This window comes from Nicotiana attenuata, chromosome 11 (genome assembly GCF_001879085.1).
Source record: "Nicotiana attenuata strain UT chromosome 11, NIATTr2, whole genome shotgun sequence".
Lineage (NCBI taxonomy): Eukaryota > Viridiplantae > Streptophyta > Magnoliopsida > Solanales > Solanaceae > Nicotiana > Nicotiana attenuata.
This window is the reverse complement of record NC_031999.1, coordinates 284,944-394,875: the sequence shown is the minus strand read 5'-3', so window position 1 is coordinate 394,875 and position 109,932 is coordinate 284,944. Positions and strand designations below refer to the sequence as shown.

Here is a 109,932-nt window from a genome sequence, read left to right as displayed (position 1 = left end):
GGGGGATAGGGAGGACCATATATCCATCAACTGTTAATACATTGCTTTCATTTCATTTAGGATTGTTACGTGACTTCCAGTTATTACAACCCATCCAAGCTTGTGAAGAGCAAAGAAAAGGACTTTAACAGAAAAAAAAAAAAAGAAAAAAAGAAATAGACTTAGGGATTTAAATTCTCTGCACTACTCTTAAGTTAAGTTATATACAAGAAGAAGTAGCTCTTCACGACAAACATGATATGTTAACATGGAAATTAAAGTAATGACGTAATATGTTATTAATTAAATTGCACTTATAGTATAAAAATTTGTTACGCTATCGACATGTAATTTAATCAAAAGAGTTTTTAGTTGCTTAAATTCAAAAAAGAACCTTCAAATCTAAATTATCCTCGCCCTAAATTTAGATTTTGTTCTTGTTGGTCTGATATTATCTCCCCCCCCCCCATTTTATTTTATTTTTTTAAAATTATCTTGCAACGAACAAAAAGCGATAACAAGTGTTTACATCTTAAGTAACAACTGATTATAAAATGTGTACCTCATACAATTTGAACCAAAAAAATACGCATAAGTAACGTAAGGGTTTAATTTATCCTTTCCTGGTATATAGTCTAGTCGTGTAGTGACAAAGGGCTAGAATTTAACTCAGTAATGTTATGAATTCAAATTTGTTTAATTTAATATTTTCTGTTTTGTATTAATTCCGTGGAAAAAAGTTTCTTAATCAAGCTTACCTACATTAAGCTAACTTTTTCTTACACAGTTATGTATAAAACTTTAACTTTTTTGTTTTTGACTTAAATTGCCGTTTTAGAGCCCGTTTGGACATAAGAATTTTTTTAATTTTTTTCAAAATTTTTTCACTTTTTCTCGAAATCAGGGTTTGGCCATAAAATTTTTAATTTTCACTTGAAGATAAATTTTGAAACTTTTTAAAAATTTGAAAAACTCTAAAAAGTTATTTTTCAAAATTTTCACTCATATCACTCACAAAAATTCAAGAACAACCCAAAATTATATTCATGTCCAAATACAATTCTAATTTTCAAATACCATTTTCACTTGATTTTTTTTTTTTTGGAATTTTACAATTCTTTTGTCCAAACGCCCACTTAGTCAATGTTTTCACGGAAATATAGAGAATAAAGAAAAAGAAAAAGAAAAAAGACTGACGAAAGTTTACCGGCAAATACAGGTAACGTTCGTTACTCTCTCAAGTCTCGATAAAACCACACGTCCCCACCACTACGCAACCACCACTGTCACTACCTCACTCCACTCACTATCTCTGACGCCGCTCTTTCCTTACGTGGCAAAATCTCAGCCCTTTATCCACCCAATCACCTCTACCTACTGCCCCCAATACTTTCCTCTAATTACACTTTGATCCCTCTTCCCTTCACATAAACCTCAAAACTTTTTCATCAGCAAAACAAAAGCCAAAAAGCTTCAACAAAAATCACATATACAAACACAATCGTGATATACATAGATAGAGAGATACATGCAGCTTTGTTCATAAACTATACAATATAAATACACGCAAAGGAAAATTATACATATTCGGTGTACAAAATACAGGAATCTATACATACATACACACGTGTATATGTATATAGTGAGAGAAGAGAAAGAGCGATAGCTTATAGTTTAAGCTGTTGAAGAATTTCGATTCGGTTTTTGAGACGGAATTTTCTATGTCTGAAGTCAACGAGTCATGGAGAGAAGGCATAGACACTGGAATCCGGTACAATTCGAGCTACTCCGCCGTCGGTGGCGGAATTGGTGTGACAAAGGCAGCGGCGGTGGCAGGTAATGAAGCTGAGAACTGGAAATTTCATGCGGTGGAGTTTGCTAAAGGATTTGCGGAGATGAGTGTGGAGTTCGGGAAAGGAGTGAGGGATGTGTTGAAGCAGAGTGTGATCAGAGAAGATTCGGTACTCGTGAGGAAAGTTGGAGCGCCGTGTTATAAACTTTGCCGGAGGTTGAGTTTTCTGAATGAATACTTGCCGGAAGATCGTGATCCGGCTCATGCTTGGAGTGTGATATTTTTTGTCTTATTTATTGCTTTTTCAGGTACTTCAATTTAGTTTTTATGGCTTGCTTTTGAAATAATGTAGGATGAATTTTGGTAGAGTTAAGTTCTATGCACTAAAACTTAAAAAAAAAAAATCACAATCAGGTCACTTGGTAGTTAGAAAAATCCGTAAAGTGGCAATGTATGTTACTTAAATCCATTTTGGAAAACTTTCTCTGCCTTTCAAGAGCTTACACAATTTCAAGTATGAGCATGAGATGATTTTAGTAATGTTGATTTTGAAGTAACGTATTAACTTAAACTAGGGAAATTTATACTATGATCGCATATATTTCTTATATATGGACTAGTTTGAAATTAGGCTATGCAATATGGTGTTACTTGTTATCTGGTAACTGATATATTGTCATTTTGGCTCTGAGGATGGTTTTACGACATGTTAATATTGGTCTCAAGAGGACAAACCTTGGCGACTGTTAGAACTGTAATATACGAGTTTGAATCTTAGTATTTATTAAGATTGCATTTAGAAACAGTCCTTTTCTTGAATTCTCATAGATGACCCAAAAAAAAAAGGAAAAAGGAATTGCATTCTTAATCGTACAGGAATTGATTTATCTCGGTTGATTGTTGTAGTCTTCGCTCCTCAGAAATGTTTTGAACAAGTTTATATAACTGCGGTATTCAATTGATGGTGCTTTTAAAATGATTAATATTGCCTTGTTGATTGATTCTCTGCTTTTTGGTCAATCCTGCAACATTGTCTAGGGCATTCAATAAAATCTTCATCCTTTTCTTCTCGTGTTAAGAAGTTAATGCCCCTGCTGTCCAACTTCTAACTTCCTGTAAACTTTCAAGCATACGGTCTAACGTGGCTTGGAAGCGAATTCTTGTGTTCTGGAGCACAAGTAATCTAGTTTATTAACAAAGTAGGCTGTTATAAGAGGAATAAAAATGAAACTTATTGATCAATAATCTGCAGAAACTATGCTTATGGAGTCTGATATATGTGGATGGAGAAAGGAGTGTCTGCATAAATCAGACAGATACAGCTTCTCCTTTAAACTTTTAACACCTTAGCTTATGCAGTAGGAAAATTGCCCATTCGCAACCTACACACAAATTGAGGTGCTGCAACCAATTCATACTTGCAATGTGTCTTGAAATAATGTGCATGATTACTGCTTGAGCTTCACGTCTTTTTTCCTATTAGGATTATAATGCTCTCAGTAATTGTGGAGAACAGAAAAAGTCGAGTTCCTCTCACTAGTCCAATAGAATTTGTGAAAATAGTAATTTTAGAGTGGGTTGATAACTTGATATCATTCATTGTTGTTAATCAAATTCACTAGTTTTTGCAAATATCCTCATGTTTTCAAGACTGATTGCTATTTCTCCTTTTCTATGCCTCTATTTTATAATATTACTAACAGAAGCTAATCTGCAGTACTGATTGTAAGTAGTGATGATGTATCTCCAAATCCATTGGTCAAGAAAGTGTATGTACATCCTCCAAATGCTAGTCGAATTTTGCTCCCAGATGGTAGACATTTGGCTTATCATCAGCAAGGTGTTCCGGCTGAGCAGGCTAGATTTTCTATGATTGCCCCACATTCTTTCGTCTCGTCCCGTCTTGCAGGTATTGTACTGAACCTTAACCTGAAAACCTTTCCAATTAACATTCTGTATGGTTCAAGGGAAGAGGAGACCAATAGAAAGAGTGAAAGGATTGGTTGGTTCTGATTATTGGTGTAGTAAATCAAATTACCTTTGAGGAGATGGAATAGCTTTTTCGGCAATATGTGCAACCCCATCAGTTCACTTCCTAATCAAAAAAGGTCACCCTGCTTATTTACTTCCCTTCTCCCTGTTCGTTCTATTTTCACTTCAAACATAGGTAAAAGTGGTTTATTATGCAAGTCATTTGTACAGGCATTTTCATATGCATTAATGGGGTGTGTTTGTTGCCTTCTCAAAACAAGCAGGAATACCTGGCATTAAGACTTCTCTACTGCAAGAGTATGGGGTTCGCTTGGTAACTTATGACCTTCCAGGATTTGGAGAAAGCGATCCTCATCCTTCTAGGAACCTTGAATCATCAGCCATGGATATGCTACACTTGTCATATGCTATCAATGTTACTGACAAATTCTGGGTGGTGGGATTCTCTGGTGGAAGTATGCATGCTTGGGCTGCCCTTAAATACATTCCGGACAGGATTGCAGGTACGGTGGTCTTTGACTTTGCCTTTGTTGACAGTATGTCATTCTCATATCAAGTGCGCATGCAAGGATCTTTAATCATCCTGCAACTGACTTATAGAGACATCTAGGTGGCTGCTGTCACACTCAATGTTTGACGGCTTATCACAGACAGCCGTAGACTTTACAACTCCATAGCTTCTTTTCAACGCCAAGTGGACATAATAATTCCCAAAGAAACGATATATTGCCAAAGTCTATGAATCTTGTCAAATGAGTGAAACAGTGTGCAAATTAACATAGTGCACATTAAACTAAAGTGCCATGAAGGCCTAAAACATACTCGTGGAGTTGGAAATGTCACTGGTCTTCTACAGTGGGTGAAAAAAGGTCCTCAAGATACTGATGTTGCTCTTTCTTGATTCTGGGTCCCTAGGGTTCTTCAGTTACTTCATTTCAACTGAGGCTTATGGCAAAGATTTCAAAAGCCTATATACTTTAGTCTGGTGCACTTGAAATGCAAAACAAAATTTAGGTTCGCTTCATATCCTCTCAGCTGAATCTAAGTGCTGATTGAATTTGCAGGTGCAGTCATGGTTGCTCCAATGGTTAATCCATATGAACCAAAAATGACCAAGGAGGAGAAGAATAAAATGTGGAAAAGATGGACAACAAAGAAGAAAGTCATGTATATGTTAGCTAGGAAGTTTCCCAGACTACTTCCTTATTTTTACCGTAGAAGCTTCCTGTGTGGAGTCCATGGCCAGATCGAAACATGGCTTTCCTTGTCACTAGGAATTAGAGTGAGTAACCTTGATTCTTGTCAGAACAATAGTGTAACGGTAACATCTCAAAGTTGACTGTGCACATCTTATTATATTAGATTCATGAATTGGAAATAAAGTTTTCAAACAGCAATGAAATCATTGCCAAAGTTTGCTGGTCTCTCTATTTGTAGTTACAAAAAAACGTTGTTATACATGAGATTGTGGTTGAATAGTTTTGGAATATTTATATTCCCAGGTCAATTTACCGAATGGGTTATTTTTCCAGGATAAAGCTCTGGTGGAACACCCAACATTTGAAGAGTTCTGGCAGAGAGATCTAGAAGAATCGGTTCGACAAGTGAATGTAAAGCCATTTGTGGAGGAAGCTGTCTTACAGGTTTCAAATTGGGGTTTTAGCCCTGCAGACCTCAAAGTGCAGAGAAAACGCCCAGGAAAAGGTATTCTGCATTGGATTAAATCTCTATATGGTCAAACAGAAGATATCTTGAGTGGATTCCTTGGTCAAATACATGTATGGCAGGTTGGTTCATCCCTTCTTCCTTTCCTGTTTTTATTTTTAAGATGAGTCTACTATCTTCTTCTTTATGATACTTCTCTATTCTCCTTATTCAAGCATGATTTATGTACATATTTATACCAGAGGCGGATGCAATGTAGCGGCATCAGGTTCAATTGAACCCAGTACTTTTGACGCGGAGCATAAATTTATATGTAAAACTTCATTAATTTTGCGATATATAGCAATATGAACCCATAACTTTAAAAAGACAATGAGTTCAATGCTAAAAACCTTAAAGGTTGAACCCGTAAAACTTAAATCCCAGATCCTCCTCTGATTTATACTAACATGTTTCTCGATCTAGTGAGTAATTAAGCTTTCTGACTTCTTATAGGGAATGGAAGATATGGTGGTACCACCATCCACGAGTGATTTTTTGCAGCGAGTCCTACCAGATGCAATGGTACATAGGCTCTTATATGAGGGTCATTTCACTTATTTTTACTTTTGTGATGAATGCCATAGACAGATATTTAGCACTGTCTTTGGAAATCCTCAAGGACCTCTTGCCCCAGAACCAGAAGCAGATCAATCTCCCATAAAAAAGGATGACGGAGATATACAAGATACAATAATGAGTGATGTTGCAATTGATGAAGAGAATGCATCTACACTAGTCGATTCTGATAAAGAGGACTTTATAGACTAGCTTGACCGCCTGCAGTTTGCAGCCAAATCACCTCTATCTCCATTATCTATATGGCCACAGTGGTATCTTCCTAGCTTTGTGAATAATACGAAGCATAGATTACCTAGGAGGAAATAGTTACAGTAAAGATGAGTTTAACACACTTTTATGTAGTCTCAGATCTATTTATTACAAGATGACAGATATAAGCACCCCAATTGAACGCCTAGCCTTAGCTGAGTCTCGTTATATGATTTTGATTAGGCTGGGTTCAGTTGATAGCAGAAAAATTACAGAGCCTTTCAGTAACATTGGCAATTTTTTGCGACTTCTTATCCTTTCCTTTTTCATTAACATTTTTGTTCGTTTATAAAAAGGTCCAAGAAAGTTTGGAATAATGACGAACTATTTCTTGTATTCTTTTTTGTGGTGTATTGAATGTTGAAAAACTAATTATCTTCCTCCGGTGATGTCAAAAGAGTATGAGAATCATGAAAAATTGATGGAATAAGATTGATTATCTAGGATAATGATGGTTTGCTTTTACGTACTTGATATTTGCTTCTCAAAATGTGAAACCACACTTACCACGCATGGCCATCAAAGTAACTAGCAATGTACTCTTTTTATTTTTTTATATATATATATATATATATATATATATATATATATATATATATATATATATATATATATATATATAAAATATTTAAACTAGCAATGTCCTCTACCTTTAAAATTATCCTTTGTTCATTTGTCCCTAAAAATAATCATGAAATTGCTACTGCTGTTACTACTGTTTCAACAAACATTTTCTTCTTTCCCTGCACGGTAATAAAAATATTCCCGTTTTGGAATTATTGCCGGTAGCAATAACCTCATGAAATACTCGACCAATTTTTCGCTCGTTTGTTTCCCATTTCTTAAATGAATGATACAATCGAGTAAAGGTTAAATAGTTAAACTACTGGAGTGCATGTTTTGGAAAATAAAATTACTCTAAATAAATTTACATCCCAAAATATTTTAAAAGTTGTCATACAGAAAATTTTATTTAGACTTTTATATTGTTACTGTGCCAGAGAAGATAGTAGAAGCCTAGAAGATCAGTAAGGAAGGGAACATGAGTATAAACTGACGGCGGAAATGTTTACCTAGCTTAGTAAGGTAGGTCATCACAATTTCACAATTTTATTGTTTCTTTATTCCAACAAAAAATTCGGGTTCCCGTTTATTAAATATCCGTCCATCTTTTCTCAATCAACATTGCCTTCTCATTAACTTATACATGACACAAAAATATTTCTTGTTTCGAGTAAATTATAACACATTATGACTCAAACATTTGAACAATTTGTATAATGGAAATCATGCAGTACCCTTATATTTTAAATTTTAATATTTAAACTCTCTACATACAAGAAATTACAAGAAGCATACCCACTTTGGTAAATAAATGTACAATCGAAGGGACATAATCAAAAGGAAATTGCTACTAAAAATTAAAATGTTTATTAATTATATGAAAATTTTAAAAGAGAACAACTTGCAAAAAAGAACTTTCTATTTTTTTATTTTTATAATTAACACTTCTTGTATTATCAAGTAATTTCGTATTAATTTATATATATCGAACTTCATATTAAAAATATGAAGTTCATAAGACATTTACGTTCAATAAAATTATAATTGCAAATACAATAAAAGTTAAAAATTCAAAATTAAATTGCCATTATTGTCACTTTAAGATGGTAAAAACTTGCCCGCACCGGGTGTTTTCACCAAACCAATTGATACATGACATGTATCTTGCATATGGACTTCAATAATTTAACCATGGTAAATTACATGCATTCTCATCTAATTAAATTGATTAACCATAGTGAGTTAATATAGTTTGGTGTAAACATCCGGTGTAGGTAAGTATTTACCCTTTTAAGATTTAGCATTATATTTTACAAAAGGGACGGTTTTCCATAGAAATTTGTGAGACTACATTTATAAAAGTACTTCTTGCCAGCTTTATATTTTAAAGTCTAAATAATTTTTTGTTGTCTCAATTCTTTCGGTGCTATTTGTACATCATGCCTTTTGTACACTTTTTTAGTTCGGATCACTCTAAATAACAATTTTAGAACTTGCATTTTTTTCTTCTATAATTTTTTTCTTCTATATATTGACATTAAATTTATTGTTAAATAGGATTTACAATTTTTGTTAATTTATATTATAAATAAATACATCTCTTGAATAAATATTTATGTTATTTTTAGAAGTTGATTCTCCTTAATACGCGGGACAGGCGCAATCCGCCTACAGTAAGACTAGAAGTACAAATCCTCTACTAACGACCTAAAAATGGAAGCAAAAGACTGAGTTAGTTCAGTTATTGGAACCCATTGATTCGAAACCGCCTCAACGCGGTGGTAATCTTCTCCCCTGAAATTACTCGCCTTTTTTGTAGTATATAATATTAGCTTAGTCTTCCTTTTCTCTAGCACTGAATGTCGGTATCGCATAGGATCGTTTACCCTTTCATTCTCAAATTATATTCTCCAATTCCTCCTTCTAGAACCTTCCTCTTTTTTCAATCTCGTTCTCTCACGTTCAGCAGCACGCTCTTCTCTTCAGCCATGCCGAACAATCAGGTATTACTATGCTGTATTTACATCGTTAATTATTTCTTGCGTTATTGATCAAATTTTGATATTCATATTGCATTTCTTGTTTCTTCTAATTTTGGTTTCGTTTGCTTTTCAGTTTCCAGTTATGAGATTGCATTTTAAAACGAGCGAGTTTTTGATAAACTTGGATGTTGTTATTCTGACATTTCTATTAAATTAAGAAATATTACACCTGATAATGCTGTCATAAAAGCTCAATATCTATTATCACGTTGAAGCTCAAATATATCTAGAAAAAGATGATTAATTGGTATCAAGTTTCAATTTTTATTTGTAAAAAACTAATGTGCAGTGTACTTTGGAGTCCACTAGTGATTAAATAAAACAACAATTCACCAATGTATGCAATTTTAGAGAAACACAAAAACAAAAGCCTAAGGATCACTTCTCTAACTAGATAACCAACACCGGAAAACTGTCTTTTGCATTGCATAATTTGGTGTTGAATGATTTTTACCTCACTGACAGCTCTGTACTTATTATTGTCGTTCATTGCTTTCTCCAATAGCCATTGTTGGTATTCATGGACCTGTTCTAAGGGTCTCTACTTTAACAAACAGAATACGAAGCACTAGGCTTGTACAGGTCAAGTTGAGGCTTAGTTGTTGTTTCCATATCTATCAATAATTGCCATTAAGGAAAGCTAAACAAACCTGCAAAGTGTGTTCTATTTTTATTTTCTCTCTTTTTCATATTCTGTTATGAATCTTTGTTTACAGCTTGTTTGGATGGTTGTTCCTCGTTGTATCGTATTGTATTGTTATCCCAAAACAATGTTTGTTTTGAGTGTTTCATTAAAATTGGTTGTATTGTATTGTTAAATCCATTGTTCCGGAACAATGAAAAGTCCCCTTTTTTTAAACAACCGATTTGGTGCGGTGGGATCGTTTCCTATTTTTCTTTCCAACCCTAAATTATTACTCCACAATTCTATTTTACCCTTTACCTCTTTTTCTATTTTAACTCCAAATCTCCAACTTCTAACCTACTTTGTTTTTTTCCAGTACTTCTGCCGCCAACGTTAAAGGTGTTTTGCCGCCTTCTATTTTACTTTTTCTCCTAATTTGCTTTTAACTCAATTCTAATTAGTTGTGCTCCTTTGTTTTGCCTTCTTCTGTTCTACTTTCTTAAGGTGTTTTGCCTTCTTCTGTTTTATTTTTAAAAATTATTTTATGCATAATTTTTGATAAATTCAATATTTAAATAATTGAGGGTATTTTAGTAAACTTATCAGTTACAGTACAGTACGATACAGTCAAACCAAACAACAAAATATTATTTAACAATGACAAATAATACAATCTATTCAAACATTGTATTCATAAAACGATACGGTACAATACGATACAGTACAATACAATACCTTATAAAACGACGGGGAACAATGATCCAAACAGACTGTTATGTTCTGTGCTTTTATAGTCACCACAATAAGAAACCCTTCTTTTACTTGTGGTTCGCTTGTATTGTCAAAATCTTGGTAATTTCTTGACGAGTTCAAAATCCAAACTATGGCAGTGGTGTCACGAACTTTTTTTGGTACTAGTTTCTCTTTATGCCATCATCACCATCACCTTATATATGCGAGCTTCTTGTGCAGTACAGCTGTGTTCGTTGTTTGATTATTTAGGAGGGTCTAAGATAGTTGTGGAGTATCATTTCTGTCAATCTTGTTCTACCTTTTTTTCCCTTCATATTATATTATTTGTCTGTAAGTGCATGTAAAATTTGGATTTAATTTAATCACTTTAATTTCGGAAATGCAGAGAAGGGGTGGTCATAAAGAGAAAAGATGGCAAGTGAGGCCAAGTTCCAACAGGGTAACAGGCTCGTCTTCAAATGGGGAACCTGTATCTGCTGCAGCTACTGGAGCCATTACCAACCGTCTAAATTCCTTGGATATTGGTGAAGGCGTTGCGCAGTCTAGTGCTCCAGTGGCATCTCTTCAAGTTGGGAGCATTGGATTAGCAACCCAGTCACCTGTACAGAATCAAAAAGTCATCTGGAAACCCAAATCATATGGAACAGTGTCTGGACCCCCAACAATTGAAGCTGAAAAAACATCAAATGAACAAAAGAATGCTAATTTAAGTAAATTATTCAAGGGTAATTTATTGGAAAACTTTACTGTAGACAACTCAACATTTTCCAGAGCCCAAGTAAGGGCTACTTTCTACCCAAAATTTGAGAATGAGAAGTCTGATCAGGAGGTAGCGATCTCTCCAACTTCTCTTTCTTCTGTGGTTCATGATGCTTAAGAGACGCGATTGATGAATGGTAGTATGGTTTTTCAGATTAGGACAAGGATGATAGAGATGGTGTCCCAAGACTTGGCTACGATGGAGGTAGGACTCAAGCTTGATTGGCTTTTGATGTTATGCGAATTTAATTTCTGTTTATTCTTTTTATTGGGAGGGTACGTTTTTCTTGAACAAGGCAGATTTTAGGTTTAGTTTACCTTACAATTCTCGTTCCTTCATCAAAACAACACTCTAGCAAGTTGGATATTTATGAAGATGCAGACACCATTTTCACAACCTTGGTTATCGCTACAGCTGGATTTTGTTGTCATACTCTCTTTTTGTGTTTCTTTCTCCAGTTGTTAAAATTTATATCTTATAGGTGTTTTTATGCTGCTCATGCGGGAAATAGTTTTCTTTCAGGTCTCACTTAAGCATTCTGGATCTCTTTTTATGTATGCTGGGCATGCGGGTGGAGCATATGCCAAGAATAGCTTCGGGAATATGTATGTATACTTGTGTCTACCACATATATATTTTTAAGCATCTTCTACTTCTTTACGAATATGTAAGGTTTGTGCAAAATTTCGAACTTCATCAATGTGGTCATGCATCCTTTGAATTTTTTGATACCATGTTTATTCATTTCCTTGTTTAATTTTCTTATGTAATTTGATTCTTTCCTTCTATTAGCCCTGACCTATGTGGGGCTGCATTGGCAAGTAGTTGAATATTCAAATGCTGTCCTGTTTTCTATACGAAGGTTGTTGGTGTAACTATTAATTTTTGGTAGTCTTAATTGTGTACTCAGCGGGTTGTTGCTTCAAACAACTTTCTGGAGTCATGGCTGTGTTATTATCAAAAAATGGTGGAGCCTGAGAGGAACTTCACTTGACATTATTCTTCTCTTTTAAAGTGTAATAAACTCATCAACTACTTCTTTGGACGGATTTATGTTGTGCACCGATGCTTCTCATTTCGTGTAGAGAATGGTATAGGCCTGGGAGCACCATTTATAGCAAAATCATCCATTCTAAGCCTCCGTGGCCTTCTATATAGTTGGATAATCCATTACCTGGTAATTTTCATGGTGGTTAAACTCTTTGAATATCAACTAAAGCTTGCTGTTCTATTTGCATTTTGTAGTTACACTGCTGTTGGTGTCTTTGTTCTTGGACGGATGTTTCGTGAGGCATGGGGTACTCAAGCAAGCAAGAAGCAAGCAGAGTTCAACGAGTTTCTTGAGGTATTGAACTAAAACTTGTTCCATATGTAGGAGACTTCATAGTACATACTTAATAGATATTGCTGATCCTTCAGTTCAACGTTTTCTTATCACGAGCCTCAAGAATTCATGAATGATACATATTTTTGAGCTAAAAGGCATTAGAGCTTCAAGGAATACTTAGTGTAGTTTATCAATAAAGGATAAATTTGCTCAATCTTAGGTCTTAGCTTTTTAGTTTCTCTTCAAAAACTTTGGCTTACTTCTACTTCATGCACTTGCAGAATCCTCTTTATCTGACTACCACTGAAGTGATTTCTACCATTTCCTTCCTTTTGTTTTTACTTGTAGTAGATTTGTCCTTTGAATTTCTTGTCTTCTTTTATCTCCTCTCTTGTTCTATCTCTTTTTTCTTTCTGGCCTATATTTTTTTGATGTGCAGAACAAATTGGTTGCGCTGATTGATTACTAATTATATGTGTGTGAATATTTGTATATCTCCACCTATATATTGCCTAGATCAGGTGGAGTCTCCAACCCTGTTATTCATTACTTAAGCAAAATGTTATAAAATCATCAACTTGAATTAAAGAAGATCTGCTGCCAAAGACAAATGGAAGTCTGTAGGTTTTTTTTGGCATCCTTGGCAACAAAGAAATTTCTGCACCTCCACCATTACGTAAACATGCAAGCATCTGTGAGTAGATGAAACTGTATAATCCAGATAACTGAACCCCCCCCCCCCCCCTTTTTTTTTTTTGGAGAAGGTATCATAGTATATATATTAATCAGCGATTACACAAAGCAGTGTAGTCCTATGTAATTACAAGGAGAATTGAAGCCTGAGTTCCTAGCCCTTAAACTATTATAAGTAATCTAAAATCTCATAAATAGACTCAGCTTCTTGTAAGTACTCCTGTTTACACTAAAAATAAAAGAGAACTAGACAATTCATCTTCAGCTTCTGAATGGAACTTCTATTATCCTGATGAAACTCTTAGTAAAACGAATCCTGATGATCATTTATTGCTCCTCACCAAGGCTGGGATCTGCAAGGTTGAAGCCTGGGATTTGCTGGCTTGACACCAAAAGGAGAAATGGCTTGAGAGAGTTTGTTCGATCGAGAGGAAGAAAGTGACAACCAAAGTTGTGGGTGAAGGGAGAAGATAGTTTCTTAGTTGGAGGACTTTAACTCCATGGTTCAAAAGGCATAGAATGTGGGAAAAAGGATAGAAAGTTGTTGGATTGAAGTGATTCTCTTATGGTAATAGCTTGAATGGAAAGGTTTAAGCATGAATACAGTATGCAGTGATAATCGGGGTGGATTTTGGATTGGGAGAAAACTAGTTTTGTATGAGAAAACTGAAGTCCTGGAATTTGTTTGATAACAAAGGAAGGCCCAAAAGCCATTCCCATGCCTGTCAGGGGAAATGCAACCACCTCTTCTTTCTACGGACACAAGAAGTCCGGCGAATTAGTCGCCTCCAGTCTTTGGTTGGTTTAGTTGTAACAGTACAACCCGTGATGTGTGGGCTAGACGCTCGTCACAGTTCTGGATTTGGAATCTGCCATAGATGAAAGCCTAGTTTTTAAGTGGAGAAGGGTAGTGATGCAGGCCCATGATACACCGAGTTTCATGCCGTGCGTGATTGGCTGTCGGAGATTTCTCCGTTACAAAAAGAGAAGCCTAGGAATTAGTCTACCCAGTACTAAATGAATCATTATGGGAAAGTATTTTTTGTAGAAGGAATGCATATAATTAAATGGGATATCATAGGAGGGATATGGAAGGAGAAAGACTGGGAGTTAGAAATCTCAAACTCCATAATAAAAGTCTGCTTTGCGAATGGCAGCTGAGGCTAAATGATCGCAAGGAGGTTATGTGGAAGGATCTGTTTGATATTAAATATGGTAGAAATGGATTTTGGGCTCCTAAGCTTGTGGAAACTCCCAGTGGTTTTGTCATTTGGAAACAGATTGCAAGTTTATTGGGAGAATTTAAAAATTCTATGAAACTGGAAGTGGGGAATGGAAGAAAGATTAAGTTATAGACCGACTCTTGGCTTGAAAAGGAGGATGCTCTGTAGACGCTTCCCTAACCTTTATAGACTAGTTCTGGTGCCCGATGTTACTATTGCTGACTGCTTTAAGGAAGATGGCTGGAACTTCCATTTTAGAAGGAGTTTATATGATCGTGAAATGGTAGAAGTTGCAGAAATTTTATAGGAAATGCTTTATGTTGTGTTGGACTGTACAGGGAAGATACTATCACTTTGGACAGCCTGCAAGATGGGGTTTATTCAGTTAAATCCTTTGACAGTGCATTGAGAAAGCAAGGGGAGAACTATGATGCTCAATGGCCTTGGCAGATGATACGGAAACCTATGGTTCCAACCAAAGTAGGTTCTTTTGGATGGTTGGCTTCATATTGGACTTATTTAACTCATAAAAGTAACAAAAGAGGGGGTTCATGCTCTGTAGCAGATGTTTTCTGTGTGAGGAGCTATCTTCCTACGTTGCAACTTCACATGGCTGATTTGGTCCTTGTTTCCGTACTTATTTGGATTACGGGTGTAGCGCCTCAAAATCATCAAGATTTTATTTAGCTACTGGAGATCACTGAATGCTGACAAGAGGGGAAAAAAGACCTGGACAGACTTCCTTTATGCATTGCTTGGACTGTCTGGTTGGAGAGGAACAGGAGGATCTTTGAAGAAAAGAAAATGTATATTTCCTTAGTCAACTATGGATGTATCCAGAACTTGTACTGTTGGTCGTAAGGAAACATTATAGTAAATTTGTTTGATCTGATGGACTTCTTAACTTCTCTGAGTCTGTGATGTAAAACAAGTGCAGTTTTTTGTAATTTTCTGCAGCATTACCTTAGTAATGGCCATCAATAAACTTTACCTTATCCAAAAAAAGCTGAAGACGTTATGGAATGACCTTTTCTCTCATAATTATTTGGTATATAACGACTTGACTTATGGTTTTGAAAGCATTACAGTTACTTGTAGATGCTTAGGTAGTTCTACTCAAGGATTCCGTAGGCCAACTAGGAGTTGGATAATCAATACATTTTCTGAACAAATTCTAATTCCTATAGCTCTGTCTAGACTCTTCTAGGCTTTTGCCTAACCGTCTCTGTAAAATCACTGAAAATACTCCTAAACTTGAAATTCTAGGAAGTATTGGTTATGTGAAAATAAATAAATAAATAAATAAAGGAGTTTGAAATGAGACACTTAAAACGTTTACGGGATTTGGTAGACCTTATGTGTGAGCATTGCCTTGAGTAGATCTTGCACTATAACCAGCTGCCTAGGATAGATCTTGTGCTAGAGTTATGTGGGAATAGTTTCTTTCTCTATATTTTAATTTGCTACAGTGGCAATCTATTTCTTGGTGCTTTCATCTCTTGAGTATGGTTCATTAGGTCGCATACTTTCACCATTGATGGGATCACCTTTTGTTTGGAACTATCACTCTGAAAATATTACTCTGATGGAATGCCAATTGTCAGAGCTCTATCTGTTTCTCACCTGGTGTTAATTTTGCTCTCTCATGTCATGTCATGTTTCATTTTCACTCTATTTTTGTTAATTTAGCTGCAAAAACATTGTAAAATCATTACTGTTTAGCTGTGTGGTGTTTCTTGGACTATGCCTTCAGACATAAAATCATTACTGTTTCACTGGCAAGGACATAAGATACTAAGAATAAGAAGCAGCTTTGGAGGACCATTCCTTTATGCATCTTCTGGACCATTTGGGAAGAAAGAAACAATGCTAGCTTTGAGAATAGGAGGATTCACATCTCTAGAATTAAAAATAATTGTATGCAAAATTTTTTGGGTGTAAACGACGTTTAGTTGAGAGTTTGGATCAGTATTTAGAGTTTTTGGATTCGTTAGGACACTTGTAACTGAAGTTCTGCTGCTGCAGGTGTTTGGCTGCTTTGATGTAACCTTTGTACCATCTTGGTACCTTTATTAATAAAATCTTTACCTTATCAAAATAAAAAGACATTGTAAAGCAGCTCTTATTCTGACTTATTGTTTGTAATTCGAATTATTAAATCTTTGATGTTGCAGCGCAATCACATGTGCATATCAATGGAGTTGGTTACAGCAGTATTGGGGGACCACGGACAACGCCCACGAGATGATTATGGTAAGGTTTAAAAGGAAGCCTAACATCTCCATGCAGTTATATCCTTGGAAGAGGTCATATGTCTTGGTTTCAAATAGTCTTCAGTCTTCTAAATGAGTGCTTTGACTATTTTTTGGGTGAAAATTGGCTCTCAACTATATGTTGGTCTTAAGAGATGAAAATCTGTTAGTCGTGCTGAATCACAACTTAAAGATCTGTAGGTGCTTGCTATGTTGAAACCTTCATAGTTTTGGAGGTTAAATGAGAACGTGGATTTATGTACGGTCTGAGCACCACGTTTTCTGATATTCCAAAATGTACTTCGTTGTTGAACAAGGTTGTTTATCGTTATGTGCTTGTAATTGACTATTGCAACATCTTTTAAACTGGCACCCTTTTGCTGACGCTCTTTCCAATCTTTCTTTGAACAGCGGTTGTGACTGCAGTCACGGAGTTGGGAAATGGAAAACCAAAGTTCTATTCAACTCCCGATGTAATCGCTTTTTGCAGGGAATGGAGACTACCAACCAATCATGTATGGCTGTTCTCAACAAGGTATGCGTCTCAGTATGTCTGGTTTCGTTCTTATTTAAAAACTATTAGTGTCACAGTTGATACAAGCAACCGTGGGGTTTAGGACATTATGGCCTTTAGTTTGAAGATGGTTTCTTATCCCATTATTGGAAGATTCTGTCTCTTGTATACAGATGGCTCTTCATGTTTTTATTAGCTCTCAATGTCAATATTTCACTGGCCTGTTGTTTCACATTGTCTCATTTCCACTTAAAAAAAGAAGATTAAGTTTGGGTCTGTTTCTGTCTTAATGGAGGTATGAGAAACTATCTATTTCTGAAAAAATACACTTGTTTCGACATGAAGGAAATCAGTGACTTCTTTCTTTGCTGCGTTTGATGCTCTCTGCGAGGAAGGAACAGCAACAACCGTTTGCCAGGCTCTTGACGAAGTTGCTGATATTTCTGTACCTGGTAAGTTTAACATTTTATAATATATTCTTTAAATTGTTCAGCTATTTCATTTGATCGGTCATCTTTTTTTTTTTTTTTGATTTGCACCGGGTGTCCGAGTCTCTAAGAGCCCCGACTAATCCCGGGGTGCACAGGCCCTCGGCAAGGAGTTTCCCGCAAGTGCACCACGGTTAATTCAGGTTTTACCCAGTCCGATGGCTGTACCATTTCTATGGCCTGTTCGACACATTCTTATTCCAGTTTTCTGCGACGAACTTTTTCTGGTAGGAGGTTCATTCTACGAGTCTATTCTGTTCTGCCCTTTCTGTGCTGAGATGATGTAGTTTGACCAAGAGTTGGGTGCAGAACTGCTTGGTACATTAGTCTGGAGTGGGAAAAGGTGGAATTGGTAGTTTAAAATATGTCAGTTGATCATTGGGATAAAAAGTTGTAATTATACTTATTGTATGTCGTTGCACTTCTGTAGAAGGAAAAGTTTTTTAAGCAATGAAGTGACATAACTTTTGAGGTTTAAGTAATCTAATGGAGGAAGAGTTTGGTGAGATGCAGTGTCATACATATCCCGAGTCCCTCCATATAACATGTTGTCATGGTGTTCCATAACTACAAAGCAAATCACTGTTGTGAATAGCAGGGTCACTGACCTAATAAAGAAATACTGCGCAAAATTGCTGCAAAGCTAAGTTACCAATTTTTAATTGACAATGAAAATAAAGCCAAGTGACCTAAATTCTAAATCTCCTTGACTTTAAAAAAGTTGACCAATGACCGAAATCTAGAAGCGGTTACAACAACAACAACAACCCAGTATATTCCCACAAGCGGGGTCTGAGGAGGGTAGGATGTACGCAGCCTTACACCTACCCTGGAAGGGCAGAGAGACTGTTCTGTTTCCGATTAAATCTAGAAGCGGTTGATAAGGTGAATTTAGAACATAATATTACAACTAAAACCATTGAACATTTTCAGAGTTCATCAAAGTCTATCAATCAACTACAACTTAATCTCAAAACACTTGGGTTTGACAAAATGAATTTCCTGAATTTCTCTATTCAGGTCTCTTTCTTCTTTCTTCTGTACAAATTAGAGGTTCTAAAATCTCATGCATATCTTATGCGAATAACTAGCTCAACTCCAACTAGTTATTATCGCCTATATGGGTTCTTTGCTTGTGCTGAACTCTTGTTGCATCGATCTCGAGAGATTTTAGTCTACCGAGATAGCGTTCTTCCATTTGATTTTGAACCTACCTCATCTAATTGTATCACAATCAGCTCATCATACTTGGCTAGCTTCCTTGTGACCTATTTTTATATTCATTGGATTCGCTTGTTGATATGTCTATGTGTTGGGCGTGCAATTATGTGGTACAGTACTTCAAACTTTTATTAAGCTTCCGTGTATTTTGAAGAACCTGTACGAAGACCTATAGTTGTGTCACACTTGCTAAAAACGAGTATGTCAAGGAAAACAAAGGACTTTATACAACATTGCTTTCTTCTTGCATATGAGAAATATGAGTGAAAAGAAGATGGCATATATCAGATGGTATCTGTGTAAGAGGTGGGAGGAAAATGGATCATTTACTTATCTATTACCAAGTAACGTGCAGATTGTGGGATATAACTTTCGATCTCTTTTGGCATGCAATGCAGCATGCCAAACACCTTCAAATGTTTGTTTCTTTACTGGGCTTTTAGAAGGGAGAGAAGGAGAAGTACGGAAATATTTCCGCTAGAAACTAGAAGATCTTTGTTGTTTTTGTGAACTTTCATAGCACCTGCAGGGTTTTCAATTAGTCTAGATGATTGGACACTTGATCTTAGCCAAAAGGCTGAGAAAGGTATAATCTAGATGATTGGACACTATTTCTATAGTATCATATTTGTCTAGATTTTCTACTGCTGTATACCATTTGTATGCATGAATATTGTACAACTATCACCGTATCAAAAGGGGAAAAAAGAAAGGAAAAAGAAGGTTTAATGTGACCTTATCTCTATGTCATGCTAGCTCAAGCATTTCTTTTTTTTGGATCCCTCATGCCTTCACTTTTGGTACAAATTGTCTAAGGTTTTACCAGGGATTTTCCTATTGCGTTTTAGCTTCTCTTCACTCTCTTATGCTTTTCAAAGGCCTTATCTATCTTCAATCCTTAACCTTCACATACGTCGTCAGATTATTTTCCTGCTACAGAAAATTGCCACGTGTCATAGCATCTTTGCTGTTTACTTATTTTAATACGCACTTTGATTTGTCTGGTTCTTTTATGGATTTCTAAGAGCATATTAATTAGAGCATGATTGGGTCGCTAAAAGCAAAATGCTTCACGTGCTTTTGAATTTTGAATGCTGCTAAAAATTTACATCCTATTGGGAAGTTAAGTGGCAATCTTGTAATGCCCATTCTGATTGTCTGTATTTGTCTGTATATTTGCGATTGACTTTTGGAAATCTAGTATTAGTTTTCTTTCTAGTCTGTTCACTTACATCTGCATTATTTGATTATGTTGTGTGTGCTCGTCTTTGAAGTTGCGTATTTCTCCCTTCATATACTTCGGTTTGATGTGCAGGATCAAAAGACCATATAAAAGTGCAGGGTGAAATTCTGGAGGGCCTTGTGGCTCGCATTGTAAAGCGTGAGAGCTCAGAGCACATGGAACGGGTTCTGAGAGATTTTCCTCCTCCGCCATTAGAGGGTGGTAAGCTGATTATTTCCTATATGGTCTCACCATGGGGTTTTTGATATTTTATTTGCATGCTTAAATGAAGTAGTGAGAAAATTGTTTTGTTAGGTGGTGTAATTTTCATTTGAATGGTTAGAGAAGCCTAAATAACAAGTATGAGTGACCCACATCACCTTGTGACCGTGTTTTGGAAGTGTATCTTCTATTCGTCATCTCCTAGTAGTCTTAGTCTTCCTACACCCAAGTTGAATCGTGAGAAGCACGAACTAAGCTTGAGGCTGCCCATTCAGTGTATCCTCTATATTACTTCCCTTTGTCTCAATATATGTGATGCACTTTCCTTTTTAGTCTGTCCCAAAAAGGTAGGATGCATTTATTTTTTAGAAACAAATTTAACTTTACACTTCCAATTCTATTCTTAATGAGATGATTTATAGCCAAACAAATATACATGGTTTGTTTTAGACCACAACTTTCAAAAATCTTTCTTTCTTTCTTGAACACCGTGCTTAGTCAAAGTGCATCACATAAATTGGACGAAGGGAGTAATTTATTTAAACGTGGTGCGACACTTGTTTCACTCCATGGGACAACCAAAAAGTCTAGTTGTCTACATTTCTTTTGGTGGTTATTTAAGGGGAGCAAAATTAATGTTAGGACGGACTATTAGATACTTTTCTCACAAGAAGTAAGACTTGATACAACCACAATTCTCAATTTTCTCGGCCTTATTCCAAATTTCAAAAGGATAAGAGATATTATGCTGCTTGTCTAACAAAATAGCTTTTGGTTTATTGAGCTTGAGAAGGCAAAATTAGGCTGATATTTTTCGTACAAAAATGGTAGTACTTGTAGTATAATATAAAAAAATCTAAGTACATCTTGAATAGTTATCGAAGTACAAGATGTTTGATGAATACTTTCGGGGGAGTTTATTAAATTGTTGAAATGGTGCATATTCCAAGGTATTATCTCCATAAAGGATGTGAATAGAACTCTCAAACTGATATTGTATTTTTAGTGCAAAAATTTAGAAAATAGAAACAACTTTGAACTGTTTCTACTTTAAAAATTCAAGTACACCTTGAACTTATCAAATAAAAAAGAAGTAGAAAATTCAAGTACATCTGGAATATATTTCATCAATCATAGTAATAAGAACATGAAGATTCAATGTTGAAGTGGCTCAAGTAGGACTCAGCCATCAGATGAACTAAACAGAATGAAATCGTACTAAGCAAATAGTAATGTCCTCTCTTGAACAATTCATATGAAGTGAGGCAGTTACATACAAGTCTACACTTCCAATTTTCTTTGGTTGTCTGTGCTTCTTATCTTTTTCTACTTTTGCCTGTCCTTGATGTGAGCCAATTTTTTTAAAATTTTGCTAGGTATTTGGAACGTAGGTCTTTTGATGGGAAAGTTGATGGAATTAGTGGTATTCCTTCCAGAGGTGTAAAAAATATAGAGGACTCCTAGTTCTTTTTATTTTGTATAATATTGGCCTATGAGGAGCCTAAATGGAGCGACATATTCAACGAGGATTCAATAGCCGACCCAAACTTACTTGGGTTTGCGGCATAGTAGTTGTTGTTGCTAGACATTTGGTTTTAATTTTTGTATTTATGCACATAAATAATTTAAATGGGGAACATGGTCACTGAGGATTTATATAGATGACCCCAACTTGTCTGGGACTTTGGCGTAGCTGTTGCATGCACATAAATGTTTTTCTTTTTTTTTCCAGAGGGCTTGGACCTGGGACCCACACTACGTGAAATTTGTGCTGCAAATAGATCAGAAAAGCAGGTATTGGATGTGTTCTATGGATCACATAATGTACCAGTTCAGTAGCTAAGGGTAATTTCTTGTAACCATAGTACCTAACTCGATGTCTATTCTACGTATGCAGCAAATAAAGGCACTTCTTCAGAGTGCTGGCACGGCTTTCTGCCCGAATTATGTGGACTGGTTTGGAGATGAAGATTCTGGTTCACACTCAAAAAATGCTGATCGAGCTGCTGTCTCAAAGTTCTTACAAGCACATCCTGCTGATTTTTCTACCAGAAAATTGCAGGTTTGGCAAAATTCTCTGAAGAGAACCAATTAAAAAAATTCCAAAAACCTGATTGATTGTTGTAAGATTTTAGTTATCTATCAACTTTGTTAACCATTATTTGGGATATATCCACTTACTCCAGGAAATGGTTCGTTTGATGAGAGAAAAGCGCTTTCCTGCTGCTTTCAAGTGTTACTATAACTTCCATAAAATTAATGATCTATCAAGTGACAACCTGCCTTTCAAAATGGTGATCCATGTATATAGTGATTCAGGCTTCCGCCGGTACCAGAAAGAGATGAGGTCTATTTTGAACTATTTCAATAGAAATTTGTCACCCCATCCCTCTTTTTCTCATCATTCTGGCAAAATAATGTTTTACCTTTTGGGTTCTGCTGCATATCTCATGTGATTTTCTTGATTAAAGAAATTCTTGTCATGTCAGGCAAAAACCAGGACTGTGGCCTTTGTATCGAGGTAATATTTGTTCTTCTATTGTTTCCAACCAAAACTGAACTGATCTGCTAGCTGTTATAGTTGCTAACCTGTAAAGCCTTTTAACATTGCAATCCTGTAAAGTCTTTAACATGGAAATGAGACACCGTTTTCAGTCGTAATTTTACTATAAGAGGAATTGTCAGGGATACAGCCGAAACTACTCTGTCTCCACAGATTTAAGAGGATCGTTCTTTCTCTTCTGGGAGTAAACGAGCGGTTTCATTGCTGGTGCTTGAGATGATGTGAAACTTTCTGTTAGTCCTATTTAAGGACAGAGTTATGGTATTAAAAAGGCATATAAATTTTTGACGCAAGGGTAATTTTAAGACTCTCCTCCAGGGGAACAAAGAGTTACATGGTCATGTTATATATGAACAACTTATAGGACATCAACCAATTCATCAGAGTATATCTGCATTTGACTTTTGAGTTTCAATTCAAAAGTAAATGCTAGTTGAATATGTGTTGGCAGATAATTCATGATTATTTTCTGTGGAGAGAAAATTGGAAGGTTAAATTGCCAATTCTCATTCCTTTCATCTCTTCTAGGTCGTGAACCTCGTGAGAGGATCAGCTTGCCGGAAATTTTCTGCTTCAGAGCTCTATTTTATCCNCCGTACAACACAGAATCCTTCCTTATTTCACCGTACTAACATCAACAACAGACCACACACACACACAAAAGCTCCCTCTTTGTCCTGCTTCATGATTGATATCTTCATTCATTTCACTCCAGTTCTTCACCTTGTATTTTCTTTTATGTTTTCATTAGAAGGGCAGAGTAGTCTCCACTCAGTGAGAGTCCCCTCTTACTCATAGCATCATCTTTTGCACTGTAAGTTGCTGATGTAGTTGTTCACAGGCTTTTTTGTTGACCTGGATTTATTCAAGGCCAATGAGGAGAAAGCTGCTTATATGGTACAAAGTAGCAATCATATGGTAAAAAATGAGGAAGAGGACAGCAGTTTAGCCGATGAAGATGCAAATCTGATGGTTAAATTGAAATTTCTTACTTACAAGGTAATGTAGCTTTCAAATAAGTTTTCATTGACAGTGAGTTGATGTCACTCTTGCCTGTTTGTGAGTTGAAACTGGTCGTTCTGCTTCTACTAGTGGCATACTTTTTCAAGCTGTGGTTATCATTTGATTCACTTGTTGTATCTCTTAATGCATGGCTTATGTAGAATAGAGTAGTGCTCGGAATAGGTTTTCATTATTTCGTGATTACCAACTATAACCTAAATAATAAGCTTGTGAGAATTGAGACTGGAAAAACAATCTTACGTCGAGTCACTATGAGGTAATTCAACTTACAAACATGCTGCCTATATCTTGCATGATCACTAAGGGGTTCCCCCGTCTGGGCAAGAGCTTAACATTTGGATCAATAGCAGTGTCAATGAGTCTACAACCTGTCATTTTTGTCTCCTCAAGAATGTGAAATGGCACTACCTGATTTAGACTGAGAGACCTGAATACCTAGAAAATACTTCAATCTGTCTAGATCTTTAGTTTGGAAGTGCTAAAAGGGATGTTGCTTCAATTTAGTGAAATCATCTTGATCATTGCCTTTGATAACTATAGTGTCAAACATAAACTGTCAAACAAGTGCATAGATCTGGAGCGGAATGCCGGTAGAATACATAATGGTCAGCTTCACTATGACTCTATGAGACATGTCAAACTCTTAGAATACATAATGGTCAGCTTCACTACGAGACCTGTCAAACTCTTAAATAATTGTGTCAAATTTGCCAAATCAGGCTTAAGGGGACTGTTCAAACCATAGAGTTACCTGGGCAACTGACAAACAAGACAACTACACTTATCCCGAGCAACAAAGCTAGGTGGTGGCTCCATATAAACCTCATCCAATCATTCTTAATGTCCAACTAATAAAGAGGCAATGACGAATTAATACCATGGATAGAAAAAGACGTACATATGTTATTTTTACTGCAGGAGAAAAGGTATGACTGTAATCAAGCCCAAATATGCGTGTAACCTTTGCACCAAGTGAGCCTTAAGTTGATCAATTTGACCATCTGGACTAAGTAACGATAGATTTACAAAAGGAACAAGCTCCACCACTAGTGTGAAGAGCCAACATCTTTCCGATCATAGCCTCTCGCTATCTAGGATGAGAGAGCGCTTCACCTGTAGACTCACAGAGGACAAAGAAGACAAAAAGGCATAAGGGTCTGACGATAGACCGAACTCGTTGTCATAATTAGGATTAGGATTAGGATTACAAGTGGAGTGAGAACCTTTTTGAAGAGCATTGGAGGACTAGGAGTCAAGTCCATAGTAGTTGATGGATCCAGTGCAAGACGTGAATCATTTGGACCTAATATTGGATGTTGACGGAGATTATAAGTGAAGAGTGGTGGAGATGTAGAATGTGGAGTAGTAGGTGGTGGAACTAAAAATGGCGGAGATGTAGGTAATGGAGTCGAAGTTGTGGTAGAAGATGCAGGAGAAATAATGACAGAGGCCCCAAAAGATGGAACTGGTAACACCTCATAAATGTCTAGGTCTTCACATGGATCTGTGAAGTATGGTTGAGTTTCAAACCTCAAAGAAAGTAACACCGTCAGAGATAAAGTACTGCTGGAGTTCAGGTGAGTGCACCCCAGTGGTTGATGAAGTTGGAATGCGGACTACCACAGACCAAGGCTCAAATCGCAGTGGAGGCAAAGAAAAAAATAAGTGATTTCCATTTGTATAAGTGTTTATGAATTGTGAGTAGAGTTCCACTTATTTGTACTTGTGGGAGAATGCTGGTACCGATGGACTAGTAGAGGTACGCACAAGTTGCCTTGAGAATTACCCCCTTTTCAAAGAATTGATGTAAAGTCGAGGAAGGGGTGAGATATTGAATTCATAGTTTTTAGATCACTAGTCTCTACGTTCGTGCGATGCACGAATATTTTTAGTGGCGGAGCAAGTTTGAAGAATGATAACTCACTTGAATTTTCTACCTTTGAAAATTATACTATACAAATAGGATAATTTTTTTTTTTTTAAATTATATATAAGCTGTTAAATTCCTTGAAAATATTACGAAGCACATATTACAAGCAATAAAGTTTCAATTGCATACATAATCTAAATCTCAACCTGTACAAAATTCAATGATCGATTCCTCGAAATAAAAATATTAAAATATATAACTCAAACAAACTCATTAATAAATTTTTGATACAATCAAAGAACAAAATGGAATTAAACATTCTCGCACACCGAAGTTACACGATTAAAATTGCCAACACTTAAAGAATATAACAGTATCAATATCTGCCCAGAAGATTCTTTTCATTAGAAATACCATTAACTATCTGTGATTACCTCTATTGGCATTTCAATATCCGCAGGTATAAGTAAGTGTTGGTGAGTCCTTACATTCATCTCCAACCTTGCAATAATTTTTCAAAACTCAAGAAGAGCTAAAACCAAGATATCAAAAGAAAAAGTTATGTTGTCAAAATTATCAAAGAGATAACAAAAGAAAATAATGCTGTAAAACTATGAAATATAGTCATTAAGCAGATGCACTAACACCAATAGAATACTGCATATTTTTGTACTTACCAACAATGAACAAAATCAAAACAAAAATCAATCAAACTACAGCAGAGGACAAATTTTGTAATGAATAAAACAAAAACAAAAATCAATTAAATCATAGCAGAGCAATACGATTATGTAAATCAGATATTAGAAAAAAAAGGACAAACCATACCTTAATCCTAAAAGATAGACGAAAACAAATTAACTGAGCCATAAAAGTGGCATAGTCCCAAAGACGAAAAAGAGAGTTATAGTGCAGGTTTTCATTTATGGACTTTCTCTTCTTTTACCTTCGATTAGGCTTTAAATCCTTGAAGTAGTCATCGGATAGGAAGCTAGTTGCATACTTTTGGATTTTCTATTGTTATCCAAATTTGTATTCTACTCAAGTTCTAATTAGTTGATTCTACTATTGTACGTACCTTTAATCATTAGATATTAATCCTTACATGAATATTCAAAATAACTATATGATATATTTGGTTTAAGAAGTATGGCCTAACAACGTCTGAAATTAATAAATTCATGGGCCGCTGGAACCGATTCGGCCAATAAGTTTTTTTAGTTAATGATAAGCAATATTTCCCATTCAAAATACAAATTAGAATTATACTTGTATTCCGAAAAAAAATCCATTAGTTATGGTGTTCTTCAAAGCAACTTCAATATAACATAAACAACTAAGTCTAGCTCGAAGGTAAATAGTAAGAATGCAATGACACTATGATCGTCGACGTATAAATCAGAAAATCATTTGCAGTGAAACACCATGATAGCAAACACTAATTTAAGTAATTTTAAATATTTGTAAATTCTTGCCTCATGTGGTACAACGTTGGAAAACCGAAAGCGGTGGTGGTACATAATAGTGTTCCATACACATTGGTTTTAATTAGTCAACCAAATCCTAATCAAAATCATAAGTATATCCAAATTAAAAAGAAATAGGATTATATATCCTAACGTGTACTATTACAATTATGTCCTTTCCTGGTGACTTCTTGTATTTAATATTTTAAGGCTATTTTGGTCTATCAACATTGTATTCGTGCTTTTATAATAATATAGATATAGCTGGAATTTTGTTACCCTTTCTCGAAAAAAAAAATCATATAGCTGGAAGGGTTGAGATACAGAATTCATAGTTGCCTAACCCTTTTGCTCTAAAGTTCTTTATATGTTGAGCCCGTGAAGTGCATTAAAATAGTGAAAGTGACAGTATCAGGAGACTCAATTTTGTTTTTCAAAGTAATATGGTTCTCGGTTATCCGTCCACTTAATAAGATCTAAATTTTGGAGCATAATTTGTTAGCATGCTATGTTGCTTTGAAATTTATCACATGTTGCAAAGCAATTTCATGTTAGTTTTTATTTATTTACTGTGCAGTTGAGAACTTTTTTGATCCGTAATGGCTTGTCGACTCTTTTCAAAGAAGGCCCTTCTGCGTACAGGGCTTATTACCTGAGGTGAGGTTTATCTTGTTGGTCCTTTGTTTTTCAATGGTCAACCTCTAGTTTGAACTCCTTGGTGGCTTCATATGCATTGTATCTGCGTTTCACTTTGTTCATTAAAGAGCCGCTGTTACGTTGTAGCCCGGCATAATTCAATAATTATATTGTTCCATCCACATCTTAGTTGGTCCTTTAAGGGGTGTTTATCGTCATATAATGAAGTGCTAAAGTTTTAATGAATTATCTAAGTTATCTGAGATGCTCATATTCATTTGTCATGATCAGGCTTAACATTACGGTTTTGTATAGCCAAATCTCTATTGAATCCCCACTTTTGGGATTACACTGGGTTTGTTGTTGTTCGAATTTTCAGATCTTATTTGTCCAGTCTGACTAATGTATCTACTTTGAATATTGACTTCTTCTGTTTTAATAGCTGTTATTTTTACCCAAGTTTTCGAGGGTGTCTTTACCGACTTCCATTTTTTCGTGTGTTGGAACCATCAGGCTGTATTTTTGCATAGCTTGTGTTTTTATGGCTGTATTGTCTTATCAATTCTCAAGGATAAATTGTAATATATATTTAGCTCTATAACAATATGGTCAATACAGGCAAATGAAAATTTGGAATACTTCAGCAGCCAAGCAACAGGAACTCAGCAAGATGCTTGATGAATGGTAATACTAAATGAATTTATGATTTTCTACGATTAGTCACTTTTCTTTTCCCAGTGTAGCATCTTACAGGGACTACTTTTTCAGGGCAGTACATATACGCAGAAAATATGGGAACAAACCATTGTCATCATCCACATATCTAAGTGAAGCTGAGCCCTTCCTTGAACAATATGCGAAGCGTAGTCCACAAAATCAGGCTTTGATAGGATCTGCTGGAAATTTAGTCAAAGTTGAAGATTTCATGGCTATTGTTGAAGGACAAGATGAAGAGGGTGATCTCAAGCCAGAGAAACATATTGCACCTTCAAGCCCTAGTATTCCCAGCAAAGACATGGTCGCGAAGAATGAGGGTCTCATTGTTTTCTTTCCAGGTAAGATTGAACTGGTTTTAAATTTCCAGATAGTATACAATATCTGAATCTTTTATGGTTGTTTTGTGTTATCTTGTTTTCTAGTAATTGGCCTGTACCCCACTTGTGCAATCATACTGGGTATGTTGTTGTTGTTGTTGTAGTAGTTGGCCTGTAGTGGCTGATGTAACTCGGGAATCTTTTATGTATTTTGTACGTAAAGTACCTCTTTTCTTTTTGAACCTTTTGCACCTTTAATTATGCATTCTTTTTGACTTGCTATGCTAAATGGCAGGAATACCAGGATGTGCTAAATCTGCACTTTGTAAGGAAATACTGAATGCTCCAGGAGGGCTTGGAGATGATCGACCAGTTCATAGTTTAATGGGTGATCTTATCAAAGGTATGAGGTGCTTTTCAACATCTTTGTAATGTTCTTTATTTATAAAGGAATTTGATTTTGCATGTCCATGTGTCTTGTGCCATTAAGTTGTTGGCAGTATATCATGTATTCCCTCTGTCTCATCTTCTACAATAGTATTTGACAAGCACAGGGTCTAAGATGTGAATTTTCCTTATATATTGAACCAGTAATAGTGGAAGAATATCTTCAAACTAATGGTCGAAAGTTAGTTGATAGAAAAAAAACCACGTGAAGATTTAATTTTTTTCATAGTCTAATGGATTTGGATTCTTAAAAGTTGTGAAAGTTGTATAGAAATAGAAGGGCGTTAAACATTTTGGGACATCCCATAATGGAAAGAGTTTTGTGTAATTGGGACAAAGGGAGTATCGATTTTACTCTGCCAAGCATTTGCTCTTGAATACAGGTTGGAACCAATTGAAAAAAATTTAACCCGACTCTCGAAACTTCCACTAATAATCTCCTTCTTTTTCTTGCTTGAGGACTTAATTTTTTCTCAGATAATAAAGTTTGATCTCTTTATGTCCATATTAATAGGTAGATATTGGCAAAAAGTTGCTGATGAACGCCGAAGAAAACCTTACTCGATCATGCTTGCTGATAAGAATGCACCAAATGAGGAAGTATGGAGACAGGTAGGATTTTGTATTTGCTAAACTGTTACCTGAGTAGTACAGATCATTTGACGCAAAAGGCACTTTTTATGGTTATTCTCACTTTCAAATTCGCATAAGATGCAGTGGTAGTGCTTCAAATAATGATACCACACGAGATCAGGAAATCTAGTTATAGCAGCTGTTCTCTGTACTTCGCGTACAACTTTTATAATGCCACCGAATTCATCTTCTAGTTTTAGAGTGCTGCGGAATTCATATAAAGAACTTAACTTTTTAAGGATCTTTCAGTTCGGAAATAACATAAGATGTATTGGCGATGCTTCAAATAATGATATCCAGATTTGCCTCACAGGGTTTTATTCTCATTGTTGCAGATTGAGAACATGTGCCTAAGCACCAAGGCATCTGCTATTCCAGTTGTACCTGATTCAGAAGGTCTTGTTAGAAAGTTTCTCTGTAGTTTCTGTTGCATACGTTTTGGATAACCTGTTATGCTGCTCTCATGCATGTCTGCTTTAATTTATGAAATGCTGGGGCACTTGATTTAGTAATTCACCCAGTGCTCCAGTGGCTTTATTTTGCATTTCTTGCTATGTTGTTTCAGATTTGTGTTATTGACAATTCTTGTTTCTTGCTGAGTGAAAAATTACGTCTAATTCAGGTGGAAGCATGGAAAATGCTTCCCACCTACACCTTTGACTTTGCAGTTGTCTTATCTGAAACTTAGAGTGGTGAACTCCCTATCATCTTGTTATATGCTTTTGTTTTTTGAGATGAGGCAGTACGTCCCATCTATGCTCCTGGCTTTGCATTTGTGTTATCTTTAACTTAGACTGGTGAAGCTCTGTATAATCTTGTTATATCCTTTTGCTTCTTGGAGACAATTATAGGCTAGTATGCTTCATGGTGCTTGCACAAAATGATATTTTACATTACCTTGCTTTAAGGCCAGTGACATTAGTAGTGGTAGTAAGAGAATTGTTTACTGGAAATCATTTGTTTTATCTTGGGTCATATCATCTATGTGTACATATGGTTCTTAGTTACTGCTTGGTTAATCATGCAGGAACTGAAATTAACCCATTCTCTGTTGATGCACTTGCGGTTTTTACATTCCGAGTACTTCACCGAGTTAATCATCCGGTACTTAAGTCTTTACGTTACTCTTGTAAACTGCTCTTCAGCCATTTACTCCATTAAACTTGGATATCAATGTCTTAGACCTCTCTTTTCTGCTGTGATCCTGAAGGGAAATCTTGACAAGTCATCTCCAAATGCTGGATATGTGCTGCTAATGTTTTATCACCTTTATGAAGGAAAGGTACAAAATCTTATTGAGCTAACAACATTATGTGAGATCTTTCTCTTATATGAACTGTATTTCATTACTTATTAGAATAAATAAATAATAAATAAACGAGGCATTTGTATCTGATTCTTTTGGTACACTATCACACTCAGAGTCGTCAGGAGTTCGAGAATGAGCTTATTGAACGTTTTGGCTCACTTGTCAGAATGCCTCTACTGAAACCTGAAAGGTTAGTAATATATCTTTCTTCTGACCCCCCTTACTGATGGTTGGCCTCTTCAGCTTGAAGTGATTGTATTGCTCATTACGTGTTTAGGCGGCCTTTTTTCTTTCCTCTTTGTTTTATTAGTTCATTATGTTAGATTGTAGTTCGAACTCGGCCACAGACAAAGCCTGATATATAAGTAGAGAAGGTCAAAGGGGTGAGCCCATTATCTATCGAGTTTCGAACTGTGCGCCAGTTGGTCCTTGATGATTTTTCGGTTATAAGAAAATGTTAGATTGGAGTTAGTCACAGCAGTCACATCAACTGAAGTGTGTTTAGGGTTTATGGTGAAAGAATAGCAACAAACGTGTAATAATAAAAGCATGTGTCTCTTTGTGGCATTTATCTTTGACAAGGTACAAGCAGTACGAGTACAATATTGGTACCATAAAGTAAATCCACAAAAGAATGATTCTTTACAAACAAAACTGATCTTTTATACAAACATGAACATTATTGGTACACCAAAAGAATTAGGAATAACAGATTATTCCTTAAATGTACATGGTCATTCTTTATTTCTTCAAAAGCTCTTTTTCTCTTCTAGTGGAATAGTCGAGGCGTACACAAGCTGGCCCGAACACCACTGTCATGAAAAAGACTCTGTTTCTCTTTTTCCACGGGACCCCATAGTGCTAGTAAAGTCACATCCTACGCTCTTCGGCTTTTTTTTTTCTTTTAAAGGCTCAATTGAAAAGTGCCTCCTTTACTGTGTCGGACATCTCCCATTTTACTCTGAAATACACAATCTTCCACCACAAGTGAGTTGCGACCTGACAATGTAGCAGGAGGTAGTAAATATCTTTACCCGAACATTTGTTTGTAAATAAAGCACAAGATAAAGTATGTAATTCTCCCTTTTTCCCTCAAAATTTCAAATGTCAGGAAGCGTTTTTGGTGCCTCGGGGATTCAAATTGATAATCGTGGGAAACATGACTCCAACGTAACCAAGAGCTTGTGATAATATGACTATTGAGAAAAATTCATTTCTCCCCACCCTCTCCCATCACGAGTCTTGGTTAGCATATCATGTATTTTGCTTGTTAAGTATTTAAATTAGGCCTTGGAATTTAGCGACTTCTCAATTGTGAAGATATTTTCTCAAGTCCGAATGGACTCCTAGTTGTGGCCTACGGATCGGTTGTACTGTTATCTCCTTTTGACTTGACATATTGTAAATGCACGGGAATCTGAGTCTCTAGTGCGCTCTCCCACCCCTTGTGATTCCAGAAGTGCATTTCGGATTCCATGTCTTACCCTGAGAATGATGGAGCCACTGCCACTAAATTTGTTCCATGGTTTCTATTGATGGTACTGATATATTGCCTCTTTTCGTCTTCTTGAGCCGATGGTCTTTCGGAAACAGCCTCTCTACCCCCTCGGGGTGGATTTCACTGGGTCGTCGTCGTCGTTGTTGTTGTTGTTGTTATCTACTGATCCTTCCATATATTCCTCCAAAGACCGTACCCACGTGAAGTATGATATGTTTAGTTCTTTCATCCTGCTTTCACAAGTCCATACTTACTCGTAAATCTCCAATCATTTTGTTAATAGGGCCTTGTTGAAAACTTGGATTTTCTTTACCCCCCAAACGTCCTCCTAGCTAATTATAGCGAACTCTTCCTAGCCTCTCTGCAGCATCTCAAGAAAAAAAAAATTCCATTGGAAGCTTCTCAACTTACCTGTGAGGCTGTGACAATGCTCCATGCATGAAGCAACGACATGAATTGTGTGGGAATGCTCAATAATGTAATTTTCAGTTTTCATTAATGTTGCATGCCCTTGAGACAAGTTTCTCTTCCATTATCTTACTTGCCTGCTCTTAGCTCTTTCAGTCATCGTGTCCCATGCTGATTGGTCATTATAAAAGCACAAATAGTAAGGGGAGAGAGAGATAATAAGAACTATTAGCTTCCCGATGAGTAAAAGTAAGTAAGATATTTTATGAGAATTTGGAAAAAGAAAAGTGGGCAAGGACAAAATTGGAGGGATAAGGGAGTGTATATAATTGATCAAGGCTGTAAACATTGGGTTTGGATATCATAGTTGAATCCTCTTCATAATCTATGTCGGTCTTTTTTCCCCTTTTGCTTGCAAGCTAGTGTGGTATTTGTAATGCAATTCAGAACAAGAGGGTGTTGGTGTAATTTCATAAGCTAGGGGAAGTATACATAATGTTGCTGAACTTGAGAGAAATTACTTGTAATTTGCTCTGAATTTTCTTCTCCATAAGTTGTCTTAGTATTATGAAACGTATCAAATAAAAAACTTGAAAGGTTAATTCCTCATATTTCTCGGCAAACAACAAGCTGATGGCGTTCAACTTTTTTAAATTCGCTAAAGTTCTGAATGCTCATTTCCAGGGGTGTAACTGGCTTGCTTGCAAGTGAGTTTGGTCATAAGTCTCATTTATTTAGAAGGAAACGAAATTTGTTCTTTAAAATTCTATTTTCCAGCCACATGGAAAGAAGGACAACCGTTGTTGTTGTCTAAGACATGAACGATGCAACAGGCCCTGCATAGTATCATCATATTTTGGTGTTTGACACACGTCTGATTGGTTGTCCGTGCTTTCACCTAGTCACTAATTTTCATTAGCTAGAGCGAACATAGCTCTAATTTAGTTAAACATAAATTCTAACTCGTACATTATATAAAACAGTCTTCGAAAGTTTTGAAGGAGATTAACAACTTTGAACACAAACTCCAATACTTGTCACCGTAATTTTTCACGACCAAAATAAAGGAAAGGAAAAGAAAAAGAAGAAAGTGGGTGTTATCTATAAATCCAACTGTTTAAATAAATGCTAATTACAGCAAGTTATGCGGTCCAATATGTTCAACTCTATAGAATATTAGACAACTAGAAGCTATGTTGCTCGGACTCTCCGAAAATATCGCCGGATGCGTGTCGGATTCTCCAAAAGCAGTGTATTTTTGGAGAATCCGACACGGGTGCGGCGGTATTTTGCGAGTCCGCGCAACATAGACTAGAAGTTTCAGTGATATAACTGATTCATAGCAATTCAACCAACAAAATGCCGCAGATAGTAGTGGAGCTGATAATATTCTTACTATCATGTAAGATGACTTTTTGCCTTGATGTGGTTAAAGTCTGTGCTATGTTGGCATTGCTGTGGATATTTGGTATTTGACCTGTATAGTTTGGATCTGTCATTTCAAGGACATGTAGGTCTTCCCTTGTTCAGTTGCTTTACTTGCTGCTGATATTGTTTATGATCATATGAAGGTCTCCGCTACCAGATTCTGTGAGGTCTATTATTGAGGAGGGAATCAATCTGTACAAGCTTCACACAAACAAACATGGAAGGTCAGTGTTACATTCAGCTACTGTCAGCATGTGCAGCTAATGAGTTCCTCCACACCCTCCCCCTTTTTGCACTTGAGTTATAGTGTTCATGGTGAATAGCAGTATGCCTTGCTATACGACCCCGAGCTATCTCTCTATTACATCCTCAGCTCAAAAAATTGTTCTCAAAGTAATAGTTTATGTTGAAGTAATTATGAATTGAATTTGAGTTTTCCACTTCTTTCTCCGGAATGCTTTAGTAAAAGTAGGGTTATTATGTGTGATAAGCTTTCATCCAACTTCTTCATTTGGAGGCTTCGACTCTTAGGACTTTGTGATGATTGAGTTGTATTATGATGCATAGAGGTCTTGATATATTATGTTATATGTTAATACTTCTGGTTGGTAGGAAAGATTAGAAGAATATTACACCTTAAAACAGTGATTCTGCCAGCCAAATATTGGTCTGTCATCCTTAGTTTCCTCTTTCTTTGGGCTGGCAAAGCATTACTGAAAATCTGATATATTCATTGATTTCCAGTGTCTTGACTCTACTCCTTAAATATCTTTGAGCATGATCTGGAGCTATGAAACTCCTTATTACTCTTGAATATATAATTCTGCTTTTGTTGTATTGCTTTTTCCTGATGATAACTTTGTATATCCACATATATGTATGTATACACATATATAGTGTACTAAATTAATTGCAATACAGATATGAACCTGCATTTTCTCTGCATGTTTCAGTAGGTTCGTGACCATTTATATGCTTTTTCTTTTGGGGTTATAAAATGTGTTTTCTCAACCATGTACAATCCTCAAGCAGCCGTCAAGCCCCCCCCCCCCCCCCCCCAAAAAAAAAAAGTGGGGAGGAGAAAAAAGAAGAGATGTCGTTATGACCAGATTTTTTCTAGCAAAATCATGTCATCTCTCTAGTAATTCTTAACAGTGTTATCAAAGGCGAAAAGTGCAAAAAAGCTCTAAGGTCTGTTGGGGCTTTAAGCGCAAAGTGCAAATAAAGTGTGAGCTTTAATGAAGAAAGGCGCAAATGGAGAAAAACAACAAATATGTATGTATACTCCAAGACTAATATCTATAAGCACGAATACCAAATATATGGACAAAGAAATTGAAGAAAGTTTACAATAAAGTGAACTATCAATTGTTTAGTGTCGCCTCTTCCGGATTACGCTCGTTAGCAAGGAAAAGTATGACTTAGAGCCTTGATGACAACACTGAAGCGCCCATTAAGCGAGGTGAAGCGCTCAACGTGTTTTGAGCGTCGCTTCATGGCTTAAGCGCGCTTTAATCGCACCTTTGATAACACTGATTCTTAAATTTAGAAAATCGTGTTTCTGATTGATTGATTGTAGTGATGAATTTTTCTCATTGTGTGTGATTTTGTACATTCAATCCTATAGATTGGAGTCTACAAAAGGGACATATGCAAAAGAGTGGGTTAAATGGGAGAAGCAATTGAGGGATATTCTACTTGGGAATGCTGACTATCTCAATTCAATACAGGTAAGTTTGTTCTAGATCTCTCAAGGCATGTAATTGATCTCTGATCTTACCTTCCACTTGAAGAAAAAAAAAATTAATTGCTATAACGTTATTCAAAGCCTTTACTTCAAATGTGACCCATGACACGTAGCTGTACTACATGCACACTTTATTTGAGTCGACGCACTGGTGTAGGAATTGTGTGATAAAAGGTTGGAGAACATCATGCGGGTTCTTCAAATACGCTAAAAATCAGCAACAAATTTGGATATATATACCCGTCTACGAGTCCATGTAACATTGACAATGACCAAACAGAATTTTCTTTACCTGCGCTGTTTGCAAAGTTCTTTCTCTACGTAACTCTTCTTTGACATGGGGAGTGCAGGGATTTGGGGGAAAAGAGTGGCTTCAAGTAGGAAGACATGTTTATAGAAAAAAAAATGAATTACTTACCTTAAAATGAGCTGGTATGCCAGAGAAGGTCAGTAAATGCTACATGAGGAATGCCTTTCTAGTTGGAGGGGTTAGTTGGATGGTTCAGTATTCCATGATCAGCAACACCCCACCCCACCCCACCCCACCCCCGCAAAGAACCCCCTGGCTCAGTGGGAACAGAGAAGAGTAATCTCAAAAGAAGTTTTCCACATTGTGGTAAGAGAGATTTTGGCTAATGATTCTGCAAACTTCTATTTCAGGTTCCATTTGAATTTGCTGTTAAAGAAGTCTTGAAACAACTGGGAGCTATTGCGAGGGGCGAGTATGCAACGCCTACTTCTGAGAAGAGGAAGCTAGGATCTATTGTGTTTGCTGCTGTCAGCCTACCAGTTCCAGAAATTCTTGGCCTTCTGAATGATGTGAGTGAATTTGCAAATTTATGAATTGCAGTTATGGAGAGTCTTGATGGCTGGAAATTTATTTCTTGATAGTTGTAGTGAGTGGTCTATGCGCTTATCGTACTGATTAGTTTATGCAGAAACATATTATTCCTTGTGGCTAGATTGTTTTCTTGGCAGGTTGAAGAGAATAATAGTCTTTCTTGCTGATCTGTTTGCTGACTTCTTTTTCTTTCAATTAAATAATATCTTTCTTCGAGAAAAGCAAATTTTGATCACAAAACACATAGTATATCTTGCTTATCTTTCCTTTCAATCTTAGTGATTTCCTATCTCATCCGAATATTCTGCATTTCGCTCAAAAGTCCTTTGGGTGAACGGTGAGTAAGGGACTGAGGAGAGCCACTTTAGTTTTGCATTAAGGAACTTAACTATATTATCTGATGCTTTTCATTATTTTGTGGACAGCTAGCCCAGAAAGATCAGAAGGTTGGCGCTTTCTTGAAGGATAAAAACATAGAGAGCTGCATTACAAAGGCCCATTTGACCCTGGCTCATAAGAGAAGTCATGGTGTCACTGCAGTTGCCAAGTATGGTTGCTTTCTTCACCAAAAGGTGCCAGTAGAGGTGGCTGCTTTGTTGTTCTCCGAAAAATTGGCTGCATTAGAAGCAAAACCTGGCTCTGTTGAAGGTGAGAAGGTTGATTCCAAAAACCAATGGCCTCATGTCACATTATGGACAGGGGAAGGAGTTGTAGCCAAAGATGCCAATACACTACCGCAGTTACTTTCACAAGGGAAGGCTACTCGCATTGATATAAACCCACCAATCACTATAACCGGCACTCTCGAATTCTTTTGAGCTCTATTTGTACCTTGTCTTGAGTCGATCTACATTGCTTGAACCTTAAACGTGTTCTGAGTGCATATCGTGTAATGAATTATCCAAATTGTAGGAACAATTTTGTAGGGTTATGTGCTTTTGGCTGGAAAAAAGTTTTGCAGGATAGATTTAGATGTAGAGAAAATGTAAAATGCTTAGGAAATGAAGTAGTCTAAAATCGCAGTATTTTTGAAACCGCAACTAGCAGTACTTGAATAAAAGAAACAATTTTCTACCGGGTACTACCATATATTAGTTGTCATTCTTGCTGTGTTTGCATTGTTCCTAAAACTACTATGCTGCAATCTCAAATTTGTTGTTGTCGGTTATATGAATCATCATTGTTCATGTTGCTCTATTTAAGTTCGTCTCCAATAGTCCAATTATAATAACAATAACGATAAATTTGCACTGATTCTGCGTTTGACAAAATTATATTTACAATGTGATTCTTTGTGTTGTTATAGCTATACGAGAAGTTATCAGTTACGTTGTTTGTAAAAAAAAAAAAAAAAAAAAAAAGAAGAAATCTGTTACGCATTTTCCAATAGCCAATTGGATATCTTGCTAAAACATGCATGTGATGGTTGTCTCTTTAAAAAAAATTGTGATGGTTTAGAATTGTACTTCCAAATTTATTTGTTATTGTGCTGCGGCAGGACATAAGTACCAGGGTTCCCAGTAGTTTTAATGTCATTAACTTCTCCCAGTTACTCTTAAAACCATCAACTGCGAAGGTCCTCTAGTATAACAAACATTGCACAAATAAACCTTCCCGAAAAGCTTTAGTCTGCGACGATTAATGGAAAGCACATTGGTCTACAGAATTTCTGTTTATATGAAAGAAGGGTACCTCCCCCAACAGCCAAAACCACTACAGAATATGGTTTGAGTACAATAATCAAACATGCAATAGAAGACACACTTGTGATATCTTAATCATGAGACAGGGCTCCAACTACTAATCCAATTGGACAGTGTCTCCACATTTTTGCTAATATCCTCAACAGAATCACTTCTTAGTGCCACCACAATATCCTCTGGATAACTCTCTTTTGCTTCCTCCAGCAAAATTTGAAATATTTCACATTCGATATTATTGGAGAGCTTTTGACCTGTGTAGCCCCTGGTACAATCAAGCAAGTCAAGAACAGATCTGAGTGAGCAACATTACAGAGGCATGGATGAGAAAAGAAAAAGGAAGTCAATTGATAGATTACCTCCTACTCAATCTATCATACAAGACAGTATTGTCAGTTTGGAGGACCACCACTTTATCGAACCAACGTTCAGGGAAGAAATCGCAGCCATGATGATCAACAATATTTCCACCTTGTTCCATCATGTCCTCGAGCTCATCACATACCTACAGCAGCGACGCCATGAAATTTAGAATAGCACAGATTTCTTCATCATCGATTGTAGGAAATTTGACTTCACCCTTTTCAGAGCTGGCAAGTAGCTTTTTGTGCATCAATTTACACAATCAATTAAAAACCCAAAGCAATCATCACAGATGAAAAGTGCAATTTTGAGTCTCTCTTCAACAATGACAATACCAGCTAACCATATATTTTGAAAATAAATTCATCACTAGCTAATTCACTATCAGCAAAGAGCGTTCCTTTGATTTCCTGTCAGATAGGAAATAGTGGTTTGCTTAGTTTAAAAGACCAAAATTTGACTAATTGCTAATCTGCATTTTGCAGGTGTTGATGAGTGCAGAAAGGAAAAAACATCGACAAATTAGCTGCAATGTGGCATGCAAAAGCTCAAACTGCATTAGTAACAGCAGAAAAATTCTCTCTTCTTATTCTTTGACAAAAAACCTCTTATATACCATATCCTTTCTCTTCAGTGAACATCTTAACATAGAAAGAAGCATTTGGGATGCAAACCATATAGGAACGTTATATGCCAAAAACGGACATATTAAGAAGATGAGAACTTTATTCCAATGCACTGCAGTCCCAACAGAAAGTGCCTTACATTTGTTAATCCTATCAAGTGAATTCGCATTTTCTATTGTTAAACTTCAAATATCATTGTTTATCCCACATTCAGATATCATCTCCTTATTTTGTCAGAGGGTTTCTGCACCTCCCTCCAACCAGTTATCTTTGATGATATTTGGGGGCATTACCCCAAATACCTTTACAGCATCAAAGGACCAAAAGGAGGCAATGAAGAAGAAACAGCCACCATAACTTAAATTGGACCATCTGTTCCAAAGGAATAATGATATATACTCCATTAATGAAAGTTTTCTACTTTGAAACCAATTATAGCTTAAATAAATGCCAAGTTAAAACCACCATATCATTTCCTACGACCAATAGGACGCACAAAAGTTATCAGAAACTGCTCATAAATCAAGAAAGTTTAGACCCCGGAAACTGGTTTTCCCGAAAAAGATGAAACGACATGACTTTTGATATGGGATCCAAGCAAAATGGGATACACCTCCAGATGACCTATTTTAACATTATAAATAATCGCGAATAGTTTAAGAACTTTTTCATTGATGTTACAAGACACTCTTAGGCATTTTCAACATTCAATTCAATTCACCAGAACAAACATATATTATGATTATTTTTTGGTTTACAGTTTGGAACTAACTACAAGCAGCTCAAAACTTAAAACAATAATGACTACCTCTATAGTTTCTACTTAAATAAATCTCCAAACAACTAATAATATCCTTAACATTGGACCTAAAGCAAACGAATCAACATATTATGCCTTAATCACAACTCAATTAGATCTTTTATTCAATAGTGTTGTTTCTATCACTAATTCTTCAAAAACATAAAGAACTTAAAGCCTTTCGAGACAACTCCCTCAATGTGACTTTAAGCATACCTCGTTTCCTCTTAACACCTTCAATCCGCTACATTTAGAGGCCTATGTTTCTCATTTTATCTTTATCTCTGCTACTTGTACATTGCAAAAAAAAAACAAAAAAAAATACTAACTAAATAAACAACTTGAACAGCAACAATTCTCTCAATCGTCAAAAAAATGAAACACGAAAATAGAAATTGAAAAGATAAAATAGGAAAAGCTGATTCTTTTACATTTTTATTCTCCTATTGAACTGAAATCAAAGTCAAAAAAAGAATCCCGCATTTTTTTATTCCGGAATTAAGAGTTAGGGTATTGTATTTTCAATGTTTAAGACTTACGAGGTCTTCGTTGATGACATAACAGTCGAGAGTGTCGTCCCATCCGTCGTGCAACTTCTTCTCTTTAACCAGGTCGCCGACGTTGATGTGCCGGAGCTGCGTCGCCTCCGCCAGCGCAGACGACGTCGTCGTTTTTCCGGTGCCCGGCGTTCCGGTAATCATTATGTTAGGTCTTCTTCTTCTGCCGCTGCTATTTTGCGCCATGGTGATTACTGCGCCTACTGGAAGTAGTGAAACACTTTTTGGTCAAGTAACCCAATTATAGTGTGAGGGTATCTAGTATACAAGCAGAATATAAATGTAAACTTTGTAAAGGGTTGTTTGTTTTTAAGTATACAAAAATTTAATCTCCTGGTAAAATTATGTTATTACAATATCTTGTATATTAATACTTCCTCCGTCCCCATTTTATGTGAGATTGTTTCATTATATGCGGAATATAAGAAAGAAATATGGTTCATGAAAGATTTTGGGGCCATGAATCATCTTATTAAGAGGTAAAATAAAAACTTTAAAGTTAGATTATTTTTAAATATAAAAGTATGTCATTTCTTTATGGGACAGATTAAAAGGTAAATTGAGACAGAGGAAGTGTGTGTATATATATATAACTCATCCGTTCACTTTTACTTATCCACTATGGACTATGCATACCCCTTAAAAAATAATAAATGAGGTGCATAATTTTACCATGATACCCATATTACTTGATGTATATTTTTAATGAATTTGAAAAAATAATTTGAAAAGTGTAATTTGTGGGTATAACAGAAAAAAAGAAATTGTCTTCTCTTGATATGCTAAAAGTGACAAGTAAAGTAAAAATCTATTTTTAGAATACTGGACAAGTAAAAGTGAACGGAGGGAGTATATATAAATGATAGGCGTAATGGCTTCCTGGCCACTTAAACTTGTATCGATTTGTAAAGCCGATACATGAACTTGTATTTTTCCCATTTGAACACTTCAACTTGACGGAATGAATATTAATAAACACATTTGACCATTGACCAAGCCTATGTGGAATTGGCACAGCTGACATGGCTAAATTGTGTGCAAATCACGCTGCCAAGGCGCGTGAATAGTTTTTTTTATTAAAAAATATTAGAAATAGAATAAAATATAAATAAGAAAGAAAAAAGAAAATGAAAAAAAGACCTTTCTCTTTCCCCCTTCTTTTTTCCCCTCCCCTCCCACCTCTCTCGTCTTCCCAAGCGAACTCCCCCATCCCATAATTTTTTTTTATTTTCTATCATTCATGTAAAGTATTGCACAAGGGCTGGAAGCATTGCAGATTTGACCAATCATTCACGTGAAGTATGCAAAATCCTCCTTTACCTATTTCCCTATTCTTTTAATGGTTTTATTCTCTTGGGGGTAAATGTTTCTTTCCACATTTTAGCGGGACCCACATTGGATGGTGAAACCCTGGGTGTTGTTGCTATCGGAGAAACCACCTCTTCGGTTACAACAGCAGCCGGAGTAGTCGTTTCTTGACTGGAACTCGAAGTGGATGTCGGAATTTTCGCCTTTGCAAGTGAAATTTCATCTTCAGATTCAGCAAGAAGAGCAATGGTGGAGCCCACAGGAGCGGACCCACCTTTAGGAACAATAATAGTAGCTAAATAACCATCGTAAAAAGATTCAACATCCATGTCAGCTTTATCTGATTCAACAACAAGAACTGCTTCGCCTTTAGCAAGTTTATCACCTTCAGTTTTGACCCAATTGACAATCTTGCCTTCAGTCATAGTAGAACTGAGTGCATGAAAATTTCACTAATCTTGGACTCTATTACATGGGTTATGCGTAAATGGGTGGCTGGGAAGATGAAGCACGGCGGAGGGTGATTGGGGTGGTGGGGATGAAGGTGGAGAAAAAAGAGAAAGAAAAAGAAATTAAAAATTTTATAGACTAAATTTTTTTCTAATAATATAGGACCAACAAATACACATGTCATATAATAAAGATCAAATATGTGACATGACATTCATGTCAAAGCGATTGGCGAACACGTTCAACAGAAAGTGTTTAATAGTATTCATTCTGTCAAGTTGAATTGTTCAAATGAGAAAAATATAAGTTTATGTATCGGTTTTACAAACCGATACAAGTTTAAGTGGCCAAGAAACCATTACGCCTAAATGATAGTATGGTGTCTATTTTCGGTATTGAACTCCATAAATTATTAGGAGAATAATACTCTCCATAAATTATTCAAAATTTAATACCTAAAACAAACAATGCACTAGTAATTCTAATATAACTAACACTTTTTTCCAGCAATATAACTTATACTTAATTTAACTTAACTTATACTTAATTTTATGTTACTTTATGCGTGATAAGATGTGATCAATGGCCGAGCCAGCTTTTTCATTAAGGGTGATCAAAGTATAAAGCACATGACTTATATTCAATGGCAGAGCTAACTTTTTCATTATGGTGCCATAATATAAAGAAGTAAACTGAAAAAAGTCAAGGAGATTTAATATATACATAATTAAAAAAAAATTAACCTATCTACATGCTGTAGCTCCGCCACAGCTTGCATTAGCAATAAATTGATTGTTATTTACTACATAACAATTCTTGCATTAAATTCATGCATAATAAATTAATCAATCCCTATACAACAATTCATGACCTCACAAGGCAGGGGTAAGATCTGCCTACACACTACCTTCTCCAGACTTGTCAATCCCTATTCTCTATCCGGCTTGATACAGAGAGTCATGTTATCGGTCGACTCAATCTGATAGTGTAAAATTTCTTTACACGATTATCGGTGCGCGGAACATATTCTCAATTTATCAAGGGTTTAGTTGGGAACTGATCTTGTCAAACTTAGCTGTTAGCATTCAATGTCCTTTCCTCTTGGGAGCCACAATTGCTGGCTGGACATTCAGAAGCAAACTTGCAAGATCTGCATTTCCAGCGCTCCTCTTCGGGGGTGTAACTGGCTTCTCTTTCTCCTCGCCAGACCTCTAAAGAAGACTTTATTTGACCCTTTACCCAGTTAAGATCATACTCAAACTGATCTTCACCAAGCAATGATTGATCTTCTTGTAATTCATACCTGCAGAGAAAGAACACACAATTTAGTTTCTAATATATAGAAGGGTCTCTTTTAATGAACTTTCTTGAGCCTGGTTTGGATATTGAATCTGACTAAAAAAAGGGCAGCCCGGTGCACTAAACTCCCGCTATGCCGGATCCAAGGAAGGGCTGGCTAATTATAAAATGTGATTAATGAAACTAAAAAAATCAGGAAAAACGTATAAATTGAAAATATAGGGAAAACATAGGAAAACTGGGTGAAAGCATAGAAACATGAGGACAATCTCCAGAGGTATAGAAATTAGAGATTCATCAAATAATCAACTCTGAGATCACTTCTTCATGAGAGTCCAACTTTGATATCTCCTCCATAAAAAAAATTCAGTTCATGTGGGCTTCATGTTTCTAACAAAAGGACATAGAAAGCAACCAAAAAGTTGAAGAAATTTTTTATAATTTGGAGTTTTTAGGTAATGATTCTGAAGGTCAACTTCAGACATCTCACTAGCCAAACCAGAGAAACAGAGAAAGAAGTCAATAACAGAAATAAAAGCAACATCAAAACGGCTATAATGGTAGAAAAAGTTGGAAACACCAGAATGCAGCATATGCATTCATTTTGATAAAGTTGATCCAGAAACACGATGCTTGAAAAATCTCTATTTCTACCATCTGAAAATTGTGAAATTTTAGTATACTATATGAAATTTCAATTCACCTTAACATTAGTTGCTCATGTGCTGGTGGAAGCATGCACCAAGTATTGCGAAGGTACCTCAACATATCAGTGAGAGTCTGCATTGACACCAAAGAGCACGATGAAAAAAAAAACAAGCTATCAACAAAATATTTCCAAAGGCTAAAACATCAATAAGATTTCCATAGCAGGAAAACAAAGCTGGCTCCATTTTTTTTAAGTAAACTAGGCACCCATTGGGATGCGATGTAAAAGACGTACAACATGCTGAACCACATCTTTTAGTCCTTTTCCCCCGAAGTAAAGTTGTGATTTTTTTATCCAGGTATAATTAATCATCACGATTCTAGAACTCATTGAGGTCCATTTCTGGTCTTGATCAGACTACGAAGATGGATGGAGAAGAGGCTTCTCAGAAAGGGAAAATTTTGAGAAATAGCTTAGTAAAATTTTAAGAGAACTCAAGTTTAGGGCCTTCAAGTGATCGTTAAGAGTTGGCCTAGACACCAAAAAAGTTGGCTGCTTCCTGCACATGATCTTCTACGGGCATGAGAAAACTTATTCAGGTACTTGGCTCGAGATCCTACAACATCAAATTATGTACCCATTTCTCCTGTTCTTTTTCATAACAATAAGAAACTATAAACTTCTATCCTGAAAAAGTCAGCATCGGGTAATACCTCTGCAGGGAATCCACATTTAGCAGTATTCTCTCTGATTTCAGCGGATAAAATCTGATACGGATTCAGAGAGAAGAAATCAAAAAACTGTCTGGAGGGGAATTCATCAGCCACTAAGCTGTCCCACAGATGCTTGTAGCACATTAGTTGAAGCCTGCCAAAGCAGAGATCACCAGTTCATTAGATTTTGTACCAGTAAGCACATTTCAATAATAAAAAAATTCCATTCTGTTGCATATCTCCTTCTCATCAGACAGCTTTCAGCATTAAGTGCAAAGCAATACCTTCCATTCCTCCGTTGCGGTTCACCAGGAAGGCTAGCTCTCACTCTTGTTTTTGTGTCGACTAACATTGGGTATGTATCAGTTTGTCCTTTCGGCATTCGTATCTCATCAATAACTCCCACCATCCAAACACCTTCAGCAAAACCTACTCTGATGAACCAAATGAATTAGCCCAGCAGCACTTAAGGATGAAAATAATGAAGGATTTTCATAATTTTCTTTCCTACTATGCAGGAACTACTGAACTTGTTAAAGAGGAAAATCCTATGTCATGTGCAAAGATAAAGTTTGAGGTGAATTAGTGTGAGAATATGCATTCAGTCACAAGTGACTTTGGATGGACGCCAAGAAATTGCGTACATGCACAACTGCATGCAAGGACATGCACCTATATGATCATGGTGTCAACAGGTGTCGACGTGTAGGGACAAAGACAGATACTTCATATGGGCATTAACTTATATAGTTTCGTATGTGCTTTGCAGGAAAACAACTGGACAAGAATAAATGGAAATTCAAATATCCAGTGACACATATATCGATACTCTCTATTTTCCCACGTCTACATGCTAAACAAGTAAAGAGAAAATAAATAACGAAATCCACAGCGTGTGGGTCCCTAATCTGAACCATGCAGTTCAAGATGAGTTCAGCAATTTTGTCTGCATAATGTTGAAGCAATCTTCCTATCAACCCGATTAAATCTGCTATATCATGTAACTATTTGATCTAAAAGCTTAAACTATTAAAAAAGAAGACACATTTATTTATTTTTTATTTTTTATAATAAGCTGTGTTGCAGGGCCTGCTTGACTCTTTTTCTTGGGTCAAGCATGTGAAAATTCTTCTTGAAAATGGGTAGTGAGTCTTGCATATAGACCTTTGCATACTATGATATAATGTTAAATTGTGTGATCACCTCATCTAAAAGTTTAAACTGTTAGATATGAGACTTATTTATCTGTTTAGTTTAAGTTGATGAAATGTTACTGGTGTGATGTTAAAGGAATAAATGGTCAAGTCCTTTTTCATTAATGGATCACAAAGTCTGTATATGACACTTAAATATATACACCTGCCTTTTCTTTTTTAAATGCTTATAGATACACAAGAATAAATAAGATCATTAGTTTAAAATAAATTCTTGATGTGGAACAATATTGTCTACTAGTCATACATATAGGAATATTTAAAAATTATTATGAACTAACAAAAGATTAAAAGAGACTTACAAAGGCAATTCACGTGTTAATCCATCAAATAATAGTTGGTTTGCGCCAACTATGAAATTCAAGAACTTCAATGCCCATACATCTTCAGCTGACGTAACATGAACTTTTACCTTTTTGATCACCTGCATACAATCAAAATCATGTTAAGGTAAGAATGAGCAATAACTAAAACACAAGAATATACTAAAGAATCACTTTGAAACGGAAATGGTAAGCACTGATAAATACGTTAGTATTTGCACAACTCTTGATATTATCTCTGTAATGTCCTCTCAGCAAACTGACATACAGGATAATATAAAATATCTGTCATATCAAAGTACTTCCGCCTTAATCACTCAAACATAGATAAGGAATACCTCTTCTTCGAGTGCTTCATGACGAATGCTACCAGCTTTCATAGCTTTGGTCTTTTCGGGCTTGCCACAGAGAAGAGAATACTCCATCTTTTTTTCACACCATTCCTGAAGGCAAACTTGTGATACTGAGGACTAGTAATCAGGTGTACTACATGTTTTAGGGATTAAAACTATCTGCACGCACATTGCAAATGACTTTCAAATATATAACAAAACCAATGCAGAACAAGAGAATATACTCAAATAAACGTTCACACCAGAAAGGCTCAAACAAGTACTTCCTTTACACTAGCCAAATTTCTCTTATAATAACGCCACAGTAGATAAAATTATTGAGCAGTTCTATCCCAGTAACATATCTTACCTACCAGACTGATCCAACAATGACAGCATGAGAAACCAAAGGAAAAGAAATTAGTAATACAATTTTCAGCCATACAAGGCCTAAACCATTGTTTCTGGGAGGCCCTGCAACTCGTATTGGCTAGCACTCAACAGCACAAATCTGCTTCTTGAGACCAAAAGAATAACAAAATCAATATTGTTACTGAACACAAAGAAAATTTGAATTTGAGACGAATGGCCTAGCAGTCCTCCTTATTAGTGGAAGAATATAAAGATCCAGAACCATATGGTCAATGGATTCCAACATCTTCCAGAACGGTTACCAGGAAAAAGCATCATGTCGATGCACTATATGTGCAAATGAACCAGCTATAAATGAGGTAAACCATAAGCCTGACCTAGATTCAAAACACTTGCAATCTCATGTAAAATCCAAGTGAGTCTCAAATGACGTAATCTTTTGCACTAAACATCATACTACCTCCTAGAACTTAAAAAAAAAAAAAAAACAGATGAGTAATCTCACTTCACCCTGGTCTATCTCAGTACTCAAGTCTGTGTGCGGAACAATTCAAATAACATATCCAACCTATATTTATCTACCCAAAAATCACAAGAAAAGAACCCAAATAAAAGATCAAAAGATAATACTCCCTTTACCCCGACTTATCTGACACTCCTTTTACTCTAGGACATCACAAAATGTTTGGCACCATTTGATTTCATTACAACTTTCACAGCTTCAATTAATTCAAATTCATTGCACAATTCAAGTTAGAAAATTTGGTGTGATATTTTCTTATAGCAAACTAACCTTTTGAATAGTATTACTTTAATTTTGTTTCCACCATGCTAATAAAACATAGAAATCAAAAGGAAAAATAAAACAATAAGCCCTCATGTACTCATAGTCAAAGCGACAAATTAACCTAGAATTCCATATTCCAATTCTACTTAGCACTCAAATAATGGAACATCAGCAAGACCACAGCTTTTGTCAAACTACAACATCAGAGCCGTCGAATTGTAGCACAACTAAAGCAAACTGATTAAAAAAGAACACTCTTCGCGTCACAACTTATCTTACCATTTTGGGACGTCCAAAGATGTTTCACACAATTTCATTTCTATATAACAGTCACAACTTTGAAAAATTAAATTCATTAAACTGTTCAAATTTAAATTTTACTCCTATGTGATAATATCTCTACCAAATTAACTTTTCAAATTACTTTAATATTTTTCTATCATGCAATTATAATGTAAAAGCCAAATTACTATCTTAAACTTGGTATCTAGTAAGACCGACCAATAATGATAAACGACATTATGTACAAAGCAACAAAACAGGCTGAAAATCAGAATTCCATTTTCCAGTTAGCATATGAGGAAACATTAGCAAAAACTACAGCTTTTTCAAACTTCAACATCAAAATAACATCAAAGTGTAACAAAACTAAGCCAAATTGTATTAAAAAAACAAATGAAAAATTCATACTGTGGCAGTAATATCAGTAACAGACAAGCCTCTGTTCCTCCGAAACCGATGCAACAACGAATCAACAACTCTATTCCTCTTCTGGCTACTTGTTAACCTTCCAGAATCTTCTACATCGATCACTAACGGATCACTCTGCGAACAACTCGAAATACTCCGTTTCGATAACAGAGTAATTGACTTAATCGACCTGACGTTTTCACGGAAATGAGCCGATGAAGAAGCGCGTGGTGGAGACGACACCAGAGCGCGCGTGGCGGCGAAGGCAGCTTCGATTAGCGCCATTTCTTCGTCACTGATTATCTCTACAGGAACGTGAAATGGTGTTTTTTGGTTTTGTGTTGGTTCTTCAGGAGGAGGGGAGTGACTCGGTGATTGTGACTCGGTCATTTTGGACGAGTTGGTACCGAGTCGTGGCATGTGACCGTTAGGAACGCCAGGAATATGGGATAGGAGCCATGTTTTTGGTATTAATATACTTCTTTTATCAAGTCGGTCAACTAAAATTTAAATTTAAAAGAATGAGTACAGTATTTTAGCTCTTTTTTACTTTTTTCTCTTTTTGTTAAATTCGGAAGAGTAATCTTTATAGTTTATTCCATAAAAATGACTCCGTTTCAAAAAAGTTCTCACTATTTTCTTATTAGTGTGTTTCAAACATATTAGCACATCATATACTCATCAATGAGAAGCGATTATAGTTACGTTAATTTCAGCAAGTCGCTGGGGAATGTCGAGAATTTGAGCAAGGAGGGTCATGGTTTCTCGATATACACTCGTAGAAAATTTCTGTTTTTTGTTTTTTTTTGTAGAGCACGAAGGCTTATCGAGCCTCTTTTTATAGAGTGTATAGCAATTCTGCCAATGCAGTACGAATTGCATGGCTGGCACAATATGATTACTATAACCACGCTGCCTGTACACAACTGTAATGGTTTGTTTAAGATCATAAGTTTAAAATACTTTAGAACCACATAAATGGTATGGTATATTTAGGAGCATAAGTTTAAAAAGTTTTCCTCTCGTTATTAAACTTTGTGTCAAGTCGAGGACAAACAAATTGAAATAGATATTATTTTTTCTTGAATTTTATTTGATGGTATTTGTTTGAAGATAGATAAACAACAGAAAAATGATTATTGACATAATGTTATACTATACTCACTCCGATCCACAATAAGTGACCACTTTGTTTTTAGCACTCCCATTAAGAAAATACTAAATTCTATACAAAAATACCTAGTATGACTAAACTACCCTTAATTAAATATTTAATGTGAGTAAGAAATTTTTTTAGGGATATGTACATAAGGGTAATCTTGTAAAAATAAATTGAATTCTTTCTTGATTATATAAATGGACACTTATTTTGGACCAAAATAAAAAAACAAATTGGTCACTTATTGTGGACCAGAGGGAGTAAAAACATCTGAAATAAATGAGCATGTTATACATAATGTATAGGCTCATCTCCCGCTACATAGTATAAAATCGAGAAATAACTTTAATACGATATGAAAATGTAGCATGTACTGTATCTTCCATTGTCATTATTCTTTCAAAAGTCAAAACACATCCATAATTTGAGATTTATGATATACGTAAATAATTAAGTTGTGAGGACAAAGAGCTAAACATAAGAAGAGAAAATGGCGAGGCAGATTGGTTGCAGAGATATACGTATATACGGTATAGTATACAGAACGTATAGGATCACAAAATTTAAAAAGTATGAAATGTTATGACAACTTTATAAAAGCTGAGACCACTACGAAATAAACGATTAAAAAGCTTAAATAAGAAACATAAGCACTTCAAATTCATCTTTTACATCCTTTCCACTCCCCTTTTCCAGGGGAGGAAAATTGGAAGGAAGAAAAGAAAAGACTAATTTTAACCACAACAAAAACGCTTGCACAAAAGAAAATACCATTTTTTTTTTAAAACTGAAAAATATATAGGCCATGGTAGATTGGTTGGGAACTCTGTGTAATGGGCCGACGGCTGAGCCCTCTACTCCTCTCCACTTAAATCGTAGGCTTTTGTCTTGAGAAGGGTTCGAATCTTTGTGACGTACGTTAACCCACACATAATGTAAATGTAAAACTAAAGCTCTCGGTGCAAAGAGAAAGCTATCTCCTATACTCCAGGTGTAGAAAGAAGCCAAGAACTCATTCCTATAATCTGATACTTCGCCTACTAGCAGCATTAATTCCTGTAGTTTCTCCACCATAAGGACCACTTGGCTTCTTGATATCGCGAACTTGTCCTTTCCTACGTTTCTGCTGCTTCTCATGTTTCCCCTAAGAGAGAGATAAACAGTGTTTTTGTCAACGTTGTTATATCATGAATTTAGTTCACGTACAAGCATTCTGCTTTAGCCACTTACCCTGTACTTCTTCCTTGGATTTTTAGTCAGCTTATTACGATGACGTGTAAGGCCCCTGTTCTTCTCCATCTAGAAATGAAAGAAACCCGACTTTAGTGAAACTACCAGAAGAAAAAAGAAGGTAGGTGATGAATGCAACTGGCAACATAGCTGGTATGTCATACCTGGTAATTTATTTGGCGCTTCCCGTCCACAAGCGTTTCTGTTGTCGACGAAATAACTGGGGCTCTACTATGGCAAATTATGGTGAATTAAGTGAATCAAAGTGAACAAATGCATGTCTATTTCCAGATTATGCACTAATGAAAAAATAGCCAAGCAAAGGATGCCATTGAGCTAGAGAAGAAACAAATGCTGGAGGATCTTATCAAAAATAGATGCGGGACTCAGAAGGATAATACATAATAATCCATATCGATGGGGTATCCTAAAAATCTTTCAAATGAAAGTAGTTTAGCAGGTGGAACGAGCTTGCTTTTAAAAATATTAAACAATATGAGTCTAACCTGGAATACATCTTTTCTTTAGCAGCAAGCTTAGCTGAATGTTGCTTTTCCACTTCTTTATAGAATTCCAAATCTGAGTCCATTTCACCATCGTCAGAACTAGCAACATCATCACTTGCATGGTTACCGGGCTCATCTTCAACATCATCAGAAGGTTCAATTCCGGCTCCGGCTAGAACTCTTAGTTCATGCTTTCTTCTCCTTTCTCCAATGTCGTCTCGCTTTGGTAAATCATCGTCACCAGAAATTACCTTTCAAAGGAACAAAACTTGTTATAATGCATCTAGTTAGGTTAAGTCACACGAGACATACTAAGAAGTTTGAAAGCTTAAAAAACATTCCATGCCAGGAAAAATGATTACAACACACATCTACTTTAACAAAAGCAAAATACACACACAAACACACATCTAAATATATAAAAATAATACCAAGGAAACATGAATGGAGAAGAAGTGCGGATCACAAAGCTAACTTAGCAGGCAGCTACCTGAATATCATCAGTAAAAACTGCTTGCACAATAATACTACTCCCGGTCTACCACACTGTATTTCTTTGATATTTGTGAAAGGGTATATCACAATTATTTAATTTTAACTCGAAGAGAAAGGCAGTTTAACACAAAATGTGTCAAACATGAAGGGTTTCTAAATAATCCTAATTGCCACAGCTGAATATAACTCAATAACATATTACGAAGAATTCAACTCTTAAGAAGAGCACATATAAAGATGTAACTTCTATGAAATACATGCAAAGATAACTCCCTCCGTCCCAAATCAGTTGGCCATTTATGATCATCAAGGCCAAACAGGTTTCTTTTTTTTTTTTTTGAAATACCTGGGAATTGCTATAAAAGAGGCAAGAAGGAATAAGGAAAACAGTCAAATGATCACCAATAAAGGAAAAGGGGGCCACTATTTTGCTAAAGGGAGCCACAAACAGAGACAGAAGTTGAAAGGACTGTCAAATTCCATACAGAGTATCAACCTCAATGCAGTTGCATACACTCACATAAAAGAAATAGGTTATTTATTTACATGAATATCAACAAAACGAACACAAAATTAAAGTATTTCTGATCCACACCTTGGGTCTCGCTACTTGAGGAGTTACAAGCCTAGACAGCTTATTTAAACTCCGTATCTCACGATCATCTCCGGCAACCATGGCATCATCATCAAAATCATCAGGTGTTGCCAACTGCCTGCATATAATTCATTGGACTTCCCATCAGTGATTTCATGTTTGCATCAAGTTATGTAGACTAACAGAAGACGTATATGGAGCAACATATCGCGAAGCAAATTAATACCCATTCAGTAGTCGCAAGCGCTTGTTTTGTTTTTCATGTTTTCGTGCAATGGAACCTAAGACACCTGTCTGCTTCCATTTTTCCTCAAGGTCAGCTCTCACTTTTAACATTTCCCTGCTCTGGATACCAACTTGATCATCCTGCCACAATTCTTTAATTAGCTAATTTGAACTTAATGGTAAAAGAAGAAGAGGTCTGGTGGTCTTGCGACAAATAGGAACATGGATGAAAAAGCTGTTAGAAATAAAAAGACAATGACATTGGTACTAGTCTGGTGATATTTAATTTGCATTGTAACGGTGACAGTGGACTCGCCTGCTGATAGTTTATAAGCAGAACAGAGATGTGCTTAGACACATACACCATTTACCTGACGTTTGCGTTTTGATTCGTTTTTCTGTTGACTCTTTAAACCATTTGCCTCCACCAACTCAGCTTCATGAGGCTACAAAGAAGGAAAAAATTACACTAAATTTTTCATGGTTGCTTAATAAAAACTACAAAAGGTTTTCAATCAAATTAGCCCAAATAAAAAAATGATGATGGGATGCTTGAGCAACAAAATAAGATGAATCAAACTGGAAATTACCTCTATTTCTTGAACATCAGCTAATGCCACAGAAGGCTTGTGACTAATGGGGAGAGGTTCAGAATCCAAGTTACTTCCCGCCAACTTTACACGAGTTACATTATCAACATTCTTGTTCAAAAAGTCTTCTAGTTCGGAAGGAAGATTTCCATCAAGTTCTTTCATCTGCATAAATGAATTCATCAACACCTAGAAAGATACGAAGAGGGGAGCAGGGTATGCGCATTGAAGCTAGCCAAGAATCAAATAAATCAGAAGAACGAGGAGAGGACTAGCAACTATTTGGCAACATCATTTAGCAGCTAAGCAAGCTAAGCGTGTTAATTGAGTACACATTTGACAAATTTAATATGTTTGGTAACGATCAGTCAACATATCATATCCACTTCAAATTCTCTAAGACTCTAAAACTTGATTCAAGAACTAAAGAATCCCTTCCACGGAAATCCGTGTATTTAAATTATTTCATGTATGAGTTTAGCTAGCTATGCTAGACAGACAGATTGAGTTCATCAAATAAAGCAATAAGAATGCTGGAGACTATTTTATGGGGTATTCACTTAAGAAGCTATGCAAGAGTAGGAAATTGAGGAATTAAATTTTTGTCAACCAACATGAAAGAAAAAGGAAAGATACTTGGGGGTACGGAAAGGACGTATTAGGGCTGGTAGGAATAAGTGACTGTTATGTCTTTTTACAAAGAACCGCAGAAGAGGAAAAAAGGGGTTTTCCTTTCCATAGTTCTGTAGAACAGCAGAGCACCATAGAAAATTAATCCATTTGTTAGAGCTGAAATTTGTGGAGGCATCAATGGAACTTCAGAGAAAGTGAAAGATGCTTATCATCTTCTTTTACATTTAAAACTTGTGACGTGTGTGGGAATTTAATGCTGAATGTATTTTTGGGAGAAAGGATAATACAGGATCTGCTGTAAAACTTGGGGGAGGGGGGGTAAAAGGCGCAGGAAAGAAAGCATAGGAGGTTATCCACATGCAGTCATGTATAGATGAACAAACAAGTTCAGAGTAGCACTAGGATACTTTTTGCACTTCAGAGTAGCACTTATCTAGACTATCATTATGGTAATTTTTGACTTTTTTTTTTATCAGGTCATTTATACGTCTTGTTTATTTTCTTTCAATGGAATTTGTCTTGTTATAATCTAGCACTTCCTTATTTTTCTCCGTTTGTTAAAGTAGTTTATATTTTACTTTTAGAAGAGATTGGGTTCATTAGGATGGAGTAGACGATAAGGGAGCTTTGCTATGATTTAAACTTTAAAGAAATGATTTCCCTATAAGTGGGTTCGTTGAAACTTTGATTAGCTTCACCAGACGTGACATCTTACATCATTCTTGCTTTTCCAAAAACCTCCACTTTTCCTATTTGTTAATCAAAAGAGTGAACTAGGATACTTTTTGCACTACACTAATGAAGAAACAGCCCAGAAACAGACAGATTCAGCATAGACTTCTAGCCCAGATATAGACTTCTAGAACAAGAATAAGTTAAAAAAATTGAAAGCATAAGCATCAAATAGATAATAAAGTGGCCTCTAACTTTTTCCATGAGCTAAATAATCATACTCATTACAGTTTGTATTAACGTTTTCCATTTTTAACAGCTTAAGTTATCTTTAAAATTGCAAGTCTACAGATATTACCTTATGAGGTGGTCAAGCAAATGTTGTCAACATGTGTATGTGAGCTCAATTTGCTTAGCAGGTATCTAAGAGGAAATAAAGCAGTCATATGACTCATATCTCATCAACTATGCATATCTGGACCATATAACCAAGTGGTTGATTTCCAGCAAGTAATGTCATCATTAACAGAATTAACAAAAACAAGGACGCAGTAATTTGGCCATCTTTTGTTGTTTGAGTCATAAGATAAGAGTTGTAACCTTATTCAACAAATTTTTGATCTCCACAAGGCGTGAAATGACTGGATGATCACGCACTGGTTGTCCCTCGGATTTGAGAAGAAGATAGAAGGTGATAGCTTGGCAATATGACAGCAGAAGTAGCTTCTTCACCTCAATGTAGTGCATCCCACCTTTTATCATATTCTCTCCATTAACCTTAATAGAGAAAAATGGAAGTTAAATGCTGACACGTGCAATATCATTCCAAGATCAACCTATCTTACAAAAAGCTGCATTCAGTTTCTAACACCATCGTTATATGAGTCAACTCTCACCGTTTTAACTATACTAGACAGTTCACACTACTCCACTCTCCAACCAATCATTTCTAAAGCTTAATTATTTCATCCTTTCAGCAGAACACCTTTATACCAGTATCAGAGCCAATGCAACTACTAACTATAGAGGTTTTACATCGCCGGAGAAACCCAAAAGTGTTCAAAAGGAACCACAGCCAAGCAGGTATAGAATGTAGCAGTAGATTTCACAATGTAAATTCAATCCTTGATCCACTTGGCTACATCCACCCCCTCGCCTACTTACATTCCATTTTTACATTATTTAAATCAGAAAACAAAAGATTCAAGTTAGAATAGTTCTCTTCTTTCTTATTTCAATGACATCATTATTTCCAAGATAAGAATATGAAGTGTAATTAGATTTTTTAAATGAAACAAAAACAAAAAAGATATAGTAACATTAGCAACAAGAGGAACAAGTTTATTTCTACAATTTTAAATAAATACAAAATCAGAATAGAATACTCAAAATAGAATCTCGCCAGAAGCACTCAGACAAGTATCTTTTTTTTTTTTTTTTTGAGATGGAGCACTCAGAAATTCCACTAGCATAATGAGGAGACCAAGTAACCTGTAGCTAGTGGAATTTCACAACGCACATACCTTGTTGAGTATAGGATTAACTTTGTTATCGAGCTGCTCAAGCGCTTCACTAAGCTCAGATAGCAAACCAACCAATTCAGGTGCAGAACTGTAATCACAAAAAGATCATAGAGTCAAAAGCATAATCTAGCCTGCAAGCAATAGATGTTCGCTACCTACCAGAGATGATCTAACATCTAGCCAATGACAGTAGAATCAGTAAGCTTTTTTTATTTATGAAGCAGTAAAATCAGTAAGCTTTTCTGTTCAGTATGGTGTTCAATACTCCCAAGTCCGCCATCCCCATGCAGATCAGTGGGACAGCTGCTAACTATCGAAAACTTCCTACTGAAACCTGAAGAAATATATAACCTGATCCCTTTTTAAATGGCTAAATTGAGGACGTCGCAGAGATGAGTCCTCAAACATTATTGTCATTACTGAAGTCTGAACTGAGCAACACATTGGGTTTTTGTTCTTTGTCAACTTCCACAACCTTTACCAGTAAAATTAAGCATACACTGTCTAGTATGACACCTTAATTGATCACCTGCCTTTTTCTCTTCTATTTGTTTAGAATCATAGTGATATCTATTTCAAATTCATAAAAAACGCTAGCAACATTCATGGTAAATGATAGTGACTATAACCTATGTGCCTCGCTCCAAAATTTTCCATATTGATATTGTCATGATGCTTGGTGATGTGACATAATCTTGTTGCCAATGACAAGCAATAAAACTTAAAAGAAGCAACATGTCACAATGAAATTAGCATATGCAGGATAGAGAAGCTCACCTATAGACAACATCCATTTGCTCTTCTTTCGTCAAAGCATTCAAATCCTTCTGCACTTCCTCGTAAGCAGTGTCAGTTTCATTTTTGGCTTCTCCATCTGCAGAAACTGCTAATCCAGATTTTCCTTGGGCCAAAATTTCCTGCAATGTTATCCATAAGAATGCACATCCGACCACAAAAGATAGAAACAAATCATCCAATGGACATTGTATAGAAATTGAATCTCTTACCTCCAATGTAAGCTCCTCTTCATCATCTTCAAGACCAAAATCCTCTGCAGATAAGGATTTAGCTTTCTTCTGCTGCAATCTCAAGACCTCTGCCTCTTCCTCCGCGATAAGGTCCTCATCACTCGACTCTTGCTCGGGACCCTAACAAACAAAATGTTCAAACATCAAGTAGTGCACAAATGACAACATGATCAAAGGACTATGTTACAGGTACAGTTGAAACAGTAAGGAGATGATATTCCTCTGACATCAGATTATTTTTTTACGCCAGTAAATACTGGTTTCTCCAAGCATGCCGTATATAATGTCATAATAAAATAAAAATGAACCAAATAATTAGGCAAAATCCTACCTGCTTATCTTGATAATAATAGATATTTTTTCCTCTTCCCCACAGAGGCCTCTCTTCTTTCTCCTCTTCAGCTTCATCGTGCATTTCATCCTCAACCCCGCCCATTGTAGCTCGTAAATATTTCTGTGTCCTTGCAACTAAAGTAAAAATAGGTACTCAAATTAGATATTAAAAAATTGCCCCAAGCAGAAGATGCAAAAAAGAGGCAAACAGTAAGAGATCGAGAACCAAAACAAATGGAAAAAACTAGAATTTGAAGGAAACCAATCAGCTTATCAATGCAGTCATATGAGAATGGAAAGAACCTTTCTGCTGCCGTTTATGTGTAGCAGCTCAGTGCAGAGAAACTCATATTTAGGAGCCGCAGTAGAAATAGTATAACATAGTGGTTAGACCTACTCAGCGTCGTGCAGTATTTACGCAGTTCGAACACGTCATTATTTATTTAATCTCTGAACAAATTAGCATCAATTCACTAATCAAACAATAGGAATTGCATAATTCTTCCCACCATCACCAACACCACCCCACATGCGTTTTCAAAATCTTAATGACAGGTTGAAATAATACAAGCTGTTAATTTTTCTCTTCTTCTTAATCTTTATTTTTGCTTCTCCTTTTTTGGGACAGGAAACTCCTAGAATAAATATAAGCTAATCATCTGTTCTAAGCTGCCTTCAGAAGCATTCAAAAGGAATATCAGAAAAAAATCATTATGGGAGAAACAGGACATGCAATTCAGCTAAGGTATTTCTTTTCAATAGGAAAAAGCAGTCACAAGTTCGAGTTTAGTTGCATACTTTTAGCACCAAGGCCAGTAAGTTCAGCATCATCAAGGTCGTCATCTTCATCCTCCTCGTCTTCATCCTCCTATATAAAGGAAACAGTTACCCAACTTTGAGCAATTAGTTGACTTGCTTACATCAAATTAGCAATCTGATTACTTGATACAGTTTATAAACTTTTAGTATAAAGATAAAAGTTGGAAAAGAAAACCCGTATCACCTTAAGATCATACACAGGATGCTCATTATCTTCATCCGACTCTGCATCATCTTCATTAACATTCAGTGGGATCATGTCTCTCTGTTCATGAACTACATTTAAACAAGTAGATGAGTAACATAAAAAATCTTTAACATAAAAAGCATTTTCTCTGAAATTCTCTCTCTCCCCGTGGATTCAAATAAAGGCAAGCACACAAACAAATGCAAACTATAGCAATTATAAACTATAAACCTTTGTCTTCTCTAATACCTGAAAACCAAATAAAACTACAACTGGACATAAACAGAGGAAAATTTTGGCTCAAAAGATGATATTTCTTTGCATTCTTTCTTCTATTTATTTCTAACTTTTTACTGCTATAAATTCAACCAGCCAATATGAAAAGTAAATTCTCAGCTCTAAGCAATCATTTATTTTAATTTTTATTTTAATTTTTTCTTTCTTGTGGCTACTTGTAGGAGCATTAAAACTGAAAATACCAAACCCCTTAATAAACTTCAACTCGGCATAACACAAACTAAATTTTGAGCTCAGAAAAATGTGTTTTTCCATCCTTTTTGTTGTGCATTTACAGTTAATATCTTAGGAGCAAATCTTTAATATCAACCCCCCCCCCCCCCACCAAAAAAAAAAAACTAATAATGGAGAGAAACTTTTCAGCTCAAAAAGAAATCATTCTTCTTTTTATTTCTAATTTGTTTCCAGTTTTCTTCTTCAAATCTTATTATTGAATTGCTAAACTTTGAGCTGTAAAACTGGAATCAAAAACCCTCAACACACTTCAACTGGGCATGCGATAAAATGAAATATTGAGCTCAAAGATATATCATTCTCATTCTTTCTAGTAACTATTGCTAATAACAAAGCAGTAAAGCTGAAGATTCTAACACACAAATGACCTTCAAACTTATAACAGAGATAAAACCTTCAGTTCAAACGATAATCATATTAGTTTCATTCTTCATTGTACTTATTTCTAATTTTTTCCTACAAAGCTTAAAAAAAACTAAAAAAACCCACAAAATCACTTCAACTGGGTAAAACAAAAAGTATATTTTTCGCTCAAAACCCCATTTTTAGCATAGTTATTTCTTGTATATGTTGCTAAATTTACCATTTACTTCCAATTCTTCAACCATAATATATAGCTAGAAACTGAAATAAAATTCAACTGGGGTTTAACAAAAAGAAGTTTTTCCACTTAAAAAAAATCATTTTTTGCAGGGAAACTTACAGGCATCGATATCATCATTCATCATATCATCATCTTCATTGTAAAAATCACGTTTTGCTTTTTTTGGAGCGTTGTTATTTTCCTTCTTTTTGAAATTGCCTGCTTTCTTTCCCATTGTGTATACTAGTAATGAGGCAAAGGGTTTAAGAAACCAAAGAGGTTAAAACCCTTTTCATGAGATTAATTGTATGAACCAAAAGAATAAAAAGAGAACGGCCGCCAAGGGTGGGGGACTGGAGTTGAGGCCGCGACGGGAGGGTTTTTCTTTCTTAAAGCAAAGGGGAAGATACCCAAAAAAAAAAGAGATAAATAAATGTACATAAGAAGAAGTTGAAAACTTGAAATATCATTTGTTGAAATAAAAATATTAAAAAAGAAAAAGTTATTAACCAAAAATACTAGGAAAATCTTTTTAAATTTTAGAATCACAATAGCCTGATTTACAACTGGAAACTGAAAATTAGCCACAGTTTCAAAAGTAATTATAATTTGACTATTTTTTCATGTAAAAATACCCTTAAAATCCAAATATTTCAGCATAATATGCTAGAGTTCGAAATTTTTTACATATAAGATTCGAGCATAATATGCTAAAATTTTATAACGTACTAGAGTTCGAGCAGAATATGATGGAAGTTTCATAATCCAGCATATTATGCTGGAACTTTTTGTGTTTCAGCTATGATATTTTTGTCTAGATTTTATTTCGCATAAAATAGTGGCAATTTTTCATTGACTTTGCAATTGATAACTATTTTTCAATTATCAATCTGAATATTGTCTAGCACATCCTCTAGAAACACGTAGTTAGAGCTGTCAAAATGGGCCGGCCCGTCCTAGCCCACCAAATTTAAAAGCCCACGAGGCTTGGACGAGCCTTAAAATAGCCAGCCAACCCAACCCTAAGAGGGTTGCGGGCTAGGGCCGGCCGGCCCTTCAATTGTTTTTCAAGAAAAAAGAATTTCTTTAAATCCTTAAATATTTTTTCGTGACATGGTCGATTAATCATGTAAATAACTTGTGTTTGCTAATAGCGTGAAAAAAGCTTGACATTTGACGAGGAATCTCGTAATTGAGATGCAAATTCTCTATACTCTTCTTTTTTAAAGTTACATGAATATTTTCTTAATGCTTTTCTTTCATTTTCCTCTAATTCAGAGATTGCTTCAATAAATTTAAATGTTGAGGCTTTTTAATTTAGGATTAATATCATTTGCTGATTTCATCATTATAGTCCATAAAATTTTTAAAATTTCTGAAATTTGCTAGTGGTCAATTATTTTTTTTTTTGTGTATTTAAAATTGATCTTTTTTATACTACAAAGCAGTTTAAATATTAATAGTATATTAAAGTAATCCAAACTGATCATTGGCCAATTAAAGTGATATTTTCTTTTGAAAAATGATTATTATTGGCCAACTAAAACTATTCGAGTTCGTTATTAATGAAGCAAAAGAAAAACTAATTTTGTCATATTACATGCATGTCAAAAATCTAAATTCTAGTTAATATGGAAGGGTAAATGAGCAATCTAGGGTTGGGGAATGGGGATTATAATTAATATTTTTTTAATTTTTAAATTTTTACTTTTTTTAAATATTTCATAGTTAATTAATTTGTTAATTTTTAGCCCACGGGCCGGCCCAAGCCCAGCCTCGGTCAAGCCTCAAGGGCCAGTGGGCTGACTTGGGCTGGGCTTATAAGCCTCATTTTTAAATAGGCTCAAAAAATCCTAGCCCAACCCTACCCAAGGCTGAGTTGGGCTGGCCTCACGGGCTAAGCCCATTTTGACGGATCTACATGTAGTTATTAGTGATGCAGTTTTTTGAAATTTCCTCGTATTTTTTTGGTTACGTCATCTTTTTTTTTTGGCAAATTCCATTAAATCTAATTGCCAGTAATGTTAAATATTGATGGAGATCAAAAGTGCTCATTTTTAGTAGATTTAAAAGAATTAAAACTACTAAGATGTTATAAAATGAGAGCAAAATAGAACAATATAGTAATGAAGATAAGACATATAGGAGGAGAATATAGATGTTCTCTTATTCAAGTGTGTTTCTTATGTGTCCTACTTATAGGATATAGGACACATGAAAGGTTACAAGAATACACCTAAATGTTACAAATATTAAGTGATGAATTAACTAAATATATGAACTCAAATGGTTAATAAAATAGGGATGTCTAGGAGTATTCAATGGACATTCACTTTAATATATTCATAACACTCCTCCTTGGATGTCCATCTAAAAGATAATGTGTCTCGTTAAAATCTTACTAGGAAAAGCCCAGTGAAAAAAAGCTTGGTGAAGGAAAAAGAGTACACATATCTTATAATACGATCGAGTGTTGCCTCATTAAAAATTGTCGTGACCCGGAATTTCCACCGTCGGGACCGTGATGGCGCCTAACATTTCACTTGGTAGGCAAGCCAACGCTAGAACAGTTTTGTGACGACCCAAAGGGTCATCACCTGTTTCCTCATTCATTCCGCGCTTCCGAGGCCTTGAAAACCTCTTTTTTACTTGCCTCGATTTGTGTGCGCAGTCCGGGCGCGTAGCCGGAAAGCTTATATGTTAAATTCTGTGAAAAAATTCAAAATGTGGCTTTAAAATGATTAAAGTTGACTTTGGTCAACATTTTTGGTAAACAGACCCGGACCCGTGATTTGACGATCCCGGAGGGTCCATAGAAAAATATGGGACTCGGGCGTATGCCCGGAGTCGAATTCCGAGGTCTAGAGCCCGAGAAATGAATTTTTCTGTGAAATTGTTTTTCTGAAATTATTAAGGAAATTGGAAATAAAAAAATTTATTAAAAGACTGTGGTATCGGGCTCGTATTTTGGTTCCGACGCCCGGTACAAGTCTTATATATGGTTTAAGCGCTTTCTGTGAAATTTGGTTGAAATCGGATGTCATTTGACGTGTTTCGGACCTAAATATCTAAAATTTGAAGTTTATGAAGTTAGAATGAAAAATGATGATTTTGAGGTTTGATTCATTGATTATGATGTTGTTTTGGCGATTTGATCGCTCGGTTAAGTTCGTATGAGGTTGTTGAGTTAGTGTATGTGTTTGGTTAGGAGCCCCGAGGGCTCGGGAGTGATTCGGAGGTGGTTCGGGGTGTTTTGAACTTAGTAAAAATTGCAGAAAATGCTCAGTTCTGATATCTGGTACGTTGTTCTATGCGATCACATAGCTTCTCCCGCGATCGCATAGTGTAAAAAATTCAAAAGCCTAGTTTTGTTCTATGCGATCGCAACAGCCCTTGTGCGATCGCAATGCCCAGCCTTCCCATCCCTATGCGATCGCATTGTCCTCTTCGCGATCGCATAGAGCATTTTTCTTACCCAGTCATATTTCCCATGCTTTACTCCCCTTTACCCTATGCGATCGTAGTGCCTTCTCCGTGATCGCATAGGGCATTTTTGCCCAGTTATATTTTTATTTTCAGAACAGTATGGTCGCAATTTACATCCGAGTTCCTTCTTCTCCAAGACCCTTAGTCCTCCATTGAAGCTTCCTTTCATCAAGACCTCTTGGGTAAGTAAATTCCCACTCATTTCCTTCATTTTCCTTCATTGATTAGTGAGTTTCTAAGCCTAAATCATGTAATCTAGGGTAGAAATTGGGGGAAAAGGGTAGAGTTAGGGTTTTTCAATTTTCTTTGATTTAGACCTCGTTTTGGGGTCAAATTTGAAAACAAATTCGTGTTTTGACCAAGCGGGCCCGGGGTCGATTTTGGAATTTTTGGAAGAAAGCTTGGAAATTCATATTTAGGCATTGGGTTTAGTTTGTTTAGCTATTATTAATATTTTAAGGTTATTATTTCATAGATTTGACTGAGTTGGAGCTGAATTCGAGGGGTAAAGCTATACTAGAGGCTTTGTTGAGTACGGTGTATAGGCATGGTGACGAGTATCTATACACCGGTGTCTAGCATGACCGTGAGTCCTTATTTGCACTTATGCTAATATTGTTATGACCCTTCCATGTTAATTGGTGATTTCTATGTAATGTGAGGAGTATATGGAATCATTAGGAATTGTAAACTTTATGGAGCGTTGGCCCGGATGATAGAAAGGTTAATGAGTAAGAAAAGAAGGAACTAGAAGAAGATGTGACAAATCCCTTGCCGGGACGTTTTGAGTATATTGATTATCTCCCTTGCCGGGATGTTTGAACATATTGTTGTTGCTCCCTTACCGGGATTTAGCTGTTTTGCTTTGTTCTCCCTTGCCGGGATATTTAATGTTGTTTGTCTATCCCCTCTCCCCGTTTGGTTGTGATTGTTGTTTGGGTGAGGAAGAGTGATTATGTAGGAAGGGTCATTCCGTGCCATGTTTTGAATATTTATGCACGAAGGGTCATTCCGTGCCATGTTTTGCTTATTAACGCACGAAGGAACATTCCGTGCCATGTTTTTGATTATTAATGCACGAAGGGACATTCCGTGCCATGTTTTGATTATTAATGCACGAAGGAACATTCCGTGCCATGTTTTTGATTATTAATGCACGAAGGGACATTCCGTGCCATGTTTTGATTATTAATGCACGAGGGGACATTCCGTGCCATGTTTTGATTATTAATGCACGAAGGGACATTCTGTGCCATATTTTGATTATTAATGCACGAAGGGACATCCCGTGCCATGTTTTGATTATTACTCTTATTGACTATTGTAGTTGTACCGTTTCATTCCTTATTTATTGATTTTGTATTTTTAAACTGTTACAGCCCCATAGCATGCTCCCCCCCTCTTAGTTGTTTATGTTCTGTATATTTTCCTTCTATTGCATATATCTGTGCAGGTTTGTTTGGTAGTCCTGTCTAGCCTCGTCACTACTTCGCCGGGGTTAGGCCATGCACTTACCAGCACATGGGTCGGTTGTGCTGATGCTACACTTCTGTGCTCTTTTGCACAGATCACGGTACCGGAGCAGCTTTTGGACCACAACAGTAGTTGATTGGGAGTTGATTTCAGTCCAGGGACACTCGAGGTAGCCTTGCTGACGTCCGCAGGCCGGAGTCCCTTCCTATTTTATTCAGTTTGTTATCACTTGTACCAAAGCAAACAGTATTGTATTTTGTTCAGACTTTGTATGTAGTATTCTATAGACGTTCGTGGGTTAGTGACTCCAGTCTTGGGTAGAGGTTGAAATTGAATTTCCGCATTTGGTTTTCAGTTATCTATGTTTTAAGCCTTCCGCTTTAATTTAAATGACTCATTTTATTTATATTGTTGAGATGTTATCGAAAAATGTTTTAATACTTGGGTTGCCTAGCTCCGATTAGTAGGCTCCATCACGGCTCCCGATGGTGGAAAATCCGGGTCGTGACAAGTTTATCCATTTTTAACAGTTTGAATTAAATTATGATAAAGAACTGCAATAACTGAAATAATCTGAAGCATAAATGCGGAAGCTAAAGCTGTCAACATCTGTTACAAATCCCTGAACCCGGTGTCACAAGTGCACAAGCTACTAGAATAATACATACAAGGGTCTGAAATAAATATAGAGCTGTCTGAATGAAAATACACAGCTAAACAAAAACAAAGAAGGGGACTCCAGGAGCTGCGGGCACCGAACAGTTGTACATCAAGTTTCTGCACGCTGTCCAATCCGAGCTCACTGATAACCGCAGCTGAGACCGACTCCAAAATCTGCACAAGAATTACAGAGTGTAGTATGAGTACAACCGACCCCATGTACTCTGTAAGTGCCGAGCCTAACCTCGACGATGTAGTGATGAGACTAAGGCGGGTCACCTACACTACAACCTGTACGCAGTATATAATAATGACAAAAAAGGAAAATACAGAACATGATTAAACAGTCAACTGAAATATAACTACAGCCTCAAGAAATGAACCAGTGTCGTCCAGAATTATCAATCATTAGAATTTCAAATAACAATATCGAAAACCAACACAACTCAAGGAAATAGAAACGCATAGGTTGTTGTGGCACGCAACCCGATCCCACCGTACAATACAGAATCCTCCCTTATATATATATATATATATATATATATATATATATATATATATATATGCGCGCAACCCGATCCCATCATATATCAATATCAGTATCATGATTCACCCTTACTTCACCATATCAATCCACCATTACTCCACTTGTTGCGGTGTGCAACCCGATCCCACCGTATAGTACGAGTTCACCCTTATTCCACCATATTGATCCACCTTATTGCACATGTTGCGGCGTGCAACCCGATCCCACCATATCAGTACCAAATACTCAATGTGCACAACCAAATTAACAATCCAAACCAAGAAAACCATTACGATCAATAAATATCAAACTGAACCAGGGAGGGAAAACCTTGTACAATACAGGAATCTACATAAGTAATACTACACAGCGAGACCAATTCAGTAATCGGCAATTAGAAGGTACCAGTAAGTCAATTTAAGCAAATAGTAGAGAATCATGGAATTATGAAAAGAGCTAACACCATTAACAGGAGAAGATATTGATTAACAGGTAGCAGCTAAGCATGGAAAGCATTGGAGCATATAACAGTTAAGACAGGGAAGGAAATAATTAAGGAAAAGCGGAAAAATCAGGGGAAAAGATAATTTGGCAGCGTATAAGCACTCGTCACCTCGCATATACGCCTCTCACATGGAATTCACATAGCAAATAGTCCGGGATTCCTAATTCCCTCAAGTCAAGGTTAGACATAACACTTACCTCGCTCCAAACACCACTTAAAGCTCAACCACAGCTTTGCCTTTCAAACAAGCCTCCAAACCAACAATATCTAGAAAATTATCAACCAAACGATTCAAAATAAGCCTTAGGAATCACCCATGATTGCAAAAGATTCAATTTAGGTCACTATTGAAAAAGTCAACAAAAGTGAACTCCCAGACCCGCTCGGTCCAAATCCAAATTTCGAACCAAAACTTGATTACCCATTCACTCTCGAGCCCGATTATATAATTTATTTCAGAATTCAACCTCAATTTGAGATCTAAATCCCAATTTTACAAAAATCCCTAATTCTACCTAAACTCCTAAATTTCCACCATGAAAATACTAGATTTTAGGTTAAAAACTTGTGAAATATAATAAAATATTGAAAGAAAATAGGTTAGGATCACTTATCAATGATTTGGGAAAGAAGGGGTCTTGGAAAAATCGCCTCTACGGTTCTAGGTTTTGAAAATTTGATGAATGAGAGAAAACTCCCGTCTAACTCAAGTTTTACACAACTGCAAATGTCGCAATTGCAATACCATGTTCGCAATTGCGAACTCCTCCCCAAAGCCCAGTAATCGCAAATGCGATAAAACAACTGCAAATGTGATCCCTGCTACCCTCGCAAATGCGATCAGCCCTTCGCAAATGCGAAGATCCTCAAAACAGTGTTGAGTCGCAAATGCGACTCTGCCTTCGCAAAAGCAGAATTGGCAAGTTCGCAAATGCGAACTTTTACCTCGCAAATGCGAGTAACCCCTGACATGTCCAGACTCGCAAATGCGATGGTCTCTTCGCAAATGCGAGATCTGCAACACACCAGATATCAAAATGCATCAGCTATGTTTTCTAAGTCCATTCACTTTGTAGCCTATCCGAAACTCACCCGAGCCATTGGGGCTCCAAACCAAACATGCACACAAGTCCAAAAACATCATACAAACTTGATCAGGCGATTAAATCACCAAAATAACACCTAGAACTACGAATTGAACACCAAATCAAATGAAATTTTCAAGAAAACTTTAAAACTTCTATTTTCACAACCGGACATCCAAATCACGTCAAACCAACTCTGTTTCTCACCAAATTTGACAGGCAAGTCATAAATATAATAATGGACGTATACCAGGATCAGAAACTAAATTACAGGCCCAGAATTCGATTTCGGGCATACGCCCAGGTCCCAAATTGCAATACGGACCCACCGGGACCATCAAAACACGAATCTGAGTCCATTTTTGCAAAATGTTGAGCGAAGTCAACTCAAATGAATTTTTAAGGCAAAATTCTTATTTTTATCAGTTTTAATATATAAGCCTTCCAAAAAAATGCCTGCTTACGCAAATCGAGGAAGACTAAAATGAGGTTTTTAAGGCTTCGAAACACAGAATAAGGTTCTAAAACATAAGATGACCTATCGGGTCATCACATTCTATACCTTTAAAACAACCGTTCGTCCTCGAACGGACATAGAAAAGTACCTGGACTGGTGAAAAGGTGTGGATATCTACCCCGCATGTCCGATTCTCGGACTCCCAAGTAGCTGCCTCGACGGGCTGACCTCTCCACTGCACTCGAACCGAAGATAACTCTTCGACCTCAACTAACAAACCTGCCGGGCTAGAATAGCCACCGGCTCCTCCTTATAGGTCAAATCTTTATCCAATTGGACAGAGCTGAAATCTAGCTCGTGGGATGGATCGCCGTGATACTTCCGAAGCATGGACACGTGGAATACCGGATAAACTACTGATAAACTAGGTGGCAATGCGAGCTTGTACGGCACCTCACCCACTCTTTGAAGAATCTCAAAAGGCCCGATATATCTAGGGCTCAATTTGCCCTTCTTTCCAAACCTCATTACACCCTTCATGGGTGAAACCCGGAGCAACACCCGCTCTCCGACCATGAATGCAATATCACGAACTCTACGGTTGGCATAACTCTTCTGCCTGGACTGAGCTGTGGGAAGTCTATCCTGAATAATCTTGACCTTGTCGAAGGTATCCTATACCAAATATGTACCCAATAACCGAGCCTCCCCCGGCTCGAACCATCCAACTGGCGATCGACACCGCCTACTGTATAATGCCTCATAGGGAGCCATCTGAATGCTCGACTAGTAGTTGTTTTTGTAGGCAAACTCCGCAAATGGCAAGAACTGATCCTAAGAGCCTCCGTAGTCTATAACATAAGCGTGGAGCATATCCTCCAATATCTGAATAGTGCGATCGGATTGTCCGTCCGTCTGAGGATGAAATGCTGTGCTCAACTCAACCTGCATGCCCAACTCACGTTGTTCTACCCTCTAGAAGTGCGAGGTCAACTGCGTACCTCGATTAGAAATGATAGAAACGGGCACACCGTGAAGACGAACGATATTGCGGATATAAATCTCCGCCAACCGCTCTGAAGAATAGGTAACTGCCACATGAATGAAATGGGCTGACTTGGTCAGCCTATCCACAATAACCTAAACAGCATCGAACTTTCTTTGAGTCTGTGGGAGTCCAACAACGAAATCCATAGTGAAACACTCCCACTTCCACTCAGGAATCTCTAACTTCTGAAGCAAACCACTAGGTCTTTGATGCTACATATGCAACTATGTCTTTCTTCATCGTCCTCCACCAATAATGTAGCCGCAAGTCCTGATACATCTTGGCGGCACCCGGGTGAATAGAATACGGGGAATTGTGGGCCTCCTCATGAATCAACTCACGAAGTCCATCTACATTAGGCACACAAACACAACCCTGCATCCTCAAAACTCCATCATCTCCAACAATAACCTACTTGGCATCACCGTGACGCACTATATCCCTAAGGACAAGCAAATGAGGGTCATCATACTGTCGCTCCCTGATGTGCTCAAACAAAGATGACCGAGCGACTGTGTAAGCTAGAACACGACTGGGCTCAGAAACATCCAGCCTCACAAACTGATTGGCCAAGGCATGAACATCTAATGCGAGCAGTCTCTCACCGACTGGAATGAACGCAAGGCTGCTCATACTCACTAACTTTCTACTCAAGGCATCGGCCACGACATTGGCCTTCTTGGGATGATACAAGATGGTGATATCATAGTCTTCCAGTAGCTCCAACGACCTCCTCTGCCTCAAATTGAGCTCCTATTATTTGAACATATACTGCAAGCTCCGATGATCCGTGAATACCTCACACGACACGCCGTAAAGATAATGCCTCCAAGTCTTCAGCGCATGAACAATGGTTGCCAACTCTAGGTCATGAACAGGGTAATTCTTCTCATGAACCTTCAGCTGCCGCGACGCATATGCAGTCACCTTGCCACCCTGCATCAATACCGCACCAAGTCCAATACGAGATACATCATAATATACCGTATAAGATCCTAAACCTGTGGGCAACACCAACACCGGCGCCGTAGTCAAAGTAGTCTTGAGCTTCTAAAAGCTCGCCTCACACTCGTCTGACCATCTGAATGGGGCACCCTTCTGGGTCAACCTGGTCAACAGGGCTGCTATAGATGAAAACCCCTCCACAAACTGACGGTAATAACCCGCCAATCCCAATAACCTCCGGATCTCCGTATGAAGTGGGTCTAGGCCAGTTCTGAACTGCCTCAATCTTCTTAGGATCCACCTGAATGCCCTATGCCGATACAACATGCCTCAAGAAGGCGACTGAACTCAACCAAAACTCGCATTTTGAAAACTTAGCATACAACTGGCTAGCTTTTAGAGTTTGAAGTACAATCCGAAGATGCTGCTCATGCTCCTCTCGACTGCGGGAGTAGATCATGATATCATCAATAAACCCGATCACAAAGGAATTCAAATAGGGCTTGAACACCCAGTTCATCAAATCCATAAATGCTGCTAGGGCATTTGTCATCCTAAATGACATCACTAGAAACTCATAATTCCCATACCGAGTCCGAAAAGTTGTCTTAGGGACATCGGATGCCCTAATCCTCAATTGATGGTAGCCAGTCCTCAAGTCAATCTTCGCAAACACTTTGGCACCCTGAAGCTGATCAAATAAGTCAGCAATCCTCGGTAATGGATACTTGTTCTTGATGGTGACTTTCTTCAACTGCCGATAATCTATGCACATCCTTATCGATCCATCCTTCTTCTTCACAAATAACACAGGCGCACCCCAGGGTGAGACACTAGGTCTAACAAAGCCCTTATTAAGCAAATCTTGCAATTGTTCCTTCAATTCCTTCAACTCTGGCGGGGCCATGCGGTATGGCGGAATAGAAATGGGCTGAGTGCGCGGAGCCAAATTAATACAGAAGTCAATATCTCTGTCGGGTGGCATCCCCGACAGATCTACAGGAAACACCTCTGGAAATTCACGACCAACTGGTACTGAATCCATGGAAGGAACCTCCGCACTAAAATCGTGGACATAAGCCAAATAATCTAGACACCCCTTCTCGACCATATGTCGAGCCTTCTAAGGTCACTGTCTTGGCATGACAATCCTATATAGCGGGTAAGGTGACAACCAATCCATACCCAAAATGACATCAAAATCAACCAGATCGAGAAGTATAAGGTCTACACTGGTCTCAAGACTTCCAATGGTAACCACACACGAACGATAGACATGATCTACAGCAATAGAATCTCCCATAGGTGTAGACACATACATAGGAGCACTCAAAGAATCACGAGGCACAACCAGATATGAAGCAAACTAGGATGACATATAGGAATAAGTAGAGCCCGAATCAAATAGAATTGAAGCATCTCTATGGCAAACTAAAATAGTACCTATGATAACAGCGTCAGATGACTCAGCCTCAGGCCTGGCTGGAAAAGCATAACATCAGGGCTGGGCCCGACCACTTTGAGCTATATCCCTAGGACGGCCTCCTGCTGGCTGGCCTCCACCTCTAGTGGCCTGACCTCCATCTCTAACAACTTGACCTCTACCTCTGGTTACCTGACCCCTACCCCTAGCTGGCTGAGCGGGCGGTGGTGCAACCGGTGACGGAATCATGGCATGAGAACTCTGTTGTGGCATACCACCTAATAATCTCGGACAAGTCCTCCTGATATGCCCAAAACCACAACACTTAAACCATCCATCCTGGTGTTGTGGCTGCTGAAACTGAGACTGACCCGAACGGGGTGGATGACCACGGAATAACTCTGAATAGGAGGTCAACTGATAGGAGTTGGCGGTGCACTTTAGGCTGGCTGCCTAGAATGAGGCACATAAGGACCACGATTCCCTGAAGCACTGTGGGATGCCTGAAGTGCTGACTGATATGGCCTGGGAGGATGGCCCCTACCAAAAGTACCCCTACCTCCAGATGAGGCACCACTAAAACCTCCGGAATGACGAGGCCTCTTATTTGACCCCTGCCCTCTCTCCTGTGAAAGAACATCCTCGATCAGCCTGGCGACATTAGCAGCCGTCTGAAAAGAAATCTCACTCCTGGTCTCCTTGGCATCTGCAACTTGATAGGATGAGCGAGTCCCTCAATAAACCTCCTCTCTCTGTCTCTCTCTCTCTCTCGGTAGAAGCAGAAGAATAACATGATGGGCTAAATCCATAAAGCGGGTCTCGTACTAGGTGACTGACATGCCGCCCTGCTGGAGGCGCTCGAACTGCCTGCGGTAACTCTCTCGCTGCTTGATAGGAAGGAACTTCCCAAGAAATAGCTGAGAGAAATGGTCCCAAGTAAGAGCAAGCGACCCAGCTGGTCTAGTAGATACATAATCCTTCCACCACCTCTTGGCGAAACCAGTCATCTGAAATGCAGCAAAGTCGACCCCATTGGTCTCAACTATACCCATTTTGTGCAACACCTCATGGCAGCGGTCAAGATAATCCTCAAAAGATGCTCCACTGAAGTGATTTGGTAACAGCTTGGTAAACTTGTCCAATCTCAATAAGCCCTCAGAAGACATGGCGTGACCATCACTGGCCTGTGCCACAACAACTGGTTGAACTATCCCAACTGTCGGGGCTGCTGGAGTCTGATATTGGGGAGCCATCTACTCCGGAGTGTGAGTAGCGAGAGTCTATGCTCCTCCCCCAGCCTGAGAGATGGCTGGTGCCATAGGAAATGTACTGGCCTGGGCCACACTCTCCATAAGGTCCACCAAACGTACCAAAGCATCTTGAAGCACTGGGGTGGCGATGAACCCTTACGGGACCTGAGCTGGTCCGACAGGCACAGTCTGGGCTGGAACCTCCTCACCAAACTCCACTTGAGGCTTCACCGCTGGTGCTGGTGCTGCTGCTCGAGCTCTAGGCTGAGCTCTGCCCCTGCCTCAGCCTCTAACACGACCTTGGCCTCGACCTCTTCTCCTCGTAGGGGCTGCTGCTGGGGATCCGGCTGCTGTCCAGCTGAAGATGCAGTGCGTGTTCTCGCCGTTTGGGAGAGAACATAATAGAAGGGTTCAATCAGCAATGATAGAATAAAATCACATGACATAGAAGAATAGAAGTGAAACTGTTCCTAACTCCATAGCCTCTGGAAGATAAGTACAGACGTCTCTGTACCGATCCTCCAGACCCTACTAAGTTTGCTCGTGACTCGTGAGACCTACATAACCTAGTGCTCTGATACCAACTTATCACGATCCGGAATTCCCACCGTCGGGACCGTGATGGCGCCTAATATTTCACTTGCTAGGAAAGCCAACGTTAGAACAATTTATCCATTTTTAGTTTGAATTAAATCATGAGAAAGAACTACAATAACTAAAATAATCTAAAGCATAAATGCGGAAGCTAAAGTTGTCAACATCTGTTACAAATCACTGAACCCGGTGTCACAAGTGCATGAGCTACTAGGATAATACATACAAGGGTGTGAAATAAATACAGAGTTATCTGAATGAAAATACACAGCTAAATAAAAACAAAGAAGGGGACTCCAGGAGCTGCGAGCGTTGAGCAGCTGTACCTCAAGTTTCCACACACTGTCCAATCCGAGCTCAGTGATAACCGCAACTGGGACCGACTCTAAAATATGCATAAGAAGTGCAGAGTCTAGTATGAGTACAACTGACCCCATGTACTCTCTAAGTGCCGAGCCAAACCTTGACGAAGTAGTGACGAGGCTAAGGCGGGTCACCTACACTACAACCTATATGCAGTATATAATAATGATAGAAAATGGAAATATAGAACAGGATTAAACAGTCAACTGAAAATAATAACTACAGCCTCAAGAAATGAACCAGTGTCGTCCAGAATTAGCAATCCTTAGAATTTCAAATAACAATATCGAAAACCAACACAACTCAAGGAAATAGAAACACATAGGTTGTCGCGGCGCGCAACCCGATCCCACCGTACAACACAGAATCCTTCCTTATTTCACCGTACTAACATCAACAACAGATATATATATATATATATATATATATATATATATATATATATATATATATATATATGTTGCGGCACGCAACCTGATCCCACCATATATCAATATCAGTATCATGATTCACCCTTATTTCACCATATTAATCCACCCTTATTCCACATGTTGCGGCGTGCAATCCGATCCCACCGTACAGTACGAATTCAGCCTTATTCCACCATATCAATCCGCCCTTATTACACCTATTGCAGCGTGCAACCCGATCCCACCATATCAGTACCAAATACTCAATGTGCACAGTCAAATTAACAATCTAAACCACGAAAACCATTACGATCAATAAATACCAAACTGAACCAGGGAGGAAAAACCTTGTACAACACAAGATGTTTTGAATTCTTAATTAATTGTTTTCGATTCACCGGATCTTACCTCTTTTGAAATCGGCATAAGTAATACTACACAGCAAGACCAATCCAGTAATCGACAATTAGAAGGTACAAGTAAGTCAATTGAAGCAAATAGCAGAGAATCATGAAATTATGAAAAATTAAAAGGAGAAGATATTGATTAACAGGTAGCAGTTAAGCATGGAAAGCATTAGAGCATATAATAGTTAAGACAGGGAAGGAAATAATTAAGGAAAAGTGAAAAATCAAGGAAAACAAATAATTCGGCGGCGTATAAGCACTTGTCACCTCGCATATACGTCGCTCGCATAAAATTCACATAGCACATGCTCCGAGGGTTCCTAATTCCCTCAAGTCAAGGTTAGACACAACATTTACATCGCTCCAAAGACCACTCAAAGCTCAACCACAGCTTTGCCTTTCAAACAAGCCTACGAACCAACAGTATTTAGCAAATTACCAACCAAACAATTCAAAATAAGACTTAGGAATCACCCATGATTGCAAAAGATTCAATTTAGGTCATTATTGGAAAAGTCAGCAAAAGTCAACTCCCGGGCCCGTTGTCGCGACCCAAAACTAAATCCTGTCATGATGGCGCCTATCGTGGTACTAGGCAAGCCGACACACTTCCAAAACACTTTGATATTTCGTTAAAAGATAGGTTAAAGATTTTCCATACTAAAAACTTCATAAAAGAGTTCAACAAAAAAAATTGCAGAAAGATAGCCCGACATACGGGTGTCACTAAGTCATGAGCATCTACAAACGGTCTAGAATCAAAGTTTACAATAGTCCGTCAAATGCCATAAAAACAGAAAGAATGACAACAATGGAAGGAGAGCCAAGGGCTGCGGACGCTGGCAGCTGCCTCGTAGGTCTCCGAGCAGTCAACCACGCACGAGCTTAACGATCCCTGCGACTGGTCTAACCTGGATCTGCACACAAGGTGCATGGAGTAATGTGAGTACTTCCAACTCAGTAAGTAACAAAAATAAATAGGGAACTAAGAAGTAGTGATGAGCTATGCAAATATAGTTATCTCAATATCTTTCAAATAGGAACATTCATGCTTTCAAATTCATTAGTTTATGTCACATCAATTCGTGCTCAACTAAACCAGATATCAAGTCTACCAGAAATTTTTACAACAAGGACAAGTAACAACTAAGTGCAACAATTAACTGAAAGCAAGTACAGCCTCTCAAGGCAACAGTCACTCAGCTCATCTTAACAGCTCAATCATTCAGCTCTCAGCCCTCAATAATCATACTCAATAGGTACCGGCGCTCACTGGGGGTGTGCAGACTCCGGAGGGGCTCCTTCAGCCCAAGTGCTATATCGCTGCGACGTGCAACCTGATCCAATATATAAACAGCCATATCATTGCGGTGTGCAACCCGATCCAATATAATCAGCCCGAAGGCTCATTGAGGCATGCAACCCGATCCAATATATACTCATATAGCTCACAACTCGGCACTCGGGCCCTATCTCAGTCACCAACCTCACCAGTCCCTCGGGCTCTCAGAAAGCATATAATCCAGCCCAAACAGAGATAATAACATGTATCACTGATAAATAGGAGGGGACGAAAGTAAAATACGTAAGTAATATCATGATTGAGAACAAAACAACAAATAGCAGTTAATTCAGCAAGTACACGATCTCACGGGTCTCAATAGTGATATCACAAGGCCTAAACAGGATTTCTAACATGAAGTGCAGTCAATTTCCATAAAAATAGAGTGGACATGTATTAAACAGTAGGCTAATCGATTCTACAGTTTTACGGGACAGACCAAGTCACAATCCCTTCGGTGCACGCCCACATGCCCGTCACCTAGCATGTGCGTTACCTCAAAAATAGTTTTACGGCACGATATCCGGGGTTTCATACCCTCAGGACCACATTTATAACCGTTACTTACCTCAATCCGAGCAAAATCCTACTCTGCAATGCCTTTTCCTGTCGAATCGGCCTCCAAACTTCCCGAATCTAGACAAAAGTAATACAACACAATCAATATATGCCAAGGAACCAATTTCACAAGAAAAACTACTAAATTGGACTCAAATCCCGAAATCGGCTCAAACCCGGCCCTTGGGCCCATGTCTCAGAATCTGACAAAAGTCACAAAACTGGAAAGCCCATTCACTCACGAGTCTACCCATACCAATTTCATCAAAATCCGATATCATTTGGTCCTGCAAATCCCCAAATTACTCTCTCCAAAATTCCAAGCCCTAACCTCTTATTTCACATCAAAAATCCTACGAATTAGGTGGGAAATCAACGGGAAAACACCATAGCTAATGATAATAGAGCTCAAGCAACTCACCTCAGTGAAAACCCTTGAATCCCCTTCAAAAATCATCCTAAAAGCTCCAAGGTCCGACTTGAAAATGGTGGAAATGAGCAAAAAATAGCGAAGTGTTCTATTTATAGGTTCTGCTCGCACCTGCGGTCAATATGCCACCTGCAGTGCCGCTTTTTGCCAAACATCTCCGCATTTGCGGACTATCACTTAATCCCCATCTCTGCACCTACGCTCTCTATCCCAATCCAACACACTTCCACACCTGCGTCCATCCCACCGTACCTACGGCAATACCCTCGCAGGTGCGATTACACCAGCAACAAGCCAACTTCAGCAATTTTCCATACTTCAAACTTGATCTGTTAACCACCTGAAACACAACCGAGGCCCCCCGGGACCTCAACCAAACATACCAACAAGTCATATATCAACATATGAACTTAGTCGAGCCATCGAATCACTCAAAACAACATCAAAACACCAAATTACCCCCAAATTCAAGCCTAAGAACTTCTAAACTTTCGAATTCCACAAACGACGCTGAAACCTATCAAATCACGTCCGAATGACCTCAAATTTTGCACACAAGTCAGAAATGACACCAAGAACCTACTCCAACTTCCGGAATCCAATCCTACCCCGATATGAAAATTTCCATTGCCGGCCAAAATTGCCAAAATTCCAACTTTCGCCAATTCAAGCCTAAATCTACCACGGACCTCCAAATCATATTCCGGACGTGCTCCTAAGTCCAAAATCACCTAACGGAGCTAATGGAATCATAAAATTCAAATCCAAGATCGTTTACAGATAAGTCAACATTCGGTCAGCTTTTCCAACTTAAACCTTCTCCTTGGAGACTAAGTGTCTCAGTTCACTCCAAAACCACTCTAGACCCGGACCAACTGACCCGGTAAGACTTAATACAGTTGTAGAACACAAAAGAAGCAGGAAAGGGGGGAACGAGGCTGTAACTCTTGGAACGACCGGCCGGGTCATTACATCCTCCCACTCTTAAACAAACGTTCATCCTCGAACGAGTCTAGAAACATACATGGAGCCTCAAATAGGTGTGGATATCTGCTCCACATCTCCCACTCGGTCTCCGAAGTAGCCTCCTCCACGGGCTGACCTCTTCACTGCACTTTCACTGAAGCTATATCGTTTGATCTCAACTTTCGGACTTGCCGCTCCAAAATAGCCATCGGCTCCACATCATAAGTCAAATCACCATCTAACTAAACCATGCTGAAATCCAAAACACGAGATGGATCGCCGATGTACTTCCAAAGCATAGCAACATGAAATACCGGATGCACCCTCGATAAGCCAGGTGGCAAAGCAAGCTCATAGGCCACCTCCCCAATCCTCTGAAACACCTCAAACGGCCCAATAAACCGAGGGCTCAACTTGCCCTTCTTTCCAAATCTCATTACACCCTTCATGGGTGAAACCTTCAGCAAGACCTTCTCCCAACCATGTAAGACACATCACAGACCTTTCTGTCAGCATAACTCTTTTGTCTTGACTGCGCCGTGCGAAGACGCTCCTGAATCACTTTCACCTTGTCCAAAGCATCCTGTACCAAGTCTGGACCCAAAATCCTAGCCTCACCTGGCTTAAACCAATCCGTTGGAGACCTACACCGCCTCCCATATAAGGCCCCATACGGATCCATCTGAATACTCGACTGATAACTGTTATTGTAAGCAAACTCCACGAGTGAAAGAAACTAGTCCCATGAACCCTCAAAATCAATGACACAAGCGTGTAGCATGTCCTCCAATATCTGAATAGTGCGCTCGGACTGTCCGTCCGTCTGAGGGTGAAATGCTGTGCTCAACTCAACCTGAGTGCCCAACTCTCGCTGCACGGCCCTCCAAAACTACGATGTAAATTGCGTGCCTCTGTCTGAAATGATGGAAATTGGCACTACATGAAGGCGAATAATCTCTCTGATGTAAATCTCAGCCTACCACTCTGAAAAATAGGTAGTACACACAGGAATAAAGTGTGCGGACTTGGCCAACCGATCTACAATCACCCAAATAGCATCGAACTTCCTCGAAGTCCGTGGGAGCCCAACTAGGAAAGCCATGGAGATCCACTCCACTTCCACTCTGGAATCTCTATCTGCTGAAGCAAGCCACCCGGTCTCTGATGCTCATATTTCACCTACTGACAGTTGAGACACCGAGCTACAAACCCAACTATATCTTTCTTCATTCTCCTCCTTCAATAGTGATTTCTCAAATCTTGGTACATCTTCGCGGCACCCGGATGGATGGAATACCGCGAGCTGTGGGCCTCCTCTAGAATCAACTCCCGAAGCCCATCTACATTGGGCACACATATCCGGCCTTGCATCTTCAATACCCCGTCCTCACCAATAGTGTAATGACCCAAAAGGTCATCACTTGTTTTAGAAACAAATTCAGTGTTCCGAGGTCTAAAAACCTCCTTTTTACCTCACCTCGATTTGCGTGCATGGTCCGAACCTATATCCGGAAAGCCTTCTATGTGAAAATATGAGAAATAGAAATCTCTAGAGTTAAAAATTTGATTATGATTGACTTTAGTCAATATTTTGAGCAAACGGACCCGGATCCGTGTTCTGACGATCCAGGGACGTCCGTAGGAAGCTATGGGACTTGGGCGTATACCCGGCATCGAATTCCGAGGTCCCATGCCCGAGAAATGAATTTTTAAAGAAAATTATTTTCTGGAAAATATATGAGCTTTTAGAAATGAAATGTGTTTTAAATTTGATGGTATCGGGCCCGTATTTTAGTTCCGGAGCCCAGTACAGGTCTTATATGTGATTTAAGTTGATTCTGTGAAATTTGATAAGAAACGAACTTGAAATGACGTGAATTGGACCCTATTTGAGAAAAATTGGAAAATTTGATGTTCTTAAGTGATTTCATGATTTTGATGCTAAATTCATAGTTGTTGATGTTATTTTGGTGATTTGAATGCACGAGCAAGTCCGTATGATATTTTTGGGTTAGCGTGCATGTTTGGTTTGGGGCGTCGAGGGCTCGGGTGAGTTTCGGATAGGCCACAGAGTGAAATTTGGACTTAGGAAAAATGTTGCAGGTTGCAGGTCTGGTGTTGGCCTCTGATCTCGCAATTGCGAGATCAGGGATCGCAAATGCGATGCCTGAGATTACGGGAATTGCGAGGGGCCCTTCGCAATTGCGAAATAGGCCCTGGCCAGCCTTGCTCGCAGTTGAGAGCACTTTTTCGCAATTGCAAAGTACTCAGACCATTCAAGGGGTCACAAATACGACAGTATCTTCGCAAATGCGAAAGAAGCAGGAACCTTTAGGGTTCGCAATTGCGAACCCATTGTCGCAAATGCGACGTTTAGTGATTTTTCCCAGGGACGCAATTGCGCAGATTCTTCGCAATTGCGATGATAGCAGGCCCATCGCAATTGCGACATCAGAGACCAGTTAATTGGGACTTAGACGTATTTTCAGCCATTTTTCATACCCTTTCAAAACCAAAACACTCTTGGGCGATTTTTCAAAGACAAGTTCTCTTCCAAATCGATTGTAAGTCATTCTAACTCGTTTTTACTAATCTTTAACATCTTTTCTCATGATTTCAACTCAAAATCAAAGGTTTTCATGGGGAAAATTGGGTGTTTTGGGTAGAACCTAGGTTTTCCAAATTTTGGGTATTTGGACCTCGATTTGAGGTCCGATTTCAAAACAAATTATATATTTGAGTTCGTGGGTGAATGGGTGATCGTGTTTTGGTTCGAACCTTGGGTTTTGACCATTTGGGCCCGGGGTCGATTTTTGACTTTTTGGGAAAAACTTTAGAAAATCTATTTTCATGCATTAGAAATGATTCATTTAGCATTTATTGATATAGTTAAGTAACTTGTGACTAGATACAAGCGAATTAGTGGCGGAATCAAGAGGTAAAGCGATAGTTTAGGCTTGAATTATGTTCGTGGCATCGAGGTAAGTGTTTGGTCTAACCTTAGCTTGAGGGATTAGGAGTCGTGTCTTATTTGCTATGTGTTAATTGTTGAGTACGACGTATAGGCATGGTGACGAGTATCTATACGTTGGTGTCAAGCATGCCGGTGAGTCTTATACTATGACTAATGTGACTCCGTTTTGTATTGTTCATGCGTTATGTGATATTCCTATCGTTGAACAAGGTTTGTGAAAGTATCATTGATATTTGAACATTTAAGAGCGTTGACTCAAGTTGTGAATTGATTTGTGAAAGTATCATTGGCATGTGAAATTTTAGAGCGTTGGCTCAAGTCGTGAATCGAATTGTGAAAGTATCATTGGTAATTGAGCATGGTGGAGCGTTGGCTCGAGTTGTAAATTGAGTTGTGAAGTAAATGTGAAAAAGAGAAGAGGATTATGATATTGTTCCCTTGCTGGGATGTTGTTGCTTTTGATATTGTTCCCTTGCTGGGATTTTCATTGTGATTTTATTGTGATTTCATTTATTCCTTGCCCTTATTGTTTGTGATTGTTGTTTGGGTGAGGAAGAGTGTTAAAGCACGAAGGGTGATGCCGTGCATTGTTTTCGTGAGGAAGAGTGTAAAGCACGAAGGGTGATGCCGTGCCGCACGATGTACAATTCCGTGCCTTTATTTGAGTGATTATGTGAGGTAAAAGCACGAAGGGTGATGCCGTGCCAATTATATTGATTTTCATGGTGAGGACGAGAGTAAAAGCACGAAGGGTGATGCCGTGCACTAGTCCCTGATTTTCCTGATTATACGGATAATTGAGTTATGGTGTTCTTTACGTTTACTTACTGATTTCCTGTTGTTACTTGAGTTCATTGTGATGTTATTGATTCTCTTGCCCAAATTGCTCTGTGATTGTTGCTTGGGTGAGGAAGAGTGTAAAGCACGAAGGGTGATGCCGTGCATGATATTTGTGAGAGAGTGTTAAAGCACGAAGGGCGATGTCGTGCATTGTTTTGGTGAGAGAGTGTTAAAGCACGAAGGGTGATGCCGTGCACTTGTCTTTGATTTCCTGATTTTTATTGATAACTGAGTTATGGTTTCTCTACATTTAACTGTTGGTTTTCTGCTGATACTTGTTCCCCGCAGCATGATTCCCCTTCTTATCTTTAATTGTGAAATTCTGCCTTTATTTTTTGCTGTATATGATTTAACTGCACAGGTTTATTTGGTAGTCTGGTCCTAGCGTCGTCACTACTTCGCCGAGGTTAGGCTAGCACTTACCAGCACATGGGGTCGGTTGTGCTGATACTACACTCTGCACTGTGTGCAGATCCCGATGCGGTAGCTTTTGGACTACGGTGAGGTTGCTGCCTTCAGTCCAGTGGCGGAGACCCGAGGTAGTCCTGCAGGCGTCCGCAGGCGTTGGCGTCTCCCTCTATCCTTTCATCCTGCTTCATTTACGTATTTTAGAAACAGTGTTGTATTTATTTTTTTTGGACCTTGTTTGTAGTACTCCTAGACCGTCTGTGAAATTTTGACACCAGTCTTGGGTAGTTTTGTTACGGATTGGTATTGGTAGTATTGTTAAAACATTTCATTTCAGTCTTCCGCTTATTAATTTCTGTTGTTTATTAAATGCTAGTTCTTAATTGTTAACGGATTAAAATGGAAACAAGGTAAATAAATCGATTGGTTGGCTTGCCTAGCTTTCAATAGTAGGCGCCATCACGACCCCCGAGGGTGGGAAATCCGGGTCGTGACAAGTTGGTATCAGAGCTCTAGGTTACGTAGGTCTCACAATTCATAGACAAGCTTAGTAGAATCTGAGGGATCGGTACGAAGACGTCTTTATTTATCCCCAGAGGCTACAAAGTTAGGAAAAAACTTCATATCTATTCTTTCCTATCGTGTGACTCGATTTCTCAATGCTAGTTGAACTTCCACTCTTGTTCCTTCGCGAATGGCGAGGTCACGTACCGTTCTTCAGCGAGCAGCAGCACAGACCGGTGATAGATCAACTACGTCTTCGGAGACTTGGTGGAGAGATTATTGTTTAGCTAGACCAGTTGGGTCACCTGCTCTGACTTGGGATTAGTTTTCACAGCTATTCTTGGAGAAGTTTCTTCCTGTCACTTAGAGAGAGATCTATCGGAGGCAGTTTGAGTGTCTCCAGCAGGGTTCTATGACTGTTACTCAGTACGAGACCAGGTTTATTGATTTGGCCCATCATGCTCTCCTTATGCTTCCCACTGAGAGAGAGAAAGAGTGAGGAGGTTCATTGAGGGGCTCATTCAGCCTATTCAACTTCATATGGCTAAGGAGACGGGGAGTGAGATTTCTTTTTAGGAGGCGGCCAATGTGTCCAGGAGAGTTGAGATGGTTCTATCACAGGGGAGTGCTCAGGGGTCTGGCAAGAGGCCTCGTCATTCAGGCAGATTCAGTGGCGCCTCGTCTGGAGGCAGGGATTCGTATGGTAGAGGCCATCCTCCTAGGCCTTTTCAGTCAGCACTTCAGGTTTCTCACGGTGCTTTAGGTGGCCGTGGTTCTCATATGCCGTATTCTGATCAGCAGTCCTACAGTGCACCACCAGCTCCTATCATTGCACCGCCGCTTCAGAGTTTTCGGGGTGGTCATTTAGGTCGGCAGGGTCAGCAGTCTCAGCAGCCGAGGACTAGTTACTTGTGGTGATATGGGTCACATTGCTAGATTTTGTCCTCGAGCAGCTCTCAACATTTGGGTCCCCGTGCCATGGTTCAGGCACCGAGTGTTCCACAGCCCGCCCAGCCAGCTAGAGGTGGAGGTAGAGGTGCTAGAGGTGGAGGTAGAGGTGTTAGAGGTGGAGGCCAGCCAGCAGCAGGCCGTCCCAGAGATGTAGTCCAGGGTGGTGAGGCCCAGCCCCGATGTTATGCTCCTCCAGTCAGGCCTGAGGCTGAGGCTTCCGATGCAGTGATCACAGGTACGGTTCTGGTTTATAGTAGGAATGCTTCAGATCCAGGGTCTACATACTCTTATGTGTCATCTTATTTTGCGTCGTATCTGGTCATGCCTAGTGATTCTTTGAGTGCTCATGTTTATGTGTCTACACCGGTGGGTGATTCTATTATGGTAGATCGTGTTCATCGTTCTTGCGTAGTGGTGCTTGGGGGTCTTGAGACCCGAGTAGATTTGTTACTGTTGGACATGGTTGATTTTGATGTCATATTGGGGATGGACTGGTTATCACCTTACCACGCTATCTTGGATTGTCATGCCAAGACTGTGACCCTACCCTTACCAGGTTTACCTCGTCTTGAGTGGAGAGGGACTCCTGGTCGTTCTACCAGTCGTGTTATCTCATATACGAAGGCTCGACGTACGGTTGAGAAGGGATGTTTGACCTATTTGGCATATGTTCGTGATTCTAGTGCTGAGGTTCCTTCTATTGATTCTGTGCCTGTAGTTCGTGAGATTCCTGAGGTATTTCCTTCAGACCTACCGGGTATGCCACCCGACAGGGATATTGATTTCTGCATTGATTTGGCTCCGGGCACCCAACCCATTTTTATTCCGCCATATCGTATGGCCCCGCCTGAGTTGAAAGAGTTGAAGGAGCAGTTGCAAGACTTGCTTGAAAAAGGCTTCATTAGACCTAGTGTCTCGCCTTGGGGTGCGCCGGTGTTGTTTGTTAAAAAGAAGGACAGATCAATGGGAATGTGTATAGATTACCGGCAGTTAAATAAGGTCACAATCAAGAATAAGTGCCCATTGCCGAGGATTGATGATTTGTTTGACCAGCTTCAGGGTGCCCAAGTGTTCTCTAAGATCGACTTGAGATTTGGCTACCATCAGTTGAGGATTAGGGCATCCGATGTCCCTAAGACAGCTTTCCGCACTTGGTACGGGCATTATGAATTCTTGGTGATGTCATTCGGATTGACAAATGCCCCAGCAGCTTTCATGGATTTGATGAACCGAGTGTTCAGGCCTTACTTGGACTCGTTCGTGATAGTCTTCATTGATGATATTTTGATTTATTCCCGCAGCCGGGAGAAGCATGAGCAGCATCTGAGAGTGGTTCTTCAGACTCTGAGAGATAGTCAGTTGTATGCTAAGTTTTTGAAGTGTGAGTTCTGGTTGAGTTCAGTTGCATTCTTGGGTCATGTGGTATCAGCAGAGGGCATCCAGGTAGATCCAAAGAAGATAGAGGCAGTCAAGAACTGGCCTCGACCCACATCAGCTACAAAGATCCGAAGTTTCTTGGATTTGGCAAGCTATTACCGTCGGTTTGTGGAGGGGTTTTCATTTATTGGAGCCCCGATGACCAGGTTAACCCAGAAGGGTGCCCAGTTCAAGTGGTTGGACGAGTGTGAGGCGAGCTTTCAGAAGCTCAAGACAGCTTTAACTACGGTGCCAGTGTTGGTTTTGCCCACAGGTTCAGGGCCATATACAGTTTATTGTGATGCATCTCGCATTGGACTTGGTACAGTGTTGATGCAGGATGGCAAGGTCATTGCTTATGCTTCGCGTCAGTTGAAGATTCATGAGAAGAACTATCCAGTCCATGATTTGGAGTTAGCAGCCATTGTTCACGCGCTGAAGATTTGGAGGCATTATTTGTATGGCGTGGCATGTGAGGTGTTCACGGATCACAAGAGTTTGCAATACTTGTTCAAGCAGAAGGAGCTAAATTTGAGGCAGAGAAGGTGGTTGGAGCTGTTAAAAGACTATGATATCACCATCTTATATAATCCGGGAAAGGCCAATGTGGTGGGCGATGCTTTGAGTAGGAAGTCAGCCAGTATGGGCAGTCTTGCGTATATTCCGGTCGGTAAGAGACCGCTTGCTTTGGAGGCTTTGGCCAATCAGTTCATGAGGTTGGATGCTTCTGAGCCCAGCCGTGTATTAGCTTGCACAGTTGCTCGCTCTTCTTTATTGGAGCGTATCCGAGATCGGCAGTATGATGATCCTCATTTGTGTGTCCTTAGAGACACGGTGCAACACGGAGGTGCCAAGCAGGTTACATTAGGAGATGATGGAGTTTTGAGGCTGCAGGGTCGAGCTTGTATGCCTAATATGGATGGGCTCCGGGAGTTGATTTTAGAGGAGGCCCATAGTTCCTGGTACTCTATTCATCCGGGCGCCGCCAAGATGTATCAGGATTTGCGGCAGTATTATTGGTGGAGGAGAATGAAGAAGGACATTGTTGCATATGTGGCGCGGTGTTTAAATTGTCAGCAGGTTAAGTACGAGCATCAGAGGCCTGGTGGTTTGTTCCAGAAGATTGAGATTCCTGAGTGGAAGTAGGAGCGTATCACTATGGACCTCGTTGTTGGGCTCTCACAGACTCAGAGGAAGTTCGATGCAGTGTGGGTTATTATTGATAGGCTGACCAAGTCAGCACATTTCATTCCTGTGGCAGTCCCCTATTCTTCTGAGAGGTTAGCTAAGATCTATATCCGGGAGATTGTTCGCCTTCATGGTGTACCCGTGTCTATCATTTCGGACCGAGGTACGCAGTTTACCTTACATTTCAGGAGAGCAGTTCAGCGGGAGTTGGGCTCACGGGTTGAGTTGAGCACAGCGTCTCATCCTCAGACGGACGGGCAGTCCGAGCGGACTACTCAGATTTTGGAGGATATGCTCCGAGCTTGTGTTATTAATTTTGGAGGTTCGTGGGATCAGTTTTTGCCTTTAGCGGAGTTTGCCTACAACAACAACTACCAGTCGAGTATCCAGATGGCTCCTTATGAGGCTTTGTATAGTAGGCGGTGTCGGTCGCCGGTTGGATGGTTTGAGCCAGGAGAGGCTCGGTTGTTGGGTACGGATCTAGTGCAGGATGCCTTGGACAAGGTCAGGATCATTCAAGATAGGTTTCGTTCAGCTCAGTCCAGGCAAAAGAGTTATGCCGACCGTAAGGTTCGTGATTTGGCATTCATGGTCGGTGAGCGGGTATTGCTTCGGGTGTCGCCTATGAAGGGCGTGATGAGATTTGGGAAGAGGGGCAAGCTTAGCCCTAGGTTCATTGGCCCATTTGAGATTCTTGATCGAGTGGGAGAGGTGGCTTACAGAGTTGCGTTGCTGCCGAGTTTATCAGCCGTGCATCTAGTGTTTAATGTGTCCATGCTTCGGAAGTATCACTGCGATCCATCCCACGTGTTAGATTTCAGCACTGTCCAGTTGGACAAGGACTTGTCATATGAGGAGGAGCCGGTAGCTACTCTAGACTGGCAGGTTCGTCAGTTGAGATCGAAGAGTTTCCCTTTTGTCCGCGTTCAGTGGAGAGGTCAGCCTGCTGAGGCATCGACCTGGGAGTCCGAGTCCGATATGCGGAGCTGTTATCCCTATCTTTTCTCCGACTCAGGTACTTCTTTCTCATGTCCGTTCGAGGACGAACGGTTGTTTTAGAGATATGCTGACACAAATTTAGTGTTTCGAGGCCTAAAAACCTCCTTTTTACCTCACCTTGATTTGCGTGCGTGGTCCGGACCTATATCCGGAAAGCCTTCTATGGGAAAATATGAGAAATAGAAATCTCTAGAGTTAAAAATTTGATTATGGTTGACTTTAGTCAACATTTTGAGCAAACGGACCCGGATCTGTGTTCCGACGATCCTGGAAGGTTCGTAGGAAAATATGGGACTTGGGCGTATGCCCGACATCGATTTCCGAGGTCCCAAGCCCGAGAAATGAATTTTTAAAGAAAATTGTTTTCTAGAGAATATATGAGTTTTTGAAAATGAAATGTGTTTGAAATTTGATGGTATCGGGCCCGTATTTTGGTTCAGGAGCCCGGTACAGGTCTTATATGTGATTTAAGTTGAGTCTGTGAAGACTTGAAATGACGTGAATCGGACCCTATTTCAGAAAAATTGGAAAATTTGATGTTCTTAAGTGATTTCATGATTTTGATGCTAAATTCATAGTTGTTGATGTTATTTTGGTGATTTGAATGCACGAGCAAGTCCGTATGATGTTTTTGGGTTAGCGTGCATGTTTGGTTTGGGGCCAAAAGGGCTCGGGTGAGTTTCGGATAGGCCACGGAGTGAAATTTGGACTTAGGAAAAATGTTGCAGGTTGCAGGTCTGGTGCTGGCCTCTGATCTCGCAATTGCGAGATCAGGGATCGCAAATGCGATGCCTGAGATTACGGGAATTGCGAGGGGCCCTTCGTAATTGCGAAGTAGGCCCTGGCCAGCCTTTCTCGCAATTGCGAGCACTTTTTCGATATTGCGAAGTACTCAGGCCATTGAAGGGGTCGCAAATGCGACAATATCTTCGCAAATGCGAAAGAAGCAGGAACGTTCAGGGTTCGCAATTGCGAACCCATTGTCGCAAATGCGACGTTTAGTGATTTTTCCCAGGGTCGCAATTGCGACATATTCTTCGCAATTGCGAAGATAGAAGGTCCTGAAGGGGCAATTGCGAATCCTCATCACAATTGTGACATCAGAGACCAGTTAATTGGGACTTAGACACATTTTCAGCCATTTTTCATACCCTTTCAAAACCAAAACACTCTTGGGCGATTTTTCAAAGACAAGTACTCTTCCAAATCGATTGTAAGTCAACTCTAACTCGTTTTTACTAATCTTTAACATCATTTCTCATGATTTCAACTCAAAATCAAAGGTTTTCATGGGGGAAATTGGGTGTTTTGGGTAGAACCTATGTTTTACAAATTTTCGGGATTTGGGCCTCGATTTGAGGTCCAATTTCAAAACAAATTATATATTTGAGTTCGTGGGTGAATGGGTGATCGGTTTTTGGTTCGAACCTCGGGTTTTGACCAAGTGGACCCAGGGTCGATTTTTGACTTTTTGGGAAAAACTTTAGAAAATCTAGTTTCATGCATCAGAAATGATTCATTTAGCATTTATTGATATAGTTAAGTAACTTTTGACTAGATACAAGCGAATTGGTGGCGGAATCAAGAGGTAAAGCGATAGTTGAGGCTTGAATTGTGTTCGTGGCATCGAGGTAAGTGTTTGGTCTAACCTTAGCTTGAGGGATTAGGAGTCGTGTCTTATTGGCTATGTGTTAATTGTTGAGTACAACGTATAAGCATGGTAACGAGTATCTATACGTTGGTGTCAAGCATGCTGGTGAGTCTTATACTATGACTAATGTGACTCCATTTTGTATTGTTCATGCCTTATATGATATTCCTATCGTTGAACAAGGTTTGTGAAAGTATCATTGGTATTTGAACATTTAAGAGCGTTGACTCAAGTTGTGAATTGATTTGTGAAAGTATCATTGGCATGTGAACATTTTAGAGCGTTGGCTCAAGTCGTGAATCGAATTGTGAAAGTATCATTGGTAATTGAGCATGGTGGAGCGTTGGATCGAGTTGTAAATTGAGTTGTGAAGTAAATGTGAAAAAGAGAAGAGGATTATGATATTGTTCCCTTGCCGGGATGTTGTTGCTTTTGATATGGTTCCCTTGCCGGAATTTTCATTGTGATTTTATTGTGATTTCGTTTATTCCTTGCCCTTATTGTTTGTGATTGTTGTTTGGGTGAGGAGGAGTGTTAAAGCACGAAGGGTAATGCCGTGCATTGTTTCTGTGAGGAAGAGTGTAAAGCACGAAGGGTGATGCCGTGCCGCACGATGTACAATACCGTGCCTTTATATGAGTGATTATGTGAGGTAAAAGCACGAAGGGTGATGCCGTGCCAATTATATTGATTTTCATGGTGAGGACGAGATTAAAAGCACGAAGGGTGATGCCGTGCACTTGTCCATGCTTTTCCTGATTATACTGATAATTGAGTTATGGTGTTCTTTACGTTTACTTACTGATTTCCTGTTGCTACTTGATTTTATTGTGATGTTATTGATTCCCTTGCTCAAATTGCTCTGTGATTGTTGCTTGGGTGAGGAAGAGTGTAAAGCACGAAGGGTGATGTCGTGCATGATATTTGTGAGAGAGTGTTAAAGCACGAAGGGTGATGCCGTGCATTGTTTTGGTGAGAGAGTGTTAAAGCACGAAGGGTGATGCCGTGCACTTGTCTTTGATTTCCTGATTTTTATTGATAACTGAGTTATGGTTTCTCTGCATTTAACTGTTGGTTTTCTGCTGATACTTGTTGTTCCCCGCAGCATGATTCCCCCTTCTTATCTTTAATTGTGAAGTTCAGCCTTTACTTTTCGCTGTATATGATTTAACTGCACATGTTTATTTGGTAGTCTAGTCCTAGCCTCGTCACTACTTCGCCGAGGTTAGGCTAGGCACTTACCAACACATGGGGTCGGTTGTGCTGATACTACACTCTGCACTGTGTGCAGATCCCGGTGCGGTAGCTTTTGGACTACGGTGAGGTTGCTGCCTTCAGTCCAGTGGCGGAGACCCGAGGTAGTCCTGCAGGCGTCCGCAGGCCTTGTCCTCTCCCTCTATCCTTTCATCCTGTTTCATTTACGTATTTCAGAGACAGTGTTGTATTTTTTTTTGGACCTTGTTTGTAGTATTCCTAGACCGTCTGTGAAATTGTGACACCAGTCTTGGGTAGTTTTGTCACGGATTGGTATTGGTAGTATTATTAAAACATTTCATTTCAGCCTTCAGCTGATTAATTTCTATTGTTTATTAAATGCTAGTTCTTAATTGTTAACGGATTAAAATGGAAATAAGGAAATAAATCGATTGGTTGGCTTGCCTAGCTTTTACTAGTAGGCGCCATCACGACCCCCGAGGGTGGGAAATCCGGGTCGTGACAAATAGTCACATCTCTGGCATCATCATGCAGAACCTTGTCCTTGAGAACAATCAAATGGGGATCATTATACTGGTGCTCTCTGATACGATCAAACAAGGAAGACCAAGAAACCACACAAGCTAGGACCCGACTGGGCTCTGAAATATCCAATCTCACAAACCGATTGGCCAAGGCTTGAACATCAACTGCAAGGGGTCTCTCACTAATAGGAAGGAATGCAAGACTACCCATACTCACTGCCTTTCTACTCAAGGCATAGGCCACCACTTTGGACTTTCCCGGATGGTACAGAATAGTAATATCACAGTCCTTTTGTAGCTCCAACCACCTTCGCTACCTCAAATTGAGATCCTTATATTTGAACAAGTGCTGGAGGCTACGATGATCAGCAAACACCTCACGAGACACACCATAGAGATAATGCCTCAAAATCTTCAGCGCGTGAACAATGACAACTAACTTCAAATCATGAACAAGGTAGTTCTTCTCACGGGGCTTCAACTGGCGCGAAGCATAAGTAATCACTCTACCCTCTTGCATCAAAACACACTCAATGCCGATCCGAGAAGCTTCACAATATACGGTATAAGAACCAGAAGTTGATGGCAAAACTAACAATGGAGCTGTGGTTAAGGTAGTCTTGAGCTTCTGAAAGCTCGCCTCACACTCATCCGACCACCTGAAATGTTACACCCCATGTTTTCATACGTGAAAGTATATCATATGTGAACTGATGAAAGCTCGAAAATGAGATATTACATCCCGCATTTTCGTATGTTAATGTTTCGTCGTAAGGTAATCAACATAAGTTCGAGAATGGGATTCTTATGAGATTATAAGTATTATGCTATTTCAAACAAGTGATCAATAAATTCGTTAAGGTCAGATGGTAAGCAAATTGAAGAAAATAAATTTCGTCGAAGTTTGACATTTTGGGATAAAATACGGCCCGAGCTAAAACACCTGATATTTATGGACTAATACCATAAAAGTTACCACATGTCCATAATAGTAAGCTATATAAAGTTTGTTAGAAGTAAGTAGTGTTTTAAGTAATTTGAGTTAATTCTTAATTATATGGATTGGTTAATTATGGATTTTTAGTGGAAGATTAACACGGCAATTAGATATTCTGGATAAATATTGTGGTGGTGGTGGTGGTGGTGGTGGGGGGGGGGGGGGGAGGGGCGCACTACCCCAAATTGGCAACCAACTAAGCCCCGAAGGGTGACTCTTTTGGCTAGAATATAGGTGGCACAATTAGGCAAATTGTGTGGCCAAATAACGTGATTCATACAAAAGAGTCTCTCTAATTCATTTAAGAGAGATTTATACAAATTGGCAATGGTAACGTGATTCATAAAAATTTACAACTAATTGCTCTCATCTACTACATTAGGAAAGAAAGCTTCGGCAAGGGTAATAGTTTATAATTGCAATGTGCTTCAAACCTTTCATACGAAGACCATTTAATATTATAGCAACGCGGGATTTGCGATTCTAAGGGAGTACGGTGCAATCTTTCTCAGGAATATCATACAGATTGTTCCTTATTTCGATCTCACCGTTACGTGTTTCGTCACGATTGGCGTGTGTTAGAAGGATTGTCAAGAGAATCGATTCAGGTATGTTAAGGATATCCCTTCTTTCTTTTGGCATGATCTATACAACACAAATGAAACAAGCAAATGCACAATTTTCATATATGACTCTATTCATAGAAATACTAGAGATGCTTATGTTCTTGATTCCCCATGTGTCATATTATTCTATCATCTGTTCATGGGTCTAAAAAAATACGTAATTTGATAGAGTTTATTTCATGATATTAATCAAAGGCATAATGGCCTTATGACACTCCGAAAGATTTTATTGACGTACTTCTCATGCATTGTATTTATTTACATTGACCCATGACCAGATGGTGTTATATATATATATATATATATATATATATATATATATATATATATATATATATATATACCATGTAAATAAATTGGGATAAAGTAAATAGGCGGTTTAACCGACCATAATGCAGAGTATTATAAATGTAAACTTGGGCAAAAATAAATATAAACTTGAATATTATTGAAACTGAAAAATAGATAATACAAGTTAAAAACTTATATTAATATAGTAGAGAGAGAGTTCTAACCAATTCTAGAGAGAGAAAGAGAATTCTTTCTCAAGTGGTAGTGTAAGGTGTGTGTCTTACAAGTGATATGGGGGGCTATTTATAGCCAAAAATGTAAACATTACATAATATTTTTTAATATCATTCATGATGTCATTAGGAGTAAGTGCTAGCTGATGTCATGGATGATGTCAACTGTGATGTCATTGTGCTGTCANATCTCATAAGGTTTAAACAAAGGGATTGAAGAAGTGGAGGTATCTGCTGGCTTAGAACTAGTAGATGCTGAAGTTGGTTTTGTAACTAAATATTCACCAAGGGATTGTAAATATTTATTTGTATAATTATTTTGTTCAAAAATACTTTTAATATCTTTGCCTGTAATAGCTTCATTTTCGTTTTTTAATTTGAAAGGATTAGCTACTACTGAAGCATTTGCGTAACTTGTTGATAATCCTTGTGCCGGAGGAAGTTCTGAGAGGACTTCTTCTCCGGAGGAGGTTTTCCAAATTTTTGAAACATTAGCTGATTTAGAAAAAGGAAAATCTAATTGGTGGTATTCAGCATAAGCTTCAAACCATTCAAAGAAATTGATTTGTTCTTTTATGTAGTTTAAAGACTCATAGTAGATACTTTGGAGATTTTTTCTATTATCTCCTTGAAAATTCTCAAAAAACCAAGTTCTTTTGAAAATATTTTCTGGTGAATAAAAATTTACTCGAAGTTTTTCTTTATCAATTTGGAAATCTTTTTCTAAAACACCTAATTCAGCACCTAAAGCTGAGTAAGTGGGAGATTGAGGTTGTTCATAATTAACTTCTGTTGGAGGGGTTGTCTCTACAGAATATTTGGCTCGTGGGATTCTAGAGTCAAAATTAACAGTTTCGATCCTAGAAGGAAAAGAAGATATTGAATGTCTTCCAGGCTGAATCTCAGATTGTGTCGAAGAGGACGAGACAAAGACTCTTTGGCTAAAGGATCTTTGGAAGGAAATGGCTACAGATCCGCTAGAATATTGTGGGATCTGAGAGACCGTAGTATTTTCTGGTTTTTCAGCTTGAGTGGCATCTTGTAGTAACCAGTTTTGTGGTAGAGAAACTTGGCTCCAAGAAATGGGTTTTGGTATTGATAGGTGAGATCTTTGTAGATCTGTTTTGAAAAGAACGATTTCTCCTTTATGGAGGGTTTTCATGGCTCCAGTGTTAAAGGCAAAACTCATGGCTTTGTACTGTATTCTATGAATAATTGCTACTGGTAAGGATCCAGTTTTGGTTTTGTAATTGGCTGTTTTAACATTAAGAGTTAAAGAGTCTAAGATATTTCTATCTCTAAGAGACACCGTAAAATTAGGAAAACAATCCAAGTAAATTGGACCGCTACAAAGGCTGGTTTCTACAATTCCTAGGAGGGAATCATTGAAGTCTAAAAATTTAGAATCTCTAAGACAGAGGAGTAGAGATGTGTCTAGTCCTTCCCTGGACAGAGGTCTAGCTGCAATCTGTACTAAACCAAAATGGAGATAATTGTATTTTTGCCTATATTTTTCTATATACTTTGGGTTTTAAAGTTTGATTTCCTCATGATCTGATTCAAGAGGAATGGTTTGCTCAATTGTAGAAATATGGTAATCACTAGTTAAGGGCCATCGTGAAGACTTGTAAATTGTGGACTGTGGATGTTTAGGGATCTTCCAGTCAACAATTGATTGCTGCAAATTAGAAAAGCTAATTTCTTCTTTGAGTTTTGGATTGGAGGAGGATGATGAGGAGGAAGATGAAGAAGTTGGAGAAGAGAAGGAATTTTTTGAAGGGGAGGAAGAAGGATGGAAGAAAGACATGGCTTAGATTTGCAAGTAATTACAACAAGATTAACGATGATAACTTTAATGCTTCCTGTTCTTGGTTCAAGAGACGATTGGGTTCCACAAGGATAATATTCAAGTTCTTAACTCAATATTATGTAGAAAATTTAGATCTGAAAATCAAATATATCGATACATGTCTTCTCTTATATATAATAATTAAACCTAATTATTTCTTAAGAAGTTGTTCTTCAGGATGACCCAACTTTCGATACCAAGGGGACCGGAAGCGAAGCCCCTAAAAGATTAGGGGAAAATTAAATGGATGCAAGGACAGGAAGCAAACAATAAGATAATTAAACCTGCAGAAGATACAGTTAGAGTGCAAGCAAATAAATTTATGGGGCAGAGCCGACCATGTAAATAAAATGCGATAAAGTAAATTAGACCATGTGTGGAAACAACATTTGTATTAGACTGTTTGGGTATTGTTTCAGTAATATCTTTCTCTGTCGGAGGAAGAGCAGGTATTGGAGGATCTGAAATGTCGGCTTTCTTTTTTCTTGGCATTTTATCTATCTTCCCTGCAAGAATTCTCTGGTAAGAAAATCCGGAATACAGTTTGAGCTCCCTTTGATATACTCTATATCAAAATCAAAAATAGATAAAATAGCTTGCCATCTAGCAAATATATGTTTAGAAGCAAGATTTTGTACATCCTTTTGTAAAACAGATTTTGCAGCTTTACAATCAATTCTTAACAAAAATTTTTGATTTAATAAATCAGCTTGAAATTTAAAAATGCATAAAACAATTGCTAAAATTACTTTTTTAATTGTAGGATAATTTTGTTGGGAATTATTCCAATGTTTTGATGCAAATGCAATAATCTGTTCCTTGTCATCTTTTTTCTGCTTTAAAATACCACCATAACCACTGTCTGATGAATCAGTCTCAACTATATTGAATGCCGAAGGATCAGGGAGAGATAAGAAAGGAAGGTTTTTGACTTTCAACTTGATTTCTTTGATTTGTATGGACTGAAGTCCACGGAGGTGGAGGTTTTTTCAACCTATCATGGAGAGGTTTTAGCAAATTGCTAAGGCTTGGAATGAAATCCGATACATAATTACACATCCTAAAAATCTTTGAAGGTGGGTCTTATGTAAAATTTGGTCAGGAAATTTGTCAGCAAATTGTATGGATCGTTGAATAGGGACAATGGTTCCCTGCTCAATATTGTGCCCAAGAAATCGGATGTTGGTTTGAAAAAGACTATATTTAGTTTTTGATAAAACTAATCCATTTTCTTTGATAACATTAACGAAAACCTTTAGATGTTTAAAATGTTGATCTATGCTAATAGAAAATACTAAAACATCATCAATATAGACAATAATAAAATTTGAAAAAGGATTAAAAATATCATTCATTATCCTTTGAAATTCGGAAGGAGCATTTTTTAAACCAAATGGCATTACATTCCATTCGTATTGTCCAAATGGTACCATAAAGGCAGTTTTATACCTTTCTTTGGGATCTATTTGAATTTGCCAAAATCCTGATTTTAGATCAAATTTTGAAAAGATAGTTGCAGCATAAAGCCTTTGAAGTAAATCCTTTTTGTTTGGAATAGGGTATCTAATCCAGTGAAGTGCTTTGTTCAAAGGTTTATAATTGATGACTAATCGAGGGACACCTCATTCTATTTTAGAGTTTTTATTGACGTAAAAGGCAGCACTACTCCAAGGGGATTTTGTGATGACCCGCCCGGTCGTCTTAAGAATTTACGCCCCGATCCCCCATTAACCGCTTCCCCTAAGTTCATTTCTGCTATTTTGGTTTGCCGGGACGTTCGGTGTTGAGTTTCAGAGAGTTTTGGGACACTTAGTCCCTAAATGAGAGCTTAAGTGTGGAAAAGTGGTCCGTAGTCGGAATAGTGTGAAGACGACCTCAGAATGGAAATCCGATGGCCCCGTTAGCTCCGTTAGGTGATTTCGGGGTTGGGAGCGTGTTCGAAATGTATTTTGAAAGTCCGTAGCTCTTTTAGGCTTGAAATTCTGAAGGTTGAATTTTTGAAGTTTCCGGTCCGATAGTGAATTTTTGATCCGAGGGTCGGAATGGAATTTCGGAAGTTGCAATAGCTCCGTCGTGTCATTTGGGATGTGTGTGCAAAATTTCAGGTCATTCGGACGTGTTTTGGTTGGGTTTTTGATTGAAAATGTATTTTGATGGAATTTGAAGTTCTTAGGCTCAAATCCTTGAACTAATCGAGTTTCCGACGTTGTTTTAGGTGGTTTAAGGATTGGTACAAGTTTGAATGAGGTATTAGGTGTTATTGGTGCTATCGGTTGAGGTCCCGGGGGCCCCGGGGGCCCCGGGATGATTTCGGGTGGTTAACGGAAGTATTTTTGAAGTGTTGCAGCAGCTGAACCATTGCTGCTTTTGGTATTTTCGCATCTGCGGCTTGGGAACCGCAGATGCGGCGCCGCAGAAGCGGCTTTGCTCCTTTCCCTTAGAAACCGCAGAAGCGGTGCTTTTCCCGCATAAGCAGAGCCGCATAAGCGGCTCAAGCATCGCAGATGCGGCTCCAGCATTTCGTTAGTTTCCGCAGAAGCGGATTGTCCCTCGCAGATGCGCTTCCGCACCTGCGGCTCATTTCTCGCAGATGCGGTCCTGGCCATTTAATTTTAGACCGCAGAAGCGGCTTGTTTTCGTATAAGCGGGACCGCAGAAGCGGTCCCTTGTCCCCAGAAGCGAAAATGCCTATTCTGATATAGAAAATTCGAGGGTTTGATTTCGTAAGTTAGAAAAACCAAATTGAGCTCGGGTAAGGGCGATTTTCAGAGGGTTTTGAAGAGAAAACTATTGGGTAACGTTCCTTTAATCCTTTCTAGTTATATTTCATCATTTTGTAGTTAAATCCATCATTAAAATTCGAATTTGGGATCAAAATTGGAGGAAATTGGGTAAAACTTCATAGGCTAAACCATTGAGTTTTGAGTGAGCATTTGATCTCTGATTTGGGAGATTTTTATATGGTTAGACTCGTGAGAGTACGAGGGTTTCGAAAATATGAAAATTATTCGATTCCGAGACGTTGGCCTGAAGGGCATTTCGGTCATTTCACCTAATTTCACACTGTAGGTTTGAATTTAAAAGCAAAACCAGTTGTTTGCGATGTTATTTACAATGTATAATTGAATTGAATAGATTTGGGCCATTTGGAGTCGGATACTCGTGGCAAAGGCGTGGTATCTAGTTGATATTGAGCCGGTTCGAGGTAAGTGGCTTGTCTAACCTTGTGTGGGGGACCTTTTCCCTTAGGATTTGTTATTTGTTATTTTTAGTGCCTTGTACGTGAGGTGACGAGCCCGTACTTGAGCCAATTGTTGAAAAATCCTGATTTTTACTTAAGATAGTGAGATTGAGTTCCTTTCATATTTACTTTATTCTACTTGCAATTATAACCTGTGCTAGATTAGGAAAGCATGTTTAGTTGATTTAACTTGCCTAATTGCTTAAGTTGCCTTGACTGTACTACGTGAAGCATGCTAGGCCAGTACTACCTATATGCCTGTCTTTTGTACTTCATTTCCGTATACCTTCTGGTTATGATTGTGCATTTATGTTGGGACTACGGATGTGGGATTCCGGTAGCTCCCCCCCTTATTTGTTTACTTTGGGACTACGGGTTCGATTCCCGGTAGATCCCCCTGCACTTTTACTTTGGGACTGCGGGTTAGATTCCCGATAGATCCCCCTGCATATTGATGGTTGGACTACGGGACGGTATCCCGGGAGATCCTTTGGTTTGGTACATGAGTTGGACTACGGGACGGTATCCCGGGAGATCCACTGGACAGTTGAGGAAAAGGGCTACAAGACGGTATCCTGGGAGACCCTCATTGTTATCCTTGGTGTTGAGCTATAGTCATTCTGTGTTTATTTTGTTCTTTGTGTAGTTGTTATTGCCTCGTTGACCTGTCTTATCTCACTGCTGTACTCATTACTTCTGTCAGATTTTCATACTGTTGATTATTATTATATTTTACCTCAGTAGGGCCCTGACCTTCCTCGTCACTACCCAACCGAGGTTAGGCTTGGCACTTACTGAGTACCGCTGTGGTGTACTCATGCCCTTCCTGCGCATGTTTTTCATGTGCAGATCCAGGTACCTCTTCTCAGGCGCACTATCCTTGAGGCAAGGAGATACACGGAGACTTCGAGGTATATCTGCCGCGTCCGCAGACCAGGAGTCTCCATTCTTTTCCAGCTTTAGTATTTAGTTTATCCCTTTCTTTCAGTTGTTTAGATATTCAGGAGTTAGAGCAGCGTACTATGTTTCTGTTAGCCTGTGGTTCCCGTGAGTTTCCGGGTTTTGGGATTGAATTGTAGACTTCCGCATTCCTTTTGAGTTGTATAGGCCGAGCGGCCTTATATGCAGTTATTATTTTTTTAAAATATGTTTAGCTTTATTTAACCATTTCGCTAGTTAAGTTGTTATTTCCGTATCGATAGGCTTACCTAGTTGTAGGAACTAGGTGCCATCACGACATGTTCATGGAGGGTGAACTGGGGTCGTGACAAGTTGGTATCAGAGCATTAGATTCATAGGAGTCACAGAACACAGGCCGGTTTATTAGAGTCTCGCTGATCGGTACGGAGACGTCTGTACTTATCTACGAGAGGCTATGTAACTGTTTAGGAAAAATCTTCGTTTCATTTGAATTCCTTGTCGTGCGATATTTTGACATCAATTCTAAACTTCTGACTTCTATTCTCTCACAGATGGTGAGGACACGTGCCACTCGAGATGATCAGGCACCCGCGCCCCCTACTGCAGCGGTCAGAGGTCGGGGAAGAGGTCGAGGACGCGCACGTGGCGTAGCCAGAGCACCTGCGCGAGCTGCCGCCGAGGTACCACCAGCAGATCCAGCTGGAGCCTAGGCACCTGGCACACCTACTACTGCCACTACTACTCCAGCGCTCCAGGAGACTTTAGCTTAGTTCATGAGTATGTACACCACCTTGGCTCAGGCAGGGTTGCTTCCCCTTGCTGCAGCCACATCCCAGGCCGGGGGAGGAGCACAGACTCCCGCCGTCCGCACTCCTGAGCAGCGAGTGCAGGTTGAGCAAGCTCCCGAGATTATTCCGGCACCGCCTGCAGCGCCAGTTCAGCCCGAGGATGGGTCAGCTGCTTCAGAGGACGAGCAGCGGAGACTTGAGAGGTTCAAGAAATATGATCCCCCAGTGTTCAGTGGATTAGCATCAGACGATGCCTTGGGATTTATAGAGGAGTGTCATCGTATTCTTTGCACTACGGGCATAGTGGAGTCCAGCGGGGTTTCTTTCACTGCTTTTCAACTTCGGGGAGCTGCCTATAATTGGTGGCGCACTTATGAGATAGACAGTCCAGTCGAGGCTGCTTCACTGACTTGGACCCAGTTCTCGGATATGTTCATGAGAGAGTTTGTCCCCCAGAGTCTCAAGGATGCATGGCGCGCAGAGTTTGAGCATTTGCGCCAGGGTGCTATGACCGTTTCAGAGTATGCTATCCGTTATACCAGGTTGGCCAGGCATGCACCGGCTTTGGTTGCTACAGTTTGGGAGAGAGTTCGCAGGTTCATTGAGGGTCTTATTCCACCCATCAGATCTAGCATGGCTCGAGAGTTGGAGACAGACATTCCTTATCAGCAGGTAGTGAGCATTGCTAGGAGGATTGAGGGTATGCTCGCCAGGGAGCGAGGGGAGAGGGAGGCCAAGAGGTCTCGAGAGTCGGGTCACTACTCTAGTGCCCGTACCCTATCAGCAGGTCGTTATGGCAGAGGTTATGCGGGTCGCCCGGTTCATTCAGCTCTTCCAGCAGCCGGCAGTACTCCAGCTCCACCTACACCTCAGGAGCCTTATTATGCACCTCCAGTTTCTAGCGCGCCTCCTGCGCGGGGTGCTTCCAGAGGTCAGTCCAGCAGACCTGGCCCTAGTCAGTCACATCCACCGCGTCCTCCTAGAGCTTGTTTTGAGTGTGGTGATACACGCCACATGGTTAGGGACTGCCCCAGACTTGGTAGGGGTGCATCTTCACAGACTGCTCAGCCACAGCGTGCTCCTCAGAGTTCTCAGGCCATGGTCACAGCTCCAGCTGCTATCCCACCTGCCCAGCCGGCTAGGGGCGGAGGTCGGGGAGATAGAGGTCGCCCTCGAGAGAGGGGCCGGGCCAGATATTATGCTATTCCTGCTCGTACTGAGGCTGTTGCCTCCGACTCCATCATTACAGGTATTATACTGGTTTGTCACAGAGAGGCATCGGTTCTATTCGATCCGGGCTCTACTTATTCTTATGTGTCTTCTTACTTTGCTCCTCATTTGGGTGTGCCTCGGGATTCTTTGAGTGAGTGCCCCCGTTTATGTTTCTACTCTTGTGCGGTTCTCTTGTTGTGGACCGCGTTTATTGGTCATGTTTGGTTACTATTCGTGGTTTTGAGACCAAAGCGGACTTATTGTTACTCGGTATGGTGGATTTTGACATTATTTTGGGCATGGACTGGTTGTCGCCCCATTTTGCTATTCTTGATTGTCACGCCAAGACCGTGACGCTGGCTATGCCAGGTATTCCGCGTATTGAGTGGAGTGGTACTTTAGATCACACTCCCAGTAGAGTTATCTCTTTTCTTATAGCTCAGTGTATGGTTGAGAAGGGGTGTGCCACGTATTTAGCTTATGTGAGAGATGTTAGTGTTGATACCCCTTCTGTTGATTCGGTTCCAGTGGTACGGGACTATCCCGATGTATGTCCAGCTGATCTTCCGAGCATGCCGCCTGATAGAGACATTGATTTTGGCATTGATCTGTTGCCGGGCACTCAGCCCATTTCCATTCCTCCGTATCGTATGGCTCCTCCTGAGTTGAAGGAGTTGAAGGATCAGTTGCAGGAATTGCTTGGTAAGGGTTTTATTCGACCCAGTGTTTCACCGTGGGGTGCTCCTGTCTTGTTTGTGAAGAAGAAGGATGGTTCTATGCGCATGTGTATTGATTACCGTCAGTCGAACAAGGTTACAGTGAAGAACCGTTATCCTTTGCCTCGTATTGATGATCTGTTTGACCAGCTTCAGGGCGCACAGGTGTTTTCTAAGATTGACTTGCGCTCAGGTTACCATCAGTTGAAGATTCGGGAGTCAGATATCCCGAAGACTGCCTTTAGGACTCGGTATGGTCATTACGAGTTCCTTGTTATGTCATTTGGGCTGACCAATGCCCCAGCAGCTTTCATGCATTTGATGCACAGTGTATTCAGGCCATATCTGGACTCGTTCGTCATTGTTTTTATTGATGATATTCTGGTGTATTCCCGGAGTCGGGAAGATCATGAGCATCATCTGAGGACTGTGCTTCAGACCTTGAGGGAGAAGAAGTTATATGCAAAGTTTTCGAAATGTGAGTTTTGGCTGAGTTCTGTGGCATTCTTAGGCCATGTGATTTCTAGTGAGGGTATTCGGGTGGATCCGAGGAAGGTAGAGGCCGTGCAGAGTTGGCCTAGGCCGTCCTCAGCTACAGAGATTCGCAGTTTCCTTGGCTTGGCGGGCTACTACCGTCGCTTCGTGGAGGGATTTTCATCGATTGCTGCCCCTATGACTAGATTGACCCAGAAGGGTGCCCTATTTCAGTGGACAGAGGAGTGTGAGGCGAGCTTTCATAAGCTCAAGGCAGCTTTGACTACAGCCCCAATTTTGATGTTGCCTACCGGTTCGGGGTCTTATACTGTCTATTGTGACGCCTCGAGAGTTGGCCTTGGAGCGGTGTTGGTGCAGGATGGTAGGGTGATTGCCTACGCGTCCAGACAGTTGAAGATACATGAAAAGAATTACCCTGTCCACGACCTTGAGTTAGCTGCCATTGTTCATGCCTTAAAGATCTGGCGTCATTATTTGTATGGTGTGCCTTGTGAGATCTATACTGATCATCGGAGTTTGCAGCACTTGCTCAAGCAAAAGGATCTTAATATGCGTCAGAGGAGGTGGTTAGAGCTGCTGAAGGATTATGACATCACTATCCTGTATCACCCGGGCAAGGCCAATGTGGTGGCGGATGCCTCGAGCCGCCGGGCGGAGAGTTTGGGGAGTTTGGCATATCTACCAGCTTCAGAGAGGCCTATGGCGATGGATGTTCAAGCCTTAGCCAGCCTGTTCGTGAGATTGGATCTTTCAGAGCCCAGTCGTTCTAGCTTGTGTGGTTTCCCGGTCTTCCTTATTTGACCGTATCAGGGAGCAACAGTATGAGGAGCCTCATTTACTTGTCCTTAAGGACAAGGTTCAGCGTGGAGATGCTAGGGATGTGACCATTGGAGATGACGGAGTATTGAGGATGCAGGGCCAGATTTGTGTGCCCAATGTTGATGGTCTTCGAGAGTTGATTCTAGCAGAGGCCCATAGTTCGCGGTATTCCATCCATCCGGGTGCCGCGAAGATGTATCAGGACCTGAGGCAGCACTACTGGTGGAGGCGGATGAAGAAAGATATAGTTGGCTATGTGTCTGGATGCCTCAATTGCCAGCAGGTGAAGTATGAGCACCAGTGCCCGAGTGGGTTGCTCCAGCAGATAGAGATTCCGGAGTGGAAATGGGAGCGCATCACCATGGACTTTGTATCTGGACTTCCACGGACCTTGAAGAAGTTTGATTCCATTTGGGTTATTGTGGACCGGCTGACCAAGTCCGCTCATTTTATTCCTGTGTGTACCACTTATTCATCGGAGCGGTTGGCGGAGATTTATATCCGGGAGATCGTCTGTCTGCACGGTATTCCAGTCTCTATTATTTCGGACAGAGGTACTCAGTTCACATCGCGGTTCTGGAGAGCCGTGCAGCAGGAGTTAGGTACTCGGGTGGAGTTGAGCACAACATTTCACCCCCAGACGGACGGACAGTCCGAGCGCACTATTCAGATTCTTGAGGATATGCTCCGTGCGTGTGTGATTAAGTTTGGAGGGTCTTGGGATCATTTCTTGCCACTGGCGGAGTTTGCTTACAACAATAGTTATCACTCCAGCATTCAGATGGTGCCGTATAAGGCCTTATATGGTAGGAGGTGTAGATCCCCGGTGGGTTGGTTTGAGCTGGGTGAGGCCAGGCTTTTGGGCACAGAGTTAGTTCAGGATGCATTGGAGAAGGTTAAGGTGATTCAGGATAGACTCCGTACAGCTCAGTCCAGACAGAAGAGTTACGCGGACAGGAAGGTTCGTGATGTTTCATATATGGTTGGTGAGCGGGTTCTGCTTCGGGTTTCGCCTGTGAAAGGCGTCATGAGGTTTGGGAAGAAAGGAAAGTTGAGTCCGAGGTTTATTGGCCCTTTTGAGATCTTGCGGCGAGTTGGGGAGGTTGCCTATGAGCTTGCCTTGCCTCCCAGTTTGGCCGGAGTTCATCCGGTATTTCATGTTTCGATGCTCCGGAGGTATCACTGTGATCAGTCTCACGTGTTAGATTTCAGTTCAGTCCAGTTGGACAAGGATCTATCCTATGATGAGGAGCCAGTGGCTATATTGGACAGACAGATCAGAAAGTTGAGGTCGAAGAACATTGCTTCAGTGAAGGTTCAGTGGCGGGGTCAGCCGGCTGAGGAGGCGACTTGGGAGACTGAGCGGGATATGCGCAGCCAGTACCCTCATCTTTTCACTACTTCAGGTATGTTCTCTATGCTCGTTCGACGATGAACGAATGTTTAAGCGTAGGAGGATGTGAAGACCCGGCCGGTCGTCTTAAGAATTTACGCCCCGATCCCCCATTAACTGCTTCCCCTAAGTTCATTTCTGCTATTTTGGTTTGCCGGGACGTTCGGTGTTGAGTTTCGGAGAGTTTTGGGACACTTAGTCCCTAAATTAGAGCTTAAGTGTGGAAAAGTGTTCCGTAGTCGAAACAGTATAAAGACGACCTCGAAATGGAAATCCGATGGTCCCGTTAGCTTCTTTAGGTGATTTCGGGGTTGGGAGCGTGTTCGAAATGTATTTTTGAAGTCCGTAGCTCTTTTTTGAAATGCCGAAGGTTGAATTTTTTACGTTTCCGGTCCGATAGTGAATTTTTGATCCGAGGGCCGGAATGGAATTCCGGAAGTTGCAGTAGCTCCGTCGTGTCATTTGGGATGTGTGTGCAAAATTTCAGGACATTCGGACGTGTTTTGGTTGGGTTTTTGATCGTAAATGTATTTTGATGGAATTTGAAGTTCTTAGGCTCAAATCCTTGAATTAATCGAGTTTCCGACGTTGTTTTAGGTGGTTTAAGGATTGGTACAAGTTTGAATGAGGTATTAGGTGTTAATGGTGCTTTTGGTTGAGCTCCCGGGGGCCTCGGGATGATTTCGGGTGGTTAACGAAAGAATTTTTGAAGTGTTGCAGCAGCTGAACCATTGCTGCTTCTGGTATTTTGGCATCTGCGGCTTGGGAATCGCAGATGCGGCGCCGCAGAGGCGGCTAAATGGCCGCAGAAGAGGCTTTGCTCCTTTCCCTCAGAAACCGCAGAAGCGGTGCTTTTCCCGCATAAGCGGAGCCGCAGAAGCGGCTCAGGCATCGCAGATGCGGCTCGAGCATTTCGTTAGTTTCCGCAGAAGCGGATTGTCCCTCGCAGATGCGCTTCTGCACCTGCGGCTCATTTCTCGCAGATGCGGTCCTGGCCATTTAATTGTAGACCGCAGAAGCGGCTTGTTTCCGCATAAGCGGGACTGCAGAAGCGGTCCCTTGTCCGCAGAAGCGGAAATGCCTGTTCTGATATAGAAAATTTGAGGGTTTGATTTCATAAGTTAGAAAAACCAAATTGAGCTCGGGTAAGGGCGATTTTCAGAGGATTTTGAAGAGAAAACTATTGGGTAACGTTCCTTTAATCCCTTCTAGTTATATTTCATCATTTTGTAGTTAAATCCATCATTAAAATTCGAATTTGGGATCAAAATTGGAGGAAATTGGGTAAAACTTCATAGGCTAAACCATTGAGTTTTGAGTGAGCATTTGACCTCCGATTTGGGAGATTTTTATATGGTTAGACTCGTGAGAGTACGAGGGTTCCGAAAATGTGAAAATTATTCGATTCCGAGACGTTGGCCTGAAGGGCATTTTGGTCATTTCACCTAATTTCACGCCGTAGCTTTGAATTTAATAGCAAAACCAGTTGTTTGCGATGTTATTTACAATGTATAATTGAATTGAATAGATTTGGGCCATTTGGAGTCGGATACTCGTGGCAAGGGCGTGGTTTCTAGTTGATATTGAGCCGGTTCGAGGTAAGTGGCTTGTCTAACCTTGTGTGGGGGACCTTTCCCCTTAGGATTTGTTATTTGTTATTTTTAGTGCCTTGTACGCGAGGTGACGAGCGCGTACTTGAGCCAATTGTTGAAAATCCTGATTTTACTTAAGATAGTGAGATTGAGTTCCTTTCATATTTACTTTATTCTACTTGCAATTATAACCTGTGCTAGATTAGGAAAGCATGTTTAGTTGATTTAACCTGCCTAATTCCTTAAGTTGCCTTGACTGTACTACGTGAAGCATGCTAGGCCAGTACTACCTATTTGCCTGTCTTTTGTACTTCATTTCCGTGTACCTTCTGGTTGTGATTGTGCATTTATGTTGGGATTACGGATGTGGGATTCCGGTAGCTCCCCCCTTGTTTGTTTACTTTGGGACTAAGGGTTCGATTCCCGGTAGATCCCCCTGCACTTTTACTTTGGGATTGCGGGTTAGATTCCCGATAGATCCCCCTGCATATTGATGGTTGGACTACGGGACGGTATCCCGGGAGATCCTTTGGTTTGGTACATGAGTTGGACTACGGGACGGTATCCCGGGAGATCCACTGGACAGTTGAGGAAAAGGGCTACAGGATGGTATCCTGGGAGACCCTCATTGTTATCCTTGGTGTTGAGCTGTAGTTATTCTGTGTTTATTTTGTTCTTTGTGTAGTTGTTATTGCCTCGTTGACCTGTCTTATCTCACTGCTGTACTTATTACTTCTGTCAGATTTTCATACTGTTGATTATTATTATATTTTACCTCAGTAGGGCCCTGACCTTCCTCGTCACTACCCAACCGAGGTTAGGCTTGGCACTTATTGAGTACCGCTGTTGTGTACTCATGCCCTTCCTGCGCATGTTTTTCATGTGCAGATCCAGGTACCTCTTCTCAGGCGCACTATCCTTGAGGCAAGGAGATACATGGAGACTTCGAGGTATATCTGCCGCGTCCGCAGACCAGGTGTCTCTATTCTGTTCCAGCTTTAGTATTTAGTTTATCCCTTTCTTTCAGTTGTTTAGATATTCAGGAGTTAGAGCATCGTACTATGTTTCTGTTAGCCTGTGGTTCCCGTGAGTTTTCGGGTTTTGGGATTGAATTGTAGACTTCCGCATTCCTTTTGAGTTGTATAGGCCGAGCAACCTTATATGCAGTTATTATTTTTAAAAAAAATATGTTTAGCTTTATTTAACCATTTCGCTAGTTAAGTTGTTATTTCCGCATCGATAGGCTTACCTAGTTGTAGGAACTAGGTGCCATCACGACATGTTCACGGAGGGTGAACTGGGGCCGTGACAGATTTCTTGGAGAGATGATGCATTTTTCAAGAAGATCATTGATTTCTTTTTGACAATGAATGGCTAGCTCATGATTCATCTGAATAGGACGAGCTTTTGTGGGGATTGTTTTTTCATCAAAGTCAGGTTCGTAAGGGAGCCTAACAATGTGTCTCTTGCGATTCCAAAAGGCTGTAGGTAAATCAGCACAAAGTTCTTCCTGGATTTTGGTTTCTAAAATCTTTATCTTGGATTGGAGAGAAGAATTTTGAAGGTGCTGTTGTAACCTTTGGAAGGCTACTTCCTCTTCGAGAAAATTGATCTGTGCTTCTTTATTTTTTATGGCAGACAAGAACTTTGCCATTGGAGGTCTACCGAAAGGAAGAAAGATTCTACCTCCTATGCGTTTGATTAGAATTCCTTGTTTTGTTACCATAAATGGTATGAGCTCTTCGATAAACGGAGTTCCTAATATAATTGGATTAGTAAGGTCTTTTACTAATAGGAAAGAAGTTGAGGCTGACAATGGAGAATTTTCTAGCGAGGTTCTAACTTCAACATTGGAGAGTTTGAAGCTAATTCCTAGTTTCCCGCCGTTAGCAGCTCTAAGGCCTTCTTTGGTTTTTTCAAAGAATTTGGTTGGAATGAGCCCTTCTTGTATGCAGTTCAAATCTGCACCTGTATCAAATAAGGCAATGATATCCAAAGTAAAGGACTTATTGACAATTAGGATGACTCTCATATGCCATTTTCTTATGGAGATTCTGGAGAGGTGGTTGCAAAAAATTTCTTGTTCAACTGGTTTAACTTCAGTTGGTTTGGGCTCTTAAGGTTTGGTAGAGAGCTGTTGGAGAACAAGACGATCTAATTCTTGTTTGGCCTTAATTTCTTGAATTTCTTCCTTACGGAATGCTATCTGTTTGGAGATCTTGGATAGTTACTACCTTATATTTTTGGGAAGGGAATCTACTGAGGATATCGGTAATATTGTAAGTATTGGCAACATGAGGATAATTGGTAAAGACATTAGAGGAAGATGTGGAAGGTTTATCTATTGTTCGTTTGAATTGCTCGAGATAATACTTCTTTTGCTCAGAATCTTGGAGATTGCTTATTATTTCAAGAAGAAGATCTTATTCTTTGGAGAGAACATTAACTGCAGGTTCCTCTTGACTAGACTAGGATGAAGATGAATTTGTGTCATCATCTTCGAGTTGGTTAAATTGCTGTTCAAGTTCATCATCAGCAACATCAGAAGTGTCGCTATCTTCTAATAAAAGTTGTTCGATCTGGTTAAGAACGGACTCATCTAAATCAAGATTTCTAACTTTGTTAGACAATTTGCAGTATTTGGCTATATGGCCCGGTTTGTTGCATTTGAAACATTTTCCAGAATTGGGAGTTTGGAAGTTTGTTGATTTATTTTTACTGGGAAAGGTTTTGGATTTAGAAGAAAATGGTTTGGTCTTCCTGAACTTGGGTGCAGAAGACCTATATTTTGTAATCTCCATATCCTTGGTTGTTCGTCTCTTGTGAGGCTTTTTGCTACAAGGTGGTAAACCAAATTGTTCACAGAAACTACCTAGATCTCGGTGAGTCTGTGTTCTATATTTGGCTAAGTGTCTCAATATCTTATCATGTCGACAGATTTTGAGAGGGACATGTTGAATGAGACTGGTGAGTTGGCCATAGGCGATTTGTTCGTAAGGAATAATATCACCAGAATGTTGATTTTGGAGTTCTTCTTTAACTAAATCCCTAAGAGACTTAGGTAGACCGTCTAGGAATTTTTCTTTCCAATATGGGAGATTTCCGTCAGGTTTTTCGTAGATTCGGGTAAGAAAGGAATCCTTATACCATCTGAAGTCAGAAAGGGTTTTACACTTAAGGTTGTTAAATATCTCAGAAGATCTTTCCCTAAAGATACCTGGACTACCTATGAATGTTTTGATAATGGTATAAATCAGGGTGTTGGTTGAATCAGGAATGGTAAGGCCATCCTTAAGAATTGGTTCTCCCGTTGAATCAACTCGGACACTTAAGAGAATTTGGTTCTTATCTTCTTCGCCAAGATGGGTATCCCACCATCCCTTAAGTTGACCTGTGAAACCTGCTACCAAGACATGGGTAGTAAGCTGGTCAGAACAGTTATGAGAAGTTCGGTATGCAGTGGCTACCATAGTCATTTGTTGTAATTTGGCCAGAATATTATATTCAGAACAACCATCTATGTTCCATTCATAGATATTATTGGCATTATAGTTGTTTTGCATAACATTGGGTCTCTCTTCTAAGGCTACATCAGGATGGGTAGCTCTAAAATAGTAAAGTCTTTGGGGCTGACGCCAATTGAAGGATCCTGTTCTGACAGGGTTAATTTCTAGGGAAGGATTTTCATAAAATTGCTCTGACTGCGAATTGTTTTCTTGGTCAGAATCGGTTTCTCGGAGAACATGGACAGAAGACTCCTTAG

The 109,932-nt window shown here is 39.0% G+C and overlaps 6 protein-coding genes across 6 annotated transcripts; 2 read left to right on the top strand and 4 right to left on the bottom strand.

The window, feature by feature from the left end:
* LOC109233998 lies at positions 1,263 to 6,679 on the top strand. The gene is made up of 6 exons (XM_019399815.1): positions 1,263 to 2,079; positions 3,489 to 3,680; positions 4,027 to 4,266; positions 4,828 to 5,045; positions 5,296 to 5,550; positions 5,924 to 6,679. The coding sequence occupies exons 1-6, from the start codon at positions 1,701 to 1,703 to the stop codon at positions 6,236 to 6,238; spliced, it is 1,599 nt and encodes a 532-aa protein (XP_019255360.1). The 5' UTR covers positions 1,263 to 1,700; the 3' UTR covers positions 6,239 to 6,679.
* On the top strand, positions 8,511 to 38,196 carry LOC109233996. The gene is made up of 27 exons (XM_019399813.1): positions 8,511 to 8,865; positions 10,668 to 11,111; positions 11,196 to 11,246; positions 11,565 to 11,647; positions 12,288 to 12,387; positions 16,460 to 16,538; positions 16,949 to 17,072; positions 17,397 to 17,503; positions 20,076 to 20,204; positions 21,937 to 21,998; positions 22,102 to 22,266; positions 22,391 to 22,551; positions 22,694 to 22,725; positions 23,609 to 23,766; positions 27,704 to 27,783; positions 28,381 to 28,446; positions 28,531 to 28,817; positions 29,092 to 29,199; positions 29,758 to 29,855; positions 30,212 to 30,272; positions 30,904 to 30,980; positions 31,087 to 31,158; positions 31,299 to 31,375; positions 34,663 to 34,743; positions 36,147 to 36,249; positions 36,927 to 37,085; positions 37,533 to 38,196. The coding sequence occupies exons 1-27, from the start codon at positions 8,722 to 8,724 to the stop codon at positions 37,923 to 37,925; spliced, it is 3,501 nt and encodes a 1,166-aa protein (XP_019255358.1). The 5' UTR covers positions 8,511 to 8,721; the 3' UTR covers positions 37,926 to 38,196.
* On the bottom strand, positions 38,704 to 41,459 carry LOC109233997 (adenylate kinase isoenzyme 6 homolog). Its single transcript, XM_019399814.1, has 3 exons — positions 41,135 to 41,459; positions 39,167 to 39,312; positions 38,704 to 39,072 (listed from the first exon to the last, which is right to left on the bottom strand). The coding sequence occupies exons 1-3, from the start codon at positions 41,336 to 41,338 to the stop codon at positions 38,886 to 38,888; spliced, it is 537 nt and encodes a 178-aa protein (XP_019255359.1). The 5' UTR covers positions 41,339 to 41,459; the 3' UTR covers positions 38,704 to 38,885.
* On the bottom strand, positions 43,649 to 49,750 carry LOC109233995 (exonuclease V, chloroplastic). Its single transcript, XM_019399812.1, has 7 exons — positions 49,290 to 49,750; positions 47,447 to 47,551; positions 47,088 to 47,209; positions 45,856 to 46,005; positions 45,572 to 45,725; positions 44,913 to 44,989; positions 43,649 to 44,213 (listed from the first exon to the last, which is right to left on the bottom strand). The coding sequence occupies exons 1-7, from the start codon at positions 49,707 to 49,709 to the stop codon at positions 43,982 to 43,984; spliced, it is 1,260 nt and encodes a 419-aa protein (XP_019255357.1). The 5' UTR covers positions 49,710 to 49,750; the 3' UTR covers positions 43,649 to 43,981.
* LOC109233994 (something about silencing protein 10) lies at positions 50,975 to 60,811 on the bottom strand. Its single transcript, XM_019399811.1, has 16 exons — positions 60,519 to 60,811; positions 59,282 to 59,373; positions 59,077 to 59,146; positions 58,277 to 58,413; positions 57,925 to 58,065; positions 57,695 to 57,834; positions 56,918 to 57,005; positions 55,995 to 56,171; positions 54,090 to 54,254; positions 53,871 to 53,945; positions 53,501 to 53,640; positions 53,275 to 53,392; positions 52,185 to 52,435; positions 51,843 to 51,906; positions 51,679 to 51,747; positions 50,975 to 51,592 (listed from the first exon to the last, which is right to left on the bottom strand). Exons 1-16 carry the CDS (start codon positions 60,631 to 60,633, stop codon positions 51,467 to 51,469), a joined length of 1,968 nt encoding a protein of 655 aa, XP_019255356.1. The 5' UTR covers positions 60,634 to 60,811; the 3' UTR covers positions 50,975 to 51,466.
* LOC109234629 lies at positions 108,638 to 109,639 on the bottom strand. Its single transcript, XM_019400698.1, has one exon. It carries the CDS (start codon positions 109,637 to 109,639, stop codon positions 108,638 to 108,640), a length of 1,002 nt encoding a protein of 333 aa, XP_019256243.1.

Excerpts from the sequence above, each read along its gene's own strand:
- LOC109233997 (XM_019399814.1), bottom strand. The coding sequence starts at position 41,338 with ATGGCGCAAAATAGCAGCGGCAGAAGAAGAAGACCTAACATAATGATT. Across the intron at positions 39,313-41,134 it reads ATGTCATCAACGAAGACCTC|GTATGTGATGAGCTCGAGGA; the intron begins GTAAGTCTTAAA and ends TCGCTGCTGTAG. Across the intron at positions 39,073-39,166 it reads TATGATAGATTGAGTAGGAG|GGGCTACACAGGTCAAAAGC; the intron begins GTAATCTATCAA and ends TGATTGTACCAG.
- LOC109233996 (XM_019399813.1), top strand. The coding sequence starts at position 8,722 with ATGTCGGTATCGCATAGGATCGTTTACCCTTTCATTCTCAAATTATAT. Across the intron at positions 12,388-16,459 it reads AGTTCAACGAGTTTCTTGAG|CGCAATCACATGTGCATATC; the intron begins GTATTGAACTAA and ends TTGATGTTGCAG. Across the intron at positions 29,200-29,757 it reads AATGGGTGATCTTATCAAAG|GTAGATATTGGCAAAAAGTT; the intron begins GTATGAGGTGCT and ends CCATATTAATAG.
- LOC109233995 (XM_019399812.1), bottom strand. The coding sequence starts at position 49,709 with ATGCCACGACTCGGTACCAACTCGTCCAAAATGACCGAGTCACAATCA. Across the intron at positions 45,726-45,855 it reads CCGCAACGGAGGAATGGAAG|GCTTCAACTAATGTGCTACA; the intron begins GTATTGCTTTGC and ends CTGCTTTGGCAG. Across the intron at positions 44,214-44,912 it reads CATGAGCAACTAATGTTAAG|GTATGAATTACAAGAAGATC; the intron begins GTGAATTGAAAT and ends CTTTCTCTGCAG.
- LOC109233994 (XM_019399811.1), bottom strand. The coding sequence starts at position 60,633 with ATGGGAAAGAAAGCAGGCAATTTCAAAAAGAAGGAAAATAACAACGCT. Across the intron at positions 57,006-57,694 it reads CAAATGGATGTTGTCTATAG|TTCTGCACCTGAATTGGTTG; the intron begins GTGAGCTTCTCT and ends TTGTGATTACAG. Across the intron at positions 51,593-51,678 it reads ATCCAAGGAAGAAGTACAGG|GGGAAACATGAGAAGCAGCA; the intron begins GTAAGTGGCTAA and ends TCTCTCTCTTAG.
- LOC109233998 (XM_019399815.1), top strand. The coding sequence starts at position 1,701 with ATGTCTGAAGTCAACGAGTCATGGAGAGAAGGCATAGACACTGGAATC. Across the intron at positions 4,267-4,827 it reads CATTCCGGACAGGATTGCAG|GTGCAGTCATGGTTGCTCCA; the intron begins GTACGGTGGTCT and ends TTGAATTTGCAG. Across the intron at positions 5,551-5,923 it reads GTCAAATACATGTATGGCAG|GGAATGGAAGATATGGTGGT; the intron begins GTTGGTTCATCC and ends GACTTCTTATAG.
- LOC109234629 (XM_019400698.1), bottom strand. The coding sequence starts at position 109,639 with ATGGTAGCCACTGCATACCGAACTTCTCATAACTGTTCTGACCAGCTT.